This window comes from Chroicocephalus ridibundus, chromosome 2, assembly GCF_963924245.1.
Source record: "Chroicocephalus ridibundus chromosome 2, bChrRid1.1, whole genome shotgun sequence".
NCBI lineage: Eukaryota > Metazoa > Chordata > Aves > Charadriiformes > Laridae > Chroicocephalus > Chroicocephalus ridibundus.
In genome coordinates this window covers 31,533,921-31,676,435 of record NC_086285.1, presented here as the reverse complement: position 1 = coordinate 31,676,435, position 142,515 = coordinate 31,533,921, and the positions used below count along the sequence as shown (strand labels likewise).

The 142,515-nt window shown below is 38.9% G+C and overlaps 1 protein-coding gene across 7 annotated transcripts; it reads left to right on the top strand.

Moving 5' to 3' along the window:
* Positions 1-20,898: 20,898 nt before the first annotated feature.
* On the top strand, positions 20,899-89,297 carry ETV1 (ETS variant transcription factor 1). Of its 7 annotated transcripts, none has more exons than XM_063324925.1 (13): positions 20,900-21,107; positions 21,658-21,791; positions 22,570-22,657; positions 24,421-24,468; positions 34,441-34,494; positions 55,251-55,380; positions 56,958-57,146; positions 61,027-61,274; positions 74,151-74,219; positions 76,621-76,689; positions 79,499-79,668; positions 83,452-83,553; positions 86,153-89,297. In XM_063324925.1, exons 2-13 carry the CDS (start codon positions 21,747-21,749, stop codon positions 86,372-86,374), a joined length of 1,434 nt encoding a protein of 477 aa, XP_063180995.1. In that variant the 5' UTR covers positions 20,900-21,107; positions 21,658-21,746; the 3' UTR covers positions 86,375-89,297. The 7 variants fall into 7 exon arrangements, with proteins under 7 accessions (XP_063180998.1, XP_063180995.1, XP_063180997.1 ...); XM_063324927.1 differs by having other exon boundaries at positions 21,637-21,791; XM_063324926.1 differs by lacking the exon at positions 20,900-21,107 and adding an exon at positions 21,303-21,497.
* The last annotated feature ends 53,218 nt before the right edge of the window (positions 89,298-142,515 follow it).

Below are 142,515 nucleotides of genomic sequence, written 5' to 3'. Positions count from 1 at the left end.
TGTGCCACTATATTGCGTATTGCCGAAAGGTTTTCCTTTGGAATAACTGATGCAAAGCAGAAAAATGGAACATTGAGAGTAGAGGTATTGAAATTTGCATTGAAGAGAATTGACATGGTATAATCTGTAGTGATTATTAGTTTGCAACACGACGAGACACCTCTGAAATAGGAATATATATGTCTAACACACCTATGCCATTTTCAGGACACCACATTACCTTTGCAAAGGAATCCAATTCACTTTCTTCTGCATATCCTCAGTAATTTACTATGAACATGCCCAGGGAAACAGAGGGCCACAGGGCTTTGAGGCCAGTCTGAGGGAGAGCATCTTTAGAGCAAAAAACTTCACAAAATTGCCTGGCATCCCCTCATCTTAGCCCTGTCCTCCAGTGAAACAGTACTAAACTGAATTCTTAGTATGAAAATGCCTCTCTGTCACCGTGTGCATCCTCTGTGAAATGGCAACAAGGTTCTTATTGCGACTAGTTTATGCTAAGTGTTAACAATTACTGGAAGCATGTTTATGATATGACAAAGTAGGTGGTTGAATATTCAAAACTAATGCTTATGCTCTCCTCTTTGGCTTTCAATTTATTTTTTGGGGGGGATGGGGGTGGGTAGGAGAGGAACACAAATGAAGCACAGTGTGAAACTTAAACGAATGATCCTTTATGCCAAATTGCTAAGGCACTAGAGCTAAATATTCTCAGGGAATGTATCTTCCATTCCAATTAAGTTTAAAACAAGCAGCTCAAAGCTTGCTTGAGTAAAACTCGCACAAAGGCAAGTTTTACTCTAATTCCTTGACAAAAATTAATGTAGCAGTAAAGCATGACATATATATAAATGTTTCATATGTGACATCAGGGTAAATATTCCGTAGAAAAGATGTACTGTAAGGGTAGGAAAAAATTGGAACATATGAAGGTTTCTTTTCATTGTGGTCAAACTCTTCCCAAGTTAACAGAAATGTTTCCACCAACTAAATATGGCTATCTAAGGGACAGATCAATTAAACAACTTAGAAACTTAAAGTGGGTGTAGACAGATTTGTTACCAAAGTTGAAAATTACAAATTCCTGTTTCTCTGCTCTGTTTTTCTAGAGGAAGGCAATAGAGCAGGCATTTTCTTTCCTTCTTATTTTGAAGTTATCTAGAATTTAGGTATCAGTGAATGTGTAGAACTGAAAGGACAGAGCAGCTGAAGAGTTACTGTGTAACAAAGCTTGTGTCCAGAAATTATGTTTTTCTACCAAAATGGCAGCATGCAGTCAGTCCAGTAAACTTTCTTAAAGCCTCCTCCAGAGAGGTAGGAGTCATGTCCACGCCGCCGCTTGTTATAGCTGGTTATGTCCCACATGTTGGCACAAACAAAGCCATCATGTGACTTCACCTGCATGTGTCTAAAAAGCTATAGCACTAAGATTAAAACAAGCTACAATGGTCTGAAGTGGACCACTTTCCACGTATTTGGAGGCCGTGTGTTGACTACAGTGTAATGAATAACAGTAATTTTTGAGCACCTTAGTCTGTTATAGAATTAGACTTGAAATACATGAGGATTATATGGTTTCCAAAAGCAATATACCAAAATTTTCCGTATGTCTCTGTATCTAGTAGCTACAATGAAATTTTAGTCATCCTATAAGGAACACTATTTTGGTATGCAATATCTATACGTGGAAGTAAACTATTTGCTTCATATGCAATTATTATGCAATTATTTTTAAGATGAAGAGGTGTTTTAATGCTGAAGGTGAGAGGAGTTACACTTTCTCAAGTATTACACAATGACCTTTTTTTAAAGTCCTCTTAAGCCATCACTAGAGAGTTGATGATGCTCATACAAAACACTCAATTATTGATTTTTAAGCACTTTTAAGATTCTCAAGATGCAGTTTATATGCTTGTATAGTTTAGAAGATGCACCACAGCTCATGCTTTGGAAAAGAAGCCAGATATTTATGGTTGTATGCCACACATGACCTCCTAAGGAAGTACTCCTATAGTTGAAGTGCAGTCAAATCAAAAGAATAGAAAAGAGTGAAATGCTTTAACAATAATTAACAGTATCTAAAAACATCAGCTTCTAAAACCCAAAAGACGTGACAACGTGAAACACAACGGTCACTTTTCTTTCCATGTAAATTCTTACTTAAAATGTTACTTGTAATCCTTAGAAATTAGGGCAGATGCTTCCCTTTAACTCATCCATGTAGGCAGATGTCAAAGCAGAAAAAGATGTTTAGCCTGTAGCATACTGTAAAGTGTTTTGGTTGGTTTTGCTATTGTTTTTTTGGGGTGGGTTTTTTTTCATGTTTTTTTTTTTTTTATTTTATTTTCTTGCATTAAGAAACTTAACATACAGTGCTCTTTCAAGCAGCTAGTAGTGCTGTGGTTCAAGATTAGCTGAAGTTTATATGTGGTCTACTGGAAAACCTGTAGGAAGGAGTGTCTTTTTTACTTGCTTGAGCGGATGTGGATTAAATTCCTGAAATAGGGAATACAATCTCATTCATGTACATTGATAATAATGTTTTCTTCCAAATTGTTGACATTTTGGACTATATTTGTATTTGTCTTTAGGCTTCCGAATATGTTGGTAAAGCATAGACCCTATTGATTTGAGTATGGGTCAGGAGCTATGTATCCATGTGTCTTTAGACACCTGTATATCTATCAAAACCATAGTTTTAACTCTCTGAATATAAAGTATTTCCTTTCAAAAAATAGAGATTAAATCAATTTGTTAATGAGTTATAAGAATGAACGCTCTAAATAACAAAATGTATTTTTCACAAATAAATATAGTTTTAATAATTTTCTCAAATTTAAAGTACTTCTCGGTTTCATTTTTAGACTGAAATTTAGAGATTATAGAAAAATGAACTTTTATTCATTTATATTTTGTGACAAAATTTTACAAACCTATTATTTATATGCAAATACATATGAGGCGTACTTATTAATGCTATTTTCAGTTCCCCTTTGTGACAGGCTATCAGAAATATTTTAACAGTTTTCTATTTCTTGGTTAACAATCTAGTTTCTAACAGAATTTTAAATAGAGTTAACTGTAATTTTTGGTGCGAGAAACACATTTGTTCACAGACAGGATTGAGGTGAAATCTTCTACTCACCAATTTGATCTTTATGACCAATGATAATTTATAAATTATGCCAACGGTTCCATAGATTACTATGAAACCCAAATCATGGGCTAACTTTATTATTGTTATAAAATCTGCTACTTCTTTTAGAATATTTTTAAAGTTATAATTGTCAGTTTTCATCAATGAATTATACTAATATCTTTATAAATATTTCCATACATAATTATTTGTGCATTGCTTCTTTTCAGTAGAAAAATTGGGTTGCACGCTATATCCAGGTGAATAAAGAGAATAGCTCAAGGACAGATAATCTGGTTTTACGTGTCCAGACAGAACGGTCCATTTCAGGTCCACAGATGTATAAAACTGAACAGTTCTTCAGAGATTTCAGGAGGAAAACCCGGCCATACGTGCGATTTCATGACTGAGAACTCTCTCTCTCAGTCTCTTTATCTGCCTTGTCTCTTTGCTGCCTCTATGTTGCAGTCTGTTAAAAGCCATACAGTTTGGAAAAGGGATGCTTGTGTGCTTTGACATGGCAGCTGCAGGAAAACTTTCCAGACGAAAGGGGAGATTAGACCTTTCCCAGGAGCAAGTGATCATGCACAGTTGGCAGAACATTCTAGGGTGCAGCGTGGAGTAGTTGAGGTGCTCACTTTAAAGAATATGACTTATTCTAAAAGAAATCCACCTTTAGAAATGTAAAGTTTTTCATTTTCAAAGAGGAGAAACGAAAAGCACTCACTTCAATGAGAAGTTACAGGAAGTTCCCCTTAAGATATTGGCAAACTTGGGATGTCATTGTGCAGATAAATAACAGACCATTTTGTCAGACACCATTTACAGTCGGCTGTCCTCTAAAAAATTGCTCTGCTGCTTAAGGATAATATTTTAAAAAGTAGATCTAACTGAAACCTTTCCCCAGGTTTTCCTATTGACTTAAAAAAAAACAAAAACCAACAAAAAAACAAACCAAAAAACAAAAAACCACCCCCCCATGCAGTTGCAAACAGCACAGATTGAATGTTTGTATGATGCTACCAAGGGCTGATCTCTGTTCTTAGGGACGGACATGGCTGCAGTGTTGTAGGGCAGAGGGAGGTGTGCCATGTAGCACCCTAACTGTTGTCTTATTATACAACAAGGAAAATGCATAATTCTGAATAGCGTTGTCGGGCATGTGTGACATCCTTAACACCCTTCTGCTTTTGTCGTGTGTCTCCAGTAAATCTGTCCTTAATCTGTATTAGAGATCCAAGATTTACAAATCTCTGTGCGGTATACTGGTTTATCGCCTACAGAAATGGAGTACTGGCTCAACTGAAGATTACAACTGAATGCAGTGGATGCTTGTTAAAATTATCTATTCTGCTCTATTGCAGTTTCATAGCAGAGAACGGATGGATTAAAATGTGTGCTGATTACTATACAGCTGGGACTTTTTAACAAAACGGCTGCATACTTGTGGTACGCCAAAGAGCTAAGCTATGTTCTCAGAAGCACTTAAACAGAGAATCTATGAGGACTCTTACTTGCAGGGATGAGGTCCCTGCTTGAGTCCCTCGGCATGCCGGGCTGTGTTCCGTGTGTGGGTGATGTTTCTGGGAAGCATGGGAAAGTTCTGGGAGTCTTTTTTGTTTGCTATGGTCAAGGAAAATACAATGCACTCTGCTGCTTTTTGTGTCCTTGTTTCTTCAGAGCAAGAACACTTGCTCTGTTCAAATACAGTCAAAGTACATCATACTGCAAAAAACCTCACAAACATTTGAATTGCATTCTCCCTTCGCTTTAAGGAATTCACTTACTTCAAATGCTAAGCAAATTAGGTGAACTGGAACATGCAATTAACACAGATTGCCAAGCCGAACCGAGCTTAATTCTAAATACGGTCACTGCTATCACCTTGTCAGTAGTGTGTGGTGTGCGTGAGCTGAGATCTAACATCAAAATTCGTTTTGACTTGAAATGTGAGAATAAGTTTTTGCTGTCACCTCCATCAGCATTTTTCAAAACTTTTCCCTGAAATTCTGAAGTATATATGAAAGTCTTAAGCACAATTTCTGACTGTAAAAATTTCAAGTACCAGTTATTTTGTCTATGCCCGTTCCGTCTGATGGTCTAATGTTGATGGGATGACATTTTTTACTGCATGTGCTCTTTGTTTTGCCCATCATGTAAAAAAATGATGTCATTCCTGTAAATCAGACTCCTCTGGTGATATTATACCTACCCCACCCCCTTTTCCCCTTTCCGGACAATGTTCTTCCTTTTCCTGGTTTCAGTGAACAGAAAGGCTAGAGAAAATTTAAAGATCTGCCTGTCCAAATTATTGCATATGACAAGTGTATGCTTTCCTAGTTCCACCTCAAGACCCTACTAGTATTAGTTACACTGGGCAATACCAAGGTCAGACCTCAACTATCATACCAGACAAAAAAAGTCCTGAGCTTATTCCATATAACTGCCATCTCTATGGAAATTTTAGTCAGAACGAGAAAATTAATATGAGTCAGGCGAGAAAATCAGACTAGTATCAATAACTAAAATGAAAATAAAACCTGTTGTATCAAATTTGTACTGACAAGGCAAATTTTGGTTTAGAATTAGTGAAACGTGCTCTGCTCCAAGGGAGATTCAAAAAATGTGACCAATTAAAGCAACAACATTCTCAGTCTTCTTTATTTTCTTCAAAAAAAAAAAAAAAAAGGGAACTGACATGATCCGTTATGGTAATGCCAAAGGTCATGCACCTGATGACTATGGAGCGAATTGGTCAGCTCTTGCAGTTTTCCAAATCTCTTCTTTAGGTTTGCTAGATGCGGCTTATTTGATATTTAACATTTTTGATAGCTCTTTCTCTTTTACTATGACAGTTACTATACCACTGTTAAAAAAAATACTGCTATTAATAAACTGCATATGACACTACCATCATCAGTCTAAGTAAGCAAGCTACTTTTTTTTTTTTGTACTTGTCATTCTGATATTTACAAATGTATCTTAATGGTGATAAATAGGATGAACGTGGTTTTATGTTCTTGCTGAGGTGAGTTACGTTTGGTGTTTCACTCTGAAGCTAAGTGTAGTATTTTTGTAATAGTTGATTCTGGAGACGTTTGTACAGATAAGAGAGGGCTTCTGAACATGTTTCTATATGCTTATATTGCACCATTAAACATTCAGAACAGCAGATGATATCCATATGGAAAGCATGACAAATATAAGAAATGCTATATTCAGACAGAAAAAGTAAACTGTGTTTAGTGGTCTTGCAAAAGCACCACTACAGTTGGCAAGAATACTTTTCTTGTTGACAGTCTCTGCTCAGAAGCCTAAGCCTAAATGCTCATCAAGACTCAACTGCACTCTTGCCTTAGAAGTGTTCCCCTTGGAAAAGCTGAGGGATGTTTGTCAGACAGTACTGGCAGCACAGATTTCTCTGCTATATTAAACCTAATATAAAACTGCTACTTTTTAAATGCGCAATGTGGATACTTCTTTGAGTTGCTGTTCCAGCATTTTCCCAAAGCGCTCGGTTCCTTACAAGATGATGTGTTTTCGTTGTTGGTTTTGGTGTGTTGCGTTTTTTGGGTTTTTTTGTTTGTTTTGTTTTGTGTTTTTTGTTTGTTTTTTTTTTTTTGTAATTGCCAGAAGTATTTGGTCTCTCTTAGCTCTGAGCAGGGAGTTGTTTGTGCTTTCAGGAGAAAACTCTGAATTTAAGCTCTGATGAGGGCTTTCTGAGTGAGGTTGCCAAATTTCATAGGCTTCGCAACCCTGTAAGCTACATTTAGCTGACTGCCTCACATGCAATAAAAGACCTATTGCTAAAGAGAGCCACAGAATAAATGAGAAATATTTAGAAATTAGAATAAATTATCTCTAAGTTCTTGACTTACTATGCTGTTGCAGCAAAGTGGCATGGAAAGGCTACTGAAGAGCCTAAGCTGCTGTATGTAGAAACTACTGTATCATCAGGTGCCTTCTGGAGAATAAAAAGCCACTAAGAAGCAACCATTAATTGGAAAATGGTGAAATCACATCCCATTTTTAATGTTGTTGAAGGAATTTTACAAACACTGGCTCAGTCTCTTGTGACCTGAGATCAAGTCCTTCCTTCAGCTCTGAAGAAATCAGTGCAATCTACAGTTGCTCTTTTCTAGTAAGGAGGAAAGATAAAACCATTACAGAAGCACCAGTACAATCATCCTTCTTTACTGTGTGATATACTGGAAATTAGGCCAGCATCCCTCTTTGTAGGCGCTGGTCATTCTGCATTAAAACCATGTGAAAAATTCACTTTTCTTGGGGCGTTTCCAAAAACTTGAAAGGTTAATTTGTTTCAGAACAGCTAAAATATTTTTTTTAAAATCAGTCATCAAAGATATCTATAAACTTAAAACCTATCATTTAGGGTAGTTTGAAATTTTCCATCTACTACTTTCAAACATTTTTAAAGTGTCAAGGACATTTCTAGAAGAAACCTAGTACTTTTTAAGTGTCAAAACAAAAATGTGTTGATTTGTTCAGACTTGAGTGGTGGGCTTTTTTGTTTGGTTGTTTTTTTTAACAGGACAAAATCAGGAATACTTGAAAAACAAATTAGTGATACGTTTTGTTATGCCTGAAACTGGATTTCTCAGCTGAAAAAAAAGAAAAAGTCTCATCTAATAAATTTAACTGAGAACCAGTATAGCAAAATACTTCTGGTGAAACTAGAATGTCTGTTACATGGCGTATCCAATCTACCACCTTTAAAAGTGGAGCTGCAGCTCAGCTGTGCATCCAACGTTTTCCTTTGGTTTACTTATTATCAAATATGCAGCAGTAGACAGGAAATGTTCAATTTTGTGAGTGATGATTTAAAAACGACGACAAATACATCCCCTTAATGGTTGCGGAATGGTTTTAAAGTCGTGATGGTAACTGCGAATTTCACAGATGAATTTCTGTTAGAGAAGAGAGAGGGTCGTATTTAGAGCTCATGGACTGAGTAGCTTTAATCCCCCCCAGTTCTCCACAGCATACAATATACAGTGATACAGAGAACAAACTGAGCTAATAAAAAACTAGACTAAAGCAGTAATAGAAGAAGTTATATGTATGTGAGGTCTCAAATGTATTTCAAATTTGTGCTGAGGAGCTGCCCCACACCCAAGAGATAAATCAGGATTAGTGATACCAAACAGCCCTGGTTAAACTATCAAAGCAAATGAGATGATAGTGACACACTTCTCAATGTTTAGCATCATACTTGGATAAGCTATCCAATTTTCTTCAGTAACTGGTAAAATTCAGATCCAAGTAAATGGTCTTCAGGCAATTCACAACAGCTTCTAACAGGTTCTGATCATGGAGGAGCCCACAGTAAGAAACCAGTCGCTCCTCCTTCCATGATCTATTACAGAAGCAAAAGGTTAGAGACAAGAATAGATCTGGAAAAACTAGCCAGCACCACAAAAATAACGCTTGGGGAAATTTGCAACTTATTAACAAAATATCTTTAAACATCTGGGAAGTTCTCTACTTTCTGTGAACTTCCAAATGCTTTTATTTCTATATAAAAAGGGAAGAAAATAAAAGGAAGCCATATTGACTTTTCAACTTGTCATATAACTTTTCCATATTTTTCTTATTTCCTCTGGATGAGGAAATAAGACTCTATGTGCACAATCCTAATAAAGGAACAGTGGAAAGAGAATGCCTTGGCAAACCTGTAAGTCTTTGGCTTCTTTGTGCTAGTACAAGACAGGAGGAGGAAGGGGAAGATCTCTAAGACCATCTAAACTCAGGATGATCTTCTAGGATCCTGATATAGCCCTTTTAAGTAAAAATGTTATTTATAAATGGCTTTTTTTGAAATTCAATTTTAACTCGGATTTCTTTGGAGAAGCAAAGTTTTAGTTAAGTCTTCAAACTGAGCCAGAAATCGTAGTTCAGAAAGCAAATCTAGGCAAAGTTCCCTACAAAAGAGACTATGTGCGTAGAATGATTACTCCTATCGACCAACAGATTCTATCATGATCCTCTTTAGACTGTGAGAGGAAATGTGTCTTTAACCAGCTAGTGCAAAGGTCTTTAAGTATCAGTCTTCTTATATTCATGTCAATGAAAATGAGCACAATCACACGGAGATCTCAAGTGCCTGAGATATCAAGTAGGTGAATAGAAAACATTTGATTTGTGCATGTGTAAAAAGTTTGTGTAGTGGAAGTTTCTTTAAAGAGGACACGGAGTTGCTGCTTAGTTAGCAATATCTGGCTTGAGAATAATTACTCTTTGGATAATGAAGCCATTTTTTACTTACTCAGATGCAGACTTTTGGCAGAGGGTGGATTCATCTTGCTTTTGATCAAGGGTAAGAAAAGATGTTTTGATCAAAATAAATGACAAGATAAATATGAAATTTGAATGACCTCATAACGAATCATGATGACTGTTACTAACACTTTGCTACAGGTTTGTGGGATTGTGGAAAAAAGAAGAGAGTCCTTTTAATTATTATTTTTATAAGCAGACATTAGAAAGTTGGAAAATTTCTTTTACAGAATCTGACAAAATAAATAAATCTCATGGTATGTATCATAAGGTTGCTGACTGATATCTTTGAAGGAACAAAGTGTTTTTATGTCTGACGTGATAGGATCTATGAAAGATATTTTCTTGAGCCTAAACAACAGATTGATGTGTCTCTTTCTTCTTTTTTTTTTTTTTTTTAATTTTCAATGGTACGTTTGAAATAGAAATGCTCTTAAATTGTTCACGAGTTTTGAACATCCAGAATTTCCAAACATTTGCTTCCCTGTTCTTTTAAATTTGGTCTTTCTTCTTTTCCCTCTTTTTTTCTATAAAGATACATAGAGTACAAATCAGGAAATCTTAATTGTAGATATATTTATTCTAGTTCTTTATGAAAAAATTTCAGCTCCAGTTAATAATAAAAAGGTGTTAATACATTTCTGTATGAACAAATGTGGGAAGATGTTAAATCGGGGTGGGGAGGATAAGACACAAGACATTTTCCCCTGCTTTTGCAACAATCATTTATCTGACATTGGTTGTCTTTAAGAGCTGACACCTTCTATTTTGCAGAAATAATTTACAATTTCACTTTCTTTAATTTTTCAAGCTCTTATCTTCAAGGCTTAGTTTACTCTTTTTCTGCTTTTGCTGGTCTGGATTCAATATTTATCTCTGGAATATGGATATGTACTTTATGGACATCCATATTTTTACTCTGTGATTCAGCCAAAATACTTAGATATTTTGTCATTTTACCATAACAATTTGTTGATGGCTTTTTGAACTAATTTGACTTTATATATAAAACTGTGGCACCTTGTCAATAGTTTGAGATGAGTTGCATTATGCGTGGCTCTAACAGTTTATTCTACTTAAGCTTTTGAGCATTGTCCAAGAATCTCCTAAAAAAACATCCAGTATTTGTCAAGTACACCATTTTTACTATCCTTAGAGTAGAATTGTGAATGGAATATTTATTTTGAATAATTTTAGGCGTGTCTCTGTGTGTACGTGTTTCTTTGTGTATATTACTGCTCCTTTGTATCTGTGTCATCCAAGGAACTTGTACCAAAGATGGCATCTTTATGATGATGACAGGAATCTCCCTGGGAGGCAGGGTTAATTTTCATTCTGTATCTTTTAGTTTCTGAAATTATTATTTTGACGCCCTATGAAGAGAACTTGACTGGCATCCAGTCTGGAGAATGAGTCAACAAAATCATTGTATCAGCTTAGAAGATTGAAAGTTCTCCTTAGAAGGTTTTTCTTTGACTTGTACTCAGTGCTAGCCCTCAAACACTTGGTACATATTTTTGCCATGAATTATATTTATAAAATGTAATTTAGTAATCAAAGTTGATAAAAGAAATCAACATTAAGAGAAAGCAAACGAGAAAGTTCCATAATTCAGGTATGTTTTCCTTTGTATCTTCCCTGTGCAGAGGGGGGAAAAAAAAAATAAATCACAATGACTCAGGGGACTGCACTTCATAAATTTGAGCTTTCCTTCCTAAGATGTGAATAGAAGCCAGCTTTCTTCCTTAGGGCATCATTGAAAGCATAGTGATGATAATAGAAAGAGTCAACAGAGTTTGTAACAGGAACATCCTGAATAAAGTACCAGATTTCAGAGATTGTAACCTTAGATATAAGTCTTACATTCTTATGGTTTTCCTGCGGCGAATCTACAATCTGAGGACTTTTATGTCATTCTGAGCTCCTGTTCTTATTTGCACTGGATTCTAACTGAATGAGAAGACTTTTTTTTTTTTTTTTTTAATATAGTCTGGCCCTGTTCACAATGGGATTCCAACATTTCCTGTTAGAATGTGATTTACCAGGAATTTAATTAATCTCCAGTTCAAACTGTACTGCAGGCCTCTAAAATTAAAAAGAAAAATAAATATAGCAATTAACATTGAAAGAGAGCTAAACTTAGCACTTGAAACTAAAATTACAATAAATAAAGATGAACCCAAACCAAAATTGAAAAAATGAATGCCAGTGAAGCCTATTAGGTTCAAAAGCTAAATATGATTACTGTATTTTAAATCTTAAGTTAAGAAATAAAATGGATCATGATGTGAATGGCATAATGTAATTACATAATCTGAGCCCTATCAAACATAAACTGTACCTTTTATATTGCTGTTTTTCTTAGAGATGTTTATTTCTTCTCCTTCCCTCTTTCTCAACCAAGATGTGATTTCGAAACACAAGCAAATAAATGTCAAATCCTTCTGCCTCTGTTCTGCCATTCCATTTCTGAAATTCTGCCAAACTGAAAATTTCCATTCAGACTGACTGGCATTTGTTGAACTGATTTTTTTTCCTTATTATTATTATTTTATTTTAACACTCTTTTTCAAAAGTAGTGGAAGCTTTGTGCAACCCTTGCTGTGTCTGTGCATGACATTTTAAGAGCAGCTGCTTCTGCGGATCTTTTTCACAATAATACATTTTTTCCTGCAGACGCTCTGAAAACCCCTCATAAAAAAAACTTCAGTTGCTTGTAAGTGTTGGTCTATGGTATTCTCAAACTTGTATGTAGAGCAGGTACCACAATTTAACACTATGCCAACCTAAGAAATACAGAGACCAAATAAAAAGCTACAGTAAAAGGTAAATAAGATCAGTGGAAAATTTGTTAAAATCACTACCCCCTCCTCCATTAAAACAAAACAGGAGATTGTACAGACTTCGGCTTCAAAATATCTGCTCTACTACTCAGTTATACTTTTTTTTTTTAATTATAAAAATAAATAGGTAGAATCATACGCACAAGGAAATAGATGCAGCAGAATGGCTTATGAGGAACTCCTTCTGTAAAAAAAGGCTTTTCACATTTACAGTAGACTAATTTTTCCAGCCTGCAATGTGTTAGAGAGAAACGTAAGACCATGAAATGTCAGTTCCTTCTCACTCTTCGTGGACAGTACACACGCTGTTTGCTTATGAAGGCAGCAAACGGTTCTCAGAAGATGTACTATTTTAGTTGCAGAACAATTTTCTTTTTAATATGCAATAATGGAAAGTCACCGGTGAATTCTTCTGTGGTTGCGCAGACCTGCAAAGCCTGAAGCTGTGTGGATCCATAGCAAGATATTTCAGAGAGGAAGATGCTCCTTTTCTGGGCAGCTTCCTCTAAGCTGCAGTCATCTCATCTTGTTTACTTCCCTCTGGTCAACCTGTAACTGTAACAGCAGCAGTGGCAGGTGGGGTTAGACCATATTTGCCCTGTTTGGCCCTTGTTGCATGTAATGGGGCTTCATTTCCTCCTGCTTCCCAGTTCCATTTTTTTGGTTTGTTTTTTGAATGCGGGAGATTTAAAAAATATAATTTATTCTTCAAAACAGACAAAAAAAAATCCTTAGGGCAAAATAAAATCCAATGCAAACCAGTAATTTAAAGAAAAGAATGCCTTATTAAAACATGATACTTTAAAAATGAAATTCCTAACAGTCAAAGATTGTATGTTCTTCCCTTCTCCCCTTTTTTTCAAATACTGAAAACTAATGAATTGCAAAGTTGCGAATGATGGTAACCTTGTGCACTCTATGTGGAAGAAGCCTCTAAAATCAGAGCTGAGTTTGGTGACCCAATATAGCTAGGTCAGGGAAGCAATGAAGTCCTTGAATATGACTGAAAACCTCCCAGCATGCAGCATTTGTCCCTCTTATTGATCCTCGGTATACTCGCAAGAGCCTAATTTTCCTTTTTAGAAAAACAGGGGTAATTATGCTTTCCTATCTTGCTAACAGATTTTGGGAGGTGCAAATGAAAGTTTTTAAGCACATTAAATTCACTGAATGAAAAGATTGCTTCCTGCTTCTAAATGTTCTGTGCCTGTTATTTCATAATTCTAAGAGTTCAAATGTTATTGTGTTGGTATAGGCTCCGTGACATTTATTATTTCTGTGAAGACTTGCACAACTCATTTTGGGGGACTCTTGCCGGTAGTTCCTGTGCATCCTACTCCCATCCACACATGCAATTTTAGGCTCTGTTTTTAGGTGATTCCTTCCCACTTGGATTTTCTTTCCAATGAGGAATTTACCCACAGGGCTAAAATAGTTGTTTAGTCCTCAGTCTAAACTTTGCTTTCAAGAAAGCAGTTTTTCCCAATCATCGCCTATCTGCAATTTTCTTATCTCTGAACTTTTGGCCCCCCTGCCTGCAGACGCCATGTAGTGCTACCACGGACTAGCTCCTTGTCTGTATTGCCATCCTCCCCCTGGTTTCCATGCTCTCCTCAACCATCTTTCATAGAAGCACTCTGCCTTTTGGCTCTTCACAATGTCGTTTACCCTAACTGTGATATTGTCTGCTCTGGGTAGCTGTCTAATAGCTGTAATGGCCATACAAGCCATAACGAAGGCCTGCAGCACCCTGTGCTTGCTACTTCCTTTCTGCTGTGTATGGGAAAAGTTCCCATGGAAAGCTCAGGAACATCATACGTTGTGTTCTTTCAAATGCTGCCTTAAAACCTCCGATTTAAAATGCTCCTGCCTGGCACAGATGGAAACCATAACTTGCTACTGCCTATTTGATTACCTCTGCCTCTTGAGGATGCCAGTTTTAGGGGAAGGAGGGAGGCTGCATCTTCATTTCTGGTTGATGAATGAAGACCTATGCTCTCTTGGGCAGAGACTGGCACCTTTATTCAGCACCTTCACAGGCACAACAGAGCTGTGCTGCAAGGCTGGCATTCTCAGCAACTGAAAATTACAGGACATATTATATATGGCAAAATTGAGAACAAAATGTAAATGATCTGCTTATCCTCACAGAAGTTAACGTAGTCCTTTTCCCCTGCATTAGCCACCCCATAACACATACATGCTCCCTACTGCCAATTCCTCACCTGAACACAAATGGCAACACCTACCTCTCACCCTCTTGCCAGCAAAGCAGCTTCCTAATTAACTGGAGACTGGGGCAGGGTTTGTCCCTGAAACAGCATTTACAACAAGTATGCTCCTCAACTAGTGTCATGGCTTGCCTAGGTCTTCATTATTTGTTTCTGCTATTAAGACAGGTCTTTTACTATTTAGAAAAGCATTAAGAAATACTATTTGCTGTCTTTTAATTTTTTCTTTCTATAAGTAATCTATATCTGCTTTTCAGTGTCTTGTTATTTCATGTGCTTGGTGCTGGGCTTAGATTTTGTCCTCTTTCTTTGTCTCCAGTATTGTTTCTCTTGAAATACTCAGATGTTGTATTCAGACATCTGGGTTTAAGGATGGTAGGCATGCGAAAACGGATGGTTAGGCCTTAACGGTTATAGGTGTTTATGATTTCACATGTGTATATGTAGCTCCAGATGGGAAAACTAGCATATAAAGAGGAGAGAGTCACAGATAGTTAACATACTAACAATGCAGGTATGATAATGCCAATGATATGATGTAGTATCAATGTAGCCATTGCCTGCTAATAGTAATAGTTTTGATCATTGCTGTAACTGCTAAAATTCATAAACAAACATTTGTAGAGAGAGATAATTTTTTTTTTTACTAGACTAGTTGATGCAGTTACCAAAAAAGAGCAGATAAACTTAAGGCCCTTCTTTGGGTCCAAAAGCTTCTCTGTGTTTTTGTCACTAGAGCCACTTGTTTAATAAATGCCATTGCTTTTTCTTACAGACCTCTTGCTGCTATGTTAATATCCGTGTTCAGGCTCTGAGCATGTCCAATAGTGATCTTGAGCGAGAGTCTGTAATTCTGAAAGGGCACTTTGTATCATCTTTGTGTCTTCTGGGTTTCAGGCTGTAAGGAGGGCTTAAATCACGACCAAAGCCATTTAATGTGTACCGAACAACTTCTGAACGACAGATTTTCCAGCAAGCTTAGTAAACACAATCTTTAAGCATTTGTCTTCCTTTTTCTTCCTTCATGTTTGTCTTAGACTATAACTGCATCAGGAGATCTGAGGTTTTCTACAACCCTTATGAACTACAGCGGGGCAGAAAACTCACATAAAGTATGTGAAGGATTCTGAAGTGTTTGCATGATTCTCTCTTGGTATTCATAAGGGAGGACATGCAAATTAAAGCCATCTGTGAGATTAGGGGTTGTGCACAAATTCTTTGACTGGCCTGATATCCAAATGACTTCTAGGCTACTTCATTACCACTTAATCATGGCTGGCCATTTCACGAGTGTAATTGCAAGGAGAGCAAGCTGGGAACTTTGCTGACCCTGCAGGAACTTATTACACTTTACATTTAAATGTTTTTACTTGGTTTGTTCTTCCAGTGACTCATATATTGCTATATTAGGTCCTGGGCTAGTACCTCTTTTTTCTTATTTATTTATTTTTAATTTTATTTTGATTTGCTCAATTGATCAGGAAATGAGCATTGTTGAGATGGGATCGTGATGATTTATATGAATCAATCAAGCTGCCATTTAACTTGTTCTCTGGTAGTTTGTGATAAAGGACTGCATACTGCTTTGGTTGAGATGGCACGCAGAGCTCAGTGTTCTTTCCTGAGCATCAATTCACAGGTTTACATGATCCACTCCTGTTTTCTAGCAACTGTTATTGAAGTTACTATGTACCTGTAGCACAATTTTTGCCCTTCACCAATTCCGAGGGAGCTAGATTAGGACAATCCAAGGAGCTAGGTGCAGCCAGGATCTCCGCAATCAATAGCAATAGACTTTCTATAATTTTCAACAGTACTTCTCAAGTGAAGAAAGTATCTTTGTCGCACTGCATAGGAACAACACCCCCAGTGAGATAACAGGGGTTGCCCAGCAGACTGCTAGCAGAGCCAGAAAAATACTGAGGTTACTTTGCTCCAACAAACAGGCCAGTGGTCTGAGAGCTGCCAGGCCTTCTCCTTGCTAAAGCTTTTATAGTCAGCCCTAAGTTTGAAGTCATAGTTATTGACGAAGGCTGAAAATATTATTAAACTAAATTTACTTTTCATCTTTCTGCAATAAAAGATTTGTTTGGGCTTTTGGTTTCTTGCACTGTTTGTGGAATATCTTAATTTTAGTTTTCCTGGCAAGCATGATTTTCTAGTACATAAATGTTTACTGAAAATTGCCTTGCACTGCATTATGAGGTAAATGGGCATTTAAATGTAGTTACTTACAGAGGCCTCTAGGTTTGTGCAATGCTAGTTCTAAATTACAGTGATGTATGCAATGTGTTATTAATTCATATGCTAAAAACTGTCAAACTGGGATTACTTCTTTGTTTTCTTTCTTTCTTTCTTTGAAGATACTTGTTTGCATGTACTTTGAATTTCACATCTGATAGTTTAGCATATGGATATAATCATCATATGTTTTCTTCCTACTGGCACTTTCCTTTTTTCTAATTTGTTTGGTCCTGAATGCTGCATTTGAAGCAAAGACTTTACAAAAAAGCCATGCTGTTGGGCAAGTATCTGCCCTATTAGTTTATCTTTTTTTTTTCTTTTTAATTTTGCTATTACATACTACTTTGTTGTATGCCAGTAGCATCACAACAAAATAAGCACTGTTAACCTGCTGAAAGAGTCAGCATCAGGAGGTTAAAACGTGGTCAAGGGTTAATTTACCAGACAGAAATCTCATTAGGTTTTCATAGTTTTGCTGCAGTCAGTCCCACGCTTAGTTGTTATTTTATTGAGTCTGCTGTAGACTATGTTTTAAAAGTTGCTTAACAGTTGTTTGGATTGACAGCATTGACAGCATCCCTTTTCTTGTATATCAGGCCCATAAGTACATCACATTTACTGGGCAAATGCCTGGAAGGAATTGTTAGACTAAACAATTTCAGAAAAACAAGTGGGATTTTTTTAACTTAATATTGGTTTGACATATACTTGGCTATTGCATTTCAATTGTGACTATCCTTTTTCTGCAGGATTTTCTTTGGTGTAAGTGTAATTTTATGAAGATGTCCAAAAGGTTTATTTTTTCAGCATAAAGCATTTTTGAGTGTAATTCTCTGTCTTGTTATCAAGTCAGTTCATTATTTTTTTTTCCATATTGAATTGAGATTTTATCATACTGGATTATGATGGTTTATTTCTTTATTTGAAAATGTGGTTAAATTCTTCTCACATTTTCCAGGAGAAACCAGTTTATCAAATCTTGTCTTTGCTCAGTCTGTCTGGATTTACTTCTATTTTTTATGTTACAGCAATTATTTGTAGCTCCATAGTGTGTCAAATCGAGTAAGAAATATGTATCTCATTGTCCTCTTTCAGATAAGTGTGTGAAGTATATATTGCCATTATAAAATGGAAATAATATCTAATTTTCAATATATAGTGAAGCTTTATACTGTAACTGAATATATGTTTCTAAAAGAAAACAAATATCTTGCTTCTAAATCGGTACCACTAGAAAAGCTGAATTTTTAATGCATTTTTTTTCTAGTAAAATAAATTCAGCACATTTTAAAAAAATATTTTCAATTTGGTAAAAACTGTTTAGTCTTTTCAATTTTAAAAAAAGTGATTTTTATGTTACTTTTTACTTTTCTAAAATGTTTACTTTTTTAAAAAAATATTTAAGAATACTTTTTTCTGAAAATAGTAGTTAAAAACTTCATTTAAAAAAAAAAAAGTCCAAAACCAAAACAAAGTTGCACGAATGTTGGATAAACATGAAAAACTACAAAATAATTACCGTGGCCGCATCAGTTTACATGTAAGACAGGTATGACGGGTGATGGCACAAGGCTGCGTTTCTGCCAGTAGTTATGTAGGTTGTTTTGTTTTTTCTTTTTCCTGTAAGCATCTACTTCTTAATAGTTAATGAAGTTTCTGTGAGTACCACTCAGCACAGTGGATGAACAGGGAGGAGGATAAAGAGGGCTTCAAAATAGCTTTACTCTTCCTTTCCTCCCCAGCGGGTGTGAAAGGACCAGCTCGGGGAGGAGGGAAGGAAGAGGCGGATGGGGTGAGGAGTAACAGCAAGCGATACAGCGCGTCTCCTGCCAGGACACCTTTAATGCACGGCCTCTCTTGGAGTTACAGCCCAAGCGGGAGCACAGAGAGCTCGGCTGTTGCAGCGTGCCAACCACCTCCAGCTCTGTAAACTGGGGTGCCAAACCTGTGGCCATGGGGGTGTGCGCGCTAGAAGGTGGCCACGGTGCGGTGCCGGCAGCCTGTGAGGTGCCAGCCCTGGTGTAGGGAAGCGCAAGGCGGGATCCAGCGGTGCAAATGCCACAGGCGGTACCTAATACCTGATGGGCCTGAGGTCCCTTGGAAACTTCAGCTGGGGTTGGTGTCATTAGCTTGTCCGACTGACACACCAACAATTTTTAGTGCGCTGTTTAGAGATAAGACAATCCATCACCGATTTTGGTTTAGAAGAGTACATGGTAAAGCCTAGTGCTTCGGGGGCTGGTTGATGGGTGGGTGGCTCAGCCATTCACTCAGCAGGGTGGGATGGACAACCGGAGATGGTGTAGCTGCATCAGCTGTGTGGTCTATAGGTTAAAGTGACTATGTGCTTGCTGGGGACAGATGTGTAGCCACAGCCTTCACACACGTCCATCACTCCTGGCCCGGCAGCTGTTCTAGTCTGGGTATGGGTATAAATATGAAACGATGGAATCATTATCCAGGAATTTTCATTTATATCTGGAGTATTTGGTAGAGTTTTATTCCCCAATTATATCACAGAATTGGCTTAGAGGAGCAGCAACTTGGAGACTTGGCCAAGAACACAATAAAATGATTATAGGTTTATATATCATTTATAATATTATTAAGTACTTTCTTGTAATTCCAGGTGTGCTGAGGTGCGTGTGTGGAAACAAAAGCAGGAAGAGCACAGAAAACAAGCTGCTGGTAGTGGACATTTTCCATGACAAGGGCCGATGGGAAGGACAGAAGAGGTGGGAGCGTGGTGCTTCCCTCTTCCTTGGCTGGACAGAACAGATGGCAAGTGAGTATGAACAGGAGGAGAAAGGGAAAAAAAAAAAAAAAGAAAGGTTGTGGAAGAAAGTAATATGCTCCAGAATAGAGTGTAGCGAAACAACTGTAATCTTCAAAACAAAGTAGTGTAGAAGAAGTAACCTGAATGTTGTTAATGCCACCACTGCAGGCAATTTATGCAAAAGCAGGTTTCTTTAGTTGCTTTTACGCCCTCGGCTATAAAGAAAGCCCTCAGAAAGGGCTGAGGGCAAAGTTGGTCTTTCTAGCTTGGGGCCCTGCCTGCTAATTGCTGAACTACATCAGAGCATAAAAATCTGAATATCTGCTATCTCGCAGCAAAAGACTGTCATGAATACCTAAATTTACTACCTGATTCTTGCCATACCTGGATTTCAGTGCTCAAAGAGAGGTCAAATATAGCTGCTCTATGAAACCACACAATCTGCTTTCGTGCATTTTGGCAGTTCAAGAAAAAGCAAGAGTTTTTGGACATGACCCTCCAGCAGCCACTCTACACGGAGAAAAGAAAGCTCACTTTCTTTGAGAAGTCCTCAGAAATCCTGAGCTTTAATATGTCCTGGCACCGCTGCACCAAAAAAAAAAACACAACAAAACACCCTAGATCCGGTGCCTGGATGCTGCCAAAATCTGTCCACAAAACCTAGAAATTATGTCATCCTAGTAGAAATAACAATTGCTTTCTATGATTCAGCTAAAAAAAAAAAAGAAAAAGAAAAAAAAAAAAAAACAAAACAGAAAAAACCCCCTAACAACTAACCGAGAACCCTGGGATGCTAAGGCGATCTTGCGGGAGCGGTGCACAGCCTCCGCCGGCGCGGGGTGAGCCCCTCGCCCCGCTCGCCTCTGGGCTCCCGCGAAGTTTTAGGGGACTGTTCTGCCGGCAGAGTGTGGGGGCGTCTGCGGGGAGGGGGGGTGGGAGCGTATGGGGTGGGGGGGCGTTTTCTTCACTTTTCGGAGTCAGGAGGGCTAAACTTTTGATTTATTTATTTATTTATTTATTTACGTATTTATTTTAAAAATTAAATTACGTGACGGGAAGGGGTTGCCTTGCCACCCGGGGGCGGGGGGGTGGGGGTGTACGGGACACGATGTGCCCGCAGCAGGATCCCGGGATCCGGTGCGGCGGCACCGCCAAGCATCCGAGTTGCGATTTCCGATACACCCCCACACCTCCCCCCCCCCCCCCCCCCCCCAACCCCCCCCAACCTCACCCCCGGCAGAGGATCGGAGGGGAGAGCGGAGACTCGCCCCCCGCCCTGGCGGCGGGGCCGTGGCCGGGGGGCGGCGGGCCCGGGGCCGGGTGCGGGGCGGGCGGGCGGCGATCCGGCGATCCGGCGGGGGGCGGTGGGAGCCAATGGGCGGCGGGGATCCGCCGGCGCGGCTCGGGGGCCCCTGGAGGAGGAGGAGAGGAAAAACCACGGGATTGAGCTCTGTCAGTGGCGCTCGCCGCTTCCAAGGGGGAAGTGCCGGGGAATAATTAATGTTTTTATTAAATTTGGAGGGAATTTTTTTTTTTTTGTTGTTGTTGTTGTGCAGCCGACCGCCGCGCGTGGCCTTCAGGTGGGTCCTTTCCCGCAACTTTGTCCGCCGCCCCGCGGGATTGCGCGGTGGTGGGCTGCAGCAGCGAGCCTGGGGGGGGGGGGGGCCGGGGGGGGGCCGGGGAAGAAGGCGGCTCGGTGTGTGTGTGGGTGTGCGTGGTGTGTGTGTGGGGGGGGTGTGTGTGTGTGTGCGTGGCTGTGGCCGCCGCCGTGAGGTGCGCGGCGAGCCCCGCCGTTCGCCATTACGAGTTGAGCACACGTTTGCGGAGGGTCGGGGCCGCTGCCACTTGCGCGGATCGCCCGGGGGGTACGGCGGGGAGCGTAAATAAAAGCCGGCCCCTCGCCCGGCTTTCTGCTGCCGCCTCCGAAGTGCTTTCGCTCCGTGTTTTCCTGGCAGAAGCGTGTAACCCAGGTGAAGGCAGAGAAGGGAGGGTTGTTTTTTATGAATGGGACTCTTTGAGGTTAATTAGCTATGCAAATTCAAGCAGTTCATTCATGTTTTTTCTCCTTTTTTTTTTTTTTTTTTTTTTTTTTTTTTTAAAATCTAAAAGCCATCTTGTATTCCCCTCTAGGCTGATTGGAGTCCAGATCCCGAGGAAATCTCCAGATCAAATGCCCAGTAAATAAAACACTGAGCTAAGACTTGCGGAAGAGCTGCAGAATGGATGGATTTTATGACCAGCAAGTGCCTTACATGGTCACCAATGTGAGTGATCGGTTCAAAGTTGGTGTTTATAAACTTGACTCCGACTTATTTCTGTGGGGGAGTTTTGCAGACAGAGTATCTGCTTTGTTGCCGCTGTAGGGGCGACTCTTCATCTGGGAGCCTTGCCTGCAAGATGAGCCTGTCTTCTTAGTTATTTCAATAAAGCATCGCGTTCTTTTAAAGACAGTTTTGGGATGATTAAAAAATCATGCACATGATTAGCGGATGAGAGAGTCAAGAGCAGCAGCAGCTGCATTCAAAGTTTCTGGCTCCATTTGCCTGCAATGCTCAGAAGAATGAAGTTGAGGCAAACGTTAACATATTTTTTTTTCCCTTTTTTTTTTCTTTCAGGACTTTGCAAACAATATTATAAGCAACGCAGGGAAACAAAGAAGTCTATTATAATCTCATATCTGGGTTCTCCTCTGTAGCTCATGCAGAGGGGATTTATGTGTTATTGTGTAGGTTTATGTACTTTAGATGCTAAAAATACATGGTTGGTATTGTGTTGCAGCTTGAACACATTATATATGTATCTGTACAAATAGATGTCTACATAGATAGATAGAAATGTGTTGCATTTAGTCACAGGAATCTTTTGGAGGATGTTAGGTAGGTGCTCAGCACTATCTTTTGCTAGAAATTGGAGGCTGCAAAACGATCATTTCCCTATTTGAAAATGAAGAATTCATGCCAGCTTTGAGTATTCTTGATTAAATGGAAAAAAAAAATCCAAAACCCTCAGATTTCTAAAGTAACTGATCTTTCCTGTTTATAGAATCCGCGTGGGAGAAACTGTAATGAGAGACCGACAAATGTCAGGAAAAGAAAATTCATTAACAGAGACCTGGCTCATGATTCAGAAGGTGAGGGCTTGTTCTCCCCCCCCAACTCCCCCCACCCACTTACTAATGCAGAGAAGCTTTTTGAGAGCTCTTTATTTATTTATTTTGGAGATAAATATATCTAGATCAATCTGAATAAACAAGACAAGAAAATTGCATTTACTACTGCAGAACAAACCGGCAAAGGCAGTAAACTCATAAAGTTGATATTCTTTCCTTGACTTCCCCTGTTGCGTTTTAGGTGCTGCTGCAGGTGTGGCACACGGATGTCATGCACTGAGGCCAAGCCTTTGCAGCATCTGACACAAGTCACGGCTTTTTCACCTTCAAGCTTCTTGAGATTGAGGGCTTTCCTCATTCCTCCCATCTCTTAACATCCTTTTCACTGGTGTGTCTTCACTGGGGGTTGCAGGAGCAAGAATGCCAGTGTGCAGACTGTTGGTTTTCACTCTAGCTTTACTGTAGAGCTAGTAGTCAGGCTCCTGGTGTCTGGTAGCCCATTTCTATTGCTGTGTGACACTGGTAGGGTTAAAAATCCCGGGAAATTCGGTTAAGGAACTCTAGAGTGGACAAAGTTTTGGAGGGCCAAGGATTTGTAACTTAGTCCCATCAGTAGCTACTCACGTGATTGCAGCTTCAGAACTGTAGTCTGGCGATAGCTGTTAACACTTCTTTAGGTTACAAGGTCAGTATAGATGCTACGCCTACACCCCTGTGAGTACATAAGGCATATAGGAAGGTATATAGGGGTTTACAACTTACCCCTATATAAATCTTACCAGGGTGAGGACACACTGATACACTTTTCAAAATCCCTAGTTGTTTGGAAAAGTTTATTCTAGGGTAGATTGAAAAGAAGTCAATTTTCTGATTCTCAGTTAAATGATTTCCCAGCATGAACATGAGGTATCAGTCCACAGGATAAATGAATAGCCTCTGTCATTTGAGTGTATGTAAATAGTTGTCTGTCAGCATTCATAAAAGAGGAAGTCTCTCTCAAAATACAGTAAATTAAAAATAAACCATTTGTCAGTTCAAATATCCGACTTAGTAAACAGAATTTTCATAACTGAGTTTCTGAGCTTTGCAAGTAAGCCGAATGCTGCTCTGGTTTACAACCATTATAAGATTTCAGTGAATTGGAAAGAAAGATAAGCTGCTGCAAAACTTAGTCCATGGAGAAAGTCGTTTCACTTTAAAGAAGTACAGTGAGTGCAGCATAGAGGAAATAGTGGTGATTCTCCTATCATACAAAGTAAAGCATAAGGGGAAGTACAAAAGATTTCCCATTTCTGTTAGCTATTGCAGCATCTCAGGTCTTTGCTTCGAATTTTTTATATGATAGTTACGACCCTACTAATAAAAATACTCAGTCGTTGTTCGGGCAGAACTCCTGCTGAAGTCCAAGAGAGCTTTATCTGGGGCAGATATTGCAGGAGGCCCAAATTGTGTAAGGAGAAATAGTTCACCTGTAAGAAAGATTATAATTTTTAACTTTTCTATGCATTGCTGAATGAGCCTTTTATACTACAGAGCTTGGTTAAGATTCTGGTTATTACTTCAAGAGTTGATAAAATAATACAGTAATTACCTCTTTTTTTATTAATAGGTGTAGAAAAAATCATTAACTGCAACCCGAAAATACCTACTTTGTCTGTTCGTTTGCCTGCCAAAATAGAATTCGTGTACATTGTTCTTCAGGAAAAATATATTTTCAAATATATTTTAATCTTACAAAGAGATTAAAGGTGTGAGTCTTTTATCCCTGTCTTCATCTTTTTCAGAACTCTTTCAAGATCTGAGCCAATTACAGGAGACGTGGCTTGCAGAAGGTAAGGGAAAAAACTGCTTGTAAAAAGAGGAAAAACAACTCTGGAGGGGGAAGAAAAAAAAAAAGTCCTGAACTTGCTGTCTTAATGTTCAGCCCAATTAATTGAGCTCTAAAAGAGCCACCTCATGTGTCATGCATACATTAGAGCCTCTGATGAGTTTGTCTTTGGGGACTCTGGGGCTGCTCTACCCAGTGTCATCACAAATTACCAGGAGAAATTGCTTCCAGCTCACAATCACATCTGCTTTTGGCAAGAACTAATGCACCAAGACTTCAAGTTCTAAGCCTGTGTTCAGATTTTAATTGCAATTGATCAGGTTTATATTATTGTACCTCGAGAGACTACATACAGCCAGAACTGGGCTTGCTGTTTCCTTTAGAGCAGCACATATAATTATTTGGTGTTCTGGTGGAGTACTTTTCTGATGGCAGAAATTAGTTTCTCTGGGTTCATCGGGACGGGATGCTTCAAGATTTAAGTGCAAGTGTCTTCTTTCCACCTTGTTCACAACACAGAACATTAGGTGTGTATGGAATACTTAAAAAGTACTATTTCTTTTTTTTTTTTTTTCTGAAACCTTTAAATATTTTGCATGTTATTTTTGTCTGCGTATTGTAGTTGTGAGATTGTGTACTGGGTGATTAGAAAACTGGCATCGGTCTGTTTTACACCTGCTTGTGCTTTTAAGTATTTCAAATAATCTTGCAGAGCACATTCTACTGAAGAGAAAACGTTTAAGAACAATAATGTAGAAATCTGAATTTAGAGTAGCTGTTGAGAGATTCATTTAACAATAATAAAAAATGAGCTGCTGCATTAAGAGAACTTTAACAAAATGCAAGATAGCTTTCTGCTTGTTGAAGTGTATTTGTTCTCTTCAGCAATATTTTCAGATTTTTTTTTCTTTGCTATTTATTATTTCAAGAATAAAGATTTTTATGCATTGTCTGTTCTTAATATTTCTGCTTGAAATATTGAAGTAAACTTCTGCATCTGAAATAAACATGATTTTGATGGAAGTTAACATAATCTCTCCAAATTTATCCTGATTTAAATGAATGTGAGTATTCACATATGTTTAATTTTTATTGTGTACTGGACTATGCACAGTTGTTTATAGAATAGATGTTACGCTTTTTTTGGGAAAGGATAAATGTTGGGGTGGACTGCTTGCTGCTGGTTTTCATAGAGAGAGGGAAATATTGCTGATGACTACCTGCCTACATACTGATTTTGTTTTAACAGCTTTATATATAGTTACTCAAGTTCTTAACCTGTAGGTAGGTTGTGGGGTGTTGTTTATTTTGCTGACATTTTTATTCTCCTAGCATTATTTTTAGCGTGTGATTATTCTGTATATAATCAAAAAAGTCCTCTTTAATGCATCAAAGGATGTATTTTTATGAATTAATATGGTTTTTTCCTAATAATTGAAAACAGGATGTCCTGTACTAAGATAATTTTTTTGTAGTATAATGATCAGATACAACTGTAACTGTCTCCCTGTGGTAATGTGCCTTAGGATCTCTTTATTTTGTATCGTCTCATTCATTCCAACAAGCTAGAAGTATGTTAAAATACCACTCAAAAGATACTGTTTTTTGATGGAGAGGAGAACTTTTAGTTTGATTTTTCACAGGCATAGTTGTTTTTGTTTCTGAAAATGATTAAATTCCTTTCGTCGTAAGTCAGAAAAATAGAGGCAGATTCATAATGCATGTGCAGATAATAATGTAAGTTTGAAAAATAATATGGAATGTAAAACTGATTTAATCATTTCTGTAGGTGCATAAATTACTGTAATGGCAATTTTTATTCTGGAGGCACTGCTTATTTTAGACTGGAATGAGTTGTTTGAAAGCCTTTTTTTCTCTTTAGCCGAGTCTGTTTCACTTAATAAATTTAGATAGGTTTTGAGAGGGAAAAGGTGTCTAGTCCTGTGTCAGCTAGGTTGAGGAACCTTTGTAAAAGCAGATAGCATCGTCTGGTAAGTATTTAAAAATGAAAAAAAAAAAAAAGTTGCCTTTTCACATAGTAGAGGAAAATAAAGCTAAAGAATGTTATAATCATATTTTTCCATGGCACATTACAAATAAATATTACAGATTTTTCAGTGTTCTAGAAATATTTTAAGAAAACTGCGTGTTTCAGGCCATGCCATGGTTTTAGCTGTTCCATAAAACACAAACTTTGCACAGCTTTACTAAAGGCTAAACTAAAACTGAAATAAAAAGTCAAGATGAGAAACTCAAATATTGAGCTATAAACTTGATCCCAAATTTTTATTAAAAAAAACCCCACTCAAAACAACTTTTGGTAGTCTGTATAATATACTAGTGTTTGAGGATATTGTAGCTCTGCTCAAATGTCTACAAGATTGAGCTTAGCCAGGAAACAGATTTTGAAATCAGACTTGTTTACCCATTGCTAGATGTGTCCATTTATGTTCTTCTGGACCTTCATAGGCTAGAAGTCTGCCAATTTGGCAGCATCAGTAATGTTTACATATTTCTTTTCATAATGCTCTGGAGCCAGGGAAATGACCATGAAATTTTAAAACATCTTGACCCTTTTTAAGAAAAGCAGTGGCAGCTGACCAGGTTTCTCCCACGAGTTCAGATCCCCACTGGGGAGTAACCAGGTCAAAAATCTACTTATTAGTTAGGAGAAGAAAGTGAGTCGCATTTTGAGACACTCAAAACATGCTTGTGGATTTTTTTTGGGTTTGTTTTTCCTGCAGCTACATCACGTATTTTAGCCTGGAGATTTTTACAGTTAGTGTCACCTGTGACAAGTTGGTGGTAAACAAGTAAACACAAAAGAAATGTATTCTTTTCTGATAGGAAATGGTGGGGGGTTCGCATGTAGGAAAGAATTAATCCAAAATGTAACCAGTTCAGTAACCTTTTTAATATTTTATTACTCCATAATTAACAAGCTGAATACTGCTTACAGAAAACTTACAAATGTATTCCACTAGCTGCATGCTAGGTTTTTATGGAAATAAGTTTTGCTTCTTACTCTGTAGTATTAAATGTGTAGGAAAGAATCTAAATTCTTTTGATGTAAAACTTACTCTGAATAAGGTTCCCTCATGTCAATTGTTATGCAGGACAGAAGATAGATTGTAACTGTTTCCTGATGCCAGAAATTGAAAGTGGGAAGCCTTTAATACTTGTTTCAACCTTCAAACATGAAAGGAAATAGTTAAAATTGCCTATTGCAAACCAAGGCAAATATTATTCAGATATTATCTTTTGTTTTATATTTAAATAACTCGATGGCAACATTTTGTCATGATAATATTATAAAATGACTTTATTGATTCTGTACATCTGGAATCAGATTGGTTTTGGCAGATAGCAATTGTTCAGTGACTTGAAAAAAATGGGTCAAATATTAATCTAATGTTATCTCATCATGGTAGCTGTTACTTCTTACTCTGGAATAAAAAGAAGAGAGAGCAAATTCTTAGTGAGTGAAAGTCTTCTTTCCATTGTGAAAGCATTTGGTTTTGAGGGAACAGTAGATTAACAAAAACCCAGATTTTTCTTTAAAATTACTCTTTCGGGTACTAGTTTCTCCTAGAGCGTGTTAAAGATACGTAAAAGACATTCAAAGCAAAGATAAATAATGATTTTATGCACTAGATCTGCTTCTTAGAGCAACAGATAATATGCTTCTCAGATGGTAATAAACTGAAAAATAAAATACAATGTTCTTTGGGTCACTTGAAAAAATACAAAAAGATTAAGTGAACAGTAAGTGGTTTGAAATAATAGCTAAAGGTAACGGGTTGATGCCTCTACTGCAGCTTAGCGAAATTGAGTGGATGGGTACTACAAGCTACCAGTATTTAAAAGCCAGTTCTTGGTATCTGAAAGTAAGTTGTTTCTCTCAAATAATACCCAAATTTGGAATGAACTTTAGGAAATAAGTTTCTGCCCTCTGTTCTGCTATCATGAAGGATGCACCAGCATCGCGATGATGTCTAAGCTACTGTTGACTTCTAGTTTATTTCTTAAATGAGGAGGTATGAAAACGAGTAGTTCCTAGTTCTCAAAGGATTGTTTTTAATGAAAGTAGTAGATCTTCAAATATTAGTCTAGTAAAAGTGACTTCATGTAAATCAGTGAAGATGTGTAGCAGCTTACTCTGGCTGAATACTTTCTTCTGCTAAAAACTTGTAAAATTTACCCAGTGTAAGGCAAATGCTATGTAGCCGTATTCAAGAACTATCCGCATTTTTATAGGAGCAAAAATAGGCAAGAAATAATAATTTAATACATCCATGGATGAAATCTGTCCGAGAGGGACAGACACTCTCAAAAGCAGTGAAAGGATTTTCATTTTGGAATTTGTAATCCAGAGAATAGCAGCCTTTTTTTTTTTAATTTTTTTTTTTTATTTTATTCTAGTGATCTGACAGATTTGGCTTTCAAATACTCCTAACTCTTGATCTTAAATATCTGTGCATAAAAAAGAGACAAGGTAGATTAGAAAAAATGGGGGGAGGAAAGGGGTGCTCTTTTAAAAAGGAAGCTAAAAGAAATAAAACCACCAGAAATCTGCAAGTCTGAAAGTCTGTGTAGTAATAAACTTTTTAAAGTTTTTTCTTGTTTGCTGGAGAAGTAGGTGCCTTTTACTCAAAATAATAATTTTCAAAGGTGTAGTGGGGTTTGTGAACTATGAAGGGTGTAGTGAAATGTTAAATGTGAGTGTTCCTTTTAAGCTAACTCTTTTCTCATTTTTAGCATAGCAGCAAATGAAGAGCAGATTCTACAAACCCATCTTCATATTCCTAGGGATTATTCACATAAGGAAGAATTTTGAGATCTGGAGCTAGTTTTGAACTCCATTTAAGTTTATTAGTCAGAGCATCTCACTTTATGTAAAAAGGGTTTGGGGTTGTTTTGACAGCAAATCCAGTGCTTATGGGAAATAATATTTTTTACCATCTTGAAATTTGTCACTGTTTTGCCTTCTGAATGCTCCTTTGTTAGAAACAGTTGTTCCTGTGGAAAAAAAAAAAACAAGCAACAAACCAAACAAAAACCAACCAACAACCAAAATGCCCCCCCGCCCCGATCTTTCAGGAATACTTAAAATTTATACAATCTTTCAGATATTCAGAAGTGACAATAAATCAAAGAAAACTCAATAGACTTATTACTGTTGAGGCCTGAAGTCTTATTTTAGCTGAAGCCAAAATGCTGCTGCTCATATATAATTCCCTGTCAATTCCAATTTCTTTTGCCACTTTGAATAAATCATTGATACTTTAAAAGGAATTGCTCTTAGCTCTAAAAGTGAAGCTTGAGGTCAGAGAACGCGGCACCACAGGAAGTGTTCCGCTACCTGAAATAAAGTTTGAAGTGAAGCGAGGAGGTTTGCAGCTTCTTGTTTTTCTGGAAAGTTTCTTTTTTTTTTTTTTTTTTTTTTTTTAACAGGAGCACCTTTCCCTGGAGCGCAGCTGAGCTTTTGGAAGCAGTTTGTAACTGGGAGAAGGAAGAGTTAAATTTAAGCCTTTTATAGCTCGCTTAACTTTTCATTTATTAAATACGTTCCTCAGCAGGTCTGCGCTGCATCTTGAGACAAAGCAGTGAAATCAGTGTGTTTATGCCTAAAGTTCAAGTTTACTTTGCTGTAGCTTTCTGGAAGGGTGTGACATGAAAAGCTTGTGGTTGGGGCCACATGGTTCATGCTGGACTGTGTTTTTGTGAATGGAGGCAGAACTCCAGTTCTGACTGCTTGTCTTGAGGAATTGCTTCGGAGATCAGCTGTCTCATTCACTGGCAGAAAGAATGACTCATACATCTTCTGCCTTGTTTGGCTCCAGGTCATTGTTACAGTGGATAGAGCTGGTTTTAATTAAATATTAACTCCTTTTGTCCTGGGTGCTTGTTAATGGGGACTTTTTATTTTTGTTTACTGGCAATGAAAGCAAGCTAACAGGCCCTAGTTTTAAACCTCCCCCCCCCCCCCCCCCCCAAATTGCTTTCCCTTTGCAAAATGAACTGTCAGTTCAGCTTTTCAAAGGCTTTTTAAAGCTGTAAAAACTCCAAACAAATATTAAGTATTTTTGTGCTGTGAATGTTTGCTTTTGGCAAACGGATTTTTAACTCGGTAGGTAGTGAAACTGTAAAATCTAAACTGATAACATTCTCAAGATCATCATTAACATTTCTGTACACTTCCCAAATCCTCTTGAGACATTGTAGCTATAATCAGAAGAAAAAGAAAACTTTTGGTAATAATCTAGACCGAGCTGGATAGCTTATGCTGCAGATGTTGTCTGCTTCAGGAGTCTGAGACTTGATGGCTCTGAATGTGGAATGAACTAATGTGGCTGCTTCTGCTATTAGCAGTAAAAGCCACGTGCTTAATATCCTTCAAAACCTTTTATTAGTCTTTTGGAATACACTTGCCTTCTCAAACCCCCATAATTAAGTAGCTCAGGGAAATACTCTCATTCAGTTAGATGATCATTTCAGATATCTTTTTCAATTTTCCTCTGAATGGCAAAGTAAAAAAAAAAAAAAAAGTTTTGGTGATTTATGCATTGTGTCTTGTGTTGAGTATGTTAACAGAAGACCAATGAAGATTTTATGGCAGCCTAGCTGAATTGCAGTATTTGTGAATAAAAGAAAAGGGGAAATGAATGGCGTATGTGTATAAATGTGCAGACAGTTGCAGCACCGCAAGTCACATTTTCCTTTGGACATTCAGGTTGAAGTGTCTTTACCTGTCTGTTTAATTTGCTACAAAGTCTGCCTGTAATTATCCAAACTCAAGGTACAAAAGCCCTCTTCTTCCCTTTGAGTAATGGGATGATGTATCCCAACAATTTGCCCCCTCACAGCAAGATGCTGGTGGAAGAAGTCCGTGTATTGGGCTGCTGATGGTTGCTTGCATTTCTGCAGTATGATCATGTGTGAGTTTCAGTTCTGCTAATTTAAAAATAATACCAGATTAAACAAAGGAGTACTTTAAATTCTCATTTTCAACAGTTAGCGGGTCCTTTTAATTTCCTCGTATAGGCTTGTGGGCTCCTTTCTAACGTACTGATGCTACTAAAATTAGATTCCAGTAGGAAATGTATGTTCCTGGGTTGAAGATTTTGGATGTTGTTATTTGTCTTGTTTCTATTTGGCAGAGTTCTAAACACTTCTTAACTTGCTGTACTCCCTTTTCCTACAGAGGCTTTTAAGGCTATGTCAACATTGTATTTAAAATACATTTTGACAGCGTGGTGTCTACCTATTTCTAGAGTACTGTTAAAGGATGCGCCTTGATCTCTATTAAATATGCCTTCATAAATTTTGGGGATCCATGAATGAAGTGAAGTGTATTTTTCTTGCTTACTCCAGACCAAATCAGGGGTAATGACGGTTATCTCTAAAGTAATATACTGATTTCCCATGACAGTTCAACCAGATGTATTTTACTTTTTCTTACTCTTTGGCTGGAAAAAATAAAAGACCTCATTTACCGATACGTACATATATCTCTACAACAGATTTATCCTGGAGTAAGACATGTTAAACTGATAAAAGCAGAATAAAGCATTGGTAAAGCAGTCCGGTGCACGGAGTATGCTCTGGGAAGTTATATAAGATTGCTGTCCCAGTTCTGCAATCGTTAAATGTAGCCTCCCGATTTCAACAGGAGGGTTTTTGTTTTCTTTTAGTCTTTTTCAGATGTCGTGGATTCACAAATTAACACATACATATATAAATATATAAACGTAAAATACACGTTTGCTTATAAAAAATTAAAGTCATACTAGTCTCCTTGTTGCATTTGAAAATGATAGCTGACTTAAGAAAAATGTGTGGGATGTGTCTTCTGTAAGCAAGAAATTACTTGATACAATTACTTTAGCCCTGAATGTACTCACAAGCCATTCAAAAACAACTGGAAATGTAAGAAATCCTCAGGGATTGATTTTGAAGTAGGATACCTTCATTTTGTAATTGGATTTTTCTGTGACAGTCAAATATTTGGCATTTTTGTAAGGAAAATGCCTAACATTCACATGCAGTGAATTGCATGAAATGTCAGAAATTGCAGAGTGTTAGTATTTGGGCTCATATTGTCCCTGAGTTCATTTCTGGTAAAAGTCCTGTGGTTTCTCTGGAGGAGAGAGAAGCGTAATACATCAAAAATACTGGGAATATTTGGTTTGGTAAAATACATGTTTTATACAGCTTCAAACTTTGAGGAGCTAACATGTCCTCAGAGGTACTGGTTTCTTCTAAAAGAATAGGTTATTAAAAAAAACCCGAACAACAAAGCAACAATAGCTATGCTTTTTCTCAGAGTAATGCTAATTACACTTCGTGTATTTATCTTACTCACACTTCTTTTCAAATCTGTGTTTGCAGATTTCCCAAGGTCATTTGTCCTTAAGGGGTGTTTGCTGCAATTAAGACAGTAGGACTTTAAACATTTATTTTAAACCTGAGAGCAAATAATTTTTTGATATAATGAGCCTGATTCTGAACTTGGGGAAAAAACCTCTCAGTTAAGTCATTAGAAATAGTTCCTGAAGTGAGGAGTGGAGATCTGGTCCATGAAGAGTCCTGTAGTGCACATTCCCAGTAATTGTGAGTAATTATAATTAAATATGTGTTTTTAATTCAGACAAATTCTGTTAAAACTAGTAGCAATTGCACGTATAGGAAGGGGAGCGTATGCTTCCTAAACTTAGAAAGCGTGCTGAATGGCATTAAAGTTAATGTTTTATTATTTAACGTATTTAATGGTGTGATAGTCGCTGTTTCGATAAATGATTATATAACCAGTATTTACCTCTCAAATCTTGTTGGGTAACCAGATCACGGCAGATGTTAACTTTTAATTAAGATCATATGAATTATTTGCTTGTGTTTAGACAAGAAATGTGTAAATGGAAATATTTTCCCAACCGGTAATTCTATGCAGCTTTGCCGTCAGGATTCTAGTTAGTGTATGTTGAGGAGCGGGTGCCGAAGTTCAGGGATGGATCTGAAGCTGGATCTCTCTCGGGAGGTACCCAGAACCGGTCGTTCTCCAAGGATGCCGCTTCTCAGCATCACGTACTGCATTTGAATGTATTCACCTATAGTAGACGTTCAGTGGTATTTCTAGCTTAAATGGTTTAAATCAGTTTGCAACACAGTATGAGAGATGGCTAGTGTCTTAGATATACAATGAAAAGGAACCGTGGTACCACAGACACAAAATTATGTATCAGCAGACCGTGAAACGATTGTATTTTATAGCTCAGGTTTGTGATGCAAGTTTCCTAAAAGCGAAGATGATCTTACACAAGGTGAATGGATGTTAATAATGATGCTTGCTTTAAGTAAATCTTTTCTTTCGATGTCTGAAATGTTGTCATCGAACTACGAATTCGTGGTCTGGTTAAAACGGTCATTTTTGAGTATTTAAAACAATAACAAAAAAAACCAAACCAACCCTACTGTGTTGGCTGACTGCCATGAAAAATTGGAATCACTTTTAAGCAAGCTGAAGGTGTGGTATTTTGGGGTTAAAGATGCATAAGCGTTAAAACGCTGGGATTTGGGTTTATGCAGACTTTCCGTGCAGGTGTATTGAAAACACGCACTGCTGGCTTTGACCAGTGGCAGGGTAGGTGCAGACCCTGGTGCAGGGAGCGAGACAGAGCCAGCGCCAGTGCCAGCCTTCGTGTCCTCCCATCCCCATCGCTCCGTGCCGGGGCTGCTCTGGGCTCGCGCTGCACCGCACAGCTTTGCCCCAGGGTTTAGCTGATATTAAAATGCTGCGCTTGCCTGACTTTCATACCCAACAATGAGAAAAAAAAAAAATAATCCTAGTTTTAATCTTGGCTGTGCTTCAACTTAAGCACAAGAGTCTTTATTTATGCTTTAATGGCTTCTTTTAATTCTTTCCTTGTTTTTGTTTTTCGTTTGTCTGTTTTTTTTGTTTTTGTTTTCCTTTCTTCAGCTCAGGTACCTGACAATGACGAGCAGTTTGTGCCAGACTATCAGGCTGAAAGTTGTAAGTATAGTATGAATCATCCCTTTCTTAAAAATCCGTATTTGTATATTGATATTTGGCTCTTCATATTTGTTATTTATTGTGTCATCTGCGATCATGTGATAGCTCCTTTCGCCGTTCGGTGACATCAGCGCGATGAATAGATAAAGCAAGTGGCGTTTTGGCGTGCAGCCAAAAGAAGTTGTTGGGGCTGAAGGTACAACCTTTAGCAGGGGGCCCTCTCCTGTAATGCCCACCCCCCACCCCCCCCAGCCCCAAGGGAAGCAGGGGAAAAACTCAGGTTGTGGAGGTGGAGGGAGTTTTCTCTGTCCGTGGAGTGGGGAGAGGAGCATGTTGAGCCGGTGCGGATCAGATAGTGTGGGACGTAGGAGGCGGCTCTGCTGAGCAGAAATTGGGCTGCTCGGTGCGTTTTGTGTGCAAATAAATAAACAAAATTCCCCACATAATCAATCAAATACAGCCACTTGCTGAAGCTTTTTTAAGTCGTCTTAGCATGTGGCATTTTGTTGCTCAAACAAAATTTCCCTTTGAATTAAAGGGAGGAAGCGGGAGTTATGTTAAGCTGGATGCTTTGCATTGCTTGCTACTTTACTTAACATGTGCCCAAACTTTTTTTTTTTTAGCCTGTATGCCTCAAATCATGCCTTTACCTGCTAAAGTGCTACTGTTCTGTTATATGCTGGCTTCCCTTCGCTGTACCTGCTGCTCTGTTGTTTTGGGTGGTTGCAAGGGCATAGTAAAGAAATGGCGTGAGAAATGTTATCTGACTCAAGTCACAGGCTTCTTGGAACATCTTTCTTCTTCATGGCAAGACTTCTCCCCATCATCAGAAGTCTCTTCTGAACAGTGCCTGCTGATTGCAGCAGAGCGCATGGTAGCTTTTCCGTTTTGCTAAATAACTTAAATAATTTATCCTATCAGAGTGAATTACTGCAGTTCACTAAACCAGATAGCTGTTAAATACAGCATTTGTGTACTGAAGTGCTAGGATTAAAATTAGAAAGATTAGAAAGAATTGCATTAAAATAGTTTTTAACGCAAAAACCGAATTCAGACTTGTTGAGTTTTCTTATAAATCTTTTAGAGGATTTTTTTTCCAGTTATTTAGAAACTGTTTTAAGAAGAATTTATTAAGAGTATTCATAACAGCATTTTCTGGGGAAAAAAGAAAAAAAGAAAAAGAGAAAAAGGTTTTCTCATCCCCTGGACTCTGATGTGATAGTGTACTTGTACAGCAACAATTTATTTTTATTTTACTCTGGAAGTTCCTGTACATATACCAACTAACAATCATGGCCGCTTTTAAACTTTTAAAGTTGCCCTTTGCAACAGGTTTGGTTTTTTTGGTTGGTTTTTTTTTCCCCACCTCTGGCTTCAAAGTCTCTTTTTCTTTCATTAAATTATAATACGAAAACCAAAACTATTCTCTAAGTTGAAAATCAGATACGTTATCCTACATACGGCGCTGTGTCCAAATATAGTCATGTATGCATACGTCCTTTGTGTAAGAGTACAAAGTTCAGTTAGGGCTTCTATTAACCCCCAATTATCGTTACACAACAAGTCAGTGATTCTTGGAAAATAATTTGTGAACTGTGAATGAAAAGCTCCATTGAAGTTGGTCACTGCTTTTGGTGATAAAGAAATTCTCCTAATATGGCTATTTCATTAATGCTGTTGTATTTCAAAGTTCCTTAGCCACAGCTTACACAGTATTATCAAAGGAACATTTATTTCTTCATTTCAGTTGGTTTCTTTATCTTAAGTAAAGGTCAGGAGAGCTTCCTGGAGAGTTACTCTGGCAAAGGTTATGGAGTTTCAGACATACACTTGGATATAATGTATGTAGCTGTGGGCTCTGTGAAACAGGAGCGGAGATCAACATAACCAAAGCCGTGGGGAAATTACTGCTGCAGAAGTAGCACAATTGTGACTGTTTTCTCTAGGATCCAAACCTGCCTTCAAACTCTATTATAATGACTTACTATATATAATCTATAAGTCTGTACAGTACTTCCCCTTTTACTGGCAGTAGCCTGGCAGGAGCACTTGATGCTTCTTTTTTTTTTTTAATTTTAATTCTTCTTCTTTTTTTCTTTTTTAACATGGGAGAAGATGGGCAAACTTTCATAGGTTCAATGTTTAATACACTTAATTGAGCCAAAAATGGTGAAGGACAGAAGTGTAAACCAGTGAAGGGAAGGGGGCGTCACAGCCACTTTAGTTCAGAGGCAACCAAACTGTGGTTTGCTGCACAAATTTAATTTATAAAGCTATATATAGGTAGGGGCGTGCGTGTGTGATGTGCAGAGTATGTAGAGAAACCTGAAGTGCTCCACTGAAACAGTTACAGTCTGCAGTCTGTAAAAAGGTGCAAAAATGAGTGGCGTTTTATTTCTAGCTTCATGGCTTGAGAAATGGCCTTTAAACCAGAGGTGGATTTGTGGCCTTAAATTGAAACTTGTAACATTGAAAGGAGCTGTGAGGAGCTTCGGTAACAGTAGCAGGGCTGGAAAGCTGTGGTTAAAACTTTCTCGCCCAGAAGTCACCAAGTTAGTCAACTCTTGAAGCAAGGATGTGGAAGGTAGGGGGGGAACTGATACTGCCAAGACCATGTGCTGTTTCCTAGCGCTGTGCAGGATTAAATGCCCCTTAAAGTGCCCTGGGTTTCGCGTTTCTTTTCTGTAATAATGATTTTAACTAGTAAAACTGCACTGGTATTAGTAACTAAGGGAAACATTTAGTTTAGATTAGATATACAGTCCACTTTATCCACTTAGGGATTTAACTTCAAAGCTAGCTTGGGACCGTGAATATTTCAATTATGGGTTGCTATTAAACTTCAATCAGTTTTCAAAAAGCAAACATAATATATATATATATATTTATAGTTAGGTGTGGGCTTTAGATATTATGAGTGAGATCAACAGCTAGCATAACTTCATGCGATATTATTGACGTTACTGCGATTATGCATATTTCTGCTGGCTAAGGATCCAGCATGTCAAGCTTCCCTTTAATGCTTTAAGCTTCAGTTTACCTGTTTAAAGTTGAATTTGTTTTGTTACTCCATTGTGTCTTCTGGAAAGAGGTTCTTCCTACCATAATAATCTTAGAGATGTCTGCACTTCCAAACCTTTTCTTTCTTGTCACAGCATCCAAATCCCCACCTTGTCCATCTTGTATTACCTTTTTATTAATTTTTTTTTAAACTTTGAATACCTATCACAAGGAATCTTTTTGTAGTTTAGCTCAGAGTGAGCAGAATGAAGAGTAGATAACAACTAGCCTGTTCGGGTGAAATTTGAAAAACAAATTGCAGTTTAGTGTCTTGTAACCTTCTACTTTCTGCAATGACTGAACTTTTTGAGTTCTAAGGGAGAAAAATGTTTCAGAAAGATTTTTTTCGGCTTGCAATTACACTGGAAAAATATCACAATCACATATTAAATAGTGTAATTTTCTTACTCGTTCATTTCCATTCTCATAAGAAATAGAAATTCCACACAAAGAGGGAGGAATCACTTTTACAGGCATTTACTTGGACATTCTGTGTTAGGCGGGGTGGTTTTGCCCCGTTCTGAATCTGCTTCCACACTTCAGCTGACCTGTTTGCTGTATATCCAAGTTACTTCCCAATGAGTCTTATTTTAGCAATTACATCAAAAGTTGTGTAAAGCAAAAATGGAAAATCTGTTTCTCCAAAAAGGTGAATGATTGTGGGTTGGGTTTTTTTGATTGTGTGGGTTTTTGTGTTTGTTTTTTTTTTTTTTTTTTAATCAGCATTCTGTATGTGACACTTTTTTCCAAATTCTTCCCTTATTCAAAAGACTTGGTTAAGCTGTTTTTCTGTCCTTACAAAGTCAGCATTCACGTGTGGAGAACGGTGACCTGTGTTAACTTCCTCAGATAAGGTTTCCTATTGTTTCAAGTCCATTTTCATGTACTGAGGAGGAGCCAGATCCTGAACGGGTTGTAATCAGTGGCGAGGGTTTCCGATACTGTAGAACAGCAAGGACTCTCCCATCTAGGAGTAAAAATGAATAGAGTGTTCAGTTTGCTCGAAGTCAATAGCTGTTGAGGTGAAGATTGCTTGCTCCCATTGTTTGGATGGTTTCTATGACAGACACAAGAGGAAGTAGGTAGGATTTGCTGATGTTTAAAGGATGTAGTTGGCAGAGAAAACTTGGTATTGTCAACAGTACACTGATTTGTAATTCGAGCTTGGTACAATTGGTTATAAATGGGGATTACCCTGCACCAAACCAGATTGCCTGGTGTCTTAATAGCATAACTGTGTTTTGTTTTGTTTTAATAATATGTATTTACGTTGGTCTCTTCTTCTGTTCTTCCAGAGTTTGTTGTTTGTTTTTTTCTTTTTCCTCTTTTGCCTTAAAATGTAGATTACCCATTTAAAATTCATTATAAACTCTTGCTTTTTGCTTTTTATTTGATATTGAACTTCTGCTAATGAGGATTTGTGCTGTGCTTCACCTTCTTGATCGGTTTCCTTCCTTTTCTTTCATTTTGTTCCTGTATTGTTTCCCTGACCATCACAGCCTTAACTTAACACTGCCAAGGGGTAAATGTTAATGTTAGACCACGGCTGTTGACAGTAAATGGGAAGGACTGGCTGTAAAATCCGTGCTCCTCCATGTCTGATTAAACTTTAAGATAGGAAAAATACTTTTTTAGTAGTGATTTTGTCGCTGATCTTTCACGACCTTTATTCTTTCTCTTACCTCTGGGTTTTTTTTTGGGTTTTTTTTGTTTTTTTTTTTTTTTTTTGCCTCCAGGTTTAGCAAAGGAGTTCTTTCAATGTAGATGCCAGGAGCCTTAAATTATTCAGGGATGTGCTTTTTAGATGCTCTGGCTTGCGATCTTTAAAAGCCTGCTAAAGAGAGATTCTTTACATAGGCTTCAGGTAGCTGTATTCTTCTATCATTTTAACTAATGGCTTAGGATATTCCAAATGCAGTTTAAATGAGGAAAAGCTTTAGTATTTATTTACATGTTTGTAGTATACAAAATCATGTCGGGTTTTTTTTGTTTTGTTTTTTTGTTTGTTTTTTGGGGTTTTTTTGCACTATCAGGTGAGAAATGTTCTGTTCATTTTATTTTCTTTCTCTTCTTTTGGTGATACAAATTTCAAAAGCAAATTTCAGATCTAGAAGAGTTTTCTGTTTGCTTTAGTATAGCAAGAGCTGCTGAGCAATTGGTAGAGGTTAATTTTCACTTATTTTAACATCTTTTGGAGGAAAAAACCCACACACAATTAGAACAAAGCAGAAAACACCAGAATAGTGTAAGTCCTGATGGGCATACTGAAGTCAAAAGGAGATCTGTTTACTGGGTTTGTTTTTGTTTATGATGCAGAATAGTTTAATTTTGCGGCTTCTTGAAAAAATTTTAGTGGACTGAAAAAAAAGACAACTTTTTTTTTTTTTTTAACATGATGATTCACTACATAGGCAGCTGGTATTCATGTCTTGCTAGTGCACGATGTCCTAGAAGTTGCAGTTGGTAGTGTTTTGGTTTTCTGTGCGTGGCAAGTTGCACACACCAGCTACTGTGTTTTCAGGATTTTTTTTTTATTTTTTATTTTTTTTTTTTTTTTACAAATTGCTTTTTTTTTAAGAGTCTGTGTGGCTGGCGTCACCTTTTCTTTAAGTATAGCTGTGCCAGTGTGGCACTGCAGCAGGCAGTCCGACAAATAGCCTACAAGGTGGTGCTTATTGTTCTTGGTGCTACTCCCTGGTAGGGCTTTCTGCTGCAGCTGTGTTTTGTTTCTTGCCACTTGTCTTGAAACTACTTCCTTTCGTAGGTCAGACGTTGTCAAATACAGAGACATTTAGTTATTTATTAGTCCATGCCCGACTGTGACGGATTCTTTCTAAAGGGCTGTGAGAGTCGGGGCTCGGTGGCTTGTTCCTGCCCTTAGCTTTGCATGACCTTGGGCATGTTGCTTAACATCTTTGTTTCTGGGTTTGAAGTAGGTACAGAAATGCATGTATCACTCTGCTGTGAGATACGCGGCTTGCTTAATGATCACTTATCTAGAGATCTCAAAAGCATTTTACAAAGAGAGTCCAATGCAATTGTTGTTGTAAGAGCTGGAGAGGTCAGGCTGAGGAGTCGATGCTGACCACCTTATCTCCCTTCATAGTTGCCTTAGATAGCCTCACTTCTTTCATTGTCTCCCTGAGCACTTGTTTCCTCTGTTTAAAGCAGGACTGAAACTGTTACCAGCTGTTAACTTTTTTTTTTTTTTTTAGTTCTCATTCAAAAGAAATTAGGAATTGGTGTCTCTCGGAGAACTTTGTGGGCTCATTTTGTGGTTCATCACCGGGCATTAGCCGGTGCTAATAAGGATTTTTTTCCTCTTTCTTCCTCAAGAGGATTTTTGGAAATATTTAAATCTGTCATAGTCGCAACCTTTTCCATAATTGCAAGGTTTAATTTTTGAAGAAGTTTTACCAAAAGGCAGGCTGTCGACCGTAATGCCTTTAACTTGTGATCTTAATAGTAGAGAATTTGGGGGTTTGCTTTGATGTTACTAAGCAGTTTCTGTTTATTTGCTTTTCTGCTTTTATTTTTATACTAAATTTCCAGCTTTGAAGGTTCTCCTGGATTGTAGTAGTGGTAGCGGCTCACAGATTGTCTAAGTACTGATGCTGGCCATAGCACTGTGAAACAAATGACGAGACCCCATTGAGTATGCAGCTTTTGATTTCTTAAAACTTTTAAAGTGGAAGCTATTCCTGTCAGAGTTCCCTGCGTGCTGTGATGTGAATTTTATTGCTAACGAAGAGGTACCTCTGGGCCATCCCAGCAGAGACAGCAGCTGTATTATGCAGATGTTGCTCAGCTGCACGGGGCCGCTGTGAACCTGATGGTCTCCGTGCATGGTCTCTCATGCAGGGCATGCAGGAGCCCAGGCAGGTGAACAGGGCTCTTCTTGTGGGGTTTTGTCCCTCTGTCTGCCCCCTGGCATTCCACTGGCGTGTCCCTGCTCGACCAAGCTGACTTACTTTCCTTTCCTCAGAACCCCATCCTTGTTTGCTGTTTTATTGCAGATTAAAGGCTTAGGTTGCATGTGGAGGTTATCAGCTAATGAATAAACTTCAGTCATCCTGTCCTGTGATAAATCTGTCTCCTAGATCAAAGATGAAGCATGTAGACCTTTTTTCTTTCAAATGGTAATTTCTTAAGGCTGTCAGATCACTTCCGAAATTCTGTTTACATAAAAACAAAAACATTAAACATATTTTATTCAAAATGTTGAATTTTCAGTTTTGAAAAAAACCTTCCGTTTCCTCTCTGAGGAAGCCTTCCCTCCTTCCTTCCCCGTAAGGACTCAGTGAAGATCCCATCTGTGGAAATACAGGCGAGCCTCACACTGTAACTTGTAGTCAAGGCAGTATTTTCTTAACACTACAGTTATTTCTGTTTTAAAACAGATAGTTGTTTAGTTAATTTCATCAGGAGTATGTATATGTATTAGAGCATCTGTTCAGTTCCAGTTGTATTAAACAAAGTATGCAGAAATTTTTTTCAACTGTATTTTCACACAGAAACCAAACAAGGCAGATTGAAGGCTCCTCGTGATTCCATATTGATACAAAGCCGTTATTCTCCTTACACTGCTTTCCACACAGCGTTTCTGCAAAATGTGTTTTGTATTCCAAGAGCAGACGAAATAATGATTTGAAAATCCATAAGCTCGGCGATGACGTAAAATAAAGAGGCAGTCTGCAAGCTGAGACCATGCACTTCTATTTGCTTCATATGTTTCTTTGGTTAAAATGTATTTACAGTCCGTATCGTTTGTTTGGTCTTTCAAATTCTCCTTGCTACCTCAGCAACTGCACACAGAAGTCAGGCTCTCCCACAGGCTGCCGTGAAGTTTTCAAAGGGTAAAAAAGGGAGGAGAAAGTGACAGTCCTCAAAACATCAGTTAAGCATTGGAGTGTCTGTGACACGTTCGTGTCATGTCGGACTGGTAGCGCCAGCCCTCTGTAAGCATACAGGAAAAATAGCCCTTGTTTCAGGCTCTGCGTCCTTTTTGGTTTGGTCCTGTGCATTTCAGTACTGGGAAGTAATTATGGTGGAGCCAAGTATAAGCTGATAAATATGCATAAATAATGACATTTCTTATTTTTTTCTGAGTTTTAGAAGTCATCAGTGTGTTTTCTAGGAGTGATCTAAACCTAGTCTAAACTAGTAAATGGAAAACTGATTGCTTTTTCAAGGCATGTGCTCCAGGCTTTTGCCTGAGAAGGATTCTTTTCTTTTCCTTTCACTTATTCTTCATGTTCTCCTTGTCTTTGATACATTGCCCTTACCCATTTCTGGATTATAGTTTCACCTTGATCAGGTGAATAGAGAAGTGAACTGTCTTGGTAAAGGATATCTTTATTCTTCCATATCTATTTGTTCTGTAAACTGAGGATTATGCATGTTAGAAAAGAGTGAATCATTAGCAACTTTATTTCTGGTTGTCTTTTTTCCCGTGGCTGTTTATGAACTTATTCAGCAAATGTGGTTGCCAGTAAGTTAATGTAGTGAAATATTTTTTAGCAGTGACATTTACTGCCAAGTCCTGCAGTAACTGAATAGGAAGGTTACTGACTGGCCAGGTTTTTCTCTTTAAATTTATATATTATGACTCGTCATCAAGGACATCTGAAAAATTACATGTGCAGAAACAATTCCCAGTCTTGCTAATTTGATCCTCTTTGCTCAGATGTTCTTTCCGTTCTGCTTCTAATGCATACCTAAAAAAGATAAACAGTTTAATTTTTTTTTAATACTCTGTCTCCATGCTGAAACTGAGTGCAATGTTTCTTTATTAACCCATCCGTAAATAAAATTTCACATGACCCAAGCACTAACATAAATGAAGACAAAAGAGACTTTGAAAAGTGTCAGTGTTCAGTAAAGAGGAAAAGTTTCAAGCATTTGGGATTAGAATTTGGAACCTGGATTTATACCAGTGTACGTGTATATGTACACAGTATATACTCAGTGTGTATATATGTATACACCTATTTGGTATGTACATGTATGTATATATATGCATACATGCATGTAAGAAATATACGTGTTGTGTAATTGTCAAGTCTTACTGATTGCAGGCACGTGTAAAATAATGATACAACTTAGAAAAAATGTGCGGTGCGTGTATCGGTAATGTACATTCAGTGGGAGTCTCGTATACACTGAGAACGCTTTAAGTAGTGGCAAAAGCCTTAAATACCTGTGCTGAGAACCAGAGCCTGGTTGCAGGTGGTCAAAATTCCACCGGCTCCAGAAAGAGCACTTTGCTGAGAGCCTTTGAATATCGGGCTACTTCTTTAAGTCCTGAATTTATGTTCCCAGATGTAACCACTCCTGACAATGGCTTCTTTGTTTCCCTGTTGAATCAGTGATAAAACTTGGGAGCTGAATTTTATTGTTGACTTATTTCAATGGCCCGCACCTTTTCCAGTGGAGACTGCGGTTTTTGCAGTGAGTTTTTCGTAGAGAACTAAAGATTTAGATTTCAGCCTTGCTTTACTGAACTATAAACTGGGTCTGTTGGGGTTGCCTTACTGGTGAGCATTTGTGAAAATGTAACATCGAAGCATGAAGGACACGTGTATTTAGAGTGGTGACGGTCTTGTTCTTCCAACGAAGTAAACGAAAATCCCATTAGCTACCCTGAGATAGTATATACTACTTTTATGAATGTATACATATTTTTATTGTTAAAGGCAAAATCAAATTAAAAATAATCTTCTCAAAATGCAGTTTTGTTCCTTTCAGTGCCTGTCACTGAGAGTTGCTAAAATAAAAACAAATTGTAAATAACCTTTTAAGTTAGTTGTTGTAATTCATGCTAGAGAGAGCTCGCTGTCTAGTCCATTTCATTATTTATTGGCTTCTCTTGCTTTCGCATATTCTGGAGTAGCTAACTGACAGACAGGCATGATTATCCTTAAGGATAATCTTTTATTATGATGCTCTTTTATTATGAGGATATTCCTATTTTTACAGGGAAGCAAACTGAGACAGTGGTTATGAATCTCTCAAGGTAGGCTCCTAAGACCCAGCTACTTCAAACCAAAAGGAACCTTCTGACACCGGTTGTTTATGTTACGATCAACAAATGGCAGAACCGGAGATTAAATCCAGTTTCTTTCACAAGCACAAGATCAGCAGCCTTCTCATCTAGAGCTGGCCATTAGCTCTTGTCATGAATACATCAAAAAAGAACAACAACAACAAAAATAACTAGATTGATGTAACTTGAAACTTTTCCATAAGAGGGGAAACGAGGCAGAATCAGTTCCTGTTTGTTTTTTGCTGTGGGCATGCTTTCCTAAATACCAAGTTGATGATACCTTTAAAACAATAAATATGAAAAATAAGAAATGGTTTATTTTAAAGCTGCTTGTTACTTCTGGCAAAAATACTTGTTATAATTTCCAAAGTTTTCTTCGTAATTCTGTTTCTACAAAACCTTTTAACATCCAGACTCAAAACCCTCAAACTGTAGATTCACCTGAAGTGGAAAGTCAGTGTGTGTGTAAAATGCTGGGACATTATCTCACTTGGGTATTTTAGTAATGGAAGTTACGTAGTACTTAGCCATTACCTCTTGCAATTTAAATTAAATTTTGGAAATTGCTGCAAATGGAAATCCTGTCCTCAGAAAAGCACACAGGCCCTGATTTAGTGGCCAGCTCTTCTCTTTGCGTTTAACTTTATTGATAATTCCCAGGTAGGAATACAATTTAAGTTTTCTCCCAGGCTTGGTTTGACATTAAGACCTTCCTCTTTAGCAGGAGCTCGGAAGGTGGATCGCCTGTCCTTGCACCTTGTTGGATACATTAGAAGTAACTGGAGGAACAAATGCCCCTGATCTCCTCCCAGGGTTTGAACACCGAAAGCGAATGCAGATGAAGAGCAACCCTGTTTCTCTGTGGGGGCCTGGAGGTTGCAGATTCAGTATAGTGGCATTGAAAATTCTTTAGGTTATTTTTTTTGCCCCCCCCCCATCATTTTATGCTATCCATGGGTTTTAGATCAATTGCTACAGAGCCCAGCTGCTTTAATTTTTATTAGGTTACTGCTTCGTCCTCCAGAGAGCCCTAAGCCTCTGTTTATTTTGGGGGTAGGGGGAGAGGGAGAGCTCTTCCTCCTGCCTCACCTACTCTCCTCCGACATCAGAACACCTCGGTTTGCTCCTCCTAGCTTAATGCTCCCTTCCTCCCTCCCATCAGTGTTCTGCAAATTTCCGTGTATTCTTCTTGGAGTTCTCCAGTGTCCGTGGCATTTGTCAGCAGGTCGATTTTTGCCTTGGAGAGGTACTTGCTGGGAGGCAGAGCCCCTCTGGCAGTACTTTCCCTTCGACCGCCTGCGGTGGTGGATCTCCTACAGCCGGACAGGTGACTGTCCTGGAAAGGAAGGACTGCATCAAGGGGACATAAATCAGAATAAACCTGTGCCCGTGACAGCATTTCTGTGAGATTGCTGCTTTCAGAGGCTAAGAAACTGTGTTGCTAACTGCAGCTCCCCCTGCGTGAAAATACCTTCTAGACAATTCTTAACTAGAAGCTGAAATGTTTTGGGGGTGGAGGAGAAGAGGGGTCAGCTAACCAAAACTGTGTCAAAATGTTCCTTTGCTTGGGGGTAGAAGAATAGAGACAGTCTTCTAACACAGCATGGCAGTTCAGCCGGTTAGCAGCTGCCCAAATATAGTGTCAGTTTACGCCAAAGGACCTATAGTGTCCTAACAAGGTGTTTACTAGCAGCCTCTCGAAAAGTTTGCCTTGGGAGTAGGTCAGCTTTTATTGATATTTACTGAAAGCTTCCCTCCCCCTCCCTCCTTCTTCTCCCCCTCCCTCCTTCTCTAGCCAGGTGGCTTACCCTTTTGGGTGGGCTTTTTAATTTTCGCTATACTGAATGTACTCGCAGACTTCAATTTTCAACTGGCGCAGTCCTTTTAAATGAGAAGCCAAGTGGCTACAAATACCTGAATTATCTCAGTGGTGCCTTCAGCACTTCGAGCAGCAGAAAAGCTGCAGGTGTACCCTCAGTAACTCTAATGAGCATTTCAGAAATTGCAAGTGTGCAGACAAGCAAATGAGGGATATCTTGCACTAAAAATGGGGATTTATAGCATTGAACCCATTATCAAGCTGTGTGGGTGCAACCTCTAATATTGTGCCTCCTCTTCCACACTGGCTAGGAGCCGCCACCTCCCAGGAAGGCTGCATCCGTTGTGGCAGGGGGGTCTTGGGTTAGCTGCCCAGAAATAGCAAAACTGGCAAAAAATTTTTAGTGTCTTAGCACACAAGCTTTAGCAGAGCACATTTCAGTTAAAGAATGGCATTTATTTCCATTTGTGAAGAAGCATCTAGAAGAATCTCTTTGCCGAACAGGCACGGGAGCATCATGTTTAGGAGTCAGATAAGCTGTGCTGTAGGGAACTGGCATGTGTCCGCATTACAATGATGATCTTGTTGATCACTTTTCCTTGTGTACAGATGCCCTCATATAAACCTGCTTTATGGATAGCGCCGCAACTTTGATGTGCTGTAGCTACAGTGAATCTGTCTCTATTCTCTCCTTCAACCTTTTTTTTTTCTTTTTTTTGCGTTACCTGTTATTCTTCACCTGTTCAAAAGGCTTTATGTTAAAGCCAGATCATAGTAAAGATAGGGAAAAATTATGGTGGACATATAGAATTGACATAATCTAGAGATGAACAGGTGATTCAATGAATTTAAAATTTATTTTCATCAATACTTGATTTTTGTCTTTTAGTCATTAATCTGTAATGCTTTTTGCCCTTTTTTTAAAAAAAAAAAAAAAAAAAAGGAAAGGAAAAAACCCCCCTCACTCCAAAGCAAGAGGAAGTTATTTTAACAAACAATGTTTGTTAATATGGATGCATTACTGCAGATTTTAAGGTCCAGAATTTCCCAATATTGGTTGTAGGAAAATGTGCTGTTATTTTCCATCTTGAAACTCTGTAGTGTTAAACAGGAATAAATTCCTGTGTTCAGTGCAGTTCATCTTCACCTGTTTGCTACTTTTTCCTAATTCAAATTCAGTCTCAATATTTTTTTCTTCTTGTACCATGTCATCTGAGAACAGTCCATGTAGACTTTGAGGATAAAATCCCACAATTTTGGGCTGTCCTTTATTCTTCACACACACACACACCCCCCCTCCACCCCTTCCCACCCCCTGAGGATTTTAAAGACTATACTATTATGTAGCATTTGTGCAATGCAGTATTCAAGTAGACCGTTAATTGACATGCATGGTATTGTGTGCTTTAGGCTGGAAGAGAAAATAAGCAATTTGCTTCATTTTGCAGAGTGAGTTCTAACTGTTATTAAAGTGCATTTGTAGTTGCATATTTTCCAGTAAAGGTGACAGATTACTTCAAAGCTGGTATTTTCTTTTTGTTAAACAAGGTTCTCAAATAGATCCATCTTGCCCACGTATTCTATTCTTGCCAGTTGGCTTTGAAAGCTTGTGCTTGGGCTCATCGTTCAGAACTAGCTTCCAAAAAATGAGGTCCCATGCTGTTTCTATCTATTGAGCTGGTAGGGGCTGGAAGGATCTGATCTGAAGCCAAGGCGAAGACTGAATTGATGGAATCATATCTAATGGCCTTGCCAAGTACTGCCCAGTCATGAAGTTCCACTTTCTGGGAAAGAGCACTGAGACGAGGGGTGGCAGAGCATTTGCCATGATACCGGCTATCCTCAAATTTCCTTCCCTGGACTTAGAGCCAGGCCATCATGTAGGAAAAGACTAGCTTTTTGCTGAATGCATTTTTACACATTTACGTCTTGTTCCTCTCTTCTGCATGCTGCTTTCCCATTTTCTCCTCAGTTACATATATGCATTTGAAGAGGAAAGAGCTTATTGCCCTTTATTTAGGGTATTACACATATTTTGACCATAGGTAATGTATCATTGCAGAGGGATACTGGCACATCGGTATACTTAACTTCCATTTGACTTTGTGCACGCCCAAACACGGACACAGACTCTGTTCCAGGTGAATAGTCGCCACTCAGTGGGACTAGTTGGAGGCCAGTTGTCTTTAGGGCCAAATTCAGCGTCTTCAGTGAGTTATAGTTTTCTAGATGCAACTATAAAACGGAGAATAATACCAAGATCATGCACTTCTTCAAAAAAATACTGGACAGGATTGCTTAGATTTTTTTTTTCCTCACCTTTTCTAGTAGCTTTCGTTTGTGAGATAGTGAAAGCTCAGGTCTCTTGTCTATGTTCAGTTTTTATATAAACAGCCAGGATATTCTCTGAAACCGCAGTGATGATACACATCTGTGTGTCAGATATCCAATTTGTCACCAGCTTCTTCCAATATCTGGCAGAGAGCAGGACCTAAATGAAATCCAGTTGACTGGAACTCAGCTAAGATCTGATAGAGGTGACTTTGATAGATCAAATGGTTGAAGAACTTGGTGGAGTCTGTGTAGATGTAATCTGTTCAGCCACTTTTAAATCAGTCCACAGCCTTCAAGTCTTGCTCATCTTTGCAGCTGTTGCAGTGGTCAGAAACAAAAGGGGTTTTTTTGCCATTGTCTAGGCAAGAGATTGCCTAGGGTGAAAACAATTGCAGATCTTGCCTCGGTCACCCATGCTTGCGGTTACTTCTGTCTTCAGCTGTTGCAGTGGTCCGTATGTGTAGGCTTTAATTCAAAATCATTGGGAGCAGTTTAGCTGGAAAGCCTTGGTTACTAGCCTTTACTGTCTTTCCATCCTCCTAGCGCTCTTCATCTGTCACCTCTCCAACATGATGTTTTTATTTCATTTTTTGTTAGTATATTAGGTTGCATGCCGCATTCAGCTGCAGCAGCAGTAACATCCAGAGTGTGAAGGAATGGTCAGCTGAGTCCAAAGATTACCAGTAGAATTTCTCATCTTAATGTATAGTGGAATGAAATGAAAAGAGCACCCTGCTTTGGCATCCCGTTGTCTTTAATCAGATGCCTATTAAATGGTTGTTGAAATTCAAGAGTGCAGCTCTCTACAAAGGTTTGTGACTCAAATCAAAGTGATCTGGAAATAATTAATCAATAAATAGCCTCCAGAATGCAGAAGGCTATTGTTCTATAAGTTAAATACACATTTTTGAAACCTCTTCAGAAAAGATGTATAGAACCTGACATTCTCACTTAGAAGGTCATATACAAAGTATTTAATTTCGTAGCTCGCTTCGTCAGATATTCAAATACCTATACTGAATGTGTGATTAAAATGGTAAGTAACTGTTACAGAAATAGGGCATTTCAGCCCTCATATAAACCCTTGATGTTGTGTTTGGATTTTTTTTAAATGTCTACTGAGAAGAGCACCTGGGTCATTACTATCACCTGAGACATAACCAGCACTTTACCCTCCTTGATGAACAGTTCAATAAACTGTTCGTTTATTGAAAGTAGATTTTTTTATTGTTATTATTAAAATGCCTACCTGTTGTACTTACAGCATAAATAATTTGTTTGAATCATCAGGTGAGTGCTGTTAAGTTATAGTGAGCGAGGAAAATTGCAAAAACACGAATTAGGGTCCCTGTCCTTAAGTGTATTTCAGTTTGCATTTTGATAGCAGTTTAGAAATGTTATCGCCTGTTTTGTCACAGACATAATTCACATCTTTCTTCAGGCACTGTAAACAAGAGAAATGGTTTAATGGCTCCATAAAAGGCACTCTGTGCTGATAGCTGAGATTAGACCCTTTAGTAATGGATTTTTGTGTGTTGGGGGAAGGGGAGGGCTTGGCAGAGGTAAATGTACTGGAAAAGAATCTTGGAGAGACTCTGATGTATCTGAAGTGCCTGCTGCATTTCTGTGTGTATTGGGAGATAGATTTAAAGTGTGACAGTATTGGCTTTATCAGTACGGGGCCTTCTCTTCTTGCTTTTGAAATTTCGCTGAGTATTAAATCGGGTCACCTCAATCAGTCTAGCACCTGGAGTTGTAGTGGTATTTACTTAAATATTTTTACATCTTCTGTCTCTTCATCTTGCTGTTACAAAAATCAAATCCCCTCTATTCAAATGCGTTCAAGAAATCTCTCTAAACTTACATTGCATATTACCAGTTTTGCCTCAATCGATCATAAAAATGAATGAATTTATTTACTAAATGGGGTTAAGAGGGTGATTTGAGAGCATAAATGTGAAAAGCAGTTCCGAAACATGCAGCAGAAATGTTCAGGGCACTTCATGTTACTGTGACTTCTTGTTTACTTTCTTTTCTCTGCAGGTACACAAAGTCCTCAAATTTAATACACAGGAATATAGTATTACTTAGGAGACATTGGAGTTCACTAGCACAAGCAAGGTTGCTGCTGTTGGTTTATTTTATACCATATAGTAAATGCTCTTGCCCTACAAGTATTGATAATGAGACGTCTTTGTCTCTTTGGCCAGTGGAGTCAAGATTGCCCGCCGCTAGGCAACGTCATTGAATTACCAGTAATATTTCATACCTTCTAAAAAAATATATTTAAATCAATTCTTCAGAAAATAAAAATCGGATTTTATTTTGTGTTCTGGGCAGGAATCTGAAGTTTGAAAATTACAAAATAACTTTTTGTTGAAAGGAGAAATGACTTGCAATTTCACATAAAATGTTCCTTGTTTCTTCTTCTTCTTGAATAATCAGCTCTTGAATTGAAAAGTGTTTTAAACCATTGCTTTTATATTGGGTGCAGCGCGTTTCTGGGGCTTTCTTGAAAGAAGCGATTCAGTTCTGTCTGTACAGAGGTGGTACATTTCCTGTTTCTCAGGATAGAAAGTATACAAATCAGTTTCCTTTGAGACAAAACGATTCCTCTTTTAACTTCAGAATTTCTAATAAAATTGTTCTTCATTTTGGATCTTAAACTGGGTGGTGTTATGAACGAAATATTTGGGGATTAGGATGTTGACAGATAGCAAAGGAGAGCAGCACTTCAAAACTTGGGGTAGCAGGTTTCACCCTGTGTTTTTCCATGTTGGGTGCGAGTACTTCGTGGTGAAATTATTATTGTTTTGTGTAAAATCTAGGTCTGTGCAACAGCGCATTATGTATAACATGCAAGCCCTCTTACTCTGCAGGTATAGATAGATATATTTATGCACAGGGAATATGCATACGGTAATGTGTTATACCTTAATCAATTTGCTACAGATGGTAGCAGTCCTTCTGCTTGCCTTATGTCTGCGTGGTGGCTTGGGAGGAGCTCCGGGCAGGCTCTGCGGAGTCAGTCCCTTCTGACACCGATAAGCCTGACTTTCCCCAGTAGTTGAGACAAGGTGTTGAAGCCATCCATCTAAATACACGTTGTAAGATTGTTTGCCTTTCAAGTTCGGAGGTAGTTATCTGTAAGTAATCACTCGGGATGAAATCTTGGCCCTTGGTCACTTCTTAATAAGATCGTTATTAAGGCAGAGTGCCCCTCACTTTAATAGGGTTGAGATTCAGTTCTGGGGTTAAGTAAAATGAATTTGCCATCAGGAAGAAAGAAGTGGTGAGGAGCTGGTTGTTTGAAATGTCATTTTGTTAATTTGGATGTGTTGGTAGCTTGGTATGCTGCACTAAAATTAGATTGTATAAATAAGCAACCTTGCTCTCCTCAAAAGAAAACAGCTTGAAAACGTAATATAAAATCCAGCTTAGCAAAACGTGGTGTATGTTTAAAATCTGTTTTAATAGTTGCACTATAAAATGAGTGTCACGCTAAAATGAAGAGCGACGGGGGGAGGGTTTCAGTGATGATATAAGAACTGTTCTGAATGTTCGAAATTTTATAGTTGGAATAAGTCAGTCATCTTCAGCCACACTTAAGGTGTGGTTTGAAAGGTCAAGGAAGCCCCCCCCCCCCAATGCAGTAAGTATTTTTCTCAGGCTGTCTTTTTCCCTCTTTGCCTCTAAAAGTGTACTCTTAAGGAGTTAGAGATAAAGCTTAGCATGGTGACTGTGTCAGGGGATTGCCCGAGGAAGGCTTTAAATTTTACAGCTACATTATCTTTCTGGCCGTAGTTAAGATAAAGATCTAATATAAAATCACTTTGGACTGTAATGCTTTCCCTAAATGAAATGAAGGCGTTAACCTACTTGATTTGATACACTTTACCCTAGCTTATAAAGCTGGGAGGAAGGTGAGGTAAACTTTAATTAAAACTACAGCACAGATGCCTTCTAGCTCTGTGCCCTGTACCTTGCTAGGACTGTACAGTAAGCAAAATAAAATGTACCTCGCAGCCGAGGCAGCAGGCTGGAGCCGTGTTCAGTGAAAGTAATTTAATTAGTGTTGATCATGACTCCAGATGATGGTGATTTGATAAGGAATAATTTAGTACTTAACAGCCTTTTACATGCACCAACTCCATGTGGGAAGGTAAAGCAAATTGCACAAAATGAATGTGCTGCTTTCACTTGTGCCTGTGCCAGTGAGCTGGAAAACTGCCTGTTAGCAGACGTTCAGGCTCTCGGCGCTGTGATGAAATACCCAGCCAGTTCTCCGCGCAGGGCCGTGGTGTGGGAGTCTCTGTACTCCCGTTATTTAAAAATAAATAAGGGAAGTAATTTTTCATAACAGATTAACTCCGAGGAAGTAGCAAAGTTAAAATAAAAAATAAATTAAAAAAACAGAGCAGCGTGTGGCCTTTGCGCGAATATGTGATACTGGCTTTAAAAAAAAAAAAAGAGTCTTGTTGCAGTTGTCCTTTTAATTCTCTGATTCAAATCAAAAGAGATTGCCTACCTTTGCGTCGGAGCTGCCGTCCTGGAGCTGTGGGGCCCATCATATGCATTAAATGTGCGATGCGCATTATCTGACCGAGACATGCAAGGAGAGTCAGCAGCAAAAGTTCACCAGCAAAAACCCGAAACAAACTCCTGGATGTCAGCCTGCTTTACGATTCCGGTGGAGAGCTGACTGGGCTGCGTTTCGCTGTATTATTAACATTGAGAATCTTGATTCAAGAAGTCCGTATGGTCTTCTATTTTAGTGCCATTTCAGACAGTTTTATTCAGAAGGAGTCCTTTCCTTGTTGTGACATTCACCACTTTTCACCTCTGTTTCTTAAGTTCCTGTGCTGTGCATATGTATTTGTGTACCTGTTTTACTTTCTGCTTTTCCTTTGTAATCTTTCCACATAATTGACTGTTTTCCAGCAAATATAATAGCTGGATAGCAGTTTTAGAGACAATTCTTGTGAGTTTAGTGAAAATACGTGGCAAAAGAACACAGTGTTATCTTGCAGATGTCTCAGCTGAAAGGCAATGGTAGAAGCTGTCACGTAATAGGGTACGAGAGGACCCGCTTGTGCAAGAGGTCTCTGAATGTGGGAAAACCCGTGGTGAGAATCTGGAACCCAGATCTCACAGATACTTATAAATCAGAGTTTATTGGTTCTGATGCTCACTTCTCAGACAGCATTCCATCTATCTCCCCCTCGCCACCGACCACGTGCCTGTGTATGCAGGTGCATTAGTATCGCAAAATCTCTAGTACGTAACAAATTGTCTTTCCTAAGTTCAGGTGCAAGGGAAAGGGCAAGATGCTACTTGATGGTCTATAATAACGGCCTGATTTTGTGCCGAGGTTCTCTAACTGTGACTGTTCCACGTACATGGGTTTCCACGGAGGCACAAGTGTCTGTGTCAGGCTGGAGCGTGATGTTCAAACCGTGGTGTTTTGGTGGCAACATCAAAAATCAGTGATAAAATTAATCTCCGAACTCTAGGCTTCTCAGAGTTCAAAAATGTATTTACAACCTCATTTTAATTAAAACTTGAAGGGTGTGTTTTCAAGCTGTTACATACCTGTCTTTTAGTCCTTTGTCCTCCTAGCCACTTACTTTAGATTTGTCTATGTCAGGTGAACTTTGAATTTTGTTCCGCTTTAATTTTGGTTAAGGTCAGAGATGAAATAAGGAAAGTTGGCTGGCTTAAACTAATACGCTGGTTAACCTTGTCTTTACCTTTGGCCTTTTTCTTAATCCAGACCAACTTGTGCTTCTAATTAATACTGCGTTTCTGTCACACTCCCTCTGTTCTTTTTACCTTTTAAAACAGTATGATTAATTTTTTTTATCAGTTTGTGTCTATATTACATTTACTGTTGTCATTGGTGAGGCCAGGATTTTATCTTGTGTGTTTTTGAGAAAAATTACTGAAGCCATTTCTTACGTGTTTTTTTTTCAGGTGTTCCTCATAATCCAGTTTCATAATTTTCACTGCGAGTTTTCATGCATTCTGTGGGACAAAAAGATTACTGATCATATCCTTGAGGCTGATATATGAGGAATTTATTTTGGTGTCATTTGTGTGGCACTCTTTGAAGTGAACTACTATTGCATTTATAGCTAAAAGCTACCTCACTAATATTACTTAGAAACATTTGGTGCCTGGGAAGTATTTTGCCTCTGACAACATTTACAGTAGTTAAGCCAAATATAAGTGGGCTGTTATTTTCCTGCTAATGAGATGGGATCCTGGCCATCGTTCTATTAAACAATAAAAGTGCTAATAGCCAATGCGAAGGATTTCTAGTGTCTATTTTTCAGTTGACACCCGAAGAAATATTTGAAATGTTTATTTCCTATATTGTTTTTAGTATTACAATGGTTTAATTAATCATGTGTTTAATTAGCAGTGTCTAGCTTACTTGAGAAAGCTCATTGTTAATATTGTACTTGGGTTTTAATTACGTTTCCCTTCTCTTTCCAGTGGCTTTTCATGGTCTCCCTGTGAAAATCAAGAAGGAACCCCATAGCCCGTGTTCGGAACTTGGCTCCGCTTGCAGTCAAGAGCAACCATTCAAGTTCAGTTATGGGGAAAAGTGCCTGTACAATGTCAGGTAAAGCAATCAGGAGCACGTTTGCAGTGAGAACTGCTGATTTAAATGAGGACTGACTAAAGAGTAATAAAACCGTAATAGAGATCTTATAAAAGTTACCTCTTCAGCAGATAACAGACTGATGAGATAATGCATTTAGCTGATGAACGCTGATGGAGTTGTTTACAGTTTTATCAAACACTTACATAACCATTTTAAAGCACTGTTTTTCATCAAAATGCATATTCTCCATTCCTTCTCCATGGGAGATAGCCAGTGTTTAAAAACCCAGGCTGCAAGTGTGAAATAGAAGGAAGTAGTGCCTTGTTTTCTGCAAGTTGTGTTGAAAGTACTTTCAAAATGCATTACACACATTAGGAAAGAGAGATCTGTGTAACAGCCCAGAGATTGGCAGGTCTGAGCAATGCATTAGGTATTTGACAAGTTTTGCAGATGTTATATGTGTGTATTCATGGGTGATTACAATTTAAAATAGTATTTCATTAGGCTCTGCATCTTTGTTATCTGTTCCAAAAGCAAGTTGTCTTCTTTTATAGGGGTAGATAATAAAAGCTTTATTTATTTGTGGGTGGTGGAGGGGCTTGATACCACTGCATTCGTAATTGACTTTCTTTTGGTTTGCACTTATGTGTCACTCCTTCCTTCAGTGTCAGCAGTGAAGGTTTTCTTATTGACATTTCAGTCTATTTTAGAATCTTTCATCTAGCTTGTGAGGTTTTATACTCATTAATGTACCACCAACACTGCTAGCACTTAAAGCATTTACATTTAACTTTTTGGATATGAGAAGGGAAAAAAGAAAAAAAAAAAGGACTGGCACCTTTGCCAGTCATAGAGGAGTGATTTTGATTTTAGAAATCAAATGCGTACATTGATGGATTTGATGGGTGCTAGGGGACCAGACAGGAAAGTATGTGAGTTCGTGCTTACTATCTTGCCTCGTGTCTGCATTTTTCCTGTTTAGAAAGAGGGATGATCAAAGTGTGCTCAAGTCCTTTCCCGATTTGGCACACCTTTGAAAATAGCACTATGTATTTGCAGGACCAGCACTTTATTTTTGAGGGGGGGGGGGGGGGGGGGGAACCTGTCGGGAGAGGCTGCTGACATCCTAATGTGGGTAGCTAAGCCAACATACCATTGTTTTTCTGGGTCAGATCCCTTCCCTCTAGCTGTATTGTTTTACTGTCTCATTTTGTGGTTTGTGCAAGCTCTAAAAGAGTCTTGACAGGCACTGCCGGCTCTTTGTGCTCTAGTCCAGGTGCTTCTACTTTTATGTATTTTGTATATCTCCTGTTAGAATGTCACTGTAAGACTGAATCCTTTAAAAATACATTTCTGTGCCACAGAGAGGAAAATGCTGTGTTGAACCACTTGCCTCTAACATGATTTTTTTCTGTGCTCTTCTCAATGTAAAATAGAGAATTTTGCTGCCCTAAACTGGTTAATAAGGTAACTATAATAAAAAACTTATAAATGTGGCACTTGGAGTTTGGGGTTTTTTTTTTGATGTAGATGCTACTTTTTTCTTGTTGCAGAGAAAATAACCTGACTTTTCTTTCCCCTTGCTTTTCTGCCAGTGCCTATGATCAGAAGCCACAAGTGGGAATGAGGCCCTCCAACCCACCGACGCCATCCAGCACTCCTGTGTCACCGCTGCACCATGCCTCCCCAAACTCAGCTCAGACTCCTAAACCTGACCGGGTTTTCCCAGCCCATCTCCCTCCATCCCAGTCCATTCAAGACAACAGCTTCCCTATGGACCACAGGTAAAACACAAAACAGGCGAGGGACCCATGCAGAAGGCATTTCAGTTCTGGTCGCAAGTCTCTTCCATAGGGTAGCGCTGGCTTCTTGCCCGCAACTATTCCCGTTTAGGGTTGGGGGACCGAGGTGAAAGCCAGCAAGGTTCAGAGTGTCAGAAATATGTGTGTTTTCTGAAAGGCTGGCACCCGACTTGGTAGACTTCAGTAGGAATTTGTATTGGCAGTGACAGGGTTTTAATGACCTGCTGCTTCTCTCTTGTGAGGGTGACTATAGCGTGCTAGATAATCTCGTCTCGGCTCCCTTTCCCACAAAAGGTTGATCCAGATGGTCTTTCAAGGTCCCTTCCAACCTGGGCTGTTCTGTGATTCACTTGAGGCAAATAAACCCTATGAGGTAATGAAGTCACTAGCAGGCGTGATCATGGCTATAAATATCTGGCCTCTTGCTAAGCAGTTTACCTATCTAAGAGATAAGTAGCCATGTTATGGTGTTCCTGCTTCAGAATATTCTTTGGAAGGGTGGATCATTTTTCCAACCCCTTTTGAAATATAGCATTTCAAACAAGCTAAGATGCCAACATAAACTGTGCTTAAATAACATTAGTCTGAGTAAAAGCCACAAGAGCTAGAGACTAGAATTAAAGCTTAAACTGTCCTTAAGTCACCCTGTTTTGTTTTGATATGTTAGAAATCCCCAGACAACTGACTATCTTTCTTAGCTCAGTTTTGCAACAGATAGGCTCAGTGGACTTCCCTTTTTTTTTTTGAGAGCAAACACTTGTTTGTGGAATTGTGTTTATTCTAATCTTTGTGGCATGAACCTGTTTTTGTCTGCTGTGTTGTGTGATTGCTCTGAGAATTTAAAGTTTCAGCTGTGTATAAAGACGTGTATATAGTCAGAAACTCGACTTAGCGCTTAAACGTTAGCAAATCAAGAAGCACCTGAAAAGAAAATCACAGTTGTTGGGAGTGCGATTTGTCTGCTTCTGCTCTAATAAGGGCCATTATCTCCAGGGATTTGTGGAGATCGCTTCTGAAGGGGGTTGCTAAGGTTTATATTGCTGTTTTGTGCTCTGCTGAGATAGTTCTAAATATCGCTCGAGGTTCTCTATGAGCTCTCCTGGCGGTGAGGAAACACTGAATTGGCCCCTTCAGCAGCCATAGTCACCGTCTTTTCTCCCTCTGTGCACTGTGGTCTAACCACGCAGGCCCCCAGTGAAGCCAAGCAGCAGTTTTGATTACAGGATGGTGGATAAATGTCTTTCTGTATATACACCAAAGTCAAGTTGTCAGGAGACTGAAATCTCCAGAAGCTAAATGGCTTCTGGGCAGAGAGCAGTAATAAGGTTTTTCAGATGAAAAAATCTTTTGGTTTAGAGCAACTTGTAAAGAGAGTACTGCAGCTCTATGATAGCCTTAATTTGAGTATTTATAGAGATTTCTATACATCTTAGTATATTTTTCTATACCCATAACACTTGCTCTGCATAGGCTTTATAGGCTCTTTACATGATTTCCCTCTCCCCGTCTTTGGTATTTGTGTTCTTTAGGGCATTTTGCACTAACCCTTCCCTTCCATGAAAGAACATGTGTGTTCTAGTGAAGTCTAAAATAGCTGACTCAGGCCAAAAAAAAAATCTCATTTTTCTCCTTTTTTTAAGAAAGGCACAATTGTAGTGGAAGATATTTTTCCCCCCTTTTTTTTTTTATTTATTGTGAATCTTCTCACTTACAGTTGTTTGAAGCAAATGTGTACTTCATATTTTTGTGAAATTCAAATCTTCTTGATTTATAAGGTGATAAGGTACTACAATCAGTGTATTCGGCAAATGTCAATTAAACAAATGATCTATGTGCATGAGTTCATATATAAATCTATAACTGAAGGCATATTTCTTTGGAACATGCATTGATGGCATAAGATAGCGTTAGTATCTAGAACATACAGCCCATACATCTTTATACAGGGCATGAATATATGAACGATAAGTGGTCCTAACAAGTACCAACAGGAATCAAATCCACTTGTATAAACAAATGGCTTGATTCCATACAAAGCTTCCAGTACAACAAGTATTATTAACTTCCTTTGAGGCTTTGTGAGTGAGCCTGTTTCTTATTTTAACTTCAAGTTGCAATTTTCTGATTCACTCCTTGACAGTTCTTAATGATAATTTCTGCTTCTTTTTTTGGCTAATGAAAAAAGGAAAAGAGGGAAATGAATGCAGTGCCAGTCAGCCTAACTGTTTCATAATACATTTGAGTTTCTAAGTTTATTTTCTGCAGGTGTAGGTGGAATTGCAAAACCCAGTGTTACAGTGCAGTACTCTTTCTATTGCAAAATATAATACTTGCAGCAGCATTAAAAAAAAATTCATTTTGTCTCCACTGCTACATTGTAATAGTTTCTATCTCTGTAACTCCCACAGTATTTGTAATTAAGCTATGTCAGTAAATATTTGTCAGACCAAGTTCACAGCAGTATTATGACAGACGTTACTGGAGTTTAAATTGTTTCTGAAACATGTACTATGTATGAGTTGGTAGTCAAGGACTGTATTGTCTGTGCAATCAAACCGCTGCATTCTTCTTCACTCACCCAGTTTTCTTCAGGAGAATGTCTGCTTTTACTTGCGTGATCCAAAGTCGGATCAGTTCCAAAGTACAGAAAGTTGAAGAATGATTAATTCTTTTTTTTTTTTTTTTTTTTTTTAGTGTGACAGTAAGAAACAACTTGCCGAGAAAGGCATACGTTTCTTTCCTTTTTTTTTTTCTTTTCGAAGTGTGCCTTGTTCATGATGAGTGATAACAGGACTACTAAGCAGTTTGTTGCAAGAACATTGCATCTGTTGTGGATTAGTGCAGACACAATATTACTACAGTGGTGGTTACCACTACCGTGGTAATCTGCAGGAGATGACAGGAAGACTTTGTGCAGTTCATCGGGGCACGGTGGGAAAATAGCATCCTTCTCTATGTTCTGAACCTGCAGATATCCAAGTAATTACATTCAGGCCTTTTTGATTCAGGGAGAGATGTTTTGTGGAAGAAGCAACAAGGATAGGTTCTTGAGTAGTGTTGCATGTAAATGAAGTTAATTTAAAACTGAATTATCAGATTTTATGCCTAGTGAAGAGCATTTGGGAGTAGCGAATGGCAGGGTGGCTTGTATGGATGACTTCTTTCATGTAGAAATGACCAAGGGAACAACTTAAGGCAGGAGGGGAATTCTTAGGCATTGTTTCTTGTAGCAAAAATTTGCACCCTCTCCTTTTTCTGGGGTGCGTACATTCCCTTCCCATCAGAGCTGGAGTGCAGTGCCAGCCTTGTACGTAGATCTCCCACAGCGCTATCCCTGAGAGGACAGAACAGTGGACTTTTAACCTGGAGTGATTCCAGATGTTACGGCAGACAATACTTTTTATTTGAAATGTTTGTGTTTGTTGTGGTCAGAATGGTTTCCATGTAACAGTGAGAATGGCAAGAGTAAATTAGAGTACAAGCAATATGTTGCTGATACTCGTGAAAGAACAGAGAACTCTGAGCCTCCTTCATGTTACTGTGGTAGGATGTCAGTCTTTCTGCTGGTTTGAGGCTGGTGTATTTCCTGTTTGCCTCTTCTGTTGAAAGCAGATATTGAAAGCAAAGAGGATGGTGGTGGGGACAGGTCTTAGAGTTGGTATTAATAGGGGGGGTCCTTTTGTTTCTTTGCTTGTTAATGTTCTACAACGCGAGGGATCCTGATGGGAGCACCTGGCATTATCACAAGCAAAATGTTTGCTGCTAAGAAAGTGATACAGCCACTAATCATGACCTGTGAAGATCTTCGGGAAACGGAATGTAGCTCAAGTCTTTTACATGACCTCTCTAACTTGTGTCCTAGATTTCGCCGCCAGCTCTCTGAACCTTGCAATTCTTTCCCACCTTTGCCTGCAATGCCAAGGGAAGGACGTCCAATATATCAGCGCCAGATGTCTGAGCCAAACATCCCTTTCCCGCCTCAAGGTTTTAAGCAGGAGTACCACGATCCAGTTTATGAACACAATGCTATGGTTGGCAGTGCAGCCAGTCAAAATTTCCCCCCTCCTCTGATGATTAAACAAGAACCTAGAGATTTTGCATATGATTCAGGTAGGTGAGACTCTCGTTTACTTCTGCACAGTAAAATAAATGAGTCCAAGCTAGTGCTATTGATGTTTTGATCATGTGAATTGAAACTTGCTCTTTTGGCTTCTAAGTCTCCTGAAGTAATTTGTGTCTGATTCAGCTTATGCAGTAGTAAGATTGCTACATAGTACAGCATATCTCCTGCCGACAATGCTTGCTCTGCAAAGAATTTCCTTTTCCAGAACTCTCTGTCCAGACAGTGCACAGGTTAAAGAAAAAATCATGGGTGCAAAACTAAGCTTTGCTTAAGAGGGAGCTTGTTCTGTACTGCCTCATCTCTGACCTCTGAATTTGTGTGCTCCATTTTATGAGCTCTTTCATTTATCTGCCAGAAATAGAGGACTCTCTCTCCTCTTGCTTGCACTACTTTAAATCAGGAGTAACTCCACTGAAGTGGGGTTTATACAGCTATAAAACCAATGAGGGAGAAGAATCAGCCAAATTGGTGTCGGCTTCTCAGTTTGTGCATACTGCTGTGTTTTGTGGAGGTGCATAATCTGTGATGCCAGGTTGCTGATGTAGAGAATACGCTGTTGCTATTAATAATGTTTATTATGATTGTGCTTATAGGGCAAAAGGAATGGAGCCTTACTGCTCTATGGACAGTACAAAACAGAGGAGGTGGTGGCAGCGCCTGCTCTCAATAGCTTCTGGTCAAAATCGAAAGATAAGCAGTAGAAAGGATAAAAACACAAAGCAAGGGATTAACGTTGTAAATGTTTGCCACAATTTAAATACAATATTTATATTGTACTTGGGAAAAGAGAGAGAGAATTAGGGAAGCAAAAAAGGAGTTTAGCGATGAGTAGCAAGTAACAAGGAGAAGGAAGCTGGAAGGGTGATATGGAGAGAAGCTGAGGCTAAAACAGCATGTAGTGGGCTAGGTGGGGTAAACGGTTGATCAGTACCGAGGTGAGAAAATGCAATCCAAACAACGTTTTCCAGTGCCAGTGTAAGTGATTTCTGCAGCTCCTCTTCAGCCTCTGCCCTGCTTTGTGGGTGCCACAGTGTCGAAAGGGAGGGATTTCAGTGAGTTGTTACCATGCTTCTCGAGGAGGGTGCATCGGTTTCGTACACGGGCACCCTGACTTGGGCAGGGGGAATGGGTGGCCCTGCCTGACTTCTGTCTGACTCTCTCTTATGGATTCTGCGGTACTTGCAGTGCTTTCCCGCTGGTTTAACCTCTGCTTAGATGCTTTTGCAGTTTATTTCCCAAAGGCGACATGGCAGCTGAGGTGAGGTCTCCTTTGAAAGTTTAGCCCATGACAAACTATCTTCCAATTTGATGCAGCGGAGAATTTGGTTTTATTGTCTTTTCTGTAGCTAAAGTAAAATTGTCTATTTAGTGGGCTGTTTTGTGGTATCATTGTTGTAAAGTGCTTGTTTTTGAATTTCCCTCTCTGTTAGAACGGGGGAATTTGGAAAGTAGAGCTGCTTTCTCTTTTCTTACTCTTGACAAGTAAAGAACCAGTCCTTAGGTAAATTTGAGTTAGGCCTCTACCGGGAGGGGACCAAGGGTGAAATATTTCTCCAAGTTGACATACAAGACAAGATGAAAGTGAATTCAGATTGCAAGGATCAGATGTAGAACTAAACCCATTCATTGATGAAGGTTCTGAGATATGTGGCTTTGGCAGTCATGTAGCTTTAGTCTTACAGAGCAGCATGGGAGAGACCGTCGGCATAGTTAATGTGGCAATGGATAATAAATAGGGGACTGCAGCTTCGGGCACTGCCAGTCCCTTGCAACCTTCACAAGCGCCGTTATTCATCCTGCTAAATTAAAGGGTGAAAAAAGGCCCTTTTGTAAGCACGCTTCATATTTGCCTAGGAAGTGGGATCTCCTTATTGCATACTATTACTTTAAATCTGGGTTGGCTGCTAGCATTCATCTTTGAAATATCCTTTATGGGGGGGAAAGGAAAAAAAGAGGAAATTTTGTTCTGAAAGGAAGATGTGCAAACTTGTATCCAATCCTGTCATGCCTTTTTCTTTTATTTTTTTGTGTGCCAGCAAGAACAACATTCCACTTTATAGTAATGACGTTCAAGCAAAATTGTTGTTTCTTCTGTAGATGAATAATTAGTTTTTAAAAATGTAATAGCTGTGTAACCAGTGGTCATGAAAAATTAATCTGTTGGTATCAGGAAGTACTTTTATTGGCCTCAGAATCACTGCATTTAAGTTGACACATCTGTACACTCCATAAATTGCAGTCAACAACTGTGGTCTGTTGATATTTTGTCTTGTTACCATCTGTTCTCTAGAAACCATCATTTTCCATCCTTGCTAAGAGTACATTAAATAACCCCTTAGGAAACATAATGTATTTGTCACTGAATCATTGATTTCATTTTTCACCTATGGATGTTCAGGGAAGGAGGAATGCCAGAGTGAAAAGTCTTTTTTTGCGTGGTATTTTATTGCAGCTCAGATAAGAATATAGAAACATATTTTAAAAGTTCATTGTAATACACCAAGATGTTCCTTTTGGGATGTTTTTGAAAGAGCCTCATAAAAGTTCATTGCTTTTGTGCACTATACTTTTATACTTCATGGGAAGCTAGTGAATGAAAAGCATTATTATGGAATGATTAGAACTCTATTAAAACATGACATTAATTATGACATGGGAAATGGCAGATCAATTAGTTGTAATTGTAATTGCAGGTATGCAATTTCTACTGCAGAATGTTTGAGATAATGGAAAAAGAAAAATGTCAACAGAGTAGAAGCTCTTCCTTATCCATCCACACTTCTAGAAGTCACAGTGCATCATACATGTTCAATCAAGCAGACCTTGTTTTCTGCCTTGGATTTTTTTGTGTCTGTGATTGCCAGTCGGATGTATTTAGTACTTGATGCTATATCTAGCAACTTTAAGCACAAAGATGCAGCCAAGGCCACAGAGAGCTTTGCGATTTTGCATCATTTAATGAATATATCCCAGATGGCTTCCCAAGACCTTTGTTTACAAGGGTTAATAGTGGGCATTCCTGTACAATTAGCACTTCTAGAATTCAATTCACATATAGTGTTGTTTAAACAAAAAGGCCAAATTGAGATGCTTCATCGATTCTGGGCTTTATTTTGAAGCAGGATCTTTGCAGCTTTGATCCTATCTGCCTAATGTAGTGTATTTGCAAATTTACTAAGGTACGATTCTAGCTGTGCATGTATCAATATTTAAAGTCTAGTTTTAAAGTAATGTCTTAAATTGTTGTTAAGTTTAAATCTCATATTCTGTTTTGCCAAATTGAAATAGTTACTCTGGTTTGAAAACTCTTCTGTGACCATGTCTTTGACTGGGAACTTTGGAATTTGTCACACAGTGGTGTTAAGAGTTAAGCAGAGGATGAATTGTTGCTTGCGTGTACTTACTACTGATTGCCAGGAATTAATCTGTTGAAATCTAGATAGATTTAGTCTTTCTTGAGCAGTTTAGAGGCATTATCAGGGCTATTCTCACAGTTACGTTTCAGGGCAGTAGCCTCATGATTAGTATGCTTGAATGGACTTTAGAAAATTTGGATTCTGTCACTTCCAAAGTTTTCTTCCAAGATACTAGTCACAGCACTTAAAGAATGAACTATCCAGACAGAATTATTAGCCTCCATGTCTTGCTTTTTGTGTTGCTCATCCTTTTAATTCCTGAGGCCTCACAAGCAATACTTTGTGCCTTAGTGGCATGTTAGAAGGAATGAGGAAGTGCCCCTCTGTTAAGAGAGATTAGTGGAGATGGAGAGACACATCAGATGTATACACCTCCTTATTTTGGGTACCCAGTTAGGACTGGGTAGTTTTTAAAGAACATTATGGATCACATATGTTCAAAGCTTGGCTCCTAGGGACTTCTTTTGCATTTCTAGGCAAGGAAGTACATGAAGATCAGATTAGGGTCCCTGTGTACGCACTGCAAAAATAAGAAATACATAATATGAAAAATCTGGCAGAAACGATGTGACTACTTTGGAAAACTTCATTGGAGCTGGAATGGGCTGCTTTGGGGCCTAAATTTGACCATTCAGCTTATTAATCTTGAAGTCATCTTTTTCCTTTCTTGAAATGTTCTGCCTCATTAAGTACACCACTTCCAGCCTCTGCAACAAATGGGACGGGGGCTCCACCTGCAACGCTGTTTACTGCATGTTCTCCCTCCCCTAAACAGTTTTGACCCGTGCACTCAAGAGACGAGAGTGCAGAGGCAAAAGCTTGTATCATAATTAATTTGTAACAGAGGAGTTGTGTCAAGGTTGCCTAGGAAGTTGTAATTATGACACTTCTTAACCTCCTGCATTTGCTCTTACAGGTATAGGATGTTGTTAGCATTCCACCATCCATGTTGTAAATGTGTATTTACCCAATAACTGGGAACAGAAGAAAAAGCAGGAGTCCTTTCAAATACCTGATGTGGTGTTTTTTGAAAAGCAAACCAAGACAAATTAACGTGGAAGATGATCCCTAGTGGCACATTCTTCCCTAGAGATCAGCTGACATGTCCTTAAATTTGGGATTTTGCAGAACAGCTCCCCTCTCACCCCACCTTTCCTTTTTTAAACAAGAGTTGGATATTCTATTGTATTTCTTGGAGGTGAAGTTTAGACCTTTGGAGATGCTAGTATGAAGGAAAAAAGGAAATCCTAGCTGTCAGTCAGAGTCGGTGCAGGTTTGCTTTTTCCAGGATATTCTCTAGTGCTTTGACCAGTGCAGCATTTAAAATAACACAACTCACAGTGCTTCTACTACTGTCTTTAATTATATTGGCTAATTTTTGTACAGTGCTTTGAAAACGTAAAGCGCTGTATGAGTGCTAAGTACTATTACTTCAATTATTCTCCTGGAAGATTATTTCACAGACTAATAGACTTCGCAGTTAAGAAATATTTCTTGATCATAAGCCTAAATTTTCCCTTTGATCAGTTGCATTCCCTTGCTCATAGCTACACCTCTTTGGCTCATCCTAAACAATTCCTTGGTATTAATGTACCACCTCTAAATCTCTGCAGACAGTTTGCATGTATACTCTTAGGCTGTCTGTGTGACTCGTTGTTGAGATCTTGCTTCATAAATCCTCCAGCTGCTTAATCTTTTCCTCAAATTCTCCCAAGGTTTTCTTTTTTCTTTCCTTTTTTTTTTTTCCCCTTTGGTCAGGCTGCAGATACTTGCAGTATTTTTGAATGTAGTTTTATAAAATGCCCTGTGAAATGGAACTGACTCTGTGCTTTTCCTGGATATGGTGCTTCAGTACACGCATCTCAAAACTGCATCTGCTTATGGCCTTAAAGAAATTATTTTATGCAGCACTACAATTCTTCTCACTGAAAATCCGGCTGGCATAAAGGCAGGAGGGGACAAAGGGTACAGGTTTCCTCTAGAGTTCAGTAGGTTTAAGAAGTCTCCCCTCCTTGTTTTTGGTTTTGCAGTTTTCCCGAGTCTCAGTTCTGTGGTTTAAAATATTTCACCCTCTTGTTTCAGGAGCTTGTCTTTGCTGTGTTGCTTCAGTGAGCGAGCATGGATTTTGTTCAGTAGTTAAGCTATGCTGCACTTTGTACTTGCTTTTAAAACGCATAAACACAAATCTGCTGTGGGATAGTATGACAGTAGAAAATAATAGCATCCGAGGGGGAAACTTGGGAAACCTGGACTTCAGAAGATTGCTATGAAAGGCAGGATTTTAACTTTTCACTTGCTTCCCATCTAGCTGATTTCCTCTATTCACTAATTCTGTCCGAAAGAAATCTGCAGTTAGAATAGAATTTATTTTCTAATATTATCTTCATGAACAAAGGAAAACCTGAATACCAAGTTAACGTGAGCTTATAGACAGGAGACCACACGTCTATTTTTTTTCTTTCCAAGCAGACAATATGATCTGAAAAATTGTCCTGCAGTCCCTGTTTTTCAAAGAAATGGATAAATATCCTCTAAATCTACAGTTACAGTAAGTGGCACTGGCTAATGATTTGATTTGAGGATTGAGAGCACGGTCTGGATTTACTCTTTGTGCATTAACGCAGGTCAAATGGACACAGGCTGCATTTTAAATCAGTAATGGAAGGCTGAAGCCTGCCTTAAACCAATCACATCAGCCTTACCCAAGACCGATTGATCCCGAGAGACGGAGCCCTGTGAGCATAGCTTTTATATGAATGGACTCTGTGCAGCCTGAAGTTTCATTCATAAAATGGATGCTGAAGGGAAAAAAAAAAAAAAAAAAAAAAAAAAGCCGGGGCCGGGGGGGGGGAACCAACCCACACACGCCAAACCCTGGAATGTCCATTTATGCGGAACTGAAGGGTGTAGTGTTCCCTCAGCTGCTGCTTTTGCCAGTTGCCTTAAAGTAATGATTAATGCTCCTTGGCCCTGCCTGCCTGTAACCTGACACCATTTATGGCCTTGGTGTGTTTCTAATGTATAGTGAATGAGAAGGCTACATTCTCAAATCAGAAACATAAACAGGAACTGGTTGGTCTGAATTCCATTCAAATATGTCACTTCAGCCGTGCAGTGTTTGTCCAGCTTCGATTTTTACAGGCAGGGGATGGGGCGGGAGGGGAAAAAGCAACACAGACATTTTTTTGCAGCAAGATTACCAACAAAAGGAGAGAGAAAATACTGCTGTCTTTTGTTGAATTCAAAGGAAAGCGGTGTTTAAAATACATTTTACAGTTACTGAGGTTAATAAAAGCAAATACATGATTTTAAAGCATGCTCGAAAGATCAACTCCATGTGGAATTTCAATTCAGAGCTGAATGTATGAGCCTTTGTTTTCCTGTTCTGCTGTATAAAAAGTTACACATTGCCTAGACAGGCTGTTGACATCTGGTCTCAGAAAATGCATTAGATGTTGTCATAGATCTAAAAACCAAAGTTGTGGAAAGGAAGCTGTTTGCTTAAGGTTTTCTTTCTGTATGAGTGTAATAATTCCACTTAGACGTGAGCTGGTGGGGCCAAATCTAGTTCTCTGTTATGTTTTTGTCAAGTGAGATGTAAGAAATTAAACTTAACAGATTTTAATTAGCTATTTTTAGAAGGGAATGTATATGTATGTACGAGTGCACATACTTGTAGAATTTTTATTTTTCCTAATTGCTGGTAGGAAGGCTAGTGACAGACAAAATGAAGAACGAAACCTTACATTCTGAATGTTTTTAAACTGCATAATGATTTGGGAAAAGAAGACTTAATTTTTAGGTTGATTTTTAGTGACTCTGTTTTCACCCATGTAACTTCAGTGCACCTACATTTTTCATGCTGAACGTGCTAATGAAAAAATAACGCTGACTTTTGTATTGCCAGGATTTTAACAATTTGTTGGACTGTGTTGTAATTACATAGCTTCTGAAGGGGATAGTGCTTGTAAAGGTGGTTGAACTAAAACCTGATCCACCAGCATTTGAGTTGTGAAACGTGCTCAAGCAATTCCTGTATTGGGAGATTGTCATTAGTTCTCATATTTTTACCTGAATTTATCTTTTTGGAGATACATACGAGTTTTAATCTAAATGTGTTTTGCACATTTAAAATATCATAGGTTTCATAATTAAAAATAATCATTTAGTGCTTCTCCCTGCAAAACACAGATCAAGGATTTTTCTTAGTGATGCCTGGTGCCACCTTAGCCACCTGTTGCGATCTAGTTTGAAGAATTGCCCTTCTTACCTACAAAGCCCTGTCCATTTGCCAGTGATTTCAGTATTCCCGCTTGAGCTGGTCAGAGCTTCTCAGTGTTGGTAAACAGCTGCTTTCCACCAGGAGGCTAAATGCATTTCAGCGGTGGGTGAAGCGCTCCGTTGGAACAGTTTGTCAGTGCTCTTGGAAACCCATGAACAGAAAAGTTACTTGCTGTGTAATTGTGATGTTACTAAGTGTGAGGCCAAAAGTATGATGTGTTCTAGCTTGAACGTTTTATTTTAAACGTTTTATTTTGTCTCTGCACTTAGTGAAAATCTCTGCCACTGCACCAGCCACCTCTCTGTGTACCAGAGAAACGCTTGTGTTGCGCGAGGAAGTACTTGGTGAAGCCGTGTAAGACATGGCATGGAGGACCGTCATACTCGCCATGTGTGTAGCACAGGGACAGGCTGATGTCTGTGAGTGGCCCCTGCGAGCTGGTTGGTCCCAGCTACCCAAGGGGCTTGTGCATGTCCTTTTGTGCCCAGTAGCACAAAGGGAAAGAATCTGTATGCATTGTATTTCTTGCCTATGAGAAGAAAAGTGGCACAGCACGTGAAAGTCTGTTTGTATAGATGTACCAACTCTGAATTGCTGAAATAGGAGCCAAACCCATGTAATTACTTTTCAGACCAAAAGGACAATTGAGGAGATGGTGGTGTAAGTTAAATTACAGGACTGTATCCACTGGGAACTGCTTCTGTTTTTAATATGACTTAGTTGGTAATAAAGTGTAAGCCAGAGAAGTAGGCAGGCAAACAGTAAGAATGTTCTAGTTTTAGTGTCATCACTTTATTTTATGCCTGTGTGGAAGGAGACAAGTTTCACGTGTGAGTTGATGTGTGATGACTTTGAGTGACTTCGAGATGAATGTGAGTGGCTGGATCGATGGGCCGAGGCCAATGGTATGAGATTCAACAAGGCCAAGTGCCAGGTCCTGCACTTGGATCACAACAGCCCCATGCGACGCTACAGGCTTGGGGAAAAGTGGCTGTAGAGCTGCCTGGCAGAAAAGGACCTGGGGGTGTTGGTCGACAGCCAACTAAATATGAGCCAGCAGTGTGCCCAGGTGGCCAAGAAAGCCAACAGCATCCTGGCCTGTATCAGAAATAGTGTGGCCAACAGGACTAGGGTAGTGATCGTCCCCGTGTACTTGGCCCTGGTGAGGCCACACCTCGAATACTGTGTTCAGTTTTGAGCCCTTCACTACAAGAAAGACATTGAGGTGCTGGAGCACATCCGAAGAAGAGCAACAAAGCTGGTGAAGGGTCTAGAGCACAGGTCTTATGAGGAGCAGGCTGAGAGAACTGGGGTTGTTTTCTATTTTGGAGAGAAGGAGTCTGAGGGGAGACCTTATCACTCTCTACAGCTGCCTGGAAGGAGGTTGTAGCAAGGTGGGTGTTGGTCTCTTCTCCCAAGTAGCAAGCGATAGCACAAGAGGAAATAGCCTCAAGTTGCGCCAGGGGAGGTTTAGGATGGATATTGGGAAAAATTTCTTCACCAAAAGAGTTGTCAAGCATTGGAACAGGCTGCCCCGGGAAGTGGTTGAGCCACCATCCCTGGAGGTATTTAAAAGATGTGTAGATGTGGTGCTTAGGGACATGGTTTAGTGGTGTTTCTGGCAGTGTTATGTTGGATGTGATAATCTGAAAGGTCTTTTCCAACCTAAATGATTCTTATGAGTCCATGATTCTATGACTTGTGAGCAGGCTTGGTGTCTAAGTCAGCCACTCACTAGTACACCGTACTGTTCACCTGAGCTGCCACACAGGTAGCTCAACTTCTTCACCCACCCTGTTTCAGATTGTACGCACCTTCTAAGCCTTAGTCTCCCATCTCTCTCTCTGCACGTGCACGTATGTAATGCAATACCTCTGTATTGCACTGTGCTTTGTCACATGCACGTGGGCAGTGCCCTGGGCCTGCAAACGTTCAGATGGTGTTGATAAAGTGAACTAAAAAGTAGTTCAGACTTAGAGTGTAATATAACAATGTGTCCTTAGTTAGGAAGGCTATGTAAGGTCAGAACCAGAGGAATGGCTGAAGAATAAATCCTGGTTCAGGTTTCCAGTTCCTGCTTTGCTCTGCTTCATTCAGGAGAAGACAGCCACTTCATCCCGTTGCCTGCAGAAGCTTTGTCTTCCCCGTGTCTCGTCTGGCTAGGGATGTGGGCTGAAATTCTGTTTATTTCTACGCAGGGTGTGATTGTGGGTCTGAAACCTGGTCCTTATTTCTGAAAAATAATCAGAAAAGAGGATTTAAGGATTCCTTACCCTCTCTGAGTTATACAGGGCTGAGACAACCTAAGCCTTTAAATTCTGATGTTGTAATTAATATGAAATACTTCCTTACCAAGGGACCACTCAAGCATCTTATTCAATAATGAAACCTAGAACCTGTGCCTGTTAAATTCAGTAGCAGATTTTTCTTGTCCTGAGGAAGTCTGTTTGGGCTTTTCTGCTTTGATGTATTTTGATTAAGGCACAGCGGGGCTTATTTCCAGTATTTTTCTCTGTGACGTTCCCAGTTGAGAAGGCATTTCTGTGGTGTCTAGATTACACACAATTTTAAAGTAACACCTACTGCGGAAAAATGGTTTCAAACCAACATGATAGGCCATATTCATTGTTTTAAGATGACTGCTATGTTGCTGTAAGCAAGAGGAGCAATGAAGAATAACCCCTAAGTATTCCAAATTAATAAGAAAAGATAAATTATTTTTTTTATGTCTCCATATTTTTAGTTAGTTTTTTTTTTTTAAAGGGACTCTGCTGTTCTTGAGATGACGTAGCTTTACAATGTGAATTACTTCATTAAAAGTCTGAAATAAGCTTGTTGTGTGTCCTAAATCCAGGCTCATCTTTCTTCAAAGACTAAAAATTGCTAAAAGGTGATATAGAATCAGTCACCTCAGACACTTGTATCCTGCCCTGGAAGTATTTTATGCCTAATTCCGTCTTATTTGTTGCCTTGAAACAATGCTTTAAGGAGAAGAAAACATATAATTGCTCTGTAATTTCTGCACTAAAATGTTTTCTTTTGAAGTAGCTCCGCTTAGCTAGTAAAAATACTTCTGGGTCTTACTCAAGCATTTAGTACAATTTAAAACTGCAATGCTAAATTTCATTGGTTGGACTTTTTATTAGATAAGGTAGAAATGAAAGCAGCAGGCAATTTAATTAGCAGTAATTTTTCTGGGCAAGTCATTACTTTGATGAACTTCAGAGCAATGTTTATGGCTCCTAATTAACCATGTTAGTCATTTGATTGAATAATCACTTTGGAAATGTTTCTACAATTTGATTAGAGTCTGACCCACTCTGATAGTCATAAATTAACTGATAGCACTTTAGGATAACAAGACTCTAGTTACTTTACGAGAAATAAACTCTTCCTTGCTGTATTTTTCGGTCCTCTGTGGACTGTTTAAGCACAAGCTAACCAGAAGATTAAGTAATGTTGGTACAAACAATGCTCGCCTTAAAAAGACTCCAGATGTTAATTATAATTGACTTAGGAGCATGGGAGATGAAACCCCAAATTGGCTAAGAACACGACTTCTTGGATGCGTGCATAATTCTTTATTCTGTATACTCTGCTGTATCACTTTGCAAGAGTGGAGTTCATGAGTCAAAAAGGGTTTTGCTGCCAATACTAGTGAATTTTTACCTAAAATAGAAAATAGCATCTGTTTCAGTTCTCCAACTTCCTCTTTTTTTTACGTAGTTTTTTCCATTCTCCTTAAAATTCAATCTACTTGGTAACATGAGTGATTCCTTGCAGGTGAACCACTACTTGTAGCCTTGACTTCTAGTCTACAGAGCTATACTTGACTCGGGTGACCACTGAATCACCGATTCCTGTGGTTGCTTGGAGTAGCTGCCTGAGACATTAGAGATTCCCGAGGCCTGAGCAGGCAGGCACTGAGCATTTCATCGAGAGGAGGAGGTAATGAAGAGTTAGGCACAGATGTGCAAGAGAGGCCATGGACTGTTAGAGGAAACTTATTATTACTGCCCTGTGTTTCACTTGTTTTGTGAAGTCAGTGTAAAACCTCATTTTCTTATCCTGCCAGATCTTTGATACTCATCGCTAGTCAGTGAACAGTGAAATTTGGAATCACGGTCTGAAAGAGTCTGTAGGCAGTGTTGGAAAAATAATGTCTGCTCTTTCGACCCCTGTTTGCATCTCTTAAAGAGTTACAAGTTACTGGTAACAGATTGCATTGCTTGGGGTAGGAGTTTATCACAAGATCAAATAGACTTTGTTAAGCAAGGCTTTTGATATCCAAGAAGTGGGTTAAACATGGTCTAGAAGGGCAAACATTTATGGTGTGTTTCTGTTTGCAAGTCCCTGTGCACAGGATGTGGCTACCTGGGGACAGTGCAAGACATGGGGGAAATATAGAAAGGCATTTAAAGAACACCATTTTCATTAGTTCTTTTTGTTTTTTCTCATTTTTCTTGAAGGTTTGAGTAGAGGCGGGGAATGGCAAATAAATGTCTGTATTACTTAGAATGTGTGCAGTAATTTTTTTCTTTTGAGGGGAATTCTTTGGTTAGGGGGTGGGCAGGTGGAGGGTGAAATCGATGCATTTGAATTCCTAAATTAAATCCTTAGCAATTGCAGAAAAATTCATTAACCCTTCAAATCCTTAACCAGAGTCTAAAAAAGCAATATCCTACCTAAATTCACTCTAACATTCCTCGTATTAATGTAGAGTTTCTAAGTCTCCAGTGTGATTGGCAGGCTTTTCTGTGTAATTGATTAAAAATGTTAGGTCGCATTAGTTACAAAGATAGATATCGCGTTAATTACAAAGATAGATATACAATTCTTACTGTTCTGTGTGGATTTTTTGGTCTGTGAATGGTCCAGAGTGTAACTGTCATGGGAGTCAGCTTTTAGCAAAGCTGACTACAATAAGGATTTGAGTTCAAGTGCCTATGTTAGGTGGGATCTGTGATCCTCCCAGAATGATTTTCTCCTCCGCCATGCCTTGTGCGTGCTGCTCTGAAATGCTAACTGTGTGTTGACGGGTTCCCCCTCGCTGTAACTTGCATCCTTTCTGTTGCTTTTCTGCCTCTAGCCTGTCTCATTGATAACCTGCACACTTTTAATTCCAGACAGTCTTTTGACTTAGCGTTGTCATCTTCTCCTTTCAGAAGTGCCTAGCTGCCATTCCATTTACATGAGGCAAGAAGGCTTCCTGGCTCACCCAAACAGAACAGAAGTTAAGTTTTCTATTATGTATCGCTTTTGTGTGAGAGAAATGTAAAAAATTAAAAAGCCTGGAGGGATTTGGGTTTACTGGTTTAACTCTGCTGCTGGGAAGACTTGCATCATCTTTCTTACCCTTCCCAGTTTTGAGTTTCTGATGCGCTGATTTTTTTTTTTTTCTGTAGCTTCTTTTAGTGCCACAGGTTGATCAGGATAAGAATCAATTTTATGATTAATTTACTCATTCTGCTTTTCAAGGCCTCTAGCAGTCGAAAGGAAGAGGCGCTTAAAAATCTGTCCATTTCACCCATTCTGCTCAAGTGATATTTTCCAGGCTATTGGTGTGACAGGCTCAGTTAACTGTTAAGTAATACATTTTATACTTTAAAATCAGTGAAGGTTTTTGGCTTTTCCTTCTGTTACGATTTTTGCAATGTTTTGGTGCTGCTTAGGCCCAAATTGTGTAGCCACATGACACGTACCAAAACTTTCAGTGACTTCGGTAGGGCAGAGCTTAGATCATTGTCAAAATTAATAATTCTGAGTAAAAGCACTTTATATGTGTTAAAAATAAGAAGGCCAACAGAACTAAGGAAAAAAGACCACTGAAAGAGAGGTTGTACCCTCCACTCTTCTGCTTTGGTGTATCTTTCTTTCAATATATGATTTTTTTGTTTGTTTAGGGTTTATTTGTTTTTCTTCCAAGGGCAAATTTCACAAACATGAGGAAAATTGGTTTTGAGATTCATAAGAATTCAGACAGATGTATGAATCAAAGCCCTCTAGTAAGACTTCATTCACTAGTGAAAAGACACAACTGGAAAGATAACAAATCTGGCTAAAAGCCCAACTGCTTCTGGGTGGAATAAAGGCAGAAAGTAGAAATAAGAGGTAGTGTTTAACAAGGAGGGTGAAACAGAGATGGAAATTTATAACAGTCTTGGTATATGAAATTATATGAAGTATAGAACCTTGATAAGGGAGGTGAAAGACATCAGGGAAAAATCCACAAACTGCAGGGCTAAGGTCAACAGATTTGAGTTTTAATCACAGCACAGATAGGGAAAAAAAAATCTTAGCCATGTTATGCACTCATAAGTACCTGGAGATGGTAAAATTGTTATGAATGATGTAAAAAAAGCAGTGTTGTTCGATAAATATTTGTTTTCTGTATTTGGAAATCAGTCAATATGGTTTTGTGGAATAAAGGTCATGTCAAATCTGATTCTGTTCTTTGCCGAGATTAAAAGTTTGATTGATAAAGATACTTGTATCGTATAGTTAGACTTTTTATAGCATTCAGTTTGCCACTGCATTACATTCTGATTAAGAAGTTAGCACAAAGCAGTATCAATAAAGTACACATTAAATACATTAAGACCTGGCCAACTGACAGATCTAAAAGTTGCTGTCACTGGGCAATCATCTCAGAATGGATTGTTTCTATTATAATTCTGTAGGAATTGATATCAGGAGTGTTGCTATTCAACATTTTCAGTACAGATATGGAACAAAGTTAATAGATAACTTTATGGCACAGAGGTAGGCAGAGTGGTAGGACAGGGCAGTCACACAAAGCAATTTAAATTGTTTGGTAATCTGGGCAGATTAAACAAAATGTGTTTTTAATATGCTGAATGTAGACCAGGCCTATGGAACCGGGAAACAGTATATTGGAAAAAATGATTTGGAGATGGGCCTCCTCCTCCCCGGCTTCGCAGTAGGAAACCAGCCCAACCAAACATTGCAACCGTATGGCAAAAAGGCCTTCTGTAATATTTGCACAGTCAAAAGGAGGGTCAGAGGGAGCCAGGGGAGGAGGAGATGTTTTGTCTTGCTGAGTAGCACCGGTGAGGCTGATACTGGCACACAATACAGTTCTGGTTAAGCAAGACATTAAAATAATACTGAAAATAGGAGCGTGTATGGAAGAGAGTGCTAGAAAGAATGCAGGGTTGCAGAGAGTGTCTTTTAACGACAAAAATTAAATTTTACAGAATGACCTTAATTGGAAGAAACATCGGGGGTGGGGGTGACTTCTGTGAGGGTGAGGAGGAAATACTGAGTTAGGACTTTTTTAGTCTCGCGGGGAGAAGACCCTCAGGAGCTAATGTTAAAAGTCAAAGCCACGCTAGCTCAAACAGGAAATGAGACAAACATTTTGGAATAAATCATAAAGAAAAATGGGTGCTTTTTTCATTTTTGCAGGTGGAGATTAACTGTCTTTTGGGAATGCACGCATTAATTAAACACCCCTGTACTGAGGCCAAAATGTTGCGATTGGGCGGTGTGTAAAGGATGTGGGATATTAATCTGATTCCTCTATGACTTAGTGTTCCCTCTGGCATTAAGCCTATGATCTCTTCTTTCTCCATGCATCTTTTATATAAACACCTCTCTCTTTTTAACTTACAGGCTGCATGTATGAAAAGGGACCTAGGCAGTTTTATGATGACACTTGCGTTGTTCCAGAGAAGTTTGATGGTACGTATGACACATCTCTCTCTCTTTTTCTTGTGTGGGGAGATGAAAAAGGGAGAGATAAGGGACTTTTCTCTGTTGCTGATCAAAAAAGCTCGGTAACGTTCCGATTTAGGATTCCTTAACACACCGTTTGCGGTGCGCCCAACCAAAGCTGACCTTTGTCTCTTGAAACCAAAGTCTCCCTTTCAATAGGATGTCGTTCGACTTTTGCCAGCAAAAGATGCTGTATCCAGAGTTGTGGCAGAGGAGCTCAGTTCCTGTACTGTTGAGAAGTAATAGGAGGATTTCCATTGCACTGATGATCACATACCGCTTGTTGTTTGAGATTTAATGAAAGCTATTCTTATAATTAACGAAACAGTGGAGAAAGCAGCAGCTTTGGTTTTACTGAGGATTAAGCCTCTTGTCTCGCTGTCTGTGAAGTGATGAATAGTGGGGAGTGAGTGTATAGGGCATTTTTGTGTTTGTGTCCATGTATTTTCACTAGGTTAAGCATTGTACTAATGGTTTATTTTTCAGTGGGATTGATAACAAATCAATGATCTTTTCACAACACTACCCATTACAACAGATTTTTTTTTTAAAAAGAGGGATTCTGAGGTCAATTAAAATAAATGGCCCAAATTATCCTCAGTTACTCTGATGTAAAATCAGTTTCCTGGTGTAACTCAGTTGATTTCAGATTTATTTCATTATAGACAAAGTAGATGGGCTCAGTATTTCTTGCCTGTGACTGTTAGTCTGCAACTTTGGGAAGTAATTTGGAGACCAATTACTTAAATTTGCTAGAGTGGCTTTGTGTTAGTGTATGTGTGTCCAGCTTGCTTTTTTTTTTTAGCAGGAAGGATTAGATACTTTCTGATAAACTCCCAAACAGGTCTCTGATCATAGCCAAAAGTAGAGCTGGAGAACTCTTGGGGTTTTTCTCCTGCTTTACTTTGTGTGTTTACACCTGAGAATCACTTACATGGATTATAAAACTACCGCGTGGCTAGCAGCATTTGTTGCGTTTGCTGAAGAACAGGAGACTGTCAGGTGTTTTTCTTCCCCCAAAAAATAAGTGTGGACCTGATCTGTTTTCAGTACCAGTGTCAAATTCATATTTACATTTATGGGAATGGGATGAGACCCTCTATTACAAGAAGTTAAAACTCCTCAGGAGTAGTTTTTGTCTATGTCTTTCTCAAAAATCCTTTTTTTTTTCGTTTGGGTTTTGTACAGGGAAGGGAATGAAAATGGAAAATAAATAGAAATAAAGTAAAAGAAATAAACGTTTGGAAATACTTGTGTGCTTGCAAAGCAAGTAGTCTGCTGCTGGCTTCTATGACTGTCCATTGAGAGAACACCTTGTGCTCTAGAAGACTGATGTTGTGATACAAATAGGTGTGTTTATACTTGTAGTGTTATGACTTTTGAGGAAGAAATAGCAGATGTGTCATCATGTTTTGGTCAGTAAAGCGAAAGTGGGATAAGCCCAAGTCTAGTCTTGATGTTTCAGAAGTAGATTCTCAGCTGCTCCATTTGAAATCAAAGATCGACACAGGCAAAGGATCTATCTGACCCTCTGTAATAGTGCACTTGCTATTTGTGCATCGCTCAGCTATCGCTAAAAGAAAAATCCTGGCCTTGAAAAAGAAGGCCTTTCAGGGCTGCAACTTGAACCTCACATAAACCACAAAGCCTTGTGTTGATTTATTTGTTTTCCACAGCTATTGACTCAATTTTCTTTCCTGATTACGAAAGGAAGTGCTCCATTTTTAATATTATTATTCTTTCTTTCGCTACATGGAGCTGTTCTGTAATGGCCGTCAGAGCATCCTAACGTTGTGGTTGAATGTAAAGTCCTGCCTTTCCGTATTAAACAGGTCACACTGTTTATTGGAGGGTATTGCTGTTCTGGTAGTTGAAATGAGTTTTACCAGCATATCAAGGATTGCCGTCATTGCGTGCAGAAAAAAATATTCTCTGCTTCAGCATCAGACCTTTCAGCTGTTGTTGTTTGCATGAAGTTGTTCAGTATGAATATGATTTAAAAAACAACAGAGACACAGTATGGATGTAGCAGGATGGTTTTCCATTGGCAGTTTGTGGAACAGCTAGCAGAATATTATTGTTGTTGTTTTTTAAAAGCTTCCTCTGGACGTGAAATTTTAGAAAAATTAACTTAGTGCTTTTCAGGGGGAATACTAATCTAATATGTAGATATGAGTAAAAGTAATATGTGCTTATATGTAAGTCCAATATGCCACAGAGGAACTCGCATATCTGCAGGATTTGCATACCTATACATAAAGTACATGCTGTTTAAGTCCAAGTCAAATACTTTGTCAAATTTTCCTTAGACGCATTTGCATGCAAAAGAAGTTTCACTCGATAGGGTTTTGCAGCTTTATGAAGCATACATTACATTTCCAAAACTGGGGCTTGTGCAAAGTATAGTACACAAACGCAGTTCTTCAGACATCAGGGTTGCTTACAAAAGTAGTTCATGCTCTTTCAGATAGAGGATATTGCAAAATGGTTTGCAAGCGAGATTTGCATGGATCAAAAGTAAATGGGGATAGGCTTAGGGAGGCTTCCATAAATCATGACTGAATTTAGGTACCTTTTAGTATATGAATATGTTATTGTAAGAATGTTTACAATCAACAGCAGACAGGGGAATGTTGCATTTGTGGGTGGCTGGGTAGTAAGAATTCTCTCCCTCTGTTTTCTTAACCCTAACGAGTGCTTTGCTGGTTTATCTGACAAATGGAGTGATGATGCTTTTTGTGCATTACTCATCTAACATTGTTGCTATTCTGTGCAGGTGACGTCAAACAGGAGCCAGGCATGTACCGTGAGGGACCCACGTATCAGCGACGAGGCTCGCTTCAGCTGTGGCAGTTCTTGGTAGCTCTTCTTGATGACCCATCAAACTCTCACTTCATAGCGTGGACTGGCCGAGGCATGGAATTCAAGCTGATTGAGCCGGAGGAGGTGGGTTAGACAGACAGCGTGCCCTGACATCCTGTCCTGCAAATTTAATAGCGCTCCTTTGGATTTAGGCTTGCTTTCCTTCAATATTTTGTTTTGGTAGCACTTTAGAAGGGTGACAGAAAGGACTGGCAAGGGAAGTGCTTCAGTTAGGACAGAGGTGTGGTTAAGCATAGAGTTGATTCCTAATCCCTATTATTAGAAAATAATAAAAATATTGCAAGTGCTAGAGTTACAAAATAGCCGGCATTAGTTGTGGGGCCCAGATTTTTCAGAACCGCTTCATGGATAAAGGTGTGTTCCAAAATCGTTTGAAAACTTGTCCCTGAATAGTCTTCCAACACCAAAGATTCTTCAGTGTAGAGATGTGGGAACTTGGAACTTTTAGTCTGGAAAGACCCCAAGTCGGCAAGGGCAAAGGGGACAGAGGGCAAAGGGCAAGGTTAAGATTGTTAGGTAGTAAAATCCCATCAAGATGATATAACCCCCCCTCTTTTTAGAGTCTTCTTCAGTGTTGCTTCTTATCTGTATTGTTAGATTGTTTAGTGCACGTTTAGATCCTAGGCTTGCAAACACTCATGCATGTCTCTCCTGAACCATGAAGGACTCGGGGGGTAGATAAAATTACTTGTATTCATGAACATTTGCTGAACCGTGACTTAATTCACTTGTGTGATAAACAGGAATAAATGGAACATTTTATTATGTAAACTTTTTTGGACTAGGTAGCATTAAATAATCTATCCTGTGTTCTAAACAGCCATGGAAACTGTTGGAAAATTCGGTGTGTGTGAATTTTATTGTAATACTGATGTAGATGATTTGATTAGGGTTGTCAAAAAGCAGTATCATTCTGTTTACTGTTTCTGCCCCTTGGACAGGGTTGGATAATAGAGGAGACCGCAGCGAATTTTCCGTCAGGTTCCCCTCTGAGTTAGAGCTGAGTGGGAACATTCGGGGGTGTAAGGCTGCTTCTGCCTTCCACCAGCTATTTCTGCCGTTTGCCATCCATCTGCTGGCATAAGCAGTCTGAAGGCTTTCTTGCATTTAAGTTACATCATGTGCCAACAGCCCTAAGGGGGATGATTGAGTAGTTGGGGGTGGCGACAGGACTGATGTCCTTTTCCTTCCTGACTTGGTCTGGCTGAGGGGGCAGGTTGCTGCAAGGACCCGTGTGCTGGCTCTCACTAGTCCACACGCTAGTGATGGTCACCGTGGCAGACCCTGGCATTGTGCATCTGAGGATTTGATCACAGAACAGTCTTAGTCGATTAGATACCAAAACTTTGATCGCAAGTCTGCAGCCTTGGCGGGCTACACGGACTTCGTAGTTGTGTGATCTGTCCCAGGACAAAGTGAAATCTTTGGAAAGGCTTTTGTTTGATTTTGGTGAATGAGATACCTAATTTTATCTGCTGCCCCAGTCTCAGTATTTTTTACCCTTGTAGTTTTGTCTTGTCTTTAAGGTATGTCCAAAGTTTTTAAAGATTAAAGAGATTTATTGCAAAATGGTTCCCAGCAGATGGTGCAAAAACTTTGTAGCTTTTATTAGCTAAGGAAGGGAAAGCAGAAAAACAAACCCCTAAGATTTCCTTATTGTGTAATTCCCTGAAGAACTGGATATTCTGATTTAAGTTAACCAGATCATCTGCTTGTCTGACTTTGTAGCAGTTGCTTTGTGTTTTTGAGCAGCACTGCATCCAAGATCTGGAGGAGACAGGCTACTTGAAACTTGTCTCACTCCTGTGTGCTCTTAGGGAGTACAAAGGAGCCTAAGTTGTTTTCATATGAATGCCATGGATCTGACAGAAACTGTCAATTAAAATAAGAATAGCCTATGGGAAGTTGCACACTTCTGTTGGTTGCCAAGTGTAAATTGAAGGGAAGTCAAAGAGCTTGTTGGTTCAGCTGTGGCAGGATAGGTTGTCAATGACATGACCTTTCCATCCCATCCCTTTCTGGAGATTTATGCCCTTGTAGAAAGGGTGACAACAAAAATGAATATGTATCAGCTCCTTGAGCACCACAGTTCATTCAGAAAGTAGATAACTGAACTGTGGAAGCTAAGAACTGGGCGTAGATCTGTTTCTGCTGTCTTGTCACAGGGACATCAGCCTTCAGCAGGAAGGTGGGTTGGAAGGCTAGAAGCCGGAATCCCTTCCACACAGCAAGACTTAATAAATGCTGTGCAGCTCAGGGGTAGGAAGACTTGCTTACCAAGACTACTTCTGAACCTGCTTGCTTATTTAGGAACGTCGAAATACCACACGATACAGCATATTCTCAACCATTATTTTGTTGTAGTTATCTTTGCTGTGCATTTATTTATTATGCAAGCCTGTTATGCTGGGGACTTTTAGGACTCTGATTAATGCAGGAAAAAACTTGGCAGGAATAAACAAGGAGTGATGTAGGCATGTGTTACAAAGATGAATAGGCGAATCAAGGTTACACATCTAGGCCAAATCTACAGCTGGAATAAATTGACATGATTGGAGGTATGTTTCAATACAGCTATAACATAGCTGAAGTTAGCAGAGCCATGATAATTTACATGAGCCTGAAAAGCTGCACTGCTGAAAGGAAATAATGCTTTCAAAAGAAATTTTAAAAATTATTGTCCAGATGGAGATCAAAGTCATGGATTTTGCTTTTGTTATTTAGTCCCCTTCGATTCTCAGCGCTGCGTGTCGTCTATGGTTTGCATCAAAAGGCTCCAGACACCTATGGGAAAGTTTGGTAGAGCTGCGTGCAGAGAAGCCGCTTGGCTACTCTCTCCTTTTTCCGGAGCTGTATGCATATGCACCTCTCAAACATTTTTATAAAACGTGCTTTAAAGAGTTCATCAGCTCTGACTTTTTTCCCCTCTGGTGACATGATAGTCATTTGTACAGCCAGTAATTGAAATGTCACCAACAGCCGATTATAATTTCAGGTGCAGAATAAGCAGTTAAGTTCTTTAAACAAAAGGTCTCTTTGTCCAGAACTACCTTTGGCAATAAAACAGGAAGCGTAAAGGCAAGTAGAAATCATAAGTCAGAGCAGAAGGCATATTGTTCTCTATGGAACGGCTTCATGAGTTGCTTGCAACTCCCTTTTTATTATTATTTTTTAAGGGAAATTATACAACTGCAACGATGACATTTCTGTCCCATTTTTCATGCTACCATATAGTTCTTCCAAGCAATTACCCTGCCTTCTCTGGTAATTCATTGTCTTTGCTGAAGTAATGTTTAAGACTGGGAGTTGGCTTTTGACTCGTGTCTGCTAATAATCTCAACATCTCTGTCATTCCAAGTACAGTCTGTATTAGTTCATGAACTAAGTGTGTATGCATGTGTGTTTAATATAACTTAGTGTTCTGACAGCATGGAAAACACAGGAACGGTACAATTATCCACAGTATCAAACTAAAGAAAAGTTTTAATCTTTCACAAAAGTTTTCTGGTGGAACTTGATAAATATTTTTTTTTGTGTGTATCATCTTTCATTGGTTTTACTTATTTTTTATTGGTTTTATTTATTAAAAACAAACAAAAAACTTCCCAGCCTTCCACCACATTTGCAAATAAGTAAGTCTGCTTCAAGTTTAATGGATGACTGTGCGTCCAATTAAAAATCCTAGTAGTACATGGGAAATTCAGGTCATGGCAACCTTTTCTCTTGTGTTTATTCATTGCACCTGCAGGGTTTCCCCTCCCCCATCCCCAAATAAAGTATCTGATGATAAGATCTGCTTGTTAAATGCATTTAACAAATCAATGCTAATCCATTTTTTTGTGGCAGGTGGCACGTCGCTGGGGGATTCAGAAAAATAGGCCAGCTATGAACTATGATAAACTTAGCCGATCACTTCGCTATTATTATGAAAAGGGAATCATGCAAAAGGTGAGTAGCTGATTTTGTATTAAATTTCGCTAGAGCGTTGCATGTTAATCCGTAAGTCAGTTTATGAGGAGTACTTGTAACTGCATTGCTTAGGTAGGTTTTTCATCTACTTAGGCAAACACAAAGCTTTTTCACCTATGAGGTTCAGTGTATGCATCAAGATATTTTTTTTTTCTATGTAAAAAATGTCTGTGGTTTTAGTTCACACAATGCACATCATGATTATAGGGAAAGAGGTAACATTCAAAAATATCCAAAAGAGCTTCCTGGCACCTGGGAAAGGCAAACAGTAGAGTGCGGCATGAAAAATGTTTTGCAGATCTAAATTAGCTGCACAGCACTTGGGTTCTTTGGTATGTGCAAGATAGGGGAGAAAAATGATACCTATTAACATACCAAATATTTTACCAATAGTGTTGTAAGAATACCATTTTTAAGTGGAATTTAATATTTTATAATAGGCTGAACTATGAGAAATATTTAACAATAATTTATATGTAACAGTCTGCTCTTGCTGATAGCATCCAACCTGTCCTTCTACTGTAGCATGCTGATTTACGTGTATGTTTTTAAATCTTGCTATGTAGTACTACGTAGATTGAGAAATGAATAGGAGAGACCCGTCTGCTGCATCTATAAAAACTGGCAGGTGTGATCAAAGATCATAATGAACACCTTGTGCTGTAAAACTTGTTCCATATCTTTTTACATTAGTTTTGTGACCTCTGGTGACTTAAACACGTTTAAACCTGCCATTTGCCAATTCCATGAATGGAAACAATGCTCTTGGCTCAAGTTACTGGGCGACTTTGCCAGTAGGCTTTGTGAAGTCTCAGTTTGGAGTTGCCTGTTACAAGTTCTCTTGCTTTGATTATGGGATCGTTGCAGTGTTCTCCTTTTCACTCTCCAGGAGTCAACCTGGACAACAGTCTGGGCTGGTATTGGCTTATGGTATTTCAGCAGCACAATGTCTCATCCGTTTCTGTGTGTCACATAACTGTGCATTGAGTCTTTGTAACGTGGACTGGAGACTGGATCCAGCTGGGGAGAAGGAGAAATGCTTGATTTTGCCGCTCCTCCAGGCAGAGGAAGTCCTCGTTGCAGGTTGCAGCTCAGCTGCACAGGCAATTGTGCCAGCACAATTCAAAGGCAGTGCAGAGGCAAGAATAAGTAGCAAAGAGAGTGAAACAAGTTGAAAAGGTGGGGACGGGAATACCATAAGGCTGATAAAGCTGCCCAACCCACACATCCATTTCATTTGGAAAGTTTACAAGTGCTTCTGACAGCTAGCTTGCTACCTCTTAAACTGCTACTTTATTATCTACAAGAATGTATTTAACACACATTTTAAAAGCTAGTTTGGATGCTTGTTTTTCTGACATAGCAATGTTTGAGGTTTGCCCTGCGATCACCCTATCTGGCCAGTTAGTGTACGTTTAAAAACTAATGGTGGTTGTAGATTCATAGTAGGTTTCTTTGCTGCAAGGTTTGTACACACATTTTTCCCCTTTTGCTTTAAGTTGAGCAGTGATAGAAGGTTATGCAAATGCCCAGTTTCTGAATGCAGCCTTCAGTCTGTCAAACTTGCTGACATTAATTTGATGAAAAAAATTCTACTGCAGATATAACCTCTACCAAAGCTTTACATTATTTGTACAATAAATAAGCTGAAAATTTAAGGAGGTGCTTCAGACTGTTTTGCACCCGTAAGAATAGAGTTAAGTTTGCAACACTTTTGCCACCTTCATTCGCTCGCTTCCAATACCGTGCTACCTGGAGTTGCAAGAACCAGACAATATGTTCTTTATTTTAAAATACTTTTAATAAACTGTGAGCATGCAACATGGTTGATATTTTTTAACGAATTTCCTTAAATAAGGTGCTTGAGAAGACACCGTATTGACCTTTTTTTTAAAAAAAAAAAACAAACAACCAAACAATAATTCTGTATTGCTTTTATCATTCTTCAGCTTTTAGGAAGATGAAGCACAGACAGTTAGTGCTGTTTCTGAATAAGGGAAAACTATAGGATCTTTGGACAAATTGCCCCTCCATAAGCAAATCCAAATGTCCCAACTTTGCATGAGCAATTGCTAAGTACATATTAGCCTACGTATTTGCTTACGCTGTCGCTGTACAATCAGCATGCACTATAACTAAGTGCTTTTATACTTAAGTATGAATCAATCTACCTAAAGTGAAATTCAGATCTCTATCATGCAACGTGATTCTTTTTTCCACGTCGCACACAGCGTGTTGGACTTAGTAATTTTATTTTGCCACTGTAGTGACAATTTGTTTACATTTTCCAGTAAGAACAGTTCCATTTGTGGTTAAGTATAGGAAACGATCGCAAACAAAAGTTTGGAAGTAGAATACCTAGTCCATCTTCCAACAGGATATCACGTGTGGCAAAACCGAGAGTGTTCCGCACAGTCTGCTTCTGCAGATCCCTGTTGTCTTTGCTAGGTCATTGCCTTAGCAGTTCTGCGTTATTAATTGCGCAACAAAGGTGAGTTCTTCTCGAGACTGTTGAACTCGGAGTTGCAAAACCACACGGCCTTACGTTGCACCTTTTTGTCCCTTCTGTTGTCCTAAGGTGGCTGGAGAGAGATACGTCTACAAGTTTGTTTGCGACCCTGAAGCGCTTTTCTCCATGGCTTTTCCAGACAACCAGCGCCCCTTACTGAAGACTGACATGGAGCGCCACATCAACGAGGAGGACACTGTACCTCTGTCCCACTTTGATGAGAGCATGGTCTACATGCAGGACGGTGGCTGCTGCAACACCCACCCCTATAACGAAGGCTATGTCTATTAACAACAGTGACAGTGAAGGGGGTGTTTTCCCCCTCCCTTAGGCTTCTCCTCTTTCACAAGACCCAGAGGAAAGCTGACTCGACTTCAGTTTGTTTTTTAAATAGTACACTAAAAGGGGCTTTTCCTGTTGCATTACTCCTATGGTCTGCCATGGACAGCGCACTTTATTTGAAAGGGGAGGGTTGGAACCTAAACGTTATTCTGTGTAACAGGAGCAAAAGGGTGGGTTTGCTTTTTACTTAAGTTTGGGAAGGGAACATACAGGTTTTAAGTACAAAAAAAGCTATATCATGTCTGGTTTGTTTCATATCAGCATAAGATATTGTACATTTTCTCTGGGTATCCATAGTACAGTTAATTCTCATTGTGCAAAATAACCACTTGATGATGATATCAGCACAGCATGCCTAGGGCATTTTTTTTCTTGCCATTCTTAATTGTCTTTCTGCAGTTATAAAAGAGAAGCAAAGCGTATACCACAGCATTTAATTTAGAAGCTTGCAGTGGCAGACCTTGCACCTTGCCTCTGAAAACAACCAGATATCTTGAGAGTTCTTCCTTTTTTTTTAATTTTTTTTTTTTTTTCGATACGGCCTCAAAAAAAAATTCTGTTTAATGACAGAGTGGCCATAAGTACAGTGACCAAGCAGCAAAATCCCTGACTTCAGACTGTGAGCCGCGTGGCGTATCTGGTACCACGTTGCTATACACGTATGTCCCATGCCACGGCTCAGACCTTTCAAGATCCATTTGAGGGCAGTAACTATATGTGGTAGGCTTTCTGATGATCATGTCAGCATTAAATACAGGATCATGATCGGGAGGGAGAAAACATTTTGTGTCCTTCCATTTCCTTTGGTACATAAATAAGTTATTTAATCAATAGGAATTAACTGTACTAAGTCACATATCTAATTATGCTGTTTAGACACAGCAAGCACTCCTTGAGAAAAATATCCAATACACTAAATAGGTACTTTAGTAATTTTTAGACACGGTACCCATTAATATGCATTTAAACCTTTTACTGCTGTGTTATGTTGATAACATATATAAATACTAGATAATGCTAATGCTTCTGCTGCTGTCTTTTTCTGTAATATTCTCTTTGATGCTGAATTTACTATGACCATTTATAAGCAATGCTGTAACTACAGGTAGCATTTCAGGACAAAATAGATGACTTGAACCATTTATTGCTTAGAAAATAGCTTACGCCATAGCTGTGCTATAAGCAGCTTTTATGCGCATCCACAAATGACTAGTAAGCTTCAGCTTGCTAAGGAAAGCTCTGCAGAACCTTTTGTAATTTTCGGTGGAACGGAGACTTAGACGAACTGTCAAAGAATACCATGAAGTCGCTGTATGACGTTGTAGTGCTGGCACTGATGTTACCAATCAACTTGTTTTGGACACTAAATGTAAATGTGATCAGATATGCTCGGAAGAGGGGTTTTTTTGAGGGATTTTATTTGTTGTTGTTACTTTTTCAAATCGTTTTATTTTTTGAGAGGGGTAATCTTGAACACAAGCTGCACATACTGCTCTGTATGTAAAATGGAAAAAAAAAAAAAAGCCCTGACAAAACCTCAAAAGTTTAAAATATTTATGAGCACCTTTTCTGAAATATAATATTTCCTAGTTTGAAGGGAGGGAGAGGGGGTAAGATCTGGATTTCTTTTTTTGCCCAGTGAAATTTATATGGGTGTTACATGGGGTGCCTCACTTTCCTATATTCCCAAGAAGTGGGAGGAAAACGAGTGCATAACCATAAAACAACAAGAATAATTTTCATCACAATGGATGAATTTCAAAGACAATCCTAGGTGGTGGGTTAATTTTCCATCCTCTGTCAGTTAAGACACTAGTTAAGCTATGAATATTTTAATATGCAATTAATCAAAAGTAAAGAAGTGTAGTGGTCACTAGAAACCACAGGTGCATAAAAAAACATTTGGGCAGGTATTTAATTTACTCAGATCCATAAGACAACATATTTTATGGGAGTGTATATATGCCTTAATATGTCACCTAATTCTGTCATCCATAAGTCTCAATGGCACTTAAATTTTCGGTGATCAACCCAGAATCAGAAGTCTAAAACTGCAGAATTAGCAAAAAGGAAAGGGAAAAGGTTGAGTAAGATTGTTTAAAAAAAATGTGATTTCCATTGAAAATAAGGTTCAAATGAAACATGCTTTGATGAAAAGTCCTTGGATTGGTTTTGGTTCTTTAATGTCAGCACGGAGCGCCTCTTGCCTGTGGCAGGATGTGGATATTTGGGAAAGGGGTTGGACAAAAAAAGGAGAAAAAAAAAGGAAAAAGAAAAAAAAATGAAAAAAATGCATCAAATGTGTAATATTTAAGAAGAAATATATATATATATGTATACGGTAGTGACTCACTGAACAAAACAAGCAATCAGACCAACATTACATGATCTCTCAGCAGAAGATATAAAAGTCTTTCACTGAACTGATTAACCCTTTTTAAAATGTACCTAAGAGCTTTATTTAAAGTCTGTTTTTATTCCACTTTTTTGTTTGTTTGGGTTTTTTTTTTTTTCTTTGTTTGGGGTTTTCAGGTAGAATAATAAATCTGGCAGCTGATTTCTGCAAGATTGTTGTGTATTGGATTCCTAACCATTTGGACTGGAGAGGCCCCTGCAGTAAGGTTCTTGTTTTAGAAGAGGAGATGATGATCTCTTCTTAGTGCCTAGAATAGCTTCCTGCAAAATGGAACCCAAAAAAAAAAAAAAAAAAAAAAGTGAGGAGTATGTACAATTCCTATATGAATTATAGCCAGGGTTTCGGTTGCCCAAACATCATATTTGACTGACAAAAGAGATGGGGGATGGTCTATGTAAATTTAGAGAAAGATTGATTCCAACTAGGAACACTTACAACATTTTCCCAGGGCGTTTGAATACCCTACTGAATTTGAATGTGGGGTGTCGGGGGCTGGGGTGAGGGTGCTGCGTTTTTGGTTGGTTGGTCGGGGTTGGTTTTTTTTGTTGTTTTTTTTTTTTTGGCTTTGTTTTCAAGCTGTACCACAACTGGAGAGAAAATGCAGGCTTCACCTCAGAAGGAGGAGCTGTAGTGGCGTTAGCTTGTGTGTGTTTGCTTGTGCATCTTTTTGCCGCCCAGAGCAGCTGCCCAGGCGGCTACTGTGAGACAAATCCAGGGGTCATCGCTGCAAGGCTGTAGGTGCTCGGGTTTCCCCTGCTGTGACGGTTCAGTTGCACCGGTAGCTGAACGCAGGTGAAATTAGATAAGGACTTGGCAGGTCCCCCCAGAATCCGTTTGAGAGAGTTAAGATTACAGGTTTAGGGCAACGCACAAATTTTGCTTTGGGTATACGACTATCCATAACAGAGGGCCTAAGCCTTTTCTCTCCAAGGTCACACCAGTCTTAACGTTCCCACACACTAACTGCAGTGCAAATCTTCACGTTAAATTCTGTGAAAGCCTGAATTTCATATGCTTGTCAGACCAAATCTGCCTGCTTTACTTACAGCTGGAAGCTGTGGTAACTAGGGAAAACTGGGATATGGGAACATTAAGGATCATTTTCTCTGGTAATTCCCTGCGAAGAGCCCTTTGCTCAGAATCTTTTCATCTTTGAGATTCTCTGGTACCTGGGACTATTCCCCAGGGATTCGTGCTTACAGTCTTATTGCCCTTGGCTTCTGACTGGTTTGGGTTGCAAGTCCATCTTCACAGGACAATTATCATCTAGTAAATATTTTTGCCCTGTTTGTGGTTTTTTGTTTGTTTGTTTTTTAATAGCAGGAAATAGATGAATGTGTGCAAAAGGTATTATGAGGAAATCTTTGAGTTGTTAATGGCTGTACTTTCTCCTCTGAAGAGCATTAGCTTCAGTTCACATCCTACAGGTAATAGCGCTCATGAACAGCCCTTTTCACTGCTCACATTAATAGCACTGAGGACTTTTCCAAATAATCTCCTTCAAAGATGTTTTGGGGGCCTTAATTAATATGGTATATTACACTCTAAGAACCATCACTTTGAAATACCCCACTTGGATCTCGCTGTAAGAGCCTAGGCGATTAATCTCTCAGTTCTCTTTGCTGGTTGGTTGGGGAGGTTTTTGTGTGTGTTTTTGGCTTTTTTTTTTTTTTTTTTTTTTTTTTTCCTTAATCAGAGGCTACTCTGCTGGGAAAGGAGGTAGCAGCTGGGAGCAGGTGCCTGTTCAAAGTCCCCTGCGTTTTGCTAAGATACCAGGCTGAGAACTAGAGCATCTGCAATACATAACAGCCCTGCCCTCCCCTTATTCTCTTATAGAGGAGGGAAATACAGAGCGTTGTCTTCTGTTGCTTCTGCTACAGGAGTGGTAATCTCTGGCAGAGCAGGGGAATGGAAAGTTAGGGGCAGTAGCATTTTACAACTACAAGATGAGCCGGAGGATGTCTGTCAGATCCCTAAGAATCAGAAATGCATCAGCAAAGCGCTGTACCTTACCACCCAGCTTTCATGGCTGCGTAGGTAGGTAGAGTTAACTAACTAAAGTTTACTTCAGGAGGCTGAAATATTGGTTTCCCCCTTGAACACCAATTTAATTTCTGTGGGAAGCAAATATCTGCGCCATCTTCTTATGTAATAGTCTGAAAATGCCTATGAAGAGTCTCATTGACATTTTCCCAAAGAACTATTTTTGTGTGAAAGTGACACAATAAACATCACCAAAAGAAGGGATAAATAAACTCCCAAGAAAGTATCCATACATCATGTTCTCCAAAACTGTAGCGTTGTTTACCCCAGAAATGTGTCATGTCTTTAATACTGCTGCAGTATTTTCCTTATTACATACTTTCATTGGACTGACCTCAAAAATACACAGCATACCCTAAAGTGTTTTTGAAACGAGCTTCCTGCTGTTAATAGAGGTTACAGGAAGGTACCCCTGAGGCAGGGTGACAATCAAGCATTTGGATCTGATAAGCCCTAGTTCTGTGTCTTTGTCCTTGCAAAGCTCTGTGGGCATTTCTGCCCACGTCCATGCTTTTTAGTTGCATGATAGAGAAGTGATTACAGCCACTCCTTGGTGGGCTGGGTTTGGGGTTTTTTTTGGTTTTGGTTTGTTGTTGGGTTTTTTTGTTTGTTTATGAGTAGCTATGATTTGCTTTATTTCGGAAGAAATGTGTCTATGTATCTCTTTCCACACTCCAGGTAACCAGGTAGATACCTGGGGTCCAAAATAGCATTTTTTGCTGTGTAATCCGCGGTACAGACTATGGCAGTTCCTTGCCGCTGCCTTAAAAAAGAAAGACTAGAGGAGATTTCACTGTTTTCTTACCCTTCCCCTCCGTGATAGGACCCAGTGGATCTATTTGAAGACAGTTTAAACCAATTCTTCACTCACCCATGATATTTTGGTGAACAGTGTGCTCATTAGTTACTACAGTGGCCTTTATAGAAGCCCAGAGTTGAGTGGTTTAGATGTACCGCAAAGGGCTCTCTGGTGGCTTTCAGGGACAGCCTTGCATGGGGAGTGGCATGTGGCTACATGACCTAAATAAGAGGCAGAAGGAGGTGTTTTTGCAGAGGTGCCAGCTCCTCAGAGTTCGAGATGTTTGCTGAAATACACAGTTAAGGCTGCTGCAGCGCTAGCTGGGGTGAGCCTGCCCCGGAGCACCTGGCGAGGAGCTCTGTGTCCACGTGGAAAGACAGAGAGAGCGTGATCCCAGCATGTCTGGGTGAGGCACAGAGATGGGAAAAAGTCTGTCAGGGGCAATCTGGCCCTACCAACTAGCTAATCCAGAGCTGATTAGTACAGGAAGGAGGAGGTTATATGGCCAATATAGTAAATCACAGCGGTAATTATTTGAAAGGCATACTGCAGGAGAATCATAAGAAATGATGGAAAGTAATAAACTCTGTAAACAGCAGTGATTTTTTTAAGACCCCAGTGCTTGTGGGAGTGCTTCAGGAAAAGGAAGAGAGAAAGTAAAACACAGAAAGGGACGGTAATATTAGATGAGAACAACAGGAGTCAAATCATGAGCTGCATTAGGGGACCTGGAAGATTGCAGTGTTTTAGATAAGGAAGGGACTAAGATAAGTAAAGAGTCAGTAAACCGAGATAAGAGCAAGAGAGAGAAGGTAATTGGAGGCAGTGCACTTTGTGGTCAGTGGGCCAAATGTGTTAGGCTAACAGAGCCGCACCAGGGATGGGTTTGGCCCCAGTAGTATATCCCCAAAGACAGGAATATCAGAACTGACTTTGGAGTGATTGTTGATAATTTGGTAAAACCATCTGCACGGTTTTTGGTAGCTGTTAAAAGGGCAAACAAGATATTGGAATATGCAGAGAGTGTTCTGGGCTATAAATGTAGTGGCTTTATTGTCCCACTGTGTTTAAAAAAAAAAAAAAAAAAAAAGAAGAAAACCTTACAGGATAGTGGGTCAGACTGTGGGTTGGTGTAAATCAGCTCGGTTTCCTTGAAGTCAGCTGAGTAGCTTTATGCTAACAAGAGTCTGTGACCTGTATTTAGCAATGTGTATCCCTGTCTAGTGTGGTATATACGCAGGACACTTTTGCTTGTTACATTATTCAGAAAGATATACAAATGATCAAGACGTGGGGCTTAGCATGAGACCAATAATAAAAGATGAAATTTAACAAAAAGGTACGTCTTATGAATTCTACTGATGTAGATAACTCATTTCAATTTTGTATAAAGCTCTCTGCTGGAGCTCCATACACCTCTTTAATCCTTACAGTGATCTTTTGTGACCGATGCTGGCAGACTGTGCGTGCTGGAGTCCGTGCTACAGGTGACTCAGCGTTGGTCTCCGCAAAGGTGACTGGGATCTGTAGGGTCAGGCTGCCTTCCCAGCTGCTTATGAAGATCATGTGGACATTTACAAGTCTTAAGGAGTGCACTAAGCTTCCAGCCATTCTTGGCACTAGCAAATTTCAGGTACATTGCAGGTTTAGCTACAAAGGCTAGACTTGCAAAGAGATTTGAGCCACTGCTCTGCTGCATATTACAAGGCCCTGTGAGCCCAGCTGTAAGAATTTAGGGTATCTAAGGGCCTCCACAAAATCTTTCAAAAGGTGGTCAGCTGAACCAGGGCTTCTCTGCTTCCTGCAGGAATGAAATGTAGGAGACAACAGATGAGTGAAGACCTAGATCTGCATCTACAGAGAAATAAAATGAAGGACGCCTTTGTATTATTATTTTAGAGTTTCAGTGCTGCAAGGGAGGGAGGGAGGGAGGGAGTTCACAGGAGTTGAGGCAGTCAAACGTTTCCTTGGAGCCCAGAATAGATGCCTACACCCAGAAAAGGACTGTTAGTTTTATGCAGCACATACATGTGTCTGCTCAGCATTCAAGCTTTCCTGAATTTGGTTTTTGGTGTTTAATTCTTCCTAATACGTAGAGGAATATTCTGCTCAGTAACAAGTTTTCTTTTAGACACTCTAATGCTCTACTTTATGGTACACACAGTTTCTTTGTGAATCTAGCCTTAATGACCGAAGAGGCACTGCCACATAAGGAATGGTAAATTCCTGGAACTATGCAGTCCATTAAACTGAGTAGTTTCCGTGATCATGATCTCGCCTTGGGTAAGTGACATAGCTTGGCTGTGGCAAACCCAGTCCTTGAACCTCAACTTGGCTTATTAATGCTTTATGCCAGCTAAATGCCAGGAAAGCAACTCCACGCATCATGTTACTTTCTCTTCTGATCCCCACATCTAAGGTTGTGGAAGACCTAGAAAGATACCAAGAGACATCATAAGAATAAGCAATGCTTACAAATGGCTTTTGTATTATCAGAAACTTAAAAGGATTCAACTTGGGACAGGTAGTGGAGAAGGAATAAAATCAAGTTCTATAACATCATGAATTTTTTGGAGAAGAATAGGGAATAAAAATTTACTGGGTCTCATAACAATTTATTGGTGGGACAATAGAAAAAAAAGCAGTTGAGGCACTTTAAGAACATTAAGGAAGTACTTTATCATACAGCACAATCATTAATTTGTGAAATTTATTGACATAAGCTGTTTTAGGTGGCACAAGTCTTAAACGAATTAAGAAAAATTGCTTAGAGAAATTCATGGAAGAAATGGCCAACAGCGATTCTTGACTATGATGATGAAGTCGAACTCTCCAAATCAGAGAGTCCCTAATACAGAGACTGTCGGACCTTCAGAGGACATGCCAGAGTCACCCTCTTCGCATCCTCTCTTTCTAAACACTGGTGCTGGTCTGTCCTGGCATGGATGGACCTTTGGCTACAGGTGACTTGGTATCTCCTAGAAGTGAGTATTATTTGAAATGTTCTGGTGGTACAAGGTGGTGTTCTGTATCCTGCATTTTGTTTGGGTCCTGTGATTGAACTAAAAAGGATGTAACACAACTGGCTTCAGTAGTTTGTGTGCTTTGACACTAAATCTGTAAATTTGAACCTGGAATCCTTTGCCTCTAGGATTTGTTTTCCTTACTAACAAACACACCCTTTACAAAGAGCTGTTGTCAACTTGCGTGTGATTACTAAGCTGCTGACATTGGGGTCGGAGTTATTTTTAAAGGGAGAGGAGAAACATTGCTGCACTTGTGTTTAACTGGGAATTGCATGTCTCAAAAAAGAAGAAACAAACAACCAAAAAAAAAAAAACCAAGAAAAAAAATTTGACCAATTAATGAGTAATATGCCCGTTTATATCCCTAGCGCCTGACATTTCACCATGAAGTTTTCTCTGTGTGTGGCATTTTTGCATATAGCAAGCTAAGGCTATTTGGTAACGTATAGGGTTGAAGCAGGACTCAGAAGTTATAAGCCCTCGAAATAAGGAGAGAGAGAAAAACACAATAATGAATGTCTTTCCCTTCTCATATTGCCTCTAACTCTATCAATAACATATTCCATAATGCTTTAAGTTCCATCCTCAACAGATGATAACATTAAGCAGTACATATCCTAATTTCATCAGACTTGGACTCTTGCTCAAAACCTTAGGTAACTTCATGCATTTATATCAATTGTATCAGCAGACCAGTGCATCTGACTCTTTGAAAGCAGGTGCGGATCCACACAGAGATTTCTCCTGACAAGGTGGTTTGGATTTTGATGGGATGGTTATGACAAACAAAGACAGCAGGAGACTCAAATCTCATGTCAAATAATAGAAAAAGCTCTGGGAATACTGTGTATGTGGTGTCTTCAGTTAGTAATATCTTTGGAAGACAAAAGGCAGGTTTATTTGGCTGATTTGTGCTACTTGGGGATGACCCTGTGCATGAACTGTAATGGGAAGCCAGTATTTCTGAAAATTTATATAAGAGGATCTAGCCAGAGAAGCGTGACCTGCTGACTCATTGTCCCCAAATGGTATCAGTCTAAAATATCATTGCAAGTGTGAGCTGAATTCTCATAAAGCCCTAAATGGGACAGACAGCAGTTCCATACATTAGAAGGACAGAGGGTCACATATGGCTCTGCCCAGTAGGGAAGAACAAAGGAAGAATCTCGAGACCATTAAGCATAAGAAAAGAAGATTATAGCTCTCAGTCTTGCTGCAAATCGGCAACTGCAAGCTGTAAATTGTGACTCATGAGCAGTAAAAATTATCTTGGAGCGGCTTGCTCACAGACCTTTAATTCTGGGGCATCAGATGAGTTGAGGATCTGTTGGACTGCACGCCCAGGATCACCTTTCTATCTGGAGACGTAAGTAACTCAAGCCAATGAATTTTCACACTACATGAAGTGGTCCCAAATTTGCTAAGGAAAAGTCCATCTGGAATGTTCAACCAGATGTGTTAAAGTCATTACGTTAAAAAAACACACCTTTTTATAATGCTAAAAAAAAAAAATAAAATGGGAATCAGTACATAGACAGCAACATTATTGCTAAAGAAAAGGATCCACAGGGGCTTATACACATAGCAAGAAAAGCAAGCCAGTCCAATGTTTAAGGTTTTTAATGGTTGTACAGGTATAGGTTGCTTCCTTTTTTTGCATGACCCTGCTTTATGACAGAAAAATAAGCTTCCCCTTAAAAATTTAATATCTATCAAAATTCCTAATCTTTTTCTTTATTCTTGTTGCTGAAAGATGAAATTCAGTTTTACAGCTGAAGTCTGTAACCCACTCCTTACTGGATGCAGTTGGTGCTATGCCATATTTATAGAATGCATCATGGAGCAGTGTGATATAATATTTTTATTGACGTGGATGTGAAGGAGATGTATTACCATGCCTGAGCTGCTTGTTATTTCCATGCCGTTTACTTGCGATGGCAGAAGTACATTTTACAGCTCCTTCCCCCAAAATAAAAAAAGGCTTTTATAGCAATATTCCCAAGCATCTTTTATTTTCTCCGAGCCTCATATGCTGAAAAGCAAAAAAAAAAAAAAAAAAAAAAAGAAAAAAAAAAGAGAAAGCTATTCTTTAAATATTTAGAAATTTTTGAATAACAGCCCAGGTTTCATCATTTGTCTGCCTACGAAGTTAATGACTGTGATAGAAAGTCTCAAGTCCTGACAAAGTATTCGAAAGTGAGATCAAGGTAGAATGTCTTAGAGAAGCAGCACAGATGTGTTAGCTTCTATTTGTGCACGCACACACATATTCAAAGTGCTTCTTTCAAAAAAAAGTTATCAATGATTCCAGACATTTATAAGATAGAAGTTGATGGTTCCTGTTTTGAGACTTTTTTATATTGTACTGCCATCATCTATTTTCTGTGGAAAGACTCAGAAGTATCCATCTCACATTGTAAATTTATCATGATAAGGCTATAAGAAGCTCTAAAAATGCTTTGAGAATGTAGGCTTTGAGGACTTAAAATTGTATTTTCCCTATCTGAAAACCCCAGAGTCAAAGAGCTTACTAAGATGTCAGTGATCACATTCTGAATGGTTTTCTAGATGTAGAAAAGCTATTCTTAAGGAAGATCTGAGCTTTGACAAAATTAGTCTATTTTGATCTTTAGTCTGTTGTAATTTTGGAAGAAAACTTCAGATTTTGTGGGAGAATGAGGGAAACTTTATCAGAAAAGAAAGGAAGATAAGTTTTCCAGGGTGCTGGAATGTGAGGTGCCCAATGAAGCAGGAAAAAGAAAGTTAAAAATGCATGGATAATTACAGTTGACATATAGCTTTGTGATTTACTACATGGATTCTATTCATGTACATAGACTCTATAGGCACTTTATATAATAGCCATGTAATTAATGTATACATTATTAATATATAAGTGTTTCTATTAAGAGATGTCATTAATGATCCTGCCATCCTGAAGCTGTAAGATACAACTTAGTGTGATCCCCATAAGACATTTGTTCCGGTCTGTCAGTATTAGACAAAAAAAGCTGGAGTAAATTCTTCCCAGTACATAAAATCTACTAATAAAACTATATGATATTTCAGAAGCAGCCAGTCTTATTGCCCTGGAAAGGGAGCACACAGGCCATGTGGAAGTGGATCAAGGAGCGCTTAAAATATACTGGCAATAGTCAGATCTCTAGGAACAGACTAGAGAAAGAACTGCACCAATATATAATATATTCGGAGTAAAAAATATAAACCTTTTTGTTTCTCCTTTGTCCAGTTTCAAAATGGATGTGGAAATTAGAAAAGGACTGAGAAGCAGTTCTGAGGGGAAGAACATTTAACAGATTCTCATTACTGCCTTAAGACAATCCGTTTATTTGCTGCAAGTTTCTGCATAACAACAGAAAAATTTTCAGCTTCCCCTGAGAATTGTACAACAGAATGTCTTCACAAGACTTCAAGAAAAAGAATAATAATTAGTGAGTTTAAGGTTAAGTGTAATAATTATGACAGGTAGCAGAGACTTTAGGATTGCAGACATAATCGTGCCTGTCAACAGCAGTTAGAGAGAAGAATATTTAGTCACAATGTTTTAATGTACACAGTTCATATGCTTTCTCTGAACCTGCCTTAAGGTCTACAGCCTTGATGTCCCTCTGCCTTTTTTATACCCTTAGGTGATGTATGGTTTCCCGAAATGTGTGAATGTTCTCTGCACAGGTGGAAGCCTGAACTGTGAAGGGAGGGACATCAAGGGCCAAATGCAATCAGAAGCACCAGTTTTTGTCAATGTTTGCGGGCAGAAGAGCTCCACTTAATGTCCTGGTAAGATGTCCAGCATTTCACAGCGGTGCTAGGAATTTTACTGTACAGTTTAGATGAAACAAGAACCCTGGAGTCTGTTAAATCCAACAGGCCCGGGCCCAAGATATCCCTACTCTACCTCATTATCATATGGATGAAGCTAATCTTGTATGCCTTATTGGGTTTTTTGTGTTTACTTGCTATGAGGACACTGATTCATCCTGCCTCTGCCCCGTCTTTATACATTTATTCTTGTAGAGAGGGTGTGAATCGAGCAAGGTCAAACCAATCAGCACAAATGCAAATGAAGATAAAAAGTAAAGAACTGGGCTGTGGCATCCAGTTGTTTGCTGTCTTCTCCATGCAAATCCAAGAGTTTTTCTTCCTCTGTGGTGTTTTTTGAGCTGTAACAGGCTATTACTTGTTTTTATTCTGTATCTCTGTCACCACCAGAACACTGGAATCTGCTGCTGCTTCTCTTCAGAAAAGAAAAATCCTTTTTTCTTTTTATCCCATATACTTCACTTAGCGTGGATTCTTCTGTGTTTTACTCTTTCATTGTGAAAATCCCCTTTTCAGGAAGCTAAGGCAGATATATCAACTTATTCAAATGTGTCAACATATCTTAGAGAGTACTGTGGCAGAGAAACAATATAAATGCAAGTATCTACAATGCTTAGTCTTAGCATATGAAATATTTGAGCGTAAAGACTGCTGTAAATCTATACAAGGATATTTTGCATTAGTAAATACATCTTCCATGCAGAAATATATAGACAGAACATTTTCAAACCCTTACTCCGTTTGCCAGATCAAGAGGAAGGGTGTTCCTCGTTGACTTGTGACCCAGGCAGCCTGGATTGTGTTTACAGCACTGCTGGTGCCCTTTTGCAAAGCTCCTCATTTTTCTGTTACCCCTTGTGACAAACAGTATTCTCCTGCCTTTGTAAAATGCTTTGAGATCTACAGATGGAAATATTAATGGCAGCTAAGAATTAATGCCATTGACTGGTTGTATCGGCCTTTGATGTTCAACTTGCCAATTTTCAGTCCTGTCTAATACCTTTGGATCACAGGTTTCCTCTTAAAATAAGAAAAACCTAAAAGATCCAAAACTAACGTTGCATTTCAGGTCTGAGAATTTTTGGGATATCTGGCCACCTGCAATTGCATTTGAGAGGAGGTGAAGTATATAGTTTATATATGTGAATAGTTTTACTGAGCTTCACTCAACTCACACTTTTCTTATCTATTGATAGAGTCATACCAGTGTTTCTTCATTGAAGTGTGTCCTGCTTACACCTAAAGTATCACTGGGGAGCAGCTCCCTAAAGAAGTATTAAGTATCTCTTTTGTGACTAGTACGTTATGAAGCTTGCAAGAGAAGTATAAAAATATGTTTGCATCTGAGATCGTGGAAAAAGCTGATTCCTTTCTTAGCACGTGTTTTAGCACATGATTAGCTTTTGGCCAGGTACAAAGTTATTTTAGAGGACATCACCCCACTAAAACTCAGTCAACCTCAGTTGAGTCAAGGTCACTTATGTTCTTTGGAGATACAGCCTCACGAGACAGATAAGGAATTACCTGAGGTTCTCCATACTCCTAAGCAGTTATGAGCTTCCTAACTGCACTGAGTGCTATGGAATTTTTCCTTACAATCTTATGGGATCAGAAAGTATATTTCCTGCTTTATAGGCACATATTGAGATATGGATGAGGAACGGTCCCACAAGGATTCATCTGATCTCGAGCTGAATCCAGCTGCAGCCAATTCAGTGTATGTGTGCTGGATGCAATTTCCTCCTTCTCGACACACAGAATCTCTAAGGAATTCTTCTGGTGGGGGCTATGTCACCCTCATAAGGAGCAGTGCACTCAGGCAAAGCTCCTGCACTGAATCCCAAGCCCGTCTTGTGTGTCTGCTGTGGAACTTGGCAACCCTGAAGAAGTGGTTTCCCAGACTGCAGTTCTTTTCTGGACGGGAGGTCAGGATAGCTGGCAGGAGTTTGGTGGGAAGGGAGAGATACAGGTCCTGTGGAAAGCGCAGGGCTGTGTTTTGGCTGAGAAGCAGTTTCATGCCACTGTGTGATGCAAGGAGTTTTGGGAGCCAAGTATTCCACACTCATGTTTTTGTCCTACAGCTATTTGAAATTCTCACAGGATGTTTTGGCATCTGACGCCTGGGCCGATCCCTGATTTCTGCAGGAGTGCTGTCGAGACAGGCGTCTCCTGCTAACCAGGACCCATAATGGCAGCCGCTCCACTCAACTGAAAAGGATAGAATCAAGTTGATGTTTTTTGAGGTTTTGTAATATTCATAGAGAAAAAATCAATCAGAGTGCTTGCACGTCAGACATATTCTGTGTTTAGTAGGAGGTTCTGTCTTCGTACAATTCCATCTATCCCTAAGGTACTTTTTAGCGTTGGAGAAATGATGGAGCAACGCTGAATAAGTAACATTTTTATTACCATTCCCTGGCTCACAAACCAGGATCTGTCGCATTTACATAGTTTTTATTCATAAAGGAGGTGAATTCAGGACAGGTCTTTGTTTTTCACTCTTACTTTTAATAAATTAATTTAGTAGTTAATAAAACCAGGGGCTAAATATTTACTATGTGATCCATCCAAATCACAGTGACCTTTCTTTGAACATGGGCTATCAAAAGTACAGCATGAGCATGGCTCATATGAGACCTCAAAATTTGTTTGCTTTTGCACTTAATGCCAGAAGTTAAACTGTTCTCCTAAGGCCGAAAGGCTAATGTACTAATTTACAGTGTCATGCAGCTGCCTATTTGCTTGAGTTTTCTTTTCTTCTCACAGAAGGTTAATTTCCATTAAAGGGATTTTGATTTGACTGGGCTTGTTTGGACAAGATTTTATGGGATTTGGTTTCAGTCATGGTGTTCGATGTCTCATTGCATAAAGAAATACAGCACAAGGACAGAGAATACTGTTTAATTTTTCACTGAACAAGCCTATCAAGTGTCTTTTTGTATTAAATGTGTGTGCAGGTATGTTGTCCTGAGCTACTGGAGTATTTTCCCGTGTCTAACGCTTAGCAATGTTGTGTTAACCTAGAGCTTTTTATCACTCTGGCCTTTGTGGTGCTTATTTTCAAGGAATACATAGCAGAAGTTAAAACTGATTGACCTAGATGTTAGCCAGTAGGAACAAAACAGTTCCACTTGTCAAGTCCTGAGTTCATAGTTATCTGGGGAAAATATTTGATTGCTAGAGAGTCACTGCAGCAGTTTTCCACAGCCATGTGTTAAAAGTGTGGTGATAGGTACACAACAACCCCAACAAGACAAAACGAAGTTAAAGTAGCTCATAGATATGCATTTGATCAAGGTATACAGCTCTTGAAGAACTTAGTTTCTAACAGCTGGTTTGTAATTAGAGCTAATAACATTGATTAATAATAGAAGGAAGGTGAAAGAACCTGTTGATTGTCATTACACAAAATCCTTGGGTGTTCTGGGCTCTCTAGCACGCAAGAACCACAACGTAGATCAAAAATTTCCATCAAGAACCTGTAATATAACTGAAGTAGAGGAAGGAAAAGTTTCAAAGCAGTAAACAAATCCATCTTCTTTAACTCTACTGGACGAAATCCAAGTTGAATTCAGTCCTCTACAACCTTGCTGAATTTAAAGCCATCTGCAGGGGGGTAACTGATGGCAGCATTTGCCCCTGCGACTCATTTAGAAATACATCTTCATTTGGCACAATCCAGCAGCGATGAAAGGCAGCAGCACTTTGTGCGCTTTACCGAGCAAAAAGGTTTAAAGCAGCTGACAAGCGCCATAAGATATTGTTGTACCAGTTTGTATTGATTGTGCTGGAGGGCACCTCCTTGTGGAAGAGGATTGATTTTTTTGTGTTTTCACAAAGACATTTTAGTAGTCTTTGTACTTGCTGTCACGTCGCAAAGGCCCACAAGCAAGACATGTCTGATACCACAACTTTAAATGATCAGCCCTTCAGCCTTCAATAAGCATCAATTAATACTGTATAAAAACATCTCCAATGCAGTTACACTGAAACCCAATTTTTATAAGTTATAAGGTCAAATTCTGCACTCATGCAATAGTAAAGAAATCAGTGCCATCCCGGAATTAAATTAGCTCAGCTTGAGAGAGAGATTAAGAGAAAGAGCACTCAGTTTCTGATTCTTTGTTAAGAAGGTTAAATTCTTAAACTCATGAAAATGTGAAAGTTGTTAATTGCAATCATTTGAGTCACTGGATAGAAAATCGTTCCTAGAGTTTTTCTTTTGTTTCTTTACTCAGAAATTTCATGCCTTTATCATTTACTGAGGTAAAAATTCACAGAGAAGGAATGACTAGCTAGTTAACTTTTTCAAATTTGCCCAGAAAAAGCACTGAAGAGAGTGTGTGGTTTATGTATATAGGCATGGGCAAATGACCACAATACCCCTAAAGATTTATCGTAGATCAATGATACTACTATCAACACGATGGTAGTTCTCCATATGGAAAACTCCTGTAGAATTTAGCAGGGTTGAAACCATTAGGTTTCTATTGACTTTAACATAATACAAAAACGTTTGAATGTAATGGAACACGAAATAGTATATACAGATTTAAAAACATCTTTTCAACAATGGGATAACTATAGTAATTTTTGAAGGGTATCTCAGAAAATTTCTGTTCGCTTCTATTGGGCTTTTCCATAAGGTGAGGCAATCCTTTGTTTGTAAGTCCGTGTCCAAGCTACCATCAGGTGCCAGCTCTGCTGGCCTGCAGTGAAACATCTGCTCCAGCAGAACTGAGGCACTGGTTGTCGCAGCTGCTCCAAACAGTAAGCGGTGCATTTGTGGTTTCTCATGACTACAGTAGGTGATGCTCCCTCCTTGAGTGAGTAGTAACTGCTGGAATTGCTTGGCTGCTGCAGGTGCCATCGTTCAGTCATGAATGTGCACATGGTGCATGTCATGAAGTGCTGAGCCTTGTATCCCAGCTAAGTGCCAGTCCAAACATCGTATTCTCTTCTACTTCCATTCCTCCTGTAGTTGTAACTCTCACCTTCTTACTTCATGTATTTTGTTATAGGCCTGGAACAGAAATCAAGGTTTGCCACAGAGCCAACAGGCAGTGCAATTCTCCTGTCTTTGCTGTTTTGATTTGGCTTTTAGAAGCAACGCTGACAATGCACGTGCCTAAATTACTTGCCCAAAGTCAGATAGGGAAAATATCTTCTGCTGCTTTATTATTTGTTTTGTCTTAGCAGTGCTTACAAAAGCCTTTTGAGTTTTCTGGAGGTGTATATTTGAGTTGCAGCCACTATAATGCAAATTATAGATTAAGCCCAAATCAACATGGAGGTAAATAAAATTAATAGAACTATTTCCGCTGACGTCCATAGTAGGTTGATCTGTGTTAATAAGATTTCTGAAGTAAAAGCTTTCTTTTACTGTATATTCATGCAGTATTTTGTGAAGTGGGGTCTGGAATCTGTTTTTTACTGCTGCTGCCCTAAAAATAGCAGTGATGTAATGTACTTTGCAAATACTGAGCTTTAGTGTGGAACCTACAGTTGTAGCTTCTAACTTTTTCTAGTTTGTAACTTTTATTTGTAACTCTCCCTGCATATTCACACAAGGAAAGCTCAATTACTTAAGTGTTGGGAAAAAGTAAAATGCAAAGAAATGAGAAGATGGAAAATGTTGGATGGTTCTTAAGAAAGAAAGATGGCTTCTATTCAAAATAAATCAAATAAACCTTCATTTAGTTGCTTGTTTGTATAGAACAGCAAAGACGTGAGGATGAACAGCAAAAAAAGTGTCTTATTTTTACCGAAATACAAATCTGGAGAATTTCAAGACAAATCATACTCTTGTCATTATCAGAACCATCAACACTATTTTTTTTCCGGAACAAATATGCAAACAAAGAAAAGACTGCTTCTTTTGTACAATACTGATCAGAAAAGTAGAGAAAAGAGTAGAGAAAATGTGGAAGACAGACAAAGAGAGAATGAGTAACGCGACTTTGTGAATCAGCAAGTATTGGCAGTGCTCCTTAAACTCTTAACCAGCTGGAAAAATTTGGCTCTGACTGTAAGCTTGGATACAGAATATTTATATTCTGCAGGATAGCACAATAAAAAGGAAAATATATTAGCTAACTGTTTGAAGATGAAAAGAAATTATAAGATTAGCTAATATACATATAAAATTCTTTATTTATATACTATATATTGTATATTCTATATTTTGCATCTTGTACATGGGGAACAACTACTATCTCCTCCAAGCATATGAATCTTGATTTCTGATGATGGTAGGGCTTTCATTATAGTGCAGTTTTCATCTTTCCTTCAGCAGCATTTTTGGGGAATGGAAGGATAAATTCATTTGAAAGAGACCAGCTGAACAGTAGAAGAGTATAGAAGTGATGAAGTTTTTCCCATACAAATCCTGCATGAGAACATTCTGCCTCAGAGTTAATTTTGAAAGCCTGTGTTATTGCTTTGTGTGTATATGTATATGTGTGTATATATATATATATATGAGGCACAACCCAAGAGGTTTTTAAAAGGAAGATACAATGTGAGAACAATGCTGACATTTGGAGATAAAAGCAATCATATCCAAAGCACTTTACCTAATTAAAATAGTGGATCTTAAAAGTCAGGTTAAGATGTTCAGGGATCAGCTGCATAATTCTGTCACTCAAGGAGTACAGAAGCTTATAAATATCATTAATTAGACAGAAAAGTACTGTACATGGGTTATCTTACCCAGGTCTCTGCTATGTGACTGTTCCATACAATATGCATTCTACTGTTTTAAAAATATCACTATTAAACTTCCAACTCTGCCTTTAAAAACGATGTTGAGTAACTGAGAAAATATTCCCATGCAAATATGACGTTTTATTCTTAGAATTTGTGTGGAATAGGTAATGAGAGTTAGGTAATGAGTTGTTGTGGTTGTATCATTGATACTACATAGAATTTAATAGCTACTATTGCATGTCTGAGATAGATAGATGTCAAATGTTTTCTTATGCAGGCATCAAACCCTTCATGAGATCTTATACAGAATCAAAGCGGTCCCTAGTGATCTCTTTCTAGTCCCTCTGCACCATTGGAGATACAGCTGGACTGTGGTTGTAGGACCTTGCAAAGATCTGTGTGTGTAGCAGCAGATATATTTCTCTCACAGGAAGGTAGACTGATGGCAATTATAGGTCAACCATCCGAGAAAAGATGAGAAATGAATGAGCCCAAGGGCTCAATTTTTAACCCACAAACATGAGCACGTACAGTTGGTTTGCTGTGTTCCTTGTCAGTTTAACTCCTTTGGCCGCATGATGTTATCAATAATGCTTTCATACTTAACAGTGGAACTGGTTTCTAGATTATATATTTTCAACTTGGTATGAAAGAATTTAGATAGTTGATTTTTCTTTAATGTTTATCAGGGGACAGTATGCTTAAAAGTTGTTGTCAAATATTTGTCGTATGAACTACAGACAGCTAGGAAAAATGAACGAGTCACAGTGCTGTGTGCCCAAAGACTTATCTTTTCATTCTGATCTTTACCTGACCTACTTTAGAGGGATGGCCATCATATTCATTTCTCTGTGCTCAAGTTCTCTGTCTGCAAAATGGGAGTAATTGCATTGATTTGATATTCCCAAATGAAGAATATTTTTATTAAGCATAGCAATTGATTATACAGCCTTCTATGAAGTCTAAGGTTTTCCAGAAATATCTTCAGTGGGGGTCGAGGGAAGACCACCTAAGCTTCCAAGAAGTACTGAAAGCTCAATAACTTTTATTAAGCCGTTGACTGATTTTTGGAGCATGGTTGTTGACATCCACAGGACACATGTAAGTGTATGACCAAACGTAGAGAGGACTGGGAAGTGGGGGGTGAACAGAGGAACACATATACTTCCCTAGAGATTATCAAGGGGGAAACAAAGGGAAAAAGAAAGTGGAGTGGAGGGAAAGTGAAGAAAAGGAGGAAAGGATCATTCTGTGACTAGAGCTGTAGGAAGATTAAGGGTTGTTGGAATAGAGGTTAGGAGAATATCTAGAAAAGACTAAGAATGGAGAGAAGAGAACTGGAGAGTCATAAGTGAAAAAGAGGCAGATACACATGAACAAGGACTCCTTATATTTTTTTTTCTGAACTGTCTAGTCTTACAGCAGTTTCTACACAGAACTACTTACTTACTGCGGGAGGATGTGATGTGGTTGTGAAAAAGCAAATGTGGTTCTAGACTGTATTAAGGAAGTTATTACCATCAGAAATTGAAACCCGTCAGTCCCATTGATGTGTTGTGCTGTGTTGATTATGTACTTCCAAAAGGACCTGTAACTATGATGGGTGCACAGAAAGGGCTAATCAGGGCCTGTTTTTCCTAGATTGGTCATGGGACTGGACAGTCTGCTATGTGCCAAGAGACTTGAATGAGTACAGTAGTTACAGCAAAAGGGCGTATGATTAGCATCTATAAATACTTTCTGTGGTTCTAGGCAACAGCTAGTGCCTTGAACTGCCCCTTGGCTCTTGTTCCTCAGTTCCTAGCTCTGGTCTTATGTGGCCCATAGTATCTACCTAGGATGCTGATGGAATAAGCGACATTTTCTAGGCGATGCATCCGCCACTCTCCTTGTGAAGTTTAAAAAAAGCACCATAACATGAGTCATTTAATGTTAGAAGGCTTTTGGCTTTATCATCAGTAAATTTTACTAACTTCCATATATGCAGTAGAGTTAGTTGTACAAAAGCTAAATACAGAGTAGGACAGTGTTGTTAATGGTGGAGGAATGCTGCAATTGTGCATGATGTTTTTCAGGTGAGTCAGTCATGGTGGAATCCAGTCAGTGAAATACTGCTGAAAGCTACTTGAGACAAAAATCTGCTGAAATCACAGGATTCAAATAGGATTTTAGAAAGGGAAGTATTGAGATTCTGAAAGTTATTAGAAGTTGCTGGTGCCTAATGATTTGTTCTCAAAAGTAAGTATTTGGAAAGTAAAAAACCAGCAATGTTAACTTACTTCTTTGTTACACTTTGAATAACTGTAGAGCATTCTGGGAAAAAAAAAAAAAAAGAAGTTATATTTAAATGGACCATGGGAACTAATTTGTAACTAAAACACTGACGATATTTTTATGCTTATTAGCTCCTATCATTTCAGAGGAAGATTAAGCTTTCCCCAGAACCCATAAACATTTAGTTTGTTGTAACTACAGATTTTAATGGTTGAAAAACAGGCTCATCCATCTGTTGGAGGCCAGCAAAACAAATACCTTGAGTTACCTGTATAAGCTGCTTTCTCTGTAAATGTAGTTCTAAATAGGCACAACGAGAACTGATAATACTGTTCATTTTTTAGACAGGATGTCAAATTTAGGGTAAATGATGCTAAAAAATATTGTAAAATGGTCCCTAGCCTCTGTCAGTGCAATAAAATGATCACAGCAGTTTTTTTTCTCATCAAAGCAGATGGCTTTAATGATTTTTCAAGCCATGCTTAATTCATCTGCAAACAACAGAGATCGGTTTGCAAATGTGTACTGAAAGAGAGAGATGTTACTGTTCATAAATGCTCTGCAAGTTTGTTTTGCCCTATCATTAGTGGCAAATGGTGTTTACTTAAGGTAAATTATTTTTGTGAACCGTCTCAGAGTCAGTGTTGCAGTTGCAATAAATTACCTGTAAAATGAAATGAGCTTCACCTGGTTAATGTGGCTAGTACAATTGACCTGATGGAATAAGTAAAATTATCTATTTTCTTTGGAATTAAAATTGCATTATAGAAATGATTGCCATCTTTCTCAAATACTTGTTTGCTTTGCACTATAAAACTGAGTTTATTTTTTTTTTCATAATTTTCTGTTGTGAGTTTGCTATTGCTGTAATGTTGTTCTTTAACACCAGACAGAGAAAAACACATGATCAATTCACATATGGATTCATATTTTAAAAATAGCTTTGTTTTTGTGTAGCACCAGAAGTTAGTCACAGAAGAACAAGTGAAGAACCAGTCTGATAACTTACGTGATCACAACCAGTATGATAACTTCCAGAAGGGGAAGCTTTAAAATACACTGGGTAAATAAAATAGTCGATTCTGGCTTCTTTATGTCGCTAGAAGAGGAAATTCAGTTATTCCTAAAATTATATCATTCCTCCGTTTACCCAGTGACTGAAGTATAACTAGGAAAAAAAATATGTTTGTGTTTAATGAAACAATGGATGTATTTCTGAACACTGAAACTTAGTTCTGAAGACTCTTTCTCCCATTAAAAGCTCTGGATTTATCAATAACTATGTTGCTCCAGGCTACAAAGAAACTGAAAATTTTGTTTCTGTCTATAGATATATACCAAAACTCTGAAAAAAAGAGTTTTCTTTTCTAGAACAGGCATTTATCACTTATAGATGTGAGTAATGTACCCAATTAGGCCATACAAGACTTGTTTTCTTTCTAAACTGATCTTAGTTGAAGTTAAAATATGTCTCATGATTTATGATTGATGGCTTGCCAGCTAAACCATTTAAAATGTATCAAGAATAGACAAAGGTGTTGGGATGACACTGACTATAATAAATAACATGAGATATGTGTTAAGAAAACTGTGAAATTAGATATTGAAGAGCATCGATGCTTGGGGTTGTACATGTTCTTGATTTCAAACTGGATTTATAAACAAAAGAAAGTTGTATTAAATCCTTTAAAAATAAAGTTAGCTGCAGGTGGCATTCCTGATATGAACATTATATGTTCATAGCGCTAATCTTGGACAGTAAACATTTGTGCTTAGACCTCTTCAGAATGTTGAAGCATTTATCCAATCAATATGAATCATTCAGTTCCTTTCTATGTCATATTCTGTGCTTTTCCAAGGCACTCCCATCTGAGGGTGTCGTAAAAAGCCACGGTCTCCACACCACTCGAGTCAGAAAGGGAAGGTCAGAGCTATGCCTGCATAGACAATTTGGGTACGCAGAACACAGCTGGTCTCAGAGGTGAGAAAGCTTGACTAAAACAGTAGCTACACAAAAAAGGCCTTATTGACCACCCTCATTTCAATGGGTGGTTCTGCAAAAAAGCTTTTCTGATTTCACAGGGCAGATTTTTCAGTCCTGATAAGATCAGCAGGAAGAGATACACAAGGTTTATATGCCAATATAAAATTTTCATTAGGCAGACAATAGAAGAGATATCTTCCAAATAACCTTCTTTCGCTGTTAGAAAGAATATTTTAAAATAATCCTTATTTCAAAACCTTGCTGATATAACATTATTCATGATGTCGGTTTTCTGAGAAGAAGATAGCAAGCCCCTACATGCAAAGTTGTGACATTTTTGAGTCACAGCAATTAGTTGAGTTATCTAACACAATACAAGTGAAAGTGAGAAAGAATGGGCCAGAACAGGAATAATCCACAACATGCCTTTCGATTCAGACGGGGGGTCAGGGTTGTAAAGATTGCATTCAAGATGTCAGCAACAGTGTTAGAGAGCATAATTTAGCAGCGACGTTCATGCGTAATGCCAGGAAAGCAGCTGGCATCCTACAAGAAATACACTTGAATAGAACACAGTTCAAGACATTCAAGACCTTTCCGAGAGGTGAAAACCTAGATGAAAATGCAGCCTCAGAGTATAATGGAGGATCTGTCTAGCACTATGCCGTTGGCATTCTGTTAAAAAAAAAAACCCAACCCACAACAAAAACCACAGTTGGAAGGTGGGAGGAGGGGATTGTATCCTGCTAAACTGTGAGTTTCAGTAATAAGGCTTCACTAAGAAAAGTGCAGCATAACTAAATTTAACATACATTCTAGAAGAGCAATCAAATCATATAGCCAGAGCTTCAGTGAATAATTCATGTGAAACCTGATGAGATAAAAGGACTGACATGAGAGAACACCATAAATAACATACTGTAAAAAGACTGAAGACCAAAGATCTAGTCTTTCATCAGCAGATATAAGGCAACATTCCCCTTTGGAAATGCTGGTTCTTCTTTGCCCAATCTAGTCAACTTGCATTTTCACAGTTTTTAGTTGGGAAAATGACAGAAGGCAAATTTCCCAGCAGACAAATTTAGTATTGCTAACTTGCTACTAACTCTAATTCTTGCCAATTCTCTAATTTTCTCAAATTGACATTTTGCTGAACAGCATAATAAATATGGGACCTTCTTTCCATTCCCAGCAACTGTGAACACCACAACAATCTCTCCTGTCTGATCCATGATCCGTGTGACACCTTTAACCATTTCTTCACTTCAGTGTACACTTATCTCCCTTCTTGTCTGACTCTCACTGCTTTTCTTGATCTAGTCTTCTGGGTTTGGGAACAGAGATGAAAATGACGCACGTGCACACACACACACACTGCAAGACTGAAAATCACTTTGCTGGAAAAAATGAACTTTTTTTGAATATGTCTCTGCTGCAAAAGATTAACGGAAATGGAGCAACACTTTAAAAATAGTGAAAATTCAGCACTGCAGTGGAACTAGTGGCTGCAGTGTATCTGCTGCATTGCCTACAAGTCCATCTCTGTCTCTTCCACTGCTGTATAGCTGTGTTGCTCTTACCTGGGAGGTTTTGTTGTGGCATTATGAGTAGGATAGTCTGGGTTTTTTGTCTTTTTGTTTTCCCCCTTTTTTTTTTTTTCCCCTCCTGGCCTTTGCAAGGACACCTGGGTGACCTTTGTCAGTATGCGCCAAACTGCAGCAGGGAACAACTCTGTCATTGCTTCTTCTAATAAAAAAAAAAAACAACTATGCTAGTGTAGTTTACCACAAAGCCATGCTGAAGACGGTTGTAAAATTTCTTTATGTTGTAGATGTGTTATGTTATGGTGTGAACCTTCTCCAAGGTGCAAACTGCGCTCCTTCCTAAGCATTTGCCTTAGTCAACATACTTCTGATTACGTCTCGGGGTGGGATGCAGGTGTGGTCCCTTGTTTTCTTTGTAAAGAAATACTGATATACAGGCAATAACAGAGCATCTCTGACTCCAACAGATTCCTTTGGTGTAAATAATCCAAAGACCAGGATGTGTGGTGGTCCACTGGGTGTGTTTCCACTGGTGGGAAAGGGTCAGCTGGAGACCACAGTGAATTGCGAACCGTGCAGGTGTGGTATACATGCTGTGTTGTTCCTCTGTTTAAAGTTAAATATACTTACGTGCTTTATAAGACCAAAGCCAAGATGCTCGGCACTATGCAAACCAAAAGCACTTAGAGCATTTAAACTGGACCAAGTCATGCTCTTTCGCATTAACAGTTGATACTGTTGAAAAATGCCAATGTCACCAAAAAAAAAGGAGTAATTTTTTTGCAGGAGGAAAAAGAATCAAAATTACATCTATCATTATAGTATGATAACTTTTATAATCTCTTAAATCAATAAAATTTTATTTTGGTAAATTAAATCAAATTAATTTATTTTCAGATAAGTTTAATGTTAAATAGCTGTTTCTGTTTTAGTTTTATGGGAATGATAGTTCAAGCAACTCAATTTTACATGGCCTGGATGGTTTAGAGCATTGTCTTGTCCATTTTGGAAAGTGGAATTCCACTTATCCCAGATACTTACAGCATCTTTGGAAATCCAAAAAGAGTGGGACAGTGTCACATGGCTCTGTGAGACGTAAGCAAACTAGACAGATAGTTTCTAGAAGAAAAAGAATGTCTGTCAGCTTTGCTTCTACTCACTATAATGAAGTATCATAATGAAATTAAGTTTGATGCTGAAAAGTCCAGAAGCAAATTGCTTCACCTTTAGTACCATGAAAGGAAATTTTTTGCAATGTACCGTACAACTAGTTCTGTTTCAAGTTGGACCCCACTTTGGAATCACGGTAGATGTTGACACATGGCTATTGCCTATGCAGCATCTGCCCGCTCCTCCTTAGTTCTCACAAAACCTTTTCTTCCTGATCTGTCAGAGTCATTGCATCTTAGTGAACGTTTTCTAAACAAGCAAACAGGCCACCCACAGCCTGTTTGGATTGCCGTGGTGGGGCAGTGTCTGGTTCAGTGCAATGCAGCGGTAAGCCACAGTGTCCCAAGAGATATGGGATTTTCGGGGACGTAAAGCTGACTTTTGTCATTTTAGCCTCCTTCTTGTATGTTGTGCTGAACAGCTCTGCCAGCCCCAAGGAGAAGGGCCAGAACCTACCCTCCATTAACCATTGGATTCATTCATCTGGCAGTTCCCTCAGCTGACACTTCTTTTTCTGTCTGTGAAGTTATTTCACAGGCTTTCTATTTATAATGCATGTAATGTCCTCTACTGGTGGTTTATTCGTGGAGTATAGTGGTACAAAAATATGTATTAGAAGCAGACAATATGAGTCCTAGATGTGCTGGTTGTCTCTGAATTTTATTGAGCAATTGTTTCTCTTGCCTGCAGGCACTGATTCATTACAACCCAATCCAGAAAACAACCTTGGATTTCAAATAAGTAACTGAGGTCAGAAATTTGGCATGAAGTGCTTAAACCAATAGTTGAGGAAATTACTTTATTACAGACTTAGGCTCATATTTTCAGAGGCAAGAATAACTCCCATTAACATTGTTTGCAATCATGCAGCCAAATCCCAAGCACGTAACTGAGAAAACTTCCCCCTGTGTGGACAAGTGTTCTCAATGAGTTTCTAAATTTATAGAAGCCTCAAAAGCCCATAGTCTCGATGTTTTGTTGTTAGAGTCTACAGTTAAGTCCCAAAGGTGGGACTCCAGCATAGCAGCAAGCAGCATTTTTACTAGGCCAACAACATTCAGCAAAGAAACATTAACATGTGTATATTATACAGTCTTATTTTTACACATAATTTTCATGATTCCTTTTTAGCTCTATTCCCAATAGATGTCTGAAGCACCATTGCTCTAATCTCTACTGACTAAGAAAACATGCAGTAGATTAGGCTGTAGTAATGATTACCAAGTGCGGGGCCCCTGCTGTTAAACTCAAATGACAAACTCATCATGAGCTCTGTTTCTGATGTTCAGCTGCTTTACTTCATTATTCTCCAAGAAGCAGAGTTGGCAAGTCATCACTCTGCTCTGAGAACAGAGTGACAACATAACAAGAAAAGTCAAGGCTTAAATCATGATTTTCAGAGCACAAAAGCTCCCAGCAAAATGTCTTCTTGGTTACTATTTTCTGTTTGTAACTTTCAAGGACAGTATGAAAACGAGTTATAAAATAACAGCAGCAACACCAGCAAGTTGCCATGACCTGTAAGCTTGTGTTATAATATCCATTCTCTACAGCTCAGACAATCTGTCTGAAATCTGGACCCAAGTCAGGCTTTTAGTACTGCCACGTCTTGGAGTTCAGGAAGCAGAAGTTCCTTGTTGAACAATTTTGTTCTTGAATAATAGAAAGTTGCAAAAGCTGTTAACATGTCAGAAAGAGAAGAAGCTGGAGCAGGAACCTGACATCTGGATATATCCTGAAGAAGTTCCCATTTCTCAAAGAGGTGAAGGTATTAATTTCTTCGCTTTTTTCCTATTGTGATTTCTATTAATTCTGTTTGGATAAAATTCAGCCGCTAACTCTCCTCACCTTTACAAAGACAGAGTTTCCAAGCAGTCTGTCGAGAAATCTTGAGTCAGAGAAACTGTCAGCTCCTCCACATTTACTGTCTTCTGGTTTTGAGGCCTCAATCTGTACACATTCATATACAGCTACATTAGGTATATTCCAGTGGCTCCTGTAACGTTGGTCTGCTTGTTGCTGGCAGACAGCCCCTGTATTCAATTACCGTAATTTCTTCCTGGGAGGGAAAATGTGGAAGAGAGACAGTACTGTCTGCACAATGAATAAATAAATAAATAAAATGCACAGAACAGTCTTCTGAAATCTTCACCTTCCTCTGTCCTGATTCAAGCAATAAAGACTATGTGAGAGCCATTAATGATGGATATGCCCCACCTAGTATCTGGCAACATGGTTGTACTCATTTGGCAATTTAATATAAGGTCAACACAAAGATATTGTCACCAGGAGCACTCAGGAACCCTGCTTCCTCCAAGGAGGTAGAGGTGGCTGCTCACTCATAATGCGTAGGTGGCACCAAATCTCTTGGGGGACTGACGTAAAGCTGTATGTCTCCTCTTTGGTCAGTGTTTTGGGAAGGAAGAAGCAATGGTTATGAGGTGCTGAAAAAACCTAACAGGAGCAGGTCTGGTATGGACTACAGAGCTAACCTGGATGGCGACACGAAGCAGGGGTGGAGACCTACAGGGCTCAACCCAGTCTGTGAATGAGAGTAGTGGTGTGTTGTTACTGCTGTTGTCTGGGTTTGGCCAGGATAACAGAAAGGCTATTTGGTCTTGATAGAGTGAAAGACAAATGTTTGGAGTAAGATAATATTTGTCTGAGAAAGACAAATAGGGTGTGGATGATGAGTTACATATGAAAGAAGATAGGAAATCTGTGTAAGTCATGCAGGACAGGTGGGTAGGCCAGGGAAAGTGGAAGAAAAGCAGTTACCAGTTGACAGTTGTGAGGACAGAGAAGATAAAGCAGTGGGAGGGAAGAGGGCAAGTGGAAGTCTTTATAGGGAAGGGAACGTGAAGATTCAGGAGTTTCCAGTAATTTTAACTCCACTGGGAGTAAAAAAGTAATAGTGGCCAGAGAAGGAAGGCATTGTTGTGGCTGATCAAGCTCTCTTCCTGCAAATTATTTGATAAAAAGATAGACATGACTCCAGTAATGCTTGGGTTTTGGTTTTCGGTGTTTGGTGTTTTTTTTTTTTTTTTTTTGCCCTGAGAAGCCATTTAGAGATGAATTTTCACATTGTTATTCCAAAGAGATGTTGTTTTTTGAAGACTGGGAAATACAGAAAGTCTGGTTTTTAATCCATTCATTCTTATACTGGGTTTTAGCCATGTTCTAGAGAGGACATAATATTTTTAGATTAGGAGAACCAGATATTATTCCTTACTAAAACTTCTGAAATCCTTTCATAGTAAATTCTTTGTTAATTTCATAGCTTCACCCTATACAGAGGTACCTTAAGAAAAAAGAGTATAACCAAAGAAAGTCAGTTCTCTGGCACCAAGGTTAGATGAAATATTTACTATATACCAGTTTAGTTATGTCGGGTTTTTTATCTTATTGTTGGTGTACAGTTTAGATTTTTAAAAAGTGGAATCTATTAACCCTGTGCTTCAGCTTTACTATGTGTACAAAGAAAGGTGATGCGGAAGGACCGCTCCGGACTGAACACATAGCCCTGCTTGTGACAATTGCCCAGCTTCTTCCTGTCAAGCCCAGTCCTCTCTGTAGTCATTTCAAAGCTGATATGTGCAAATTGCTTTGCAATGGTAATAAATATATTCCTGGTAAAAGGGGGAAAAGTAAATGAATTTCCTCTTTAAAGTTGAGATTGGTGATGAACAGCGCAGGCTTATACAATAACTTTCTAAATTCCGTTGCTTCTAAGAAGGTGATTCAGGACCCATGACTCAATCCTGAAGATACTGTACCCCTAGGTTTTTAATAAGCCTAGTTAAAGAGCATATACTGATTCATAAGACATCCCAACAGGCATGAGCTCAGATGTACAGCAAGGTGCTATAAGCATCACATTTGGAAAACAGATCAATATCAGAGTATGGGTAATTTTCGCAGAATCAGAATGGCTGAAGGTGGAAGGGACCTGTGGAGGTGAGTCCCCCCTGCTCGAGTGGGACCACTTAGAGCCAGTTGCCCAGGACCCTGTCCAGACAGCTTTTGAATATCTCAAAGGATGAAAATACTTAATTAAATTTTAAATGTAACTTTTGAGTTTCTGAAAGTGCTCCTCCCATTCCCCTTTATACCTGTTATTGAAGCAGCAGGCCGTACACTAACCTATAGAATGAATCACTGGGAACTCACAAGTAGACTCAAAAGCTTTGGTGCGAGCATGTATTTACCCCATCACTCAGGGGGTTGTTTCCCAGCAGTATACAGCAAGCCAAGGCCACAAACCTGCCTGTTTCTCCCTAGCCTTTAAAAAGCAAGTGATTTTCTGCTGGCTCAGCTCCATGAACTAGCCATGGTCAGATCACAGAAGCACCAGCACAGGTGAGAAGGAGGGAGTGAAACTGTATGGGCGTTGCAGAGATGAGGATGAGACAGGACTATGGTAGTTGGTATTTCAGGATGACTTAACAGTCCCATACGTTTGACATAACGGGGAGGATTGAAATACTATGGAAAAAATGAAGTAAAGATTATTCTCATCTTGGTACGTGCTGATGATAAGCTTATTCCTCTCTTAGTCCACAAAGTGCCTCTGGCATCTAAGGCGGTAAATATTCAAGTATATTTACTGAATTTTAAAAATAGTCTGTTGTAATTGTATTGGAAGGTAGAACACAGTATAAATAACAATGGCAATCATATTGATAGCTAGGTCTTTCCTATCCAAAATTTCTGTCTTCTTTGGTTAATACCCTTAGGTTTTTATTGTAAGAAGTTAAGTATTTTTCTTCATAAACCATGGAAAAATTGAGTATCTTCTCTCATTCCATGTCATGCTTAGCTACAAAAGTCAAACTAAGTTACTGCAGTGACTTCAGAAGTAATGAATTATGTTATTAATGTAAGTGAGCAAACATTGTAAGAATATAAAAATGAATTAGATTGAAGTGATTGGTGAGTTTGCTGTTTCAGCTGTTTTGGATTTTATCAGAAGAAATTTACGCATCTCTTCCCTCGTCCCATGTATATTCTATTTTTCCCCCCACCTGTTATTTCTTTATAGAAACATCATTATTTCAACCACATCACTTTTCAATGCAGAGCCCTACATGGGCAGTGATTTGTGAAGGATTACTTGAGAATCTTACACTATAATTGCCTGAAGTAAAAAAAAAAAAAAAAAAGCTTACAGTAAGGTAATGTATACTGGTAATATCAAATTGATTCTAGATGCAGAGTGTCAAGCCTGCTGTCTTTGCAGCAAAAAAAATATTGTTTTAGTTACTGTGTGTCAAAGTGCAATAATCCATCTGCAAATAAGCATTTGCTTTAAGATGTATCTTGTATGTGAAGATTTCACCCAAAAACTGATGACAAAAATAAAATTTGTAACTTCCATTATTATTGTTGTGCTTAGGGCTAAAGGGGACACGTTGAACCAATGAAACCAATGAAATTTCTTATTGTGATTAGCATACTGATAACATAACTGTCTTTGCATCCCCTGGTATTACCAGGTACTTTATAAATCCTGAGGCATAATCATCCAAGCTGTTGTTCGCTCTGTGCCTGACCAAAGGGACTATGTACCACCTTGTTCATATAAGGAAAACAGGTAGAATAATTACACTAATCTCTCTCTAGCTATACCTTCGTAACCCCCTCAGGTACAACCTACCTGCAGCGAGCTGAAGCTGACAGCGCATCAGTTGTGCTCAGTCCTGCACAAGTGCTGCACTGCTATAGCTGGAGGAAAACCACGCGTCATGCCTGTAAACACAGTGGCTGATAGAAGTGTAAAAGAGCAGTACGCAGTGAAGTGGATCCATGCAACTGGAAAGCATACGTGTAGGGGCCATCAGGCTGTTTCAAAAGCGAATGCTGTAGGAGTACAAGATTTGGTCCTCTCATCACCTCTCCATGCAGCACAGTGAAACACCGATGCAACACATGATGTGCTGCTTTGTGCTGTTTGCCTTCCGTAATACTAAACTCTCTTTAAGAATTAGTGAATTTAGTGTAATTTCTGTTCATGTGATACTGCAGCATACCAAGCTTCCTCTCTATTGAACAATCTTTTTTTTTCTTCAGCTATGTGCTCCTTCATACCAGTGCCATCACCAGACATCACAGGTCTTAGGTAAGCCTGTCTTAAGCCTTCATAAATAAAATTAACATTTACCTCCTTCCTTGGTTGTGCCAAGGATGAGGAGCAGGGACCTGACAATGTTCAGGACCCTTCTGCTAGAAGGGCCAAAGGGGAGAGCTAGCAAGATAGGCTATGGAAAATCGGACTAGCTGCTTGCGATGTTTCTGGAGGAATAAGAGGATAGGGTGGGGACTTATGTTTCTTGGGGATCCCACCCCTCCAGAAGTCACAGCCCATACACTCCAAACTCTTTCCAAGTGGCAGATACAAGCCTGGCTTTCTTGGGACTTGGCATAAGCAAAAGAGGCAGTGGAGTCATGACTGCTGCAGTCTGTTGCTGTAGTTTTATGCCTAGATCTATGTGTATCTTGATGACTTTGATAATTTTGATGACCTGCTAGTCTTCTTGGCCAAATCCTCAAAGGCATATATATGCCACCTCACTTTGAATTCATTGAGCCACAGATTCCTAGATGCAGACTGGGCACACAAATAGGTTTGAGGAAAGAGCACATTTCCTTTGCTGAATGCCCTTTGCTGGGCATCCCTTTCAAGTGGTCCCTGCCTTTCTTTACTTTCTTCGCTGTGGTACAGGCTTCAGCTGTGTGCTGCAGTGTTTACACATTTCAAACAGACAGCCTTGGGGTATCTTACTGAAAGGCCTGCTCTGGTGAACTTCAAATTGAGCATAAAGCAGTTTTCCTACTGACTTCACTTAGATTTAGGTCAGGCCTAGATGCAAGGTTGGCGGGGGGGGGCATATATGTATTTTAAGGATATAGAGTTATGCAAATTCCTGCATTTAAGTGACGAGAAAGTAGGCGATGATCCTTTCAGGCAGTTATTTGCCTCTTACGAGTATTGTGAAAGATGCTCTGTGTTCTGCGTGATGCTGTACTGGGTACCTATACAGGCAACATACTGTGAGTGGCTAGCAAGTGGAGAGAGGCAGGTGACTAATAAATGTAATTCTTTACAGCTATGAGACAATCTGAAATTCTGAATGAACCTTTAAGTATTCGTAAAGCTGTTAATGTTAAAAACAAGCATTTGTTACAGTGAAATTGAAGCAATCAAGCAAATCAAATAACTTCCTTGTTTCTGAACGTTCAGATTTTGATTGTCAGGTCTGAATTTTTGACAATCTAAGGATTAAAGTTACTTCTTTGGAACCAGCTGATCCTTTTCCCAAAGGCTGGAGAATAGACTTCAGCTTAAAAAAAAAAAAAAAAGGCAGGAAAAAAAAAGAAAAAGCGGAAAATAAAAGGAGAAATAAGAAAGCAACATAAACCTCAGAAACCAAGCTACGTCTGTCTGGCTTCTATTCTCTCTCTCTTTCTCTCTCTCCCCTTCTCTCTCCCTACTTTCTCGCTCCACCACTTGACTGTATCATACTGTGTTGCTGGTTGCTGAGGTGCTGCTTCACCTTCTGCAATGTTGCTTGATCTTTGATTTCCTGTGAAGCACAATGAATCTTACATTAGAGTGTGCAGAGTCAGGTGGTGCACCATCTGTTCCCAAGCTCTGAAAACACTGAGTAACAGAGAGCAACAGAAAGCAACAGCTACACCAGTTTCATCAGAATATTCATATTCACACAGTAACAAACAAGCAGATGACTCTGTTTTCAAGCACAGAAAAGCATTTTAGTTTTCCAACAGTTACCTATTATATCTAACATGTTGAGGTGTTTGGTTTTTTTTTTTCAATTTTATTAAAATACATTTAATATTCATTAACATGGCTCAGTCATAAAATATGTTAACCGATTCATACTACTTAGGTGATTTGATATGATGCAGACCACGTGACACAGACTGCAAAGTAGTCTCAAATTAACTGTATCTAATAGCATCTGTGCATGCAGTGACCAAAAGGTAGCTGGAACAGCTGCAAAACTGTGAGACTAACATAGTGAAGTGCAGGTAATGCAGAAGACTGGTGAATCCCTATCCACCAACCTATGATAACACTTCTTTCTTTTAATGTGCACTAACATTCTGTTAAGAAAGCATTATGTGTACCCAACTTGCCGTTAGAAATCTCTATGCTACCTTACTAAACATTGATTACGAATCACAGGCTACAACTATTTTAACTATATGTTTTCTTAACTGCGGTTTAATCACACAAAAAAGAAATACTTTGAGTGCCTTAGATTATGCTTATTGGTTGAGAATAATTCAGCTATAGAGTCAAAGTTGCTAAGACATATGCTTCTAATTCTTTAATGTTCCTCTCCATATTAATGCTAGAACAGCTTAAGTCAGATTTACAGGAGCCCAAAATTGCTTTAACTACTTTGCTAAACATTGTGCTTATTATAGAAGAAACTAGAAGAAAGATTTATCACGTTTTTAGAAACCATTTAAAAAGCTTCATTGATCTTCCTGCACTTTAACTTTCTAACACGCTTGTTTTGAAGCACTACGTTACATGGGGAATATAAATGTTCTGAAAAAAAGTGCTTCTGCCAAAAAACGAGGAAACCGGGGAAACAAAGAAACAGACCTGTTTGACACTGGTATATCGGTACCCTCTCTAATTCCCTCCATGTCTCAATATGCAGCACTTAAAATAAAGTGTATCTCATGGGTAGATTCACCTATTCCCAATTGTGCTCATGATTTGATGAATGATCTTGAGAAAGTTACTATGTGCTATAGTTTATCCAGATATGACTAGGGACAGTGATGATGATTTTGTACAAACAGGATCTTTGACTCAGAAATGTTCACGTGTTTTACAACCATGCATTTATCTTGCTTTATAACTTCCTTGAAAGATTACGTATGTCTAGCTGTCACCCACGTATAGAGTTGTATAATCATATAATAAAGAAGTATACTAATATTTGTATTGTTTAACATACGTGCATATGCATGAATGTGCTATATGGGTTATATATAATATGTATAAATGTAGCTGTGTAGACAGAAAGTATACAAAAAACTCTTATGCAGTAAGGTAACTGCATGGTTGTAAAGCATTTGAAGATGTCTGTGTCAAAGATATTGTACTAGCACGAAGAAAAAAAATCCTGCCTAAAAAAAAAATGCTGAGCCCCTCACTGTTGCAAACAAGGCAACGGGGAAAAAAGTCAGATGACTTCAAAAGCTGACACAAACAGAGTCTGTGGGCTTGGCAAATGTTGGAAGCAAAATTGATTTTGCATTGTCTGAGTTTGGAATGACTGATGTTGAGATCTAGCTGTTAGTGTGCAGAGAAGCTAAGACTTTTGGCAGATACCGATAAACACAGAATATGAAAGTAAAATGCAGTAGGAAAAAAAAATTTAAATTAGACATGACTTCTGGTTTTCAGCCTGGGCAGAGCTTAATGCCCAGCTGGCTCAGCCCTACGCTTCATGTCTAATTGTGATTAGTTAAAAGATTTCTCATTGCTTAATGTGCAGGTATGTCCCTAGATCAATGAGGCTTAGAAGTCCTGCAATCAGATGTCCTAGGCTTTTAGCCTTTGATAATTGAGCTGTAAGAGACGCTTCCTTCTCATTCTTCTCCTTGAGGCCTTCAGGAACGTGTGTCAGTTTATTCTTTGCCTGTTAATTGTTATTTGAATGTAGGAGAGTCTGACCCTGCATTCACTGACCTAAACAGCGATATTTCCATGGAAGTCATTGGATTTGACTACACTGTCGCTGCATGGGGTCAGTCCTCTCTGAACCAATGTAAACACATGGGTGTCATGTATGCTAGAAAAAAGGCAAATAGCCGGACGGAGATAAGACGTTAGTAGGAGAGTAACTCTGAAGTTTTTCACCAGCCTGTGTAGCAATGTCTGTGACTATAAAGCACAATGCAGAGAAAACTGAGCTACCTCTAAAGGAGGAATTAGGAGCAGTCCAGCTGCAATAGCTTCAAATTGTATGCTGGATAATTTATTTGGCTCAAACTAAAAGAGAATGAGGGATGTCTACCTAGTCCGGTTCTCCTACAGCTATAGCGTGGCTGCAAATGATTTATTCCTTCAGCTGGAAGGAAGAACAGCCCCTGGTCTGAAAACAGGCTACTGAGACAGAGTTTGGGCTGTGAATTTGTCCGCACTCCCGCTGGAGGACCGTGGCAGGGCTAGAAATCAGGGGCAGAATAGCACTCTGTCAAGGTGCCTCAAGCCTTATTCCTGTCCTTTGCACGTAATGTTAGCTTAGGCTGGCTAAGGATCCTTGTTGTGCGTTAGGGAATGGACACTACTCTCCTCTACATCACACATTGGTGCACATAGGTTCACCAGGCAGCGTTCGTCCCGTTCAACTGGGGACAAGTTCTGAACTGATCCTGCTTGTACCCTTTATTCAGATATGAGAAACTTTTTCTGAACAACATAGTGATGACCAGGGCTGTTAATGTTTTCCAACAGTTAGTCTCACAAACAATCAATTTAAGGTTAACTGAACTGATTACTAATTTTTTCTCTTCAAGTGAAAATGGAAGGAGTGGCTGAATCTGAACTGGAACCTATAAGTGCAAAAAGTAGGCCTGATGGTGGAAGAGAGGTTATCCTTCAGTTCCTTCAAGGTGCTTTGGGATCTCAGCTTCTGTTCAGGAACTTCTGGGTTCATGTCATGCCAGGAATTGCTATGGACAGGCCTGAACTGGGGTGCAGAGGCATCTAGGGAAGGACTATGTGCAAAGACCAGGCAGTTGCCAGGGTATTGGCACTGGAGGCAGCAGAAAGTGAGTACATGCTTCTACGATAACGTGGACGGAGTTGGGAGGGGGAGCTGGGATGGTGTGAGATTGGACTTGATGTATACATCTGTTTGGATTTAAAACTTTAACCGTATGATCTTTTTCTCTGCTACTTTTAAAAGTTTCATTGCCTACTACAATACAAGCCTAAATTGAAATTAATACTGACCCATTGACTTGAATAGATGATGGCTCTAAATTTCAGGGAGCTGAATTTGCTTCTGCTCACATTTCCTTCAATTACACTGACAGCGGTTTTAATTTAGACTAATATTATCTGGTACATATTTATCCTTCTGCTGCCAACTAGGATCTCCATGGAGAACCTGAGAGATTGTGACATAATTAGTAGAGATAATTTCCAAAATGCCAGAAGTGAGTAAAGTTGCAGGCAATCCCTTCTCAAATTTACTTGCCAATTGTTTTTGCTACAATGTGTTATGATTCCCATTTGTTTAATATTTATGAAAAACTACAAAGTGCTTACCGGTAGCTATACTCTGCATTAATCACATTTTTACTATCATACCTGCTTATGACTTCATTAATTAATTAGTATTAATTAATAATAGTAAATAATATTTATATTTATTATTTTGTAAGTGTATTAATGCATTAAAGTCAGTTAATTAAAGAAAGTGGCAGTGAAACATTTTGAGGCCCACATATCTTTGAAATAGATGTTGCCCATCTGCCTCTTAAATATACTGTAGAAACTTGCAATGAGAGATGCAACCTGCAATTATCCCACAGCTGAAAAGCTGTCACGTAGCAGATTTCAGAGGTTTGCCTGATACAAAGTGCTAGCAATCTCTGTCACTGTGTACCAGGCTTGAAGCCCTAGTGAGATTTCATCAAACTGGTCATGTTCGGCCTGAAACATCAGAAAGGTACTGAACACAGTTTAATATATATATTCTTTTATTCAAAATACGGCAAGGATCAATCCTGCACAATATGAGATTTTTGAATGCAGAAGTTCATGCTAGGATCTATGCACTAATAACTACATTAATACAAACGTAGGCTGACAACTGGCTTCTCATTGACAAGAAGAGTAGAAAGAATTTTACTTATTTTTTTTGACCAGATTAAGTCAAATGTCTGATATCACGCTCATATTTTGGAAGGTAAATTCACATCAATTGTTCATTCTGCTATAAATTACCCCTTAAAAATTATAACCTCATTTTGTACTCTACCACCTGTGCTTAAGGAGAAAAGTGCATCTAGATTCAAGCCCAGTTGTGAATATATATCAGTCAAAGGTTTTATACACAGTTGACAAAAAACCTTATTTGTCAAGATATATTTCCTTTATCCCAAGCTAATAACTAGTTTCATTTGCATCAGCTTCAGACAGTATGTGTGAAGCTGACACTGAGATTTTGCCTTTCCTGACTGAAAACAGGCAGGTGAAAAAAAAGGGAAAAAAAAATACCCTGTAGACTTTAGGAAAATTCTAATTGGATGGTGTTCATTTTGCTGAAGAAAATTCTTGTTCCATTTATAAGACAGTTGATCTTGACTTCTTTTCTGACGTGTCATATCATCTCTTGAGAAGACACAGCATGTCTTGAAATTGGTATTGAAGTACAAAAATTATAATACTGCTTTACTGGGGGTTGAGTTAAAGCAGCAATGTGCAATACATTGGCAAAGCCTAATAACTTCTCAGTTATGTATATTCTTATGGCTTCTCGTGTGGGTGGTAGCTTATGCATCAGCAAGAAGGCTACCGTATGAGGTAACATGCTTTGTTGCTTGAAGTGCCTACAGATAAATTAGACTATTTATAATATAATCCTAGTCTGATTATATTTACTGCTTATTGTATTTGAATAGTAAGTGGGTGTCTTTTTTCAAAACTTAAAACATACAGATGCCTTTTGGACTTTGTATGTATTTGTTAGTGATGTTTGACAAATAACTAATTTTCACTGTTCTTGCCTGATTTATTTTAATAGCTCAAGAATGTGAACTAGCACTTGTGGCCCTGCTAGTAATAAGAATAGTGTTGGATATGAAAGAGGAAACATTTTTTTTCACCGTTTGTTAGAGAGTAACAAAAATGCTTTAGATCTGAGTAAATCTAAGAGGTGTAGAAGTTGAGAAATTCCTTAACATAAGCATAATTTGGAGTTCAAAGAGAGGAAAGTGGACCGTCTGTTCCCCTCTTTCTACCAGCAGCTGAGCTGAATGTTATAGTAAACTGTAAATGACAAACCCTTCATATTTAGGATGCATGGAATAACGTAAGGAAATGATCTCCAACTTGACAGTGGTTTTGTGAACTTGCACACTGGTTTTCAGGAATATTGATGTTACTCAGATTTCCTTTTAAGAAGTAGAATGACCCAAGAGTCCTATATATTTCTGTGTATATAAGTATTTTGCTTAATATAAAACAGACATAATGTAAGACTCGACAATACCATTTCCCAGATTTTTTATGGACAGTAAACCAAGTTGGTTTGCATTTAAACTGTTTACTCAACTCTTGACATCTCTCATGACCACCGCCACCACCAAAAGAAAACACCCTTCCTCTCAAACAAAGGTAAAGTAATAGCATTTTTCTACTTGGCCTCTTGTTGCATGCTATACCTTCTAGATCAGCAAGAAAGTACATTTTCATGTGAAAAGCCACCTGCAGGTTACAACAGATGTTCATCTGGAAGTGTCCTAAGAAATTTGCACCACGGGATACAAACCCACCAAGACTCACAGAAAGGGCAAGTCATATTGAAAGTTAATAGTATCTGAAAAAATAGTGCTGGATTTTTCAGGAATAGTGTATTATTACAGGTCAATACTCCTTAAATTCATAAGCTTTTAACATCTCCCCGTGTCCTGCTGTACTCTGCCCAATGATGTATTTTTTGTTCTTCGCAGACTGTCTTTAATTGGAAAATTGTTTAATAAATCCTCACATTTTATCTCATCAAAGAGAGACATAGCGTGTGTAAATATTCATTACCACTTCATGTTTAAAACCACTTTGATAAATTAACTTCATAACCTTTAGAGAACAGGAAGAGACAGGAAGCCTGGATGTAACAGAGACAGTGCAGAAAAAAATGGAATAAAAAAATGTAACTCAACACAGTCATTTGAAAACGTGCTTAGAAAGATTTTGATTGTGTCTATAAGTAGAAAGGAGATTCACATCAGCTCTCTTAGAGGAGAAGATGGATTATCTTCTTGAGCTGCCAATCTCACTCTTCTGTCTGTAGAAGTAGCTTTGTCCACTGACTTAATATAACTTTAAGGTTATTGTGAATCTAAGTCCTGTGGATGTTTAATAACCACAAACTATGACGTACAGTGGGAAAGTTCAGTGGCCCTGGACAAGTGACAGATATCTCTGTATGCTGCCCACTCCTCACACTGGCGTACCAAGTGCCAGTCATCTAAGACTTTAATGACAGCATGTCTTAGTCCAAACTTGACAATACAGTCTGGTCTCACTTAATGTAAAATGGTGTTAAGAGCATTTTCTTAACTCATTTCTTCAACCAGGCAAGCGAATTGCTCCTTTCTCTGCATTGTTTCCCATGTTTGTTGTGTGAGGTTTGCACTGCTTGCCCTCACCCTTAAGGTTCTCCAGAGCCTGACTCCAGCCTGTCTCCACTCCAAATCCTCCTTCTTCACACCCGAGTCTTTACTATTTCTTCTACCTTTAATCACCTTTGTGCTTTCTCTCCCTTTGCTCTTCATGCTGGGGAAAATCTCCCTGTAACTACATACACAGCTATTTTATCATCTTCCTTTCACTCCCTCCTCAAAAACCTTTTCTTTGGGGCCATAAATCTTAGCAAACAGCTGGCAACAATTAAGATGTGAATATGCTTTGACCTCTATCAGTCTTAGTGACCATTATTGTGCCTTTTTTTGCCCTTGTATTCTCCCATACGTCTGTATGTATCTGTTGTCTCTCATCACACACTTCAGGTACATCTCCATAATATTTACAACGCTAGCTGCAGAATAGAGAGAAAATACCCGAAATAACTTTAAATGGAATGGTATGACCATGGGCAGTAGTCTCACGTACAGTATAGACATGTCCTTAAATTGTAAGCTCACTGAAGCAGAGCCTGCTTTTTTTGGCAGGAGTAGCATAGCTTCAGTTTGTAAATAGGGCTCCTAAGTATGAAGGCAATGCAAATAATTACTAATAATGCCAACAAAAACCCATCCTGTTATCAGACAAGCTGATTAGCAGCTGAAGCGAAAGTAGAGGTCTTGTCTGCATGAAGTGTTGAGAAACAAGCAAATAAAATATCCTATATCACTTTGTACCAGCCCTCTTCAAGGTTTGCTTGTGCTAACGCTTAACAGCATATGCACATCATGCAATTTCTTCTGGTTTAATTAGAGATCTGTGAGGAGTGAATTCTCTGGAGATAAAATCTTCTGCTTATCCTATCCACTAATTATCTGCTTTTTCTTTGAACAGATATTTGATATTAGAATCTACTGTTCTTGAGTAGGAAAAAAAAGTTATTCTGACCTTTGATGTCACATAATGCATAGTGAATGAATATAGAGAATGTGATGAAATGTCATTAGATCAGTCTTTGGAGTGCTCAGATACACAGCACATAAATAAAAAAGAATTATATGAGGAATCTTGAGAGATTGCTATATTTTTTTAAAAAAAGTACTAATATCAATTTAATTGCAAACCACTAGATGCTGTTATTCACAAACCAGTGAGGTTTGCTTTCCTAGCTAGTTTGGTTCATTTAGTTATTTGATAAAGAAAATTGACGGTTGTTTTACAACAGAGTGTGGCATTATTTTTCCTTCCTATTTAAGCATTGTGTGAGAAATATTTCAGGTGTTGGTGCACGTTAAAATGTCGAAGGGCAAAAATAATTTTGGCAAAAAGTAAAAAGAATGGTCAATATTAGAAAGAAGACATTACTGGCACAGTAACAATGATTAGCAGCAGCTAGGTGCTAGTGTTCCAAAGTTATCTGTCAGTTTTGGAAATGTTAATATTTATGTATTTTCCGTGTCAGTGCTACTGGATGAATCAAATTTGATCATTGCTGTAAGAGATATATTTACGGGGATCTTTGCTGCAGTATAACAGGTAGGGCTGTGATGTGTTACACGTTCTCCTTCTGAGGAAACTGAAAGAAGAAGGTAGTACCAAGTTGCGGCCAGTCACCACTTTGCTGGTTACAATTGGATTAACCCGCCCTGCTGTTCAGTGTTGTCTGTAAAAGCTGTGTTTGCTTTGCCCTCGGCCGCATGCTGCTCAGCTGTGCGTGGCATCCAGGGGAGGGGGAGGAAGGAGGTCCCCCTGGGGCTTGGTGGCTGAAGCAGCTCCTGGAGATGCTAATTTGATGCCCCCTCAGGCTGAGGAGGGCATGGTCTCTCTTCATGCTCCTAGGGGAGCGCCTCTAACCGCTAAGCTATTACGTGTGGTTCCTCCTTTGGATTTATTTTTGAAATAAAACAATGAGGTCTGCTCAAAGAGCAATTGCTAAAGCTTCCCTTGGGAGGGGATTTGGAGCTGAGGGTCCCGAGTGGAAAGGGAGTGTCTGTCTACTCACAGCGCGGACCTGGGAATAGAAATTCCAGAGGAGAGAAGGGATTGCAGACGTGATTGGTATTTTCTATTAGCTAGACATAGGAGATTCCCAGCTCCTGAGGAAGCTTTCCTTCACTATATGATTTTTTTGGGACCATCTTTTGGAGGTACCTAATTTTTCACCTTAATGGCTCTGAGAGGTTAAGCATTTAAGTCAGGTCTCGGGATTCCAGTTGAGGGGTTAGAGGAGATGGTCTAGCAACAGTGTGAATAGTAGCAACAGATTCTTGCCTTGAGTCGTGCTCTCTGCCTTCACTTTGATTTATTAATTATCCCGGATCTGATAAAATATGACTCTTTTCAAAGAGCTCAGAAAGACGACATTAGGATATAGGGAACTTTTACCTTTATTATTAGACAGTGTCAGGTTGTTCTTACACCGGCAATTGAACTCTTTACAAGGCAGTCACTGACTTCATAAATTTCTGACCTCTCCTTAATACACAGCACTTATGTAAACCAGGCAGAGGACCAAAACTATAATTTCATGCGTAAGAAATCTCCAACCAGAGGTCTTGCACCAGTTTTATGCCAGTGTGACTTCCTGGACTTCCGAGGAGTTACTTCTAATACATACCGATGGGATAAGATCTAAATACAGTGAATAGTTCAGTTTGCTGCCCTCACTTCTTTGTATTCCAGTCTTTATTATAAAGTTAATGTATTTATGATGAAGGCATAAATAAAATACTGTAAAAGTATCAGAGAAGGAATATTTTCCTTTAGACAAAATATATATATAGATAATAAAACAGACTTGGTCACTTGAATAAATCCCATGACACTTTCACAGAAGTAGGAGCATTAACTACAAAATCCCAGCAGATTTTCTTTCCTCACTCTTTCCATATAAATGATCTTGCACTTGGAGGTTAGAATTGTTCTCTCCTGCGCCTGGAGCCAGGCAGGTCTCCTAGAAGCCCCCACCATCCAGACTGAATTTTCAGGCATGCTAATTTGCATCATTGGCGTATATGGAAATCATAGCTCCCAATGAACAGGGACAGTTAATGACATTGGTACAGACAAGGCCACTTCGTCTGATAAAACGTAGATATCTAAATTCAAAAGAGGGAGTCAGAGAGTCTACTTTCCATCACTGCCTAACTCTGATAGCCAGAATGAAAACAGATAAGTGGGACAGCAAATCTTTAGCTTATTGATTAAGGACACCGGCGTGGTGCGTGCGAGGTCTGGATTTTGATCTGTGTTCACTGGACTGCTTATGCTTTGTAACATTCGACGGTCTGGGTGAAAAACAAACAGACAGACAAATGAGACCAGACTGTGAGAGCAGGCCCTGGTGTTCTGCTCAGATAGGTGCTGTCAGAGACCACTGAGGACCACCACTGCCCTGCAGAGCCAGGCTACTCGACCAGGCCTGTGGCTACCGAAGGGCTGCCTGCACCCAGTAAGGCATCACGGATACTTGCAGGGGGTCCCAGAACCTTTGGGACTCCTTTGGTCTGCAAGAAGTCTCCCTTCTGAAGGTGAAGATGTACACCTGAACTCCTCAAAGATTGCTGAGGCAACTGAGACACAGTTTCATTGGCATGTGGGCAGGACTGTTATAAGAAGGAAGCGCTGTGCTGTGAGAAGGGACAGACTTCTCTGTAATTTTGTATTAACCAGAAGGGCAGTTCTGAGGTCTGCTGTAACTCAGCAGGGCCTGGCCTCTTGATCTTCAACGGTTCAGAAACAAAACTTAGAAAGTTTGAGCCATACCCTTGCACCCGGGTCTTGATTCCCTACTGAGTTTGCAGGAGCACAGTCCCCTGCCTTGTGAACCACCTGCCTGTCTTCAGAAATGATACAGGGAGCTGGGCATCCACGTATGTGCTCTGGCTTCCCCCTGTCTGGTACCCCTGAGGGTACAGAAGTGGCATCTTCCTAGACAGTGAGATGCATATATTTTGTTTATTATTGTGGTCTTGAGTATCACTTGGTGTTACACTTGAGGCTACCTCTACATATCAATTGGGGTCTAGAAAACTAAGCTCTAGAATAATATATCATCTTGCTGCTGGAAATGGTGTAGCCCAAAAGAGGCTTAGGCTAATTTACCTTGTCTAGTTTACCTGGTGTTTGAGCCAGATGATTGCCTTAAGCTATGTAGAGTTATCTCTATATCAATCTGATGTTTGCAGCACGACGTGCTTAATTGTGGAATCCTCCACAGACTTAACTAATTCAGTCTTGAACAGCAGATAAGATGAATCATGAATGATAATTTTTCTAATAACATTTCTGATTTAAAAAGTGAGATTTCAGATCACCTTTTGTCATGCTGGCCCAGCTATTCTTACAAAAAATACTTTGAAAGAGAACCTTTTTTTACCACAGAAGAACTTTCAGAAGCAGAAAAATGTAAGAAAATCTTGACAGATAAAATATGCTGACTCTTTGATATCCTTGATTAGAAATCCTGTAATTGGATATCATGTCAGTTATCATTGGGAATACATCTAAATCTTTCCTTTCTTCCTTTTCTTTCTTTCTTTCTTTCTTTCTTTCTTTCTTTCTTTCTTTCTTTCTTTCTTTCTTTCTTTCTTTCTTTCTTTCTTTCTTTCTTTCTTTCTTTCTTTCTTTCTTTCTTCCTTTCTTCCTTTCTTCCTTTCTTCCTTTCTTCCTTTCTTCCTTTCTTCCTTTCTCTTTCTTCCTTTCTTCCTTTCTTTTCTCTCAAACACTGTCATTATTTTGGGTGCCTATTCATTCATAATGTGATAGCCCTGGGGTGCAATTGATTTTAACATCTACACAAATTAGTATCACAAAAAAAAATTGGCAGTGTCGTGTGCTTAAATGAAAGTTGTATATCACCTTATTGAGAAAAAATAAAAAAGGAAATTAGCCATGGACACAAATATATTAATTAACTTAATAATTTGCCAATGAAGTCAGTTATATTTTTTGATAGTGCATTCCACTATTCAGTCACTGTCCCAACTGTTTCAAATCTTTGGAGGATTGACTAGCAGGAAAGGTGTTCAGTTCTGGGGAAGGATGGAGGGTAGACAACTCTTACAGAGACCTAAGCATAATTGAAGTTGACTGTTATGCTGCTTAACATAGCAACTTGATTTACGCATTTCCTCGGCAGATGTGAAAGAGAGATTCTATGAGTTACGCTAATACATGAAATAGCAACAACAGTTTTCTCTGTGGAAACAAAGAAAACCCACCTATCATTGCTAAAATTTCAAGTTTTACACTCTCAGCTTAAAAATGGTTTTATCTTCTTATCTTTCTTTTGATTACCAATGACAGCAAAAAAGGTCTGGTTCACTCAATCCAGAGGTTCTTTGCAAAATAATAAAATAAAATAAAATAAAATAAAATAAAATAAAATAAAATAAAATAAAATAAAATAAAATAAAATAAAATGAATATTAGAAAACTGATGCAGGGATGAATTCTTCTTCCTTGTTATGGAGAGTGTACCACATTCATGGTCATCTTTGATGTTGGTTCTTCCTGACTTAGAAGCTCTGGGGTCTTTGTTGTTGTCCTGTAAAATAAGCAGTTCAGTTGTATGATGTCCTTCTAGGTGTAAGATCCTCCTTTCTAACAGTTTTCAAATTGTTTTATGAATGTGTCTGTTTTACGCATAACAGTGGCGGAGGAACAAGTTGTGATCCAAAATATCTCAAGTTATCTCTACTGCCCCTTTTCCCAGGAGACGAGAAAAAGGCAAGGAGTCTTCTCACCTCAGCAAGACACTTTCCTCCACCATTGTGTTGTGGACACCAAAGAGGTAATGTTTGTCACAACCGCTGCCATTTTTCCAGCCTCTGCCATAATTTGTAAGGGGAAGGTCCCTCCATATGAGTTTATCTCCCTCTCCTTTCCTTTCTCAAGACATAGGAGGCCACACAGGAGCATGTTTCGTACTATCCCAAGCAGACATGGTAGGACTAGTTATTTCTTGCTGTATGGGTTATTGGAAGTGAAAAACCAATTATTTGCAAGGGCATTGGGAAGATAGTGAAAAAAGAGAAGAGAACAACTCAAGCTGTGTATTTAACTAGTGCAGATACTTTTAAAAATATCATTGCAATAACACTTTTAATTATTTAAAAATGAATTAAGATTCAGTCATGTTTTGAAGGGCTAAAGACAAAGCAATGATATACAATGTAGTGGTACTTCTAACTCTCCTTTTCTTTTTTTTAATGAAGAAATAATTATTGTGTGGTTAGCACTACTAAACTGTAAGGGCTGGATGGAGCTCTTCACTTGAGTAAAGTCTGAAATACCAAGACTTTAGTAAATGATACAGTAAAAGCTAGTTAATTTTCATTCTGCTAATCTGCCCACTGCATAATTAACACACAAAAAGACATTTTCTTCTCAGCTTCTGAGCAAGGATTTGATGTTTCAGTGTTATAGTGTGGTTTTGAATCATGAAGAATTTGTTAGTTTTACAAGTTATAAGACAGAACATTTAATATGGGATAGCATTATAATTATTATATGGTAGTATACATTTTATTATTATATTACTATATTATTACATTATATCATTATATAGTGTTACAAGTTATATGCATATGTTATATATATATAAAATATTATTATAAACAGTAATTGAAATTTTAAAGTTTTTTAAAAATGTAATTGCATCGTCTTCTTTTATATAATTAGTTTCCTGCCATTAAATGCAGGCATGATGTACTCAGAAATTTCACCTCCTTCCCTGTGAATCCCTTTCCAGTTTTTATTAATGACATTTTTAGATTATCGTTATGAATAAGGGTAGGGGTGAATGGTGACTAGTCTCTCATGCTTTCTTCTTTCCTTTCTTATGAGAGATATGGGAGGCTGCTTAGGTACTGTGTTTCCCATTGCCCTAAGCAGACACGGTAGGACTAGTCACTCCTTGCCCCACTTAGTTATTGTTGGTAACTGTATTGTAGGTGTAGGCTACTAGCTAGGATATTGGGGAGATTTTCAGAAGTAAAATGAGAGCAATTTAGGTTATCTACTGAACTCTCATAGGTAGATTTGAAAATCGTACTGTATAAAGTTCCGTAACCTTTTGATGATATAAAGACAACCAATTTACCTATGTAAAATGTAACTGCCATGCTGTTATGAGGCCTGATTATTATTTGCTTTAATCCAGAATATAATTCTTCCCAACCTAAAATATTTTGATAACTTTCATTAACAGAGCTGCCTCCAGGGAACAGGTCTGTATTCGTAAAGCTCAGATTTTGGTGGCTCAGGTGTTGGACATAGACCTGAGTCGTTCCTCTGCATTTATCTGATTCCAGCTGATGATGATTATTATTGTTTCTAGTAATTCAAATAATTTCAAGTAAATTAAAGCCTAAATATGACTCTGGTTTTTCTACATCAAGTTTTTACTTACTCATTATAGTCAGTCTCTCGTATTCTCAAGAATAACTAAAATGGTAGTGGCAAATTTTCAGAATTATTCTTCATGACTGTGTCATGAAGTTAATTTAAAATTATCATGCCGTGGTTATACATGAGGTAAAAAGTAGGGATTTTTTTTTGTCCACCATCCAGAAAAAAATCTTCAATAGCTCTACTTAAAATTGATGACAGCAGGAGCACCTATTCAGTTTGGCCTGAACTGCCTACATTTCCAATAGGAGTAACATTTTGAAAGTGCAAACAGTATATTCAGTGGAACATAGGGAAGAAATTTGATGAATTGCAATGCACCTTGTGAAGTAGTTTCAAATGCATAAGGCCAAAGAACATCAATAAGTCTGAGTGGTCATCATCTCTCCAGAGAACCAAACGCTGCTGGCTTGCTGTTAGTATATGCTCTCTGCTAGAGAAGCCATTGACTGACAATGACAATCTTACTTGCTATCAACATTTTATACTGGAAGAGGTTACGATAAGACAATCTATTCAGTCTAAATGCCCTGAGCCCCCATACTACTTGGGAAGCATTTTGACCATTTTGGTAGATGACAGTGTAGAAAGCACGCTTAATGTTATCAGAAACTTTACACATGTTGGAAAAAGGAGCTTGAAAAAGTCCGTTCTGTTATGTCAGCAAGGTGCATTTTTTTTGTTACTGAATCAAAATGAGCTTCTGTTGGTTCCAGGATGGGAAAGCCCCTTCAAGGGCTCCATTGCTAATTTCATGCCAAATACTGTAGTGCTCTTAGGGAACTATTCAGCTGAAATTATACACTGGCTTCTACGGATCTGGCTTTTGTACCTAGATGAGCCATTCAGCAGGGATACCAAACAGGGCGAAAATGCATCTTTGTTGAAAGAAGATGGTGTCTCCCTGGCTGGCTATATGTGTGTATGCATACATACATGTATTCTACCTTCTATCAGTGATCCAGGAATTACAGCATTGCAGAAGAAATGGTGTTCCCAGGTAGCTATAGGAAACATGGCTTAATTTAAAAAGAGATGAATCTTCTCCTTCATCTAGCTTAATGATGGTATATTCCTTTAACCATTGGCACAGGAGCTCAGCACAGACACTCTCATTCCCACATACTTGGATGAGAGGCTGACCTATTGTACTCAAACGTGATGCACATACTGATTCTCAGCATGCCAACACTCATGCCCATCTGCTAGGATGGCACTGTGCCCACCACAAAGGTGGGACGCCATTCTCAAGAGGCCTAGGTGCCAATTGCCTATAGATTTGAAAGGATAGTTTAGAGAATACAAAAAGTGACACTCTCTTTGTGGGTGTCCTTTCTGATGCCACAAACTAGTTCAAATATTGTTTGTCTGCACCAGGCAAAATTTTGCTAATTCTGCCTTATAATGAGTATCACCAGAAATACAGTCTTTCAGATGATTCATAGACAAAATTCCAGATGGAAAAAAAAAATAAATTCTTAAAAATGTTGCTAGGCAAAGTCAGCAACCATAAGGTAGAAACTCCCCCAAAGTTGCCCCTTCTTTTAAAAAGAAACAATTAGGAAATTGCTGCACGCATAAAAGCCAAGAAACAAGAATCTGGAGGAGGGGGACCCACCACACCCACTGCTGGGACGTGGAGCTTCATACAGCTGCATCTCTCCCTTCTCAGCTCTCCTTGATTTATTTTGGAAAATTCAGTTTCTTTCAAATCAAAGTGGTTGCACACAAAGCTCAATATGCAATCAGTCAAATTTGCAAAAAGACTGTGTGTGTACTAAAACAAATGCCCATATTCCTCTCCGGGAGAAATAAAGAACTGTGGTGGAGGATGGAAGGAATATGACTCTCAGATCACTTAAGTTTGTTTCACCTTTTTTTTTTGGCTTAGTCAGCTTTTAAGAATAGGAAATTTCAGTTTACTAAAGTTTTTTGGACATCCAAAGCCTTCTTACTAGAAACAAGTGAATACCACGCTCTGATATTAGATGTCTGTATATTGATAAATTTGCATCAGAAATAGCCTTCTGTGGGAAACATATGGGTGATGGCAGTGGGAAAACACATAGTTTAAGGCTCTGCTGGAGGCATCACAACCTAACACATGTTAAGGAGTCCTGGAGAAGAAAATGTAGTAAAGTCAGCGCTGGAAAAAGTGATGGGAAACGGAGTTAGATGAGTCTTGTCGCTGGGTTTGATCTATTTAACAAAACCACCATTCCTCAAGTCACCAACCAGCTCACTGCCTTATCCAGCTCTGTGTTATTGGATTTAAGGCACCAAAGCAGGTCAGGTGTGTCTGACTACCCAGTCACTGCTGAGGGGAGAGTGACATCCCACAGAGGGTCAGTGACTTTTTAAGGGGTGCCAACTGCTTCACAGGAGCACACCTGCCCACGCCCAGGTGCGTGCTGTCACGTCCACTGCTTGTATCACACACGTGTGTCACTTCTGAAATCTGAGGCAGAGTCGGCCTTTCTCAGTATTACACTGTTGATGGAAGTTATTCTTTTAAAACTTATTTTGCAATGAATTTTTGTCAAGTAAATACGTTATACTTTTCACACTGAATGCAAGAAATGTTGCGATTCTTCCAGCTGAGCATTTTAAGTTAGGATTTACTTTGCAGGCACACACATATGTGTTTATTTTACAGTATTTATTTTACACATATTTATTTTACAGTAGGCAGAGAAAGAAAGAAAAAAAAGAACTTGTTTCTGTGGTATGGCTTTTAGAATAAGTGTTAAAAAGTTTGCACTGCACTTTAAGAGAAAAACAGCCTTAAAACTCCAGTGCCTTAAGCCTTAGCATTTAGTCTTCACTCAAATCTGTGCCAGAACATGAAAGCAGAACCCCAAATGGACAGTCTGTAAAGACTGTTCAGCTTACAACTTCAGTGAAGAGAATGAGGGATCCCTTATCTCCAGACAGAAATCTTTCACACGTGACGTAGAAAAGGAGAACATGTCTCATACATCTACGCCAGCAGGGGAAAAATCTACAGTCTTCTGTAGAATTCTCATCTTGCTGAGAAATTAATTCTGTTTGGAAAGTTTCAGGAACAAGTCTAGATATCTTCTCACTCTGCTAATTATGTCGTACACTTCCTATTTTCCAATTTTGAAAGTATGCCTAGATGTGTTTATGGAATGGTTGCCATGATCAGACATTAACACACATTATTGAGCTCGATACAGGGTTAACTGCAAGAAGTGTAATGGCTTGTGATTTACAGAGGTCAGCCTAATGCTCCCTTCTGGCCATCAAACTTTATGAATCTGATTTTCTCTGAAAGGTTTTGGTCTCCTCAGGATGTTTTTTACAAAATAAACTAACTGGAATCAGAAACATTTTGAAAAGAAACTGCTTACATGTCATTTCTGTTTCGGCTGCCTATGTTGGCCATGGCACGATCAAGATATGGAAAATAATCTGCACATTAAGCATGCATGCTTATCTAATTTTACAAATAGCTTTGAGGTTATATTTGTTATGTCTGGCTTATATATAATGAATGGGTTTATTTTCCTCTCTTTCTTCCTCTCTGTTTTCCAGCAAAGCAGAGACTGTGCAAGTGGCCTATATCCCCAATCAATGGTGTCTGCACAATTAACTACTAGAAAGGAGCCAAGCCCACTAGGTAGCTGACAGCTGCTTGAATTTAGGCTGACACCTTTAAACAGGAATAGAGATAGCAAACGTAGCTGATGCTGGGATGTCTCCATGGGGAATACGGTAGATTAGCTAGCTCAGGATGTAACTTCTGTTGCATAAATACAAACTACTGAGCGTTTTATGGGCCTGATCCTTTGAAGTACGAGGCTGTCAGCACCTCCAGATCTCACTGAATGTGTGGGCAAAATGAAGACAGCTGCATTATCCATAGCATTTCCTTACAATGTCTCCTTTTGTGGATCAGGTCAATCATTTTTTAAGTCCACTCTATGGAGCTAATAGGAGAAGAGTCTCTCAGGTGCTTAATTACATAGAGAAAGGAAGAAAAACAGACAATGGACAAAAAGACCACAGAAATTGATCCACTGTCTAACCACAGTGAAGTAGAACTGCGGGGCTGAATTGAAGAGCAATAGTTTGTGACTGGATGAACTCCAGAAGGAACTCAGAGGTTAGCATGAAGCAATTTTACTTTCAATGGGTCCTCCTTCCTTCCTTTCTTCCTTTACTCTCCTTTCCCCTGCTTCACAGTTTATTCAGGAAAGAGTTCTAGAGCTGAAAACAAGTGTAAATGAAAATCATACCAGATGCATCTTTTCATGTTATGTCTCTTTTTAGTACCAAATAAGAGATGTAGTGACAGACATTAAAGACAACACACGCCTAAAAGGACCAGCTCAAGTCACTGTGCTGTCATTTTAACCTTTCTCGCAGTCCATTCAGATTAATCTTCTCAAGAAGTAGCTAAGGTTTCCTAGATTGTTATGATAGCTGCAATGCTGAGTTAGGAACTGGAACATGTTTCTTTATCTTACAGCTACGTGTAACATATCCTACTAAGGATGCAAGCATTGAATTGGTACAGGAGAAACAGTCTTTGCCTTGAGGGTTTTATGCTCTAAGGAAACAAGGTAGTCAAAGAAAGAGAGAAAGAGAAATATCAGCATCCCCATCTGAGAGAATGGAAAGCAAGGCACAGCGATTTTGAGCATTCAGCACATGGCCATGCAGAAATAGGTGGCAGCTGTAGGATTTAAACCAGATCTCCTGACTTTCCATCCAATCCAACTCTATAATTATTCATATAATCTGAAAAATATGCCAGCAGAAAAGTCCTGTGCTGCATCTGGTAGTAGGCTGAGGATGTAGATCTTTACACAAGAAGGTTTGTGATTATTGGTATCCAATGAATGGCCTCCATTACTGACTGACAATAATTTTTCATGGCCTCCAGATTCAAAGGCTGAATAGATTACTCTTTCAAGCCTTACTTGCAGCAAGGGTTGCTTGGTTTCTTGGTTTTCCTTTTTTTTTTTTTTTTGTGTGTGTGTGTGCGCGCGCATGTGTAAGTGTGCATGAGAGAATAAATCTGAATAACTTGGCTGTCAAGGGCATAACCAAAATATATATTATAGGTATCTTAGCTGTTCATAGCCATGACTAACTTTGTTAGTCCTCATAATTTTTGGCACGACATGGTATTTGACTGATACTGATTAGTCTGCCCTGGTTTTGGGCACACAAAACAAACTAAGAGGTTGTAATCAATAATGAAAAAAATTTCTCCAAACCAGAACAGCTGCTCCGAATAATTTATTCTTTATTCAACAAATATGCATCATTTTTGCAGCTTACTGTTCTAAAAGCTGTAATACCCATATTTAAATGCATTAGTCTTAATTCCTTAGTAAATGGAAGTACTATATAAAATCACACCTCACTTTCGGTTTGTAAGTGAAAACCTAGAAACAGCTAAATGTTTTTTTGCTCAGTGTTAGCAATGAAGCATGTACAGAGGATGAGGGTTCTTATTATGTATGTGGTTGGATGACTTATTTGCTTTCTTACATAGTCCCATTTACCTTTATAGCTTCTAGGTTCTCTTTCCCTTGTTCTTTTTGTTGGATTGCAGACCTGCCCTTTTTTTCCTGCACTTCACTACCCCTAGTCTAGAGCCATGAAGATCTTTGAAAGTGTCTAATGCTGGTATTAGCAGTAGATGGCACCCTTCTCTCTTACCCAGTAAGGAGACAAGATATGGATCGTTTTGAATTTAGTGTCATTGGGGGAGTATCCAAAACAGAGGCCTGGATCAGAATTTGGAATCCAGTAACATTCCCAAAGAGGGGAAGAGGTGCCAAGTTGCCAGGGGGTGGGGGGACAACCTCCAGGCACTGTGGTGCAGGGTGGGAGGGTACACAAAGTAGGAGGCATAGGACAGAAGATGGGATTTGGACAGGTACTCAGACCTTGTGGCTTCTTATTTGTTCTTACCGCAAAATGCAGGACCACACTTCAATTTTTGCTTTGGGAATTATTATGGCTAGCTCTGGGATAATTACCTAAGTGAAAATAATAATTATTATTATTATCGCATCTATTGTCAGTAAGAAAGTTATTTCCCTTTCATGCCCTCACGCCCATTAATTGCATCTTTAGCAGCGAAGCTTTGCAGAGGTAGTCGTGATGAGAAGTGAGATGCAGCACTTTCCTAGGAGCTCTTCCTGAGACCTCAAGCAGCTTCCTGGCCTGTTGAATGCTGCATCTTCACTGTCACCCTGTGAGGTAGGTTGCGAGTTGCAGGACGCTTGGCACGGGGCTCTCTCCTGACCTGAGTTGTCTGATGAAGGGTCGGCCACATTCTCAGCGGCACCGCGCTGAGAAAAGCACAGGAAATGCTTCATCTTCATTCTCGGCACCGGTGGAGAAGGGCAAAGCTGACAGAGGAGGAGAAAAGGAGAGGTGGTAGCCAAAGGGGACAAGGTCCCGGCTCTCCATCCATGAATTGGTTTAAGTATCTGTTGGAGCTGTAGCCTGCTAGAAGTATAGCAGACTTGAAGGCTGGAAGGAGCATTCTGCCTCTGTAGCCATGAGGAGACACTTGAATTAATTTGTAGATGAAGGAAATGGAGCATGGGTTATTCAAAGGTCACGATTTTCCAAGTCAGGTTTCTAAAGGTTTGCATCCAAATCTGTTCTAAGTGAACCAAGCAGAGCCTTTACAGCTTGAGTCACTGCTTTGTGCAAAAATCATGGTAGCAACACATGCCTTAAAATGTCACAGGGAATACATTTCCCTGTTAAGCTACGTCTTAGACAAAAAAGCTTGTGCTTTCCTTCTAGGATATATTTACAAAATAGACCTAGATTTAGGTCTATATTTACAAAATAGACCTTTTCGGTCTTTGAGAGTTTTGAAAATTTATATATCAAGCCAAAACCATAGAAAACCTGCTTTTTGGATGTTTGAAATAGTTATAATCCCTAACTATGAAATCCCATGATAATTTCCAGTGAATAAGACGTTCTATACTTTATACCTCTTACAAACACTGCAAGTGTGTCTATATTTATCTTTCAAAACAGTAGTTAGGTGAAGGAAGGAAAAATGCTTTCTGCTTAATTTGAGTTTCATCTTTTTTTCTGAATTCAGTTTCATCCTCCAAACTTTCCACGATGAATTTGGGCCTCGGACTAATTGAAAGCAAACTGAGTTTTTTCTTTGCAGCCTGCAAGAAGGTCTTGATATTTCCTTTTGTTTTGTGGCTGAATCTAACTAAAACGTGATTTTGCACAGATTCCTTTTGTCAGACGTCCCCAGTTTTCTATCTAAACTGATCTGTGCATTCACAGTGAAGCTTCATTAAAGATCAGGCCAAGCAGTCTTTAAAAAGTACAGGGCTTCAATGATAGACAGATGGTGGCTTTCATGATGTCAGGAAGTGTCAAATATTATGGTTGGCTGCAGAATGATGGCTACTTTCCAAACAGATTGAGAAACAGACAGAAAGAGCAAGAACACCATTTGTTGTATTTAGATACATTGTGAACAGAAGGAAGCAAGACAGAGCATACTTTTACACATCTTTTTTCCACTCCTTGTGAAAACAGTTTAGGATTTGTTATGTTATATTAGCCCTATCATTATGCAAAACCATGTGAAAGCCAGAGATGCTGATATAAAAAAAAAAAAAAATGTTTCCATTGTGACTTTCTGTGTTTTTATTTGCATTGCCATGGGTAATTTTTTTTAAACTTTATTGGCAGATAGAAACCTACGATTTCACTTTTTTTTTTTTTCAGTGGAACAAAGCTGCACTATTAAGATAACTTGCAAAAAAAATACTTATTATTATTATCATTAATATTGTTATTATTAATCTCTATGATCTTCCAAGCCCGTGTTTGGGAATGCACTCATTTAAGTACTTAAACTTAGATAATTGCTTTGGTGTTGAATAGATGTGGATTTTGTTCGATATCTGTGTTGATGCTTCTGGAGTTGAGATTCCGAACGGGACTGTTTTGAAATCTAAGAGGTGTCAACAGCTAAGTAGCAAGGATTTTAATTAAAATACTGAAAGACAAAGGTCATGCAATGGTCTGTGCCTAGATGAGTGGCTTGCACAGAGCCTGAATGGTATCAGCAAGTCAGAGGTTGCTGGTGCCTGAGGGATGGGGCAGATTTCGTCCCTAAAAAATAATTAAAAATTATAATTCTTTACTAGAGTATTTTTTGGCGCCATTTCAGTGTGAAAGATGCTAAAATGCATACCCTCAGTGCATATCATTTCACCTTGGGAGTCTATGTCAGGTCAGCATTTTGGTAGGGCAAACTAAATGTTCCTTATGACTGTCATCTTGAACAGTACCTATTCCATACAAGTTTTGTGTGCCTAGGACAATTATTGGAGTGGTTGTCTGCCCCTGTGGTGATAAGGGAAAGATGTAAGGGTGCAAGATATACACACGCTCACGGATTAACCAACCGACTCTGCAGTTGCTGGTCCC

Excerpts from the sequence above, each read along its gene's own strand:
- ETV1 (XM_063324925.1), top strand. The coding sequence starts at position 21,747 with ATGGATGGATTTTATGACCAGCAAGTGCCTTACATGGTCACCAAT. Across the intron at positions 61,275-74,150 it reads AGATTTTGCATATGATTCAG|AAGTGCCTAGCTGCCATTCC; the intron begins GTAGGTGAGACT and ends TTCTCCTTTCAG. Across the intron at positions 83,554-86,152 it reads AAAAGGGAATCATGCAAAAG|GTGGCTGGAGAGAGATACGT; the intron begins GTGAGTAGCTGA and ends TGTTGTCCTAAG.